The following is a 126,357-nucleotide window of genomic DNA, read 5'->3' on the forward strand; positions in this document are numbered from 1 at the left end:
GCCAGAGGATGTAGGTGGGGTTTTAAATGAATTTTTTGCATCTGTGTTCACTATGGAGAAGGACGATGTGGACATAGAAATCGGGCAGGGGGACTGTGATATACTTGAACATATTAGCATCGAGAGGGAGGAGGTACTAGCAGTTTTAGCAGGCTTAAAAGTGGATAAATCCCCAGGCCCGGATGAGATGTATCCCAGGCTACTATGTGAGGCAAAGGAGGAGATTGCAGGGGCTCTGACACAAATTTTCCGAACCTCTCTGGCCACAGGGGATGTGCCAGAGGACTGGAGAACAGCTAACGTAGTACCATTATTCAAGAAGGGTAGTAGGGATAAACCAGGGAATTACAGGCCAGTGAGCCTAACATCAGTGGTAGGGAAATTATTGGAAAAAATTCTGAGGGACAGAATTGGTCTCCACTTGGAGAGGCAGGGATTAATTAGGGATAGCCAGCATGGCTTTGTCAAGGGAAGATCATGTCTGACCAATTTGATTGAATTTTTCGAGGGGGTGACTAGGTGTGTGGATGAGGGTAGTGCAGTGGATATGGTTTACATGGATTTCAGTAAGGCTTTTGATAAAGTCCCGCATAGGAGACTGGTCAGGAAGGTAAGAGCCCATGGGATCCAGGGTGCCTTGGCACACTGGATCCAAAACTGGCTTAGTGGCAGAAGGCAGAGGGTGATGGTGGAAGGTTGTTTTTGTGACTGGAAGCCTGTGTCCAGTGGGGTACCGCAGGGATCGGTGCTGGGTCCCTTGCTGTTTGTGGTCTACATTAATGATTTGGATGTGAATGTAAAAGGTATGATCAGTAAGTTCGCAGATGACACGAAAATTGGTGGGGTGGTAAATAGCGAGGTGGGAAGCCTCAGGCTACAGGACGATATAGATGGGTTGGTCAGATGGGCGGAACAGTGGCAAATGGAATTTAACCCTGAAAAGTGTGAGGTGATGCATTTTGGACGGACTAACAAGGCAAGGGAATACACAATGAATGGTAAGACCCTAGGAAAGAGAGGATCAGAGGGACCTTGGTGTGCATGTACATAGATCCCTGAAGGCAGCAGAACAGGTGGATAAGGTGGTTAAAAAGGCATATGGGATACTTGCCTTCATTAGCCGAGGCATAGAATATAAGAGCAGAGAGGTTATGATGGAGCTGTACAAAACGCTGGTAAGGCCACAGCTGGAGTACTGTGTGCAGTTCTGGTCGCCACACTATAGGAAGGATGTGATTGCTTTGGAGAGGGTGCAGAGGAGATTTACCAGGATGTTACCTGGGCTGGAGCGCTTCAGCTATGAAGAAAGACTGGACAGGCTGGGGTTGTTTTCCTTGGAGCAGAGAAGGCTGAGGGGGGACCTGATTGAGGTGTACAAAATTATGAGGGGCATAGATAGGGTGGATAGAAAGGAACTTTTCCCCTTAGTAGCGGGGTCAATAACAAGGGGGCATAGATTCAAGGTAAGGGGCAGGAGGTTTAGAGGGGATTTGAGGAAAAACTTTTTCACCCAGAGGGTGGTTGGAATCTGGAACTCACTGCCTGAAAGGGTGGTAGAGGCAGGAGCCCTCAAAACATTCAAGAAGCATTTGGATGAGCACTTGAAATGCCATAGCATACAAGGCTACGGACCAAATGCTGGAAAATGGGATTAGATTAGATAGGGCTTGATGGCCGGCGCGGACGCGATGGGCTGAAGGGCCTCTTCCTGTGCTGCATAACTCTATGACTCTATGGATGACGTTCAGGCTTGGGCTGATAAGTGGCAGGTAACATTCACGCCACAGAAGTGCCAGGCAATGACCATCTCCAACAAGCGAGAATCTAACCACCTCCCCTTGACATTCAACGGCATTACCATTGCCGAATCCCGCACCATCAACATCCTGGGGGTCACCATTGACCAGAAACTTAACTGGACCAGCCACATAAATACTGCGGCAACAAGAGCATGTCAGAGGTTGGGTATTCTGCGGCGAGTATCTCACCTCCTGACTCCCCAAAGCCTTTCCACCATCTACAAGGCACAAGTAAGGAGTGTGATGGAATACTCTCCACTTGCCTGGATGAGTGCAGCTCCAACAACACTCAAGAAGCTCGACACCATCCAGGACAAAGCAGCCTGCTTGATTGGCACCCCATCCACCACCTTAAACATTCACTCCCTCCACCACCGGCGTACCGTGGCTGCAGTGTGTACCATCTACAAGATGCACTGCAGCAACTCGCCAAGGCTTCTTCAGCAGCACCTCCCAAACCCGCGACCTCTTCCACCTAGAAGGACAAGGGCAGCAGGAGCATGGGAACACCACCACATCCAAGTTTCCCTCCAAGTCACACACCATCCTGACTTAGAAGTATATCGCCGATCCTTCATCGTCGCTGGGTCAAAATCCTGGAACTCCCTCCCTAACAGCACTGTGGGAGTACCTTCACCACACGGACTGCAGCGGTTCAAGAAGGCGGCTCACCACCACCTTCTCAAGGGCAATTAGGGATGGGCAATAAATGCTGGCCTTGCCAGCGACGTCCAGATCCCATAAGCGAATTTTTAAAAAGGCTCTGGTAATTAAAGCCAGGTCTTCAAGCAGGTTCAATCAGCTGTTCGCACCTCATTAATGATGAGATTCTGGATGCAACTTCTAACAAGTAGGAGATGCAGTTGGTAAATGCAGATTGCCTGTTTTTTTAAAAATAGATTGCTACTTAGCTTTTTGGTTTTACCATCCACCAGGTATAGCCAGCAAATCATGTTAACGCCAACCCGCCCGCTACAAACAGTGGGGACTATACAAGGAAGAAAGCACCAGGTGGGAGGAAGAAGCGGCATTTGTTAGCAAAATACCAATATTTTAGATTGTGTGATTTACATATTTGAAAACATGTTTTACCAAGCAGCACAAAAAGCATAAGCCTTAACTTAATTAAACTTGCAGGTATATTTCATACTGATGTAAAATTAGCAATATAATTTAGATATTTGCAAAATAGACTTTTACCTTTAACTCATATATATAACATATATATATTATTTATAGAAGTAAAATGCCATTGTACTGATATTTTACCAAAATAGATTCAAGAGGAGAATTTATAACATCATTATTTCAACAGCAGAAAATTGCCAACTTCAAGTTTATTTAGCAAGATGGAATTGTTAAACACTTATTCAATTTATGCTCAGCAGCTCCTATGATTAGATTTTCTGTCAGTTGATGAAATCTTATCATCTATGAAGGAGATCTGTCCAATAAATACAAATCCGTAATGTAATGATATCCAAAAATAAACTATAAAATTAAATTATCTGGAGCTGTTCCAAGTGAGCATGCATCAGAAATGTAAACTTTTTGGGCTAAAAATTGAGTAGCGCCCCAATTGGGGCGTTAACTTCGCTGGGGCATTAAAAGTAGCGCCCCGGAAAAATTAGCGTCCCCGTGCCGTAAATTGAGTGGTTGCGCCCCCAGAGGGAAGCGGGGCGCTACTGGAAGCGCCCTGCATCCCTCTTGGGGCGCTGTAAGTCAATATTGCGGCATTATGTGCCGCAGCGCCACACACTGCGGCACGTCGCGCCGTGGTATTGCAGGCCTTCCTCCCCTTCTTAAAGGGGAGGGGCCTTGTGCAGCATGACCTGGGGGCCAGCTGGGCCCCCATGGATCGGGAGTGCAGGCAAAAGAGCCCGGCACTCGAGAAGTGCCGGGCTCTTGGAGCGCAGCCAGCACTCCGCGGGGGGGGGGGGGGGGGGGGGGAGGGGGCGTTTCAGGAGGTCTGGGACGGGAGCGCAGGCAGGTGCTGGCAGACAGCCAGCAACAAAAATGGCCGCCCCACACCTCGCCTTTAAATTGCGCCTCCCCGGCCGCAGGTACGCCCCCCTGACCCTGTCGGACATAGCGTCCGGCGGTAAGTCAGGGGACGCTCCCGAAGATCGTGGCCGGGGCGTGAGCGGGGCGCTGCGCACACCAATGACGCCATCGCCAGCGGCGCAGCGCCACAGGGCACTTACCGGTTAGCACCACCATTAACCTCCCGCTGAATTTTGCGGGAGGCATGGGCAGTGCCGCGCCCAGGTGCTAGTTGCGTTGCGTCCCGTTAGCGCCCTCTTAAGGCGCTAACGGGAGGCGCAACCAACTGAATTTTTCCCCCTTTAAATTTTTTTAAATCTAGAGCGCCACCAACTGTTATCCTTCTTACATTACAAGAGTTACACAATTAAAATTATGCAATAATAAAATGAAACATTGATTTAAAAAGCAATGTTGTCTCTCTGCGAAAAGTGCTATAATGAAGTTTGACTCGTTTTATTCAATCTGCAAAATTTCCACATAATGCTCTCAACTTGCTCATGAATAATATTTTAAATAATGTTTTGCACATTTGTTGCGGACTCATCATCTGCAAAAGGTATGGAGCACCACAGTATTTTGGACAAATAATGGGAGGCCATACACATCACCCCTTCATATGTCGGTGTCCAATATATTGAAATTTGAATACCCCACATTGCTTATATGGGATACCATGAATAGAGGGATTAATGGACAAAAGAGCTGAATTCCAGAGGTAGGTGAGAGTGACTGTCCTTGGCATAAAGGCAGCATTTGACCAAGTGTGGCATTAAGGAGCCCTAGTAAAACTGAAGTCAATGGGAATCGGGGGGAAAACTCTCCACTGGCTGGAGTCATACCTAGCACATAGGAAGATTGTTGTGGTGGTTGAAGGTCAATCATTACAGCCCCAGGACATCGCTGCAGGAGTTCCTCAGGGCAGTGTCCGAGGCCCAACCATCTTCAGCTGCTTCATCAATGACCTTCCCTCCATCATAAGGTCAGAAGTGGGGATGTTCGCTGATGACTGCACAGTGTTCAGTGCCATTCACAACTCCTCAGATAATGAAGCAGTCCATGCCCACATGGGCGACATTCAGGCTTGGGCTGATAAGTGGCAAGTAACATTCGCACCACACAAATGCCAGGCAATGACTATCTCCAACAAGCGAGCATCTAACCACCGCCCCTTGACATTCAACGGCATTACCATCGCCGAATCCCCCACCATCAATATCCTGGGGGTCACCACTGACCAGGTACTTAACTGGACCAGCCACATAAATACTGTGGCAACAAGAGCAGGTCAGAGGCTGGGTATTCTGCGGCGAGTGTCTCACCTCTTGACTCCCCAAAGCCTTTCACGACCACCGGACGTCTCAAAGCACTTTACAGCCAATGAAGTACTTTTGAAGTGTAGTCACTGTTGTAATGTGGGAAAAGCGGCATCCAATTTGTGCACAGCAAGCTCCCACAAACAGCAATGTGATAATGACCAGATAATCTGTTTTTGTTATGTTAATTGAGGGATAAATATTGGCCAGGTCACCGGGGATAACTCCCCTACTCTTCTTCAAAATAGTGCCATGGGATCTTTTACGCCCACCTGAGAACGCAGGTGGCCTTGGTTTAATGTCTCATCCAAAAGACAGCACCTCCGACAGTGCAGCACTCCCTCAGTACTGTATTGGAGTGATATGAAAATGAATGCACTGCATAACGTAGGAAAGTAAACTTAGATGTGTGTGCATTATACTTTTAAATCATGAATGTATCTCAAAAAAAATTTCATTAACAAAATAAACTTACTCATAATAGTCATACAAGAGTTTTACAAATAGTGGCAGAGGCAATGACGAGGAAAGCAACAGCAGATTCAAAAGAAACAGCATTTCATAGGTGCTTGAAGAGGAAGTGAGGAAATGTATCAGAACAAATTACAAAGAACATAAGAAATAGGAGCAGGAGTAGGCCATTTGGCCCCTCGAGCCTACTCTACCATTCAATAAGATCATGGCTGATCTTCTAGCTCAACTCCACCTTCCCGCACTATCCCTATATCCCTTAATTTCCCCAAATTTATAAAAACCATTAGAAATACCACAATCTGATTAGTATCAGAATTCTACTACTTTAATTGCTTGTAAAATATTAAAGCAACTTCAAACAGCACAGCCCAAACAGTAGAGATCCATACCAAATTGATGTACTGTATATTATTGCACAGACTACAGCCCCAGTTTTAACCCTGCCCCGCCCAATGAGAACAGGGAGCGCAGGGGTTAAAATATAGGCAGTCTGGTGTTCACTGGAGCCATGCTGCACATGCCATTTTAACAGGTGCATTTCAGGCAGTGTATGAGGCCCTTTTCAAGGGCCTCAGATTCAAAAGCTGGGGTTAGATGTTGCCATTCAAACCCAACCACATTTTCACCAGCAGCAGCGAGGTCAGTACCTTGCCAGGGAAACCGAGCGCCAAGGATCACCAAGACCAGAAGAGGGCCGAAAAGGTTACTTATTTTTATTTATTAAAGGTTTCCTTGGGGGTCTAGAGGAGCGAGAATGCTGCTCCGTGCCTCACAATGAATCTATAGGTCTCTCCGAGCCTGGGCTTCCTACTTCCCATTTCCCTTACCTTGCCAGTAGCAAGGAATCAGTCACTAATGAGTATATTATAGACTGTCGAACCATCAAAAGGATGAAATCTGTAGACAATGAGAGAGGTGGGTATTAACTATAAAGTTAGATTTATAGATTTTCTTTAGCTAAAATAGATTGTGTTCACAACTGTTTTCTCAGCCAATCTGTTGCTATCCTAACATAGAACAAAGCACTACTCGACATGATTCTGAATAAGGAAGCTAAGCAAATAGCTGACTTAAAACTAGGGGAACATTTAAGAAAATAAGAAATAAGAACGTAAGAAATAGGAGCAGGAGTAGGCCATACTACCCCTCGAGCTTGCTCCGTTATTCAATCAGATCACGGCTGATCTTCCACCTCAACTCCACTTTCCTGCCCTATCCCCATAGCCTTTGATTCCCAAAAGTCTATCGATCTCAGTCTTGAACCTACTGAACAACTGAGCATATACAGCCCTCTGGGGTTGAGAATTCCAAAGATTCACCACCCTCTGAGTGAAGACATTTCTCCGCACCTCAGTCTTAAATGGTTGACCCCTTATCCTGAAACTATGACCCCTAGTTTTAGACTCTCCAGCCAGGGGAAACAGCCTCTGAGCCTCTACCCTCTAAGAATTTTATATATTTTAATGAGATCACCTCTCATTCGTCTAAACTCCAGAGTATAACGGCCCATTTTACTCAATCGCTCCTCAAAGGACAGCCCTCTCCTCCCAGGAATCAATCTAGTGAACCTTTGTTGTACCCCCTTCTGAGGCAATCTGATCAAGATGTCTGCTTTCCTTCCTTGGTCACCGAAAGGCGGTAGAACTTTTAATTGAATATACACGTGCGTGGCAAGCACGTTTACCTGTGCTGTCTGTAAGAGCGTTAGAATTAAATGTGCGTGCGGCTAAAAAAACACTGTCACCATAGTCGGTCAGCCATTTCCTATCGGAAAATGTTGGTTCGAGGAGACTGTAGACATTCTGGCTCTGGGAGTTTCCCCGACTCCCTGCAGAGTTTCCCGCATTTCCCCTCCCCGGTCGTCCTGATGGTTTCAGCGCGGGTCCGTGAATCAATTCTGCTTTTCGTCCAAGCATATAAAATTCAGCTCAATTTCCTTTGTTCCCGGTTACAGTTTATATCCTCTTTTACCCCACTCGCCCCTCCCCACCAGCCCCCCTTCAGTTCTTCTCCCACCTTACCCCCGGCGATTACTCCATCAGCAGGATCACGTAGAGCCGGAGGGTGATGAGGCTGCCCGCATGGCATACATACCTCTTCCCCCACCCCACCCCGCCCGCTTCCCCACCGGCACCTCGTTAAGGCAACCATCTGGCGACCTCAGCAGCACCCCAGTCAGAGACACGTACTGCAGCCTGGAGACTCTCGCACAGATCTAGCTCTGGAAAGCTGGCGCCTCTGTGTAGACGCCGGGGCGAATGATATGTCCGCAGCTCTCGCAAAAGTTCATGATGCCCACCTGCACCTAGGTATCGTTGTTAAAGTAGACCAGCGAACCACCCGAGTCCCCCTCTCAGCATCTACCTTGTCAAGCCCTCTATGAATTCAATGAGATCACCCCTCATTCTTCTAAATTCCAGAGAAGATCAGCCTATTTTACTGAATCTCTCGTGATAGGATGGCCCTCTCATTAAAGGAATCAATCTAGTGAACTTTTATTGCACTCCCTCCAAGGAGATCTGATCGAGTGAATAAAAAAGAGACAGGGTAGATGCTGAGAGGCAGTTTTCCCTGGCTGAGGAGTCTCGAACTAGGGGTCATAGTTTAAGGATAAGGGGTCAGCTATTTAGGAAGCATTAGGGAAACAATGATCACAATATAATTAGTTTTTAGCATTTAAATAGAAAAAAAAAGCAAGAATATGAAATTTGAAAAATCAAAATATAGCTGATAGCGAGGGGCGTTGTCCACAATATGCGGAAGGAAAATTTAGCAAATCAAACCATAGATCAGCATGGGAAATATTTACACAGGAGATGGAAAAGGTACATATCAAATAAATTCCAGTAAGGAAAAAAGGGAAGAATATTGGAGGCTGGGGTTTCATGAACGAATACAAAAATGAGATCAAGCCTGAAACTAAAGATAACGCATTTAGCGGTTACAGGGCAGATATTAAAAATGAAAGTCAGTACAAATATAATGATACACAGAAAGTCTCCAAAAAAGAGTTTCAAATGAGAACAAATTAGCAAAAAATATATAGGGCAATAAATAGGCTTTTTATAGGCACATTAGTTGCAAGAGGATAGTCAAATAATGCTTATATTATTATTGCATTTCTACATTGATTTGGACTGATGCTTACAACAACAACTTGTATTTATATAGCGCCTTTAACGTAGTAAAACGTCCCAAGGCGCTTCACAGGAGTACTTTAAGACAAAAATTTGGCACCGAGCCACATAAGGAGAAATTAGGGCAGATGGGTTTTAAGGAGTGTCTTAAAGGAGGAAAGATAGGCAGAGCGACGGAGAGGTTTAGGGAGAGAATTCCAGAGCTTAGGGCCTAGGCAGCTGAAGGCACGGCCACCTATCTCGACAATCTCTTCCAGTCTATAAGTCAGTCCCTGACTCTGGACTTGTGTACATCCTCCTCCCGCCATCCCCAGTCAGTGGCAGTCTTCATCCTGTTTTCTTGAACTCCCTCTCTAAATCCCCTTGCTTCTTCACTTCCGCCTGCAGTTTTTAAAAAAAAAGCCTCTCTCATAAAACATCTTTTTGACTGAGCTTTCAGTCAGCACAATATCTCCCTTCTTGGCTTAGTGTTTTATTCAATTTTACAGGCATTATATAAAATGCAACTTATTGTTGTAACAAACATATTCGGGTCGATTTTCATTGACCCGTGGAGTCGGGATTGGAGGCATGCGGGGGGTTAAAGTCCCGAATTCGGGGGTCCTGACACCATCCCACCCCCATGTAAGTTTCAAAGGAGGCGGGTACCCGCCCCGCGCTGGGACCCGCCTACCCGAGGCGGGAAGGGATTAGTGCCAATTAACTGCCTGTTAACAGGTAGTGAACAGGCAGTTTTTAGCCTAATCCCTATTTTAAAGCTTGAAGTGTGGGATTCCCGACGGCTCCAAACCATGCCAAGTTAGAGGAGTCGGGCCGTCAGGTTGAAGGACTTGGAGGGGTCGAGATGTCGGTGTTCAGGTGAGTGATGGGTGCATGAGTGCAAAGGTAAGTGTGTTTGGTGTGTCTAAAGTGTGTAAAGAAGTTTAAATTACCTGTACTTACCTTTACAGCCTTCCTTCCTCTAGGTTTCGGGAGTCCATCATCTAACCGGCACAGAAAGCAGAATGGCTACGATCTGTCAAAAGTGACAGCCTGCAGCTTTCTGTGCTGGTGAGATTTCTAACTGAGTCTGTGTAGAAGGACTCAGGTTAGAAGTAAGACTGTCAGTGTTTGACAGCTTCAAACAGCTGTGAAACACTGATATTTCATCTGTCAAAACGTCTTGACAGATGAAATTTCAGTCTGTGACGTCACCTGTTGCCGGGTGGCCCTTAATTGGCCTGCTGAGCCCGCTGGGCGGGCTCAACAAGGTCAATCAAGTTAAAATCGCGTGGATTGGCCGCATCTTGATGGAGGCGGGACTACAACCCCGAAAGTTGTAGTCCCGCCTCCTTCCCGGCTTCTGAATGAAAATCACCCCCTTTGACTAAGTTTTTGGTCACCTCTCCCAGCAAGGCTTGCCATCTGTTCCTTTCTTTCTCTGTGAAACACTGTCACATTTCATGATTTTTTGACCATTTTGCCACAGAACGGATTTGGAAATTAATTACATTTAAGTAGTGTATTCGTACAGGTTTAGCATTCTCCTTGCAGATATATGCAACAGCCGCTGAGACAAGAAAGAGTGCTCATATGTTAATGAGCCAGGCACTAAAGATGTGTTCCACAACAAGCAGGAACAATAGGTAATTGGCTATCTCGTTTCAGACTTCTTACAAACAATCACACCTATTACCATTGGGATAACCCTCATTTAGTTGAGGCGAATGTGGAGTGTCTGCCGAGAACCACCATTCTTGGGGAGAGATGGTAACCTGTTTTATTGGCAGACCTATTGACAAATTGCTGAACAGGGTAGAAGTCAGAGGGACGGTTCCCCCATTTGGATAGCTAGCTGGTTGCAGAAAGTAGGGGTAAAGGGTAGCTATTCAGAGTGGCAGAAGGTGGAAAGTGAGGTCCCACAAGGATCAGTGCTGGGACCACTGTTGTTCACAATTTATATTAATGATATAGACTTTGGAATTAAAAACACAATTTCTAAATTTCACGGATGACACGAAATTGGGGGGGGGGGGGAAGATAGTCAATACTGAGGAAGACTGCAACAAATTACAAAAAGACATTAATAAACTTGCAAAATGGGCATATAATTGGCAAATGAATTTCAACACAGCTAAGTGTGAGGTATTACATTTTAGTAAGAAAAATAAGGTGGTCACATATTACTAGGAAAATAAAAATCTAAATGGGGTAGAGGAGGAAAGGGATCCCGGAGTACAAATATACAAATCACTAAAAGTAGCGACGCAGGTTAATTAAAGCCATACTAAAAGCAAACCAAGCACTAGGGTTTATTTCTAGAGGGATAGAATCAAAAAGCAGAGAAGTTATGCTAAACTTGTATTGAACCTTGGTTGGACCACACCTGGAGTACTGCGTACAATTCTGGTCGCCAGATTATAGAAAGGATATCGAGGCACCGGAGAGGGTGCAGAGAAGATTTACAAGGATGATACCAGAAATGCGAGGGTATACCTATCAGGAAAGGATGAACAGGCTGGGTCTCTTTTCTCTTGAAAAGAGAAGACTGAGGGGTGACCTAATAGAGGCCTTTACAATTATGAAAGGTTTTGATAGAGTGGATACAGAGAGAGTATTTTCACTTGTGGGGAAGAGCAAAACTGGAGCCCATCAATATAAGATAGTCATCAAGAAATCAAATAGGGAATTCAGAAGAAACTTCTTTACCCAGAGTGGTGAAAATGTGGAATTCACTACCACAGGGAGCGGTTGAAGTGAATAATATAGATGCATTTAAGGGGAGGCTAGACAAGCATATGAGGGAGAAGGGAATAGAGGGTTATGCTGATAGAGTTAGATGAGGAAAGCTAGGAGGAGGCTCAAGTGAAGCAAAACACTGGCATGGAGAGGGTTGGGCCGAATGGCCTGTTTCTGTGCTGTATATTCTATGTAATTCTGTGTCATTTCTTGTGGTCAGAATTAACAAAAAAAAGAACATTTCTGCAATTTGGTTTAATGTAAAATCTGCTAAGAGAGAGCACAAATTCCCCTATTTAAGACAGAGCCAACTAGGCCTAGAGAGAAATGGTCAGATTCAGCATTAAGACTAACAAGAAAAGGATAAGTGAACCCACTAATAGGGATACAATGGCATATTTTATTATTTTATTTGATGCGAGGAGTGATACAGAATCAAGTTATAGTGTAGTGAGATTTACTACAAATGTTTCTCTGTTCATTTAACAATTGCAAAATAAACTAGTATGTGGATCTACATTTAGTTTTGTTTCCATAAAGTGTGAATCAGTCTACCTTTTTAATGATTGAAAAAACACAAGCAAGGGCAAGTGTGATAGATATAATGGCCCAAAAATTGCTGACAAAATAATGGCGAGTTTAATGGCGTCGCCATTATTAATATGTAAACTGTCCAGCAACTTGTGGCGAGGAAGAGATACCCCGTCAACTGCGAGCTGATCGACGATCTGCCATGCTCCACTGCTCACCTCAAAAATTCCAGCTCATCCTCAACCTCCCCATGAGTTTTGTGAAGTTGCTACATTTGCACATTAATTGCCAATTAAACTTGTTGCAGAAAGGTAGGGCTGGTAATTAACAGCGTAAGTACCTTATTAGTGAGGAGATTTATGTTCCTGCAAAGCCAATCCAAACCAGAAAGGGTTTCATTACCAATATCATGCATGTTTTTTAACCGAATTGTAGATTCATTTTGCAAGTGTAGACTCTTAACATGTTTTTCCTTTCTAATTTACTCACTAGATAATGTAACATCTTCGATTCATTAGTTTTATATATATAATTAATGTTATTGTGCCGTAAGCCAGAAGATTCCCTCTAGAACATACCATTTGGGAGCCACACAATAAGCATGTAATAATGTGTGATGGTTTCACTATCAATAAACAATGTGTTGCATCACAGATCATAGTACACAGGAAAATGTTAGAGAGAAGGAACTTTGATACATTATGGTGAATACTTAGTTAATACATTTGCCACATGAATAATAAACACAATATTGGGAAATTCTATGATATTTCAGAATTTGATACAATCCTCACTTATAGGATCATAGGAGCAGGAGTAGGCCATTCGGCCCCTCGAGCCTGCTCCGCCATTCAACGAGATCATGGCTGATCATCCAAATTCAGTACCCTGTCCCTGCCTTCTCGCCATATCCCTTGATCCCTTTAGCCTTAAGAAATATATCCAACTCCTTCTTGAATATATTTAATGAACTGGCCTCCACTACCCTCTGTGGTAGAGAATTCCACAGGTTCACCACTCTCTGGGTGAAGAAATTCCTCCTCCTCTCAGTCCTAAATGGCTTACCCCTTATCCTTAGGCTGTGACCCCTGGTTCTGGACTCCCCGGCCATCGGAAACATCCTTCCTGCATCTAATCAGTCTAGTCCTGACAGAATTTTATACGTTTCAATGAGATCCCCTCTCATTCTTCTAAACTCCAGAGAGTACAAGCCCAATCGACCCAATCTCTCCTCGTACGTTATTCCTGCCATCCCAGGTATCAGCCTGGTGAATCTTCGCTGCACCCCCTCCATGGCAAGAACATCCTTCCTCAGATAGGGCGACCAAAGCTGCACACAATACTCAAGGTGTGGTCTCACCAAGGCCTTGTACAACTGCAGCAAGACATCCTTGTTCCTGTCCTCGAACCCTCTCACTACGAAGGCCAACATACCATTTGCCTTCTTAACCGCCTGCTGCACCTGCATGCTTACCTTCAACGACTGGTGCACAAGGACACCCAGGTCTCGTTGCACTTCCCCTTCTCCCAATCTATTGCCATTCAGATAATAATCTGCCTTCCTGTTTTTGCCACCAAAGTGGATAACCTCGCATTTATCCACATTATATTGCATCTGCCATGCTTCCGCCCAATCACCCAACCTGTCCAGATCATACTGGATTTTCAGGGCATCCTTCTCACAGCACACTCTCCCACCCAGCTTTGTGTCGTCTGCAAATTTTGAGATATTACATCCAATTCCCTCGTCTAGATCATTAATATATATCTTGTGAATAGCTGGGGTCCTAGGACCGATCCCTGCGGTACCCCACTAGTCACTGCCTGCCACTTGGAGAACAACCCATTAATTCCGACTCTTTGCTTTCTGTCTGCCAACTAATTCTCTATCCAAGTCAATACCTTGCCTCCAATCCCATGTGCCTTAACTTTGCACGCTAGTCTCTTATGCGGGACCTTATCAAAAGCGTTCTGAAAATCCAAATACACCACATCCACTGGTTCTCCCTTATCTATTTTACCATTCAATTAGATCATGGTCCATCTGTATCTCACCTCCATTTACCCACCTTTGCTCCATATCCCTTGAAACCCATACCTAACAAAAATCTAGTGATCTCACTCTTGAAAATTTGAATTGACCTAGAATCCACTTGGGGAGAATCTTTTGGGGAGAAAATTCCAGATTTTCACTACCCTTAGTGTGAAGTGTTTCCTGATTTCACTCCCAAATGACCTAGCTCTAATTTAAAGATTATGCCATGTTGTTCTGGATCCCTCCGACCCCACATCAGAGGAAATAATGTATCTGTATCTAACCTATCGAATTCCTTTATCATTTTAAACACTTCGATTAGATCACCGCTCAATCTTTAAAACTCGACTGAATACAAGCCTGATTTATGCAACCTGTCCTCATAATTTAGCCCTTTAAACTCCAATAATATTCTGGTGAATCTGCGCTGTACCCCTTCCAAGGCCAATATATTTATCTATCCTCAGGTTCAGTGCTCAAAGCTGAATGCATTACTCCAGATGGTGTCTGACTAAAGCTCTGTACAACTGAAGCATCACTTCCTCACTTTTATACTCCACTTTTGATTACTTTTTGTACCTGTGCTCTGGCTTTAAGTTATTGTCATGGTAGTGCATAGCCATCCATGCAGATTAATATGCCCAAAGTCATCGAGGAAGAATAACCACACAGCGTTTATCAAAACTTCTTAAAACAAGAAGAAAATACTTTAGTCACTTTTTATGTTTTGTTTTTTGTTGTGAAAATGTTGATTATCTAAGTGAGGGATGTTTGTCGTGTGCATTAGAATCCATGCAATATATCCATGTACAGGAAACTCTTCGGTATCCGGCACCGACGGGACCGGCGTGTTGCCGGTTGATCAAAAATTCCGGATGACGGAGAGCGTTATCTACCGAGGCTACTTTTAACAAAGTAAAATAAAAAAATCAAGAAATGTGCAGTATACAGTAATTGGGTACTCGCCTACAGAATGTTGTGTTAAATGGATGGTGGAAGATGCTTGATTAAGTACAGTACTGCCAGTTGAGGGTAATGCAATGCAAAGACTACCAGCAGTGTGGGAGACACACAGTACCCCTGTAAAATGGCAGATCAGAAGAGACTACCGGCAGCGCGGGAGAGTCAGACTCCTGTTACAGGGGTATTAAGGTGTTCGGACTTCCGACAGCACCAAGAAGCCGAGTAGTGGCAGTTTGGAGAACTACCCCCACTGACTAACTCGGCAACCGTGGGAGACTCGGACTCGGCAACATTGCCGGTTATTGAGGTGTTGTTTTCGGAGTGAGAATTTTGCCGGTTAATAGAGATTTCCAGATATTTAGGTGCCATTTAAACGAGTTTCATGTATAAGAATAGGAATTTAGCTTGCTGTTTGGGTTTGAAAATAGATTTTAAAATTCCCCTCGTTTTCAAATCCCTCCATGGCCTCGCCCCTCCTTATCTCTGTAACCTCCTTCAGTCCTACAACCCTCCGAGATCTCCGCACATTCGTAAATTTTCTTCGCTCCACCACTGGTGGCCATGCCTTCAGCTGCCTCGGCCCGAAGCTCTGGAGTTCCCTCCCTAAACCTCTCTCCCCTCCTTTAAGGCGCTCCTTAAAGCCTACCTCTTTGACCAAGCCTGCACTAATATTTCATTATGTGGCTCAGTGTCGTATTTTGTTTGATAATTGCTCCTGTGAAGTGCCTTGGGACGTCTTACTATGTTAAAGGTGCTATATAAATGCAAACTGTTGTTGTAGTAGAGGGATTGCCTTATATGGAAGGCACTGTTTTAGATGCTACTGTAGCTCACTCTGGGGAGCAGGCTCAGCTGCTGCTGGCCCAGCCGCACACGCTCCTCGATTCTAGACTCTTCTGGTGCCACTCAATAACTCGCCTTTCCCACTACCTCTCCCTAGCTCCTGGTCTCCCATTCCTCTCTTTCAAACTCTTGGTCACCCACTCCTCTTTGCGCCACTCCCTGTCTGTGGACAGCAGTGGCAGATTGCAGAATAGTTAGCATTAAAATCAAATTTCCCATTTTATGGGACGATATGCGGGTGATAAGATTTTTTCCCAGGATTTTGGCTGGAAAGTGAGAGGAAGACTCATTTTATACATGGGATTCCGGACAAGCAAGTAAGGTTTGATGTAAAGGAAAGTTCCCTCCACAGTGGCATAACAACATCCATTACCCCAACTTCAAAACTGCACCACCCACTACATCAATGTGGCAATTCTATTTGCCACACTAGACATACTTGTGGTGTCTCTGAGTGATACTGCTAATTCAGGACCAAATTATCAGTAATTTGGTATCTACTCAAGTACATAAAACTGGTCGAAAGCAACCAAAACCCATGTCACTTTGAACTTTTGCATCATTAAAGAGAAGATATTTCCATCCAGCTGGCTGAGCTTGATTTAGACCCAGATGCCAGGTGTGTAAAGTTTATATTTGATCTCACTGCACCAAATTATCTGCAGAAAACTAGGTCAACATCTGGATATTGACCTTGCTAACTTTTTTTTAATTCATGGAAAACTATGTTCAGATCACAATTTTATGTCATGGGAATTAATTTTACTTGGGTAAGAAATATACTTCTATCAGCTGTTATTTTTGAAATAAACTTAATACTGTAAGTGATAAATTGAAAAAAATCTTTAAAGTGCTATCTCTTCCTTATATTTGCCATTGTTACAGCATTTGAGTTGAAAGCACTTAAGAATATGTAAGGTTCATTCTTGTAATGGTATTCAAATTTACTTCTGTAAAGATTGTTAAACCATTATGGTTAGTGCTCCTCTGATTTTTTCTTTCTTGTTCCCCTTGAGCTAAAATTCATCATTCTACCTGCTCTTCCTCCTCCCTACATCTTCATTTTGCATCATCACTCCATTGAAATCAAGATTCATCACAATGTCTCCCCCTCTTCTCAGGACTTCAACATTTTTCCTCTTTCAGTTTGTTCTACCTCCTACAATCTTCAAGCTTTTAAATTCCAAACTTAGCATTACAACTCAATATTTCCTGGTTTACTTGGTTTTCTCCTTTACTTTTTTCAACCTTGGTGATGTCCTTGGCTCCCTAATAAAACAATTAAAAATGCGGGAACAAAACTCTGTAACTGTAGTAAAGGCACATGCACAAGATAAACAATGGTATGCATTACTGTCAGAGAATGAGGGCACAAGTTACACAGAGAATGGGACATTGGTGGTGAAAATACACTGCCCTGTTACACTTACTTTACAATAAAGCAATCATTCACAATGCCCATATAACATATTTCTGAGCTTTGTACACTGAAAAACAAGGCATTCCTGTAATCTTGCCAAATTAGACCCCTGATCCAGAATATAATTTTACAAGAGACTTCTTTCCATGAGACATGACGCAAAGCTGGATAGAAAGAGGCAGTAACTGTAATTATGGTGGTTTGCTGCAGCAATGGAATACAAAATATCCAAGATTATTACTTCAATACGAAAGCTACGAAACTGAAAATTGGACGCAGTGCCCAAGACGTCAATTGTATCGTTAATAGTAATCCATTTAAAATGAATGGGTTACCATGGTTTTGCAATCAGGTAATCTAGGCCATATATCATTGGGAACTATTAGTGGCTGTAACTGACTCCCACCCATCATTATTCTCCATATAAAATATGTTACATTTGTTATATAACATAACAGATAACTTGGAGTGTTTTAAGGTGAATGCAGTCATGAGTTTGACAATTGTAGAAACTGCTTGAGGTTCACTCACAGTATTGCATTCCCTACCATTATTTGATCTATCTTCATAGACTTTGCATGACATATTCTACTGGTCTATACTTCAATTATCGGTCATCCTGTTTATCAGCCAGAACTCTAGTGAGACAAAGCCTTGCAGAATATGTCACCTCACTGCATGTCTGACTAACATGACCCTCCTTCTGCTTGAGATAATTCAACCTCACCAACCCAAGAAAGACTAAATTAAATTTATGTTATTTATTTTGTACTTGTCTTCATTCTGTGCTTAGGCTAATGCTTTACCATACATAGAAGACCAAAATGTGATCATTTTTGATTTGCTAATTATGTCAGATAATGGAGGTAGTACTGTATTCACTTTTCCTTTAAGAGCACAGTTCAACATTTCTACATATCATATCTTCATTATTACCATTTGTTTAAATCATTAATTTATGCAATTTTAGTTGATCTCAAGTAATTAAATTAAAAAGTGCCAATAGTAAAAATGTGAATGAAGGCAGTTTCGTTTTAAGTATTCTGATCAGCCAGGGTGCAGAAGCTATAATGTAGTTGCTAAGTATTTAAAAAAAACACTTGGATAAGAAAAAGATTAATCAAAAACTTCAGAGTATTTTCAGTATTGTTATTAAGCAAAAGTATTTAATTGCTGCTTTATAGTCCTTCAGTGTTCCAAATTTGAACAAATCAAAAATGTTCTTAAAAAGTTTCCTAAATATGATCTGAATTTACTTTAGAACATTTATCGCACATTTGGTTTTGAAAACTGTCTGCATGGTCATGTTGGACACCAATCTTAAAGGAGACAACTAGCCACAACAAAACCACCAACCTGACACACTTTTAAAAGTTAAAAGAAAATAGCATAGTTATTACTTCCACTTAAAGGGAGGAGTTTTAAAATGTACAGCTGTGTATGTAGGAGTCTCTCATATATAAATACCAGCATTCATCCTTTGGAAAGCACTTCTGCATCAGATGTTCCACGATTTCAGAGGATAATCTATTGGGGATGCTAAACTTTAATACGGTTCAGGAGGCAAAATATGCTGGTATGTTCTTCTTCAATTTCTAATCATGTTAGCATGCAAAGGGGCAAGAAAGCCAGGTGCCAGATTTCCACTAGTTTTGTCTCCATTGGCTTACTACATTTCTATCATTCTCCTTCTGCAGTTCTCTGCGTGTTTGTGTTTGTTTAACATCATAGTCTGAAACATGGACAGTGAGAAAGACATGATCCGTGGAACTGTCTAGTGATACGTCTTAAATGTGGCCTACACAAGACTTGTCAATTATTTTGAAGATCACCATCTCATAGGTTGTCTAAAAGAGGGCACAGTTTTCAATGTATTACTAGTCTCAAACATTCAATTTGACACTGAATTTTATTATTCTGTTGAATATTTGTCAGGCAGTCTACATCATTTCTTCTGTTAATGATTATAAATTAACTTCTATTAATACTTCTACAGATTATATCTGCAAATATGATTTCAAAGGAAATTGGTGCACTTCTGGTGTTCATGTCTGTTACCCTGGTGTATGGAATAGGATATAAAGGATACAACCAATCACCCTATAATACAAAAAGCCAGGGTAAGTTTTCATCTCATTTGGAAACAATTATTTGAGATTGCTGTGGCTTGTACTAATTACACGATGAACAAAGCTAGGCAACTGCGCTCTGTAGCACAGTGTAGGCTGAAGTTACTGGTTTACCCTTAGTCTGGGTAATATTTGTCTTTTATTTTTAATTTTATAGCTGTCCCAAATTAGTGATAATGGATCTGAGCTCTGCCCACGCTGCAATAAAACAGCTGGCAGGGTGTACACAAATGCAATGTTAGTTCATTCAACTACTAATTTTCCCATTCTCAGGAAAAGCATCCCCTGGTCTCCCATCAAAGGATCAAAGACTTGTGCCTTTCATGATCTCAGGCTGTCCCAAAGCGCTTTACTCTCAATTAAGTACTTCTTTTGTGGTATAGTCCCTGTGATAAATGCCAAACATAATATATTCCTTCCATTCATTTCTCAGCTGTGTGATCAACCCATAATGCTTTTCTTTAAAGAAGGTTTCCTAATTCTACGAGGTGCTTCCCTACTGGCCTGACCAGAGGTGACAAAAGGCTGCTGCTCCTCACGTGGGATCTTTGAGATGCTCGTGGCTGTGACTTCTGGGTGCTCAAGCCTGTGAAAGCCCGATCACAAGCTGCTGCAAGTCAGCTGCTGCCAGGTCAGTCTGGGCCAATTGACTTGCTGGCATTATGGCGAATATTGGTTGAGAGAGAGGGAGGGCGAATGTGCAGATGTGCTGACAACCTGAGAGAGGTCAGCAACTACTGCCCCCATCGCACCCCTGCCACTCCCTTGGTGATGGGGCTCATCACTTTCATTCTTCAACAGCACCTCCCAAACCCGCGACTTCTACCACCTAGAAGGAAAAGGGCAGCAGGCGTATGGGGACACCATCACCTCCACATTCCCATCCAAGTTACACACCTTCCTGATTGGAAATATATCGCCGTTCCTTCATCATCGCTGGGTCAAAATCCTGGAACTCCCTCCCTAACAGCACTGTGGGAGTACCTTCACCACACAGACTGCAGCAGTTCAAGGCGGCGGCTCACCACCACCTTCTCAAGGGCAGTTAGGGATGGGCAATAAATGCTGGCCTTGCCAGTGACACCCACATCCCAGGAACTAATTTTTTTTTAATCTGCGGGAGAGCAGATTGAGAAGGTGACCAATCCCTTCAAAGCCCCTATCCATTCAATCCACCAATCTCTCCAATGTAGAGTGCAGAGACTGCATGGCAGCCATGTGAGCTTTCACCAAAGCTGCAAAGTGTACTCGCATGGACTCCTCCCGCTGTGAAGGCCCAGCTGCAGCTTCTCTGGAGGTGACCATGCTAGCCTACAGAGTGTTGATGCCATGCAAGATGACATCGCAGAGGCTGAATGTGGACTCCACCACATTCAGCCATGGTTGTAAAACTCCTTGGCCTGCCTTCTGATACTTTATACAGCTGTTGTTTGCCAGCAGTTTTCTTCTCATGACTGGGCCCTCAAAGTCCTCATCTCTGTCCTCCTCAGTAGAGCTGGGAGAGAGCCTCGGCCTCTGAGGAGGTCTCTCCTGGGCTATTTCTGACCACTGGTGCTGGGTGTTCCACCACATGCAGATCCTTTTATCTCACTATCTAGCTTATGAGAAGTGCCAGTGTCTGATCTGGTGCCTGGGAGGAGTGCAGCACCTGACATGTGCATCCTCAGAAGGATTGTCCTCCTCCGAGGTCTGTTCTTGTGCAGAAACATCTTGTGTTGAAAAGGCCCTAGAAGAAAAAGAAAGTAGGGAATGCAACCTCGCTTTCTGTATGGTCAGGAAACTCATCATGTGGGCGGACTGCCCAATTATGCAGGTGATTGGCAGGGCAGCCTGTCCTTCCAATCTTAATGAGGCCCAAGAGTTAAAATGGCCCTAGTCTCACACCAACAAAGTTATGAGGGCTTGTTTAGACTTCCAGTCTTTTTGGGTCTTTCTTACAGAAAGTGAAGACTTTCCCTGAACAAAAGACTTGCTATATTTCATTTGAACTAGGAAAATTACCAAATATGATTATGCAAAGAGAAATCCATGGCTCATGGCATCACATTCTTTGTTATTAGTTTTGTTTCAGACCACATGGGGATAACTGAAATCCCACAAAAATGGTTGCTCAATGGCTCAGCGAGATTACCCAGGGAGTAGCTGACCCAAGCAGGTCGCAGGTCTGTGCTGAATTCGCTGGTCTCAGTCAGGACAGCAGCAGAATGATACATTTGGTCTCAGCAACAAGGAAGGGAAAAGTCATCACACACATCATATACTTAAGATGTCTAGACATAGACCCAGAGCGACATACACAGCAAAGTCAATTTTTCTAGAACTGATTCTATGATGCTGACATTAAACAAAATGATATTCAGTTTATTCAGTGCATATCCCAGTCTCAATTTTTAGCCAAAATAGTAGGTGGTGACCCGGCAGCAGAAGATTGCTTACATGTCACAACTTGGGATGTACCCTTTCCCCCAACTCAATTTTTCAGTCCCCAGATGTTTACCCTCTAATAAGTCACACAGAACTGCCCTTGCACATTTCCTGGAAAGCATTTCAAGAACAGCACGGACAAGCATCTGTGAGATTCGAGCTTGTCTGGAGTGTTGACCAGATAATGTTAAGTCCCAGATTTGGGAAAGATCATTTTGTTTATAAAAAATCAGACCAAAAAGCAAAATGTACAGTATCATGGTTCCAAAATCCAAATAATGTTAAAATCATTGAGTGCAAAATAAATAAAACTCATTAATTTATCTGTTCCTGTATATTTCTAAAAAATAATTTGTTTTATGTTAATTTGAATATGTCCGTGTAAAACGCAAATACAACATTAATATGTTGAAATGCATGCAATCTATTAAAAAAAATTCCAATGTAGTAGCAAATATTACATTTTTGTTCTTTATTCACACAGATATTTTATTTTGTTGTGCTATTTTTCATGTAACTTAGAATTTGTTTTACCAAAACAGGTTATGAATTAAAAGGGAATCCCTACCAGAGTCTTGAAGACAATGGGAAGGGTATCACAGGTAAGAAACAGCAGTGTGTATAGAGAGATTGATATAAACCTTTCCTTTTAACCACTTCCGTAGCTGTAGAAATATTGTTGAGCTATCCTCCATGTAATAACATTGGCTATCAGAGAGGTTGTAATGTGAGTTAATTATTAGTCCTATTTGGCATAAAATTTGACAAAGAAATAGAAATAAATGCTCGTTCCAAGTTTTTTCCATCACCAACTTTCAGGCATGAATCAGAGATAATTGATTAGAAAAATTAGTGTAACACCAGATCTCTGCCCATTAAGCACATCGCACGCAATTCCAGTGGGGAATTTGATGGGCACACATGCTGTATTTTAATGTTAATGCTGTACTTACGTCATCATTTAGATAGCCACAAAATTTCTCGTGGATTTATGGATTGGAAACTGGACTGAAATAATGACATTCAAGAGGCTGTACGTAGTTTTAAGATGTTCTTTGCACTTTGTAATTTGCACTATGAGTAGGTAGAGGTTTTTAATCATCATTCTCACTGATGATGTTTGGGCCAATGGCCAAACACCGACTTGTCTACCCACCCATGTAAAATGAGCATCCAGGGTTGTTAAGGACTGAATATGTATGAAAGCTCATATAACGAATGCTGCAAGAAGATTTCTTCCACAATTTGTTAATTATTTAAACTGTTTTTTGGCTGTCACTTAGGTGTTTGTGGCAAATCCATTTTTTTTCTGAACAGCTGCTACAGTACCAAGATATTTCCTCTTGGGAATCCCCCTATATCTGTGCTTTTTGAAGGAAGAAGAGGACAACCAACAAAAGGATCCAAAGAAAGTTGGACTGGACCAGAGGCGGTCTTGCACCTACCCTTAAACCCACATTTACAGATTGAGATGCATCCACCTAAAACTGTTAGAAGCAATGCTTACGCAAGCTGCCATTCGTAAAGAAGGCTGAGGCTGAGTTATGTCAAATGCTGCAAGAGTGACCTGCAGCCAAACTCATCCACAAACATGTCATCTCCAAATCATTCAAAGGTGCCACTGGCAACATCAAGTGCAAGTCAATCCTCAGTACACAGATGTTTAAAGCATGTGGCAGATGCCGTGTTTATTCAAGGGACAATTTTAGACAACCAGCAGCAGTATCATAGGGCTGTGCAATTTTACCAAATTACAGGGTTCCAGAAGGCCCAAGGGTTATGGATTGAACCCATGTGGCCTTACATGCTCCATTATCTACATGAATCAGAAAGGATTGTGCTTCTCAATGTTCAGCAACCTTGTGAAAGTCTGATGAAAGTCAATTTTTGTTTCACAGACAGCTGTCATAATGTCTTAATTTTAAGGCACTCCAAGGTACCACCAATAGTTGACCTACACAGACAAATATCAAGGTGGCTCCTGGCCACCAAAGCCATCCTCTGGAACCATGGTTTATGACACCTCTGCAATATTCCAAGATACCAGCTGAAAATGAAATCTGCCCTGGCCAAAATCACAAATGGCATCCATCGCGACTGCAGTGCATTATTCTTCCTTGTCCTCCACAACTTCTCCATGATGTTTAACGTGGTCTAGCATGCCGTCCTCCTCCATTGCCTCTCCTCTGTTTCCAACTCCATGGGATTGTCCTAGCACTGTTCCATTTCTACCTGTCCCAAATGTAGCCAGCAGATTTTCAGTAGCTTCTCTTCTGCCACCAGAATACCCTCTGGATTCCTCCAAAGATGTCACCCTGGCTCCATTCCCTTCTCCATTTACATGCGCCTCAGTGACATTATCCACAGGAATGCGGTATCATCAGCTTCCATGTGTATGCTGACAACAAACATATCTACCTATCCACCACTTGTCTGAACCACATCATTATCACTATGCTGTTAAGACTGCTTGTCTGACATCAAGTTGTGGAAAAGTCAAAATCTCCACTAACTGAACACTGGAACTACTGAAGGCATCATATTCAGCCACGGCTATAAACTCCTCTCTGTTGCCACAGATTCCACTGCCCTCGCTGGCCAGACTCTCAGGCAGAACCAGACAGTTTTATAATCTTGGCATCCTGTTTGACCCAGAACGAAGTTTCAACCCCACACCATATCCATCATCAAGACCGCTTACTTCCACCTCTGCAACATCACCTTCCCCTGCACCTTACCTCACCTCTACTGTTACTGAAACGCTTCTAAATGCTTTTGTCACCTCTGGATTCAAAGAGGGGGGAAGTTTAAACACTTGAAAGAATCGCAGACTGGCCTTCGAGCCTCTGGCATTGGTGAAACCACACACTCCATGGTGTATTGCAGTGTTGAACAAACATCCTGCAAGGCTATGTACTTATGGTTAGCTGACTCACCAGTAATCTGCTCACCGATGCTCAGTGTGGGTTCTGACAGAACTGCTCAGCTCCAGACCTCATCACAGACTTGATCCAGATATGGATACAAGAGCTGAGTGTCAGAGGAGACCAATGTTCTTTTTAAGCTGCGCGGCCACGCAGTGCTCCAGGGGTCCCGTGCAGCCGGTGAGACAGCTTTTGAGTTGGAAAAAAAACGCGCATGCATGGAATTTTGAGTGGGTCGTGCAGCCATTAAAGGGGCTGCGTGGCCCCCCCCAAAAATTACAGGGAACATTAGAGGAGATGTGAGAGTACCTGCACCTGGCATCAAGGCAGCATTTGACCAAGTATGGCACCAAAGTACCCTAAAAAAAAACTGAGGTAAATGGGGTTAATGAGAAAATCCTCCAGTGCTGGAGTCTTATACGACACAAGGTGTTTGTGGTCGTCAGATGCCAATCATCACAGCGCCAGGACATCGCTGCAGGAGTTCCTCAGGACAGCATCCTTAGCCCAACCATCTTCAGCTACTTCATCAATGACCTTCTGTCTGCTATAGTCAGGAGTGCAGCTGTTTGCTGACAATTCCACTGTGTTCAGCTCCTTCACATCTCCTCCGATAATGAAGCAGCCCATGCCAGCCAACAGCAGGACCTGGATAACATGCAAACTTGGGCTGACAGTAGCAGGTAACATTCATGTCACTTAAGTGCCAGACACAGACTATCTCCAACAAGGAAAGCCCAATAATGTCCCCCTGACCTTCAACGACACCACTATCGCCGTCTCTCGCGATCAAAGTCTTGGAGTTACCACTAACCAGAAGTTTAACTGGATCAGCCATATCAACACCATGGCTACAAGAGCAGGGCAGAGGCAGGGTACTCTTTGTAATGAGTGGCTTGCTGCCTGGTCCCTCAAAGTCTCTCAAGGCGCAAGCCAGGAGTGTGATGGAATACTCAAGAAGTTCAACACCATTCATGGCAGGCCTGTTCACGTGATTGGTGCCCGTCACTGCAGTATCCATTACTGGTGCACTATGGCCGCAGAATGTACGATCTTCAACAACATCTCTGTCCCTGTGACCATCAAGAATAACAAGAACAAGAGCTGCAATGTTGTGGGAACACCATCATCTCCATCCTCCCCTCCAAGTCACACGCCATACTGACTTGAACATGCATCATTGTTCCTTCATTGTTACTAGGTCAATCTCCTGGAATTACCAACCTAACACCATGGAAACACAAGAGCTGCACTAGTTCAAAAAGGTGACCCACCACCACTTTCTAGCGATGGGCAATAAATGCAGCCTTGCTCGTGTCGTCCATATCTCAAGAACAAATTAAAATAAATTGAATAAAGTTATGCAGTTACCTTAGATGGGAGGATTGCTTTGGTCTGAATACATTCAAGGATGCAGGTGAAGGAAAACCTCCAGGAGAAAAATGCACCCTGTACGTAATGGACATCCACAGCACAGATTAAATGTAATTTAAGACTGTGTGAGGAGGAAGTAATTGCAATTGTCACAGGTGCTTAGTGCACTGAAATAATGGGATGGAAGTGTGTTCTTTTCCTTTGGCTGACCTTGTAAAGTCACTAAACTCGTTCCTACATTACCTCCAGGTATGTGGTATGCTGTTATGGCACTCACATTGGTTGGCAGTTCCTGCTACTCTTGTTGGGCAGCTTGCCTATGGGACCTACAACAAACTGTCCTGAATAGAGTCCTCCAATGTCTCACTTCATCTATCAACATTCCTAAGTACCAATTGAAGAAACAGGGTGTTCTATGTCCTCATGAAGTGCCAGTAGACATGTTTCCAAACAATGGTGCTGCCTTCCAAACCACAAAGCATTACCCTGAAGCTGCTGCAGGCTCCAAGCTCCAAATCACAGGCATTTCTCTCACTGGAAGCTTGCTTCCATTATGCAATGATGCTCACCCTGGAACCACATGGTGTATCAGTGCAGTGGGACAGACGGGTATTCTTCCCACACTGTCTCACTTCCGATCTGACTTGTGAGTTTTAAAGGAGAAATTACAAAGGAAGTTCCACAAAAATAGATTAATAATTCTTAAATTCAACATTCTTCTTTGTTATACAATATGGCCATGTTAAACCGAAATGGTAACTGCTATTATACCTCTAATTCTATACTTTCCCTAAGTCAGAGTCAATGCAACACAATCAGCTGGATCCTTTAATTAAATGGAACATTACTGAGGAATCAAAACTCTCAAAACTGATGTTCTCCACCAGAATTTATGGCCAATATTTTTGATTCTCCCACATGTGACTAATAATATTATGATTCATATGTGCTGTATGTCCAATAGAAAGTGCTAATGTCTGTAATCTTGTTACATGTGAATGAGAATATGCATTATAAAAGTATAATTGCTAAGGGCAAGAACTATCACCATCTACAAACGTAGTTACTGTCACATTGACAAATGATTCTACAAATATCAATTTATTAAGATGTAAATACAAAAAAAACCTCAACTTCTGCTCTTTTACAAATACACTTTACAGGATTCAAGTATAGTTTTCGCAACTTCAGAGTACGATATATCCTTTAACCATTCATCTATTTAAATGTTGATTAAGAGATTTTTAAATGCCACATTGTTCATGATAAGCTTCAATGGAAGCCTAACCTGATTAAGCTTAAAAAATTAGTGCAAAAGATTGCGGAAATTCGATATGCGTTGAGCATAATTTGCGCTTGAAATTCCTCGATCTTTAAGGCTAGTTTGACCGATTTTGGGCGAATTGCGCTGAAAAAGCAGCGCAACAGAGCGGAAACTCCTGCCCCTCATTTTTACCCTATTTAATATGGTGATATTAGCGTCTCATTTTTCACTTCTCAAGCCAGTGTAAGGGAAGTGTTGTTAATTTCCTTACAATGGCCAAAACTGTCTTATTTGTATAAATATAAAATAGGGCTTGTCTTAATAATTTTCATATTTCAGTGTATTAAGGAGAGAATAATAATCAATTTGACTTAAGCACGCTTTATTTAACATACTACTACAATCTAAGGTAAATCTTTCTGCTTTCACAGTAAGAGGAGATCCAGGACTACCTGGCCCACCTGGACCACCAGGCCAAGCAGGATATCCAGGAAAAGCAGCTGTTGGGCTTCCAGGACCTCCTGGCAATCCAGGACAACCAGGAGCACAAGGTCTATCTTTAAAGGGGACTCCAGGCATTCCAGGAGCACCAGGACCGTCAGGTAGAATAGGATATCCTGGACCAAAAGGTGATACAGGAATTCAAGGGCTACACGGGCAAAGAGGTAGTCCAGGACCTCCAGGAAATCCTGGACCAGCTGGATTGTCTGTTGTTGGTAAAGGAGGTCCACAAGGGCCAGCAGGTTCTACAGGAGCACCAGGATTACCTGGAGCAAAAGGACACCCAGGTTATCCTGGCCTTATCGGGCAGAAGGGGGAAAAAGGAATTGGAATTCCAGGAATTCCTGGTGAAAAAGGACATCCAGGACTACCAGGCCCACCAGGAATCTCTGGACCAGCAGGATTAAGTGCATCAGGGGCCCCTGGTCGTCCTGGTGAACCAGGTAAAAAAGGTGCAATGGGACCACCAGGCCCATCTGGTTTTACAGGTGCACCAGGCCATAAAGGACCACCAGGACCAGTTGGAGCAACTGGATTTGGAAAGTCTGGACCAGCTGGTGTACCAGGATTACCAGGGTCCCCTGGGTTTAAAGGTCACATTGGTATACAAGGTTTGCCAGGGGCACCAGGATTGCCAGGTATTGGAAAACCAGGTATACCAGGATCCAAAGGAGAGTCTGGTCCTGTAGGTTACACTGGATATCCTGGAAAGAAAGGAGATATTGGACCAATTGGCAAACCAGGAGCTCCTGGATTGATGGGATCAGCTGGTGTGCCCGGATCACAAGGCTCAAGAGGTTTACAAGGGATCCCTGGTGCACTAGGAGTAAACGGTGTACCCGGGCACAAGGGTATACCGGGGTATCCAGGATCAAAGGGTGAGCCAGGGCCAGGTGGTGCTCCAGGAATATCAGGATTTCCAGGAAAATCAGGTGCACCGGGCCTACCAGGACTAATTGGACCAGCTGGCCAAAAAGGTCATATTGGACTTCCTGGTTCACCTGGTAAACCAGGAAGTCCTGGTGCTCCTGGTCTTCAAGGTCCATTAGGTTTTCCAGGTGCAGTAGGATTGAGGGGGCCTGCTGGAACACCTGGTCATAAAGGTTTGCCTGGGCTGCCAGGAAATCAAGGCCTTCCAGGAAGTAATGGTGCCCCAGGAAATCCAGGACAACCAGGTCCTCCAGGTATCGTTAGCAGACAAATAACAAAGGGGCTACCAGGTGCACCTGGACGAACTGGAACAGAAGGTGCTCCAGGCCCACCAGGTCTTCCTGGTCCACCAGGTTTACCTGGTGAAATGTTTGTACAGCCAGAAAAATCTGTACTACCACCACCTGGATTGTTGAGTCCTATTCCAGCTTTTACAGCCATTCTTTCTAGGCCATATCCACCAACAGGACAGCCAATAATATTTGACATACTACTGACCAATTCAAATAATAACTATAATCCATCATCGGGTATTTTTACATGTGAAGTATCAGGCCTTTACCAATTTAGTTATCATATACAAATCAAGGGGGCAAATGTCTGGGTTGCATTATATAAAAATGGAAAATCCATACTGCAAACATATGATGATTATACAAAGGGATACGTTGATCAAGCCTCAGGAAGTGCAATAGTACACCTACGTGAAAATGACCAAGTCTATGTACTGCTACCTTCAGAGGAAGCTAATGGTTTATATTCAGCTGATGAGAAACAGTCATCCTTTTCAGGGTTTTTAATTAGCCCCTCATGATTTACACCCATTGAAGAAAAGCAACTCCGAGTTATAAATCTGACCAAGTTTGCTGAGGATGTATCTTACTTGATAAACAATGCAACTTCATTAAGGAATCAATTGCAACTAAAAAGCACGATTACCTAAAGCAATAGTCAAGTTGATCAGTCGCCACAGTATCATTTTAATACACAAGTATATCTGTGCAACTAATGTTTGTCTTCCTATACTAAGCATATGTCCCTGAATCATCTAGGTTTACCATATAAATATGGCTTATACAGCAATACACTGGTGTGATGACATATACTGTACCAGAAGTATGTATTTCTGTAGCTTATTAACTTCATGAGGAAGAAACTTGTGCTATCCATTGTCAATTACCAAATAGCTCTTCAATCTGTGCGACAGTGCTATGTTCTCTGTATCAGCATCTTTGTAGAAAATATGTCAAAGCAAGAAATATATTTTGGTAATATGGAATCAGTCTTTAACCCTCTCCATTGTTTCCTACCGAAAAAGAGTCTGCAAGCTTCCTCATTTTCAATGCTGTGCTTGAAATTAGTCATTCTATTTTTTGTTTGTTTCTAGATTTTAGTCTAGCACCACTATTTTCTCCATTTCATCATAATGTACACCATTTCAGAGTTCATAAATTTTACTTATTCAGTTTATCATCAATAACATTTTTTCAGGTTAAAATATTTTAAATGTATTTATTCAAAAGGAAATGTAAATAATTTTTCTAATGAGTAACTTTTTTTCAATGTATAGAAATGTTCTTTTTGTTTGTATGTTGTTGAACCATACAGACCAGGAATGTCCGAGGTTTGATCTCTGGTCCGTGCAGAGTTATCTACCAGCCAGCGTGGCAATGAAGACATCACTGTTGATCTCAGAGTTTCTAGGCTACGAAGCGGTAGGGTGGTGGGGGGGGATTTAAATGCACCAGGCTTCCTAATCTAATCAGTATTCTAGTGCACACTGCTGGAATGTGGGCATATCGCCTGGCAACAGGAGTAGGCTTAGCTGTGGTGTCAACACAGTCAAATAGCCAAATGATACTCTCTGGAAGCACAGATGAAGAATTACCACTTGGTTGATGTATCAGAGGGCTGCTGGCATCCATGGAACTGTATCTCGAATGAGTCAGCACTTTCAGGAGAAGGGGATAGAAACATGGGAATGGAAAGCTTGCACCAATCAAGTTTAAAGTTACAAATACTGCTATAACGGGCAACTTTTACATAAACTGAACTGTATGAACTGTAACAAACTGGATTTATCAAATCATATTGTATTACTACTGCTTAAAGAAACTTTTAATATGTGCTGTCAAATAAATTTTTGGAACTAAAATCAAACGGGTTTATTTATCCAACACAAATATCCAAATTTTCTTTTGCAATAAAATTGGTAAATTATGAGCCTACCGACAAGACTTCTATTCATGTTAAACTCAACATATTTTAATTACAATTAAGATTATGTTCCTGAAATTCTACAGAGGTTCTACCTGTTTCCCGTTGTCACGCTGTGGCAGTCCAGTGGAACCCCGATGGAATTTCAGGACCTACGTTTGATGGAACTATGTTCACAAAGTGGAACTATACTAGAGTTGGATAGTAGACTTCAAATATGGACATAATTGTGTTCAGCAGTAATGCCCCGGGGACAAATAGACTGCCAATTACTCACTGTCCAGGCTCATGTGGAATGGCCAGTTGGGCAGATGTCAGTGTGTGACCCCAGCAGGATTTAACTTCCTCAGGAGAGATGGGGAAAATTGGAAAAAAAATACACGTCCTCAATTAAAAAAGCCAATTCTTTCTTGTTATATTATTACATTACCACTTAACCATTTCTGTACTAAGATACTGGAATACAAAATCATTATCCTTCCCAACTTTAGAAATGATTGCCCTCCAACAGCAATCATAACATGATCGAGTTCAACGTAGCGTTTGAAAGGGAGAAATGCAAAACAGCTACTAAGATTCCAGATTTGGGTAAGTCTGACTTCAATGGGATGAGACAGAGCCTGTCCACAGTAAACTGGGCAAATCTATTAATGGGTAAAATGACAGAAGATCAGTGGGAGATGTTCAAAAAGAATTTAATGTGATACAGAACCAGTTTATACCCCTGAGGGGCAAGAGCTCTACCAGCAAAAAAAACAGCCATGGACAACTAAAGAGGTAAGAGACAGCATAAAACTAAAAGAAAAAGCATACAAAAATGCAAAAAAATAGCACAGATCCTGGCGAATGGGAAAGATACAAAGAACAGCAAAGGGTCACAAAACAGATATTAAGAGCTACAAAAAGGGAGTATGAAAAGAAACTTGCAAGGGATATCAAAATCAACACAAATAATTTTTACAATTATATTAGGAAAAAGAGGGTAGTCAGGAGCAATATTGGCCCCTTAAAAACTGGCGGACATGTTGAATAATTACTTTGCATCAGTATTTACAGTAGAGGAAGAGGATAGCATGCCAGAAATCCCAAGGAAACTAATATTGTATCAGGGAGAGGGACTCAATAAAATTAACCTAAGTAAAATAACAGTAACTGTTATGTCCGTGTATAATTGAGACACGGACTGCATGAGTGGATTATAACAAGTCTTTACTGAATGGAGACAACCTGGACACTGAAACTACAGAAGCCTGCTAGGGCCTTTTATACATGGGTGGTCACTGCCGGTACTGCAGTCTGAGACTAGTTATTCCCTTAAAGGGACATACACAACAATTCCTCCCCTTTTAGATAAACAGTACATAACATTCATTTAACAAATAAATAATAACCAATTACAATTACGGTTGCTAGATACATTGGTTGAAGTTAAGCAATTATAAGTTCAGTCTTTGAGGAGGCTTCCTGATTCTGTCTGGATAACGCCTCTTTGGGATATCAGGTTCTTCTGGCAAGGTTGTGTCGGGATCAATGTCGTTGTTTGGTTCGTCTGCTTCCAATATCACCGATTCTGCGGTAGATGCAATTGGTACTTCGGTTTCATCGCCAGGTGTATCAGATCGTGGTGTGGAGTTGACGTTTTCCAGTGACTCTAGAATCTGGTCATCATGGCGTCTTACAATGCTCTCTCTAACGTCCACGGTATACATTAGAGGTCCTTGCCGTGTACAGATCGTTCCTGGCTGCCATTTCTCTGTGCGGTAGTCCTGGGCCAAAACTGGTTGACCTATTTTAAAACTCCTGGTCGGCCTTTTATTCATATTCTGAAACTGCCTGTTCTCCACATCTCTTCTGACATTTGGCTTAACCAAATCCAAGCGGCATCGTAGTCTTCGATTGAAGAACATCATGGCTGGAGTTTGGTTGGTAACCGCATGTGTCGCATTCCGGTAGGCAAACAAGAAGTTATCCACCTTGTGTTGTAGGGGTATATCTTCATTACACATTGCCTTGATAGCCTTCTTGAATGTTTGAACCTCTCGGCCAATCCATTAGTGGCTGGATGATATGGGGCGGATGTGTAATGCTTAACACCATTGTTCTTTAAGAACCTCCGGAACTCTTCAGACACAAACTGTGGTCCATTGTCAGAGCAAATCTGTTCAGGCAGCCCATTCCTGGCGAATATGGTTCGTAAGACTGTGATAGTTTTTTCTGTGGTGGTTGAGGACATTTTTATTACCTCTGGCCACTTTGAATGTGCATCCACCGTAATTAAAAACATCGAGTCCATAAAGGGACCAGCAAAATCAATGTGCACCCTTTGCCATGCAGATGAGGGCCACTCCCATGGATGTAGAGGGGCTTGTGGTGGGGCGTTTTGGACCTTCTGGCATCCTGTACAGCTCTTGGTCATCTCTTCGATTTCTCTATCGATTCCCGGCCACCACACAAACGCTCTGGCTAAGTTCTTCATTTTTACCCTTCCCAGATGACCCTCATGAAGCTCAATGAGCACTCTATCCTTCAATTTGGGTGGAATTACTACTCTGGATCCACACATCAAGGTTCCTCTGCACACTGACAGCTGTTCTCTTCTCGGCGAGAATGCTGGCAGCAGTGGTTCGCCATGTGCTGGCCATCCCTTCACCGTTAAATCATAGACCCAGGAGAGTGTCGGGTCATTTCGTGTTTCCTTTTCTATGTTTGCATTCGTCACAAGGAGACATTCGACTATAGTCGAGTGGAATAACTCCACTGGATCCACTGCCAGTTCTTCTTCCACTGTCGGCAACGGTAGGCACGACAATCCATCAGCATTCCCATGCTGTTTAGTTCCTTTGTACTTGATGTCATATTGGTGTGCCCCTAGGAAAAGGGACCACCTCTGTAGCCGTTGTGCCGTCATTATCGGTACACCCTTCTGAGGGTTGAAAATGGAGACGAGAGGTTGATGATCAGTTAGTAGAGTAAATTTCTGACCATGCAGGTAGTGATTGAACTTCTTCACCCCCCACACCAGGCGGAGGGCCTCTCTGTCAATCTGGGCATAGTTACACTCGGCTGAAGTTAACGAGCGTGACGCAAAAGCTATCGGCCTCTCTGAACCATCAAGGAATTTATGTGACAGTACCGCCCCAATGCCGTAGGGAGACGCATCACACGCCAGTCTTATCGGTAGTGATGGGTTGTAGTGAGCCAATACTTCTCTTGAAGTGATTAGGTCCTTACTCTTCTGAAAGGCCCGCTTACATTCATCGCTCCATTTCCATGCCACTCCCGTTCGTAGTAGGGCGTTCAGTGGATGCAGAATTGTGGACAAATTCGGCAAAAACTTATGGTAGTAATTCACCAATCCGAGGAATGACCTCAGTTGCGACACATTTTCAGGCGCTGGAGCCTTAACTACCGCTTCAATTTTGTCAGGGGACTTATGCAACCCCTCTTCATCAATCACGTGGCCACAATACGATATCTGTTTCTTAAAAAACTCACACTTGGGGCGATTGGCTTGTAGCCCATGTTCACGTAGTCTAGTGAGCACCTGCTCTAGGTTGGCAAGGTGTTCACTGTCATCTTCACCTGTCACTAGGATGTCGTCTAAGTAACACTGAGTCCCTGGAATCCCTTGCAGGACTTGTTCCATCGCTCTTTGCCATATCGCCGGAGCTGATGCTACTCCGAATACCAGTCGATTATACTGGTAAAGACCTTTGTGAGTGTTTATCGTGAGATACTTCCTAGAGGATTTTTCAACCTCCATCTGCAAATATGCTTGTGCTAGGTCAATTTTTGTAAAACGCTTCCCTCCAGATAGTGAGGCAAAGATATCTTCTATCCTTGGAAGAGGATATTGTACTGTGTGAAGGACTGGGTTCACCGTCACCTTGAAGTTCCCACAGATGCGAACCTTCCTTGGCTGCTCAGACTTATTGTTTAATGTTTTCTTCATGACAGGAACGATGGGTGTCGCCCACTCGCTCCAGTCTACCTTAGATAACACGCCTGCATTCTCCAGATTCTCCAGCTCTGCATATGGTACCGGTCTTGCTTTGAAAAACTTGGGAATTGCATTCTCCTCTATTTTTATCGAGGCGGTTACGCCTTTAAGAGTGCCCAGTTCTTGTTGAAATACCTCTTTGGCGTCAGCTAAGATTGTTGACAATCGTCCAGGAGTGATGTTGTCATCCTTTTTACCAGCCACCGTCAGTGCCTGAATGGAGTGCCAGTCTAAACGTATCTTTCTGATCCATTCACGTCCCAATAACAGTGGTCCACCATCTTGCAGAATGTAGAGATACAATTTCTGTATCTTCTTGCCGTTGTATTCTACAGGCACCGTTATTTTTCCTCTGGGGTATACTTTTTGCCCCGTATACGTCCTCAAGACAATGGATGTCTCTCTCAAGGGTATGTGTGAGAATAGCCGCTCGTAGTCTCGTCGATTCATGACGGTTAGAGCTGATCCTGTATCCAATTTCATTTTGACTTGGGACCCTGCTATCGTGAGGGTGACCCAAATGGTTCGGTGATCCTCTTTTGCGATTACGTTGTGAAGTTTGAGACAGCTTAGTCTCTTGTTCCCGGATTCACTATCGTTCATCTGGTCTTCGGAACTACTGTCCGTCATCTTTTGTACTTTCCTGTACGGTTTCCTTAGTAGCCTTTTTGTTGTCGTTGGTCTTCTTCCCAGACCTGCAAACTCGTGCAATGTGTCCCATCTTTCCGCATTGCCTGCATATTTTGTCCTTGGACCAGCAGTCCTTCTGGTCATGGGTTGTTCTGCCGCAACGATAACATTTTGCAAATCCCCGTGTCATTTTGTGGGTGCCGTATTCCTGTGGCTTTTGTTGTATTTCCGCAGCTCCCCTTGCTGCTGCTTCGTACGATACTGCCACGCTGAAAGCCTTATCTAGCGTCAGCTCTTTCTCTGAGAGTAACCTCTTCTGGGTTCCTTCACTCAGGAGTCCACAGACAAATTTGTCCCGTAAGGTATCGGCCAGTCCTGCTCCGAACTGGCAGTGCTTTGATAGCTTGCGTAGTTCCGTAAGGTAATCAGCATTGCTCTCATTTTTATGCTGATTTCTCCTGTGGAATTTAAATCTTTCTGCTATCAGCAGCGGTGTAGGATTTAGGTGTTCCTGTAGGATAGCAACAATTTCGTTAAAACCCTTCGCCTTCGGTTTGACTGGAGTAATCAGGTCCCGCAATAGGCCGTACGTTCTTGCGCCCATTAAATTTAGCAATACCGATGCCTTTTTCTCATTGGCTATTTTGTTTGCCTCGCAATATACCTCGACTCTTTCCACATACGTGGTCCAGTCTTCTATTGCATTATCGAAGGCAGTGATATCGCCAGTCTTTGGCATCTTGAAAATCTAAGATGGCGCCTCCCGCGCTTTGCCTTCGTCCCCGATGGATCAAAATGGTGCCTCCCGTGCTTTTCCTTCTTCCCCGCAGAGTTAAGATGGCGCCTCCCGTGCGTTCCCGCCGCTGCCGCCAACGCCGCGCTCCGCGGTATTTTTATCTTTCTATCGCGCTTCAATATTTGCTCCGTTAATTGAAGAACCGTTCCCGTCGTGGAGCGGACCCTCTGGGACACTTCCCTCCCTCTTCTTAGATCCGAACGCTGCCCGGCTTCGAAGCACCGGCCGCGCCCTGTGTGCTCCACCCTCTCTCACTCTCTTTGCTTCTCGACTCGCTGCCCGGCCCCGTTGCAGAGCCACCCGATCGAGCTCTAGCCCGCCGCAGCCCAGGAAGGATCAGTGCACTACCTGCCACCAGCCCGATTAGCTGGGAAACCACAGACTGGAGAACAAAGCCTGGCTCTCGACAGTCTCTCCTGCAACTTTTCAACTCGATGATTTGGAGGGCGGTTGCCTACGGTCGACACCCGTTTCTCGAGTTTCTTTGGATTATTTTTTTTTTCTTTCTTCTGGCTCCGACCTTCAATAACGTCGTCTGAGGTGCTGCCGAGTTGCAGGTAAGTTTGTTTCTTACTCGTCGCCAGTATTATGTCCGTGTATAATTGAGACACGGACTGCAGGAGTGGACTATAACAAGTCTTTACTGAATGGAGACAACCTGGAAACTGAAATTACAGAAGCCTGCTAGGGCCTTTTATACAGGGGTGGTCACTGCCGGTACTGCAGTGTGAGACCAGTTATTCCCTTAAAGGTACATACACAACAGTAACGAAGAAAATAATCTCACTAAAGAGTAACAAATCCCCAGGACCAGATGGTTTCCAGCCCAGGGTTTTAAAGGAAGTAGGTGAGCACATTGCAGTTGCCCTATCTATAATCTTCCAAAGTTCTCTCGATTCAAGATTCCTTTAGATTGGAACATTGCGCATGTCGCTCTGATATTTAAGAATGGCGAGAGAGGGAAACCAGGAAATTATAGACCAGCTAGCCTAACATCTGTTGTCAGGAAATTGCTAGAGTCTATAATTAAGGATAGGGTGACTGAACACCTCGAAAATTTTCAGTTGATCTGAGAGTCAGCATGGATTTGTGAAAGGTAGGACATACCTGACAAACCTGATTGAATTTTTTGAGGAGGTGACTAAAGTAGTGGACAGGGGTGTGTCTATGGATGTTATTTATATGGACTTCCGGAAGGTATTTGATAAAGTCCCACATAAGAGACTGTAAGGTAGAAGCCACAGAATATAGGGCAAATTATTGACCTGGTTAGGAAATTGGCTGAGCGGCAAGAGACAGGTAGTAGGGATAATGGGTAGGCACTCAAATTGGCAGGATGTGACTAGCGATGTCCCGCAGGGATCTGTGTTGGGGCCTCAACTATTCACAATATTTATTAACGACTTAGATGATGGCATAGAAAGCCACATATCCAAATTTGCCGATGACACAAAGATAGGCAGCATTGCAGTCAGTGTAGATGAAAGCATAAAATTACAAAGGGAGAGTGATGGATTAAGTGAATGGGCAAAACTGTGGCAAATGGATTGCAATGTAGGCAAATGTGAGGTCATCCACTTTGGACCTAAAAAGGATAAAACAGGGTACTTTCTAAATGGTGAAAAGCTAAAAACAATGGAGATCCAAAAAGACTTGGGATTCTAGGAACATACATTATTAAAATGTCATGAACAGGTACAGGAAATAATCAAAAAGGCTAACGGAATGCTGGCCTTTATATCTAGAGGATGAGAATACAAGGGGGTAGAAGTTATGCTGCAGTTATACAAAGCGCTGGTTAGACCAAACCTGGAGTACTGTGAGCAGTTCTGGGCACCGCACCTTAGGAAGGGTATAAGGGCCTTGGAGGGAGTACAGCGTAGGTTTACCAGAATGATACCTGGACTTCAAGGGTTAAGTTACGAGGAGAGAGTGCACAAATTACGGTTGTATTCCTTAGAATTTAGAAGGTTAAGGGGTGATCTGATCGAAGTTTTCAAGATATTAAGGGGAACTGATAGGGTAGATAGAGAGAAACTATTTCCGCTGGTTGGAGATACTAGGACGAGGCGGCATAGTCTAAAAATTAGAGCCAGACCTTTCAGGAGTGAAATTAGGCAACACTTCTACACTCAAAGGGTGGTAGAAGTTTGGAACTCCTTTCCGCAAACAGCAATTGATGCTAGATCAATTGTTAATTTTAAATCGGAGATTGATAGCTTTCTGTTAACCAAAGGTATTAAGGGATATGGGCCAAAGGCAGATATACTGAGTTAGGTCGCACATCAGGCATGATCTCATTGAATGGCGGAACAGGCTCGAGCGGCTCAATGGCCTACTCCTGTCCCTATGTAACAGAATAGAACGATTCAACTCCAACTATGGATTTTAGGCTCATAACACACCAAGGGGGAAAAATTCGGTATCGACCATTTTGGAGTGCTAACATTCGCACCGGCGACCGCAAAATTCAGTTTTAGCGCCCAAGAGAGAGGTGGAGCGCTAAATCAAGTGCTCCACTTCCTTCTTAGAGCGCTAACCCCGAATATTGGGGTGGTGCGTTCTGCAGCGCTGCGCACTGGGCCACGTAGCGCTGCCGCATGGAAGAGCTCCTCCCCTCATTAAACACAACTCTGCGGGGCCCCACCTGGACCACCGGGGAGCGGGGTGCCGTGCCAGCAGTCCGGCACACAAGAGGAGTGCTGGGCTGCCAGATCGCAGCAAGGACCCCGCGTTCAAAGACGCAACAGGCCGCAACAAGCAAGTCAGCCGATTTTATTGTTCCCCGCCCGCCACCTCCCCTTTACTTAGCGTCCCGTGAGCCTCCTGCCACTCCATTCCTGTCCCCTGAATTGGTCGCTGTCATCGCCCGGGAGGCACAGGTCAATTTTGCAGGCGGGGCAAAACCAGGCGCTAAGGTACCCAATTTCTAGCCCCAAGTCCCTCAAAGCAAAAATTTTTTAAGGAAGTGGAGATGTACATTAACAAATATTTGTAAACTTTCTAGATCCAGGAGAAATTGCTGTACATTAGAAAGTGACAAAGATAATTACTAAAAACAGATCAAGCCACATAGCTGAAAACATCAGGTTGCCCAGTATGATTATTAAGATTACCAGGTGGACAAGGAGAATGCAGCAGATCTAATATACTTGGATTTTTAAAATAGATTTGGGCAACATTTTGTATCAGAAATTAAAGGCCATGGTAAAGTATCATGGAATCAGTGATCAATGAAATATTGGTTTAAAAACAGGAAATAGAGTAATCATGTATGGTGAATTTTCAAGCTGTAAGGGAATACAAATAATGTACCAGAAATATGGTAAAATGGCAAACCAGGTACTGGTTTGCATTGACAAACGGCTAGAATACAAATCAAAACAGATGATGTTGCCACCAGGTAAAGCACTGGTTACACCCTCTCTGAAGTATTGTGTACAGTACTGGTCACCACACGAAGGACATTATTGCCCTTAAAATATTTCCATATGCTTAACCAGGATGATACCAGACTTTCTCTTCAAGGCACCTGGGGAACATTGCATCCAATCTCTGCCACCAGTACACTACCTGAGTTTGAACCAGGAGGCAACTGGCCTGAGCCAGGAATAGTTGAGGGACTTTTCCCCACACAGGCCTGGCACACCTCCAGTATGCTGCGACTGTAAATCACCCAGTGGGGCCAGAGGAAAATCAACCCTCAGTTTTTACAATTATGAAGAATGTTTCAGAAGGCCTAAAGCCATTTTCAAAATGAAGGATGGAGAGTGAAGTGAAACAGGACAAATATTCACACTGAGAAAAGGTTAAAAAGACTCACAATGTAGTTTAAAAATGTGGAGAAAATAGAGAATTAAGGCAGAACTATTTCACATAAGGGTAATTGGCATTTGGGGTACATTACTAGGGAAAGTACTTGAAGCAAACACTATAATTGGGTTCAATCGACAACTGAATATGTTCTGGAGAAAGAGAGGATGAAAGGAAGGATAGAAGGCAGGGAGATGGGGCCAAGATTAACTAAAAGGGGTGTGCATTTTAGGCCAAATGTGCTTTTCTTGTTCCTAACTTTCCTATGTTCTAACCACCAACTCAAACAACTTGGTTTAAAAATAGGTGGCATCTGTAAAAAGTTAAAAACATAGTGAGCAAACTTTAAAAAAACATTTTGTATTTTTAAATTGCCAGGGCACTTTAGCTGTAATAGTTCTCGTGCCAAATAACAAACATCTTAAACATGTGCAATTTCACATTTATTTCCAGTGATCTCAAACAACAGTTATTTGGACTGTAAACCATCAGATTGAATCAGTGGGTCGTATTCTCCCCTTCGAGTCAGAAGGTTTCGGGTTTGAGCCCCACTGCAGGATTTGAGCATATAATCAATGCCATATTGAGCAAGTGCTGTCTTTTGGATGGGATGTTAAACGAAGATGCCATCTGCCTGTTCGCCATGGAACTATAGAAAAAAACACTGAGTTCTTCCTGTTTCCTGGCTAATATTTCTCCCTTAATGAATACCAGCAAAAACAGATTAATTTGCAGGACTTTGCTGAGTGCAAGTTAGCAACCGCGATTGATTGCCCATGAATGACTTTGCACTTTGGGATGTAATACAGCATTGTTGCCCTCTCCCGATCTCCCACCATAATAAAAGCATCATAAATGACTGTCTGTAGCTGCTTATTCTGTTTCTCCAGACGTTCTGCCGATCTCCCACCGGCGAACACCACCCCTCCCCGCCCCCCGCCATAGAAACTCCTGGCCTAGATAAATGCAAGTTCTATCGTTAAGATGACAATTTAGCAGAATAAACTTATTTACGGTCACAAAAATCAAATCTTGGCCGTTCTATAAATACACGTTCTTTCTTGTTTTCCTTGCCTTCACTGACTTTTTTTTTTGTTTATATTTTTGTAAGGGCTCAAACATCTATAAGCAAATAGGTAACGGGTATAGATGTGTGTTAAATTAACACCGAAATTTTACCTCTGCCAAAACAATCCATTTGAATGTTCTTCACCTGCACAATTCACTGTTTTTATGCTGCTGAAGATTACTCACTCACCTTTAGTTGTTGAATAAACTTATATGGTCATAAGCTATTGGTAACAATCAAGCTAGAAACCATGTCACGAGAAGTTACGGCAGAACTGTTAAACATTCTCATAATGCAACATGAAGCAGCATCCCTGAGGCAGCCAAAGTGTTTTTTTCATCATAAGTTGAGGCAGTTACAGGATAAGGACCACAAGTTACACTTAAGGTCCCACAACTTACTACTCAAAAGATTTTGTTTTACTCAGAGGGTTGTGGAAATCTGGAACTCTCTCCCCCAAAAGGCTGAGAATGCTGGGTCAATTCCATTTTTGAAGCCTGAGATATATTTTTGTTAGTCAAGGTTATGAAGGGATAGGGTTCAAAGGCAGGTAAATGGAGTTGAGGTGAAGGTCAGCCATGATCTGATTGAATGGTGGAACAGGCTCGAGGGGCTGAATGGCCTACTCCTGTTCCTATGTTCCAATCAATCCTTTTCTCTCCTATGATTTTTATGTTGTCTTGACTAAAATGGTGAAACTGTTGGGAAGAAACCAGCAATTTTCAGACAGAACTGGATGGGAGAGACCATATATTGCAATATTCTGCATTCTTGTCTGATCAGAACCAATACTGCTTCAATTTTAGTTAAATGTCTGAACTGTTTGAGGGTTATCTACTAAGCAACAATGCTCTTAGAATCATAGACCCTTTTTAAAATAAATTTAGTATAACATGCTGGAAAATGTTAACTTATGCAATTTTCAGTTTATTTTAAAACAAGGGCACCATCAAGTGTTGTCTTTCTTACATTACAGGAGTTAAATTCGGCAGCCCTCATTTTTGGAATATTCAGTCATAAAGTATGTAACACTATAATTGTAGGGTGTCGAAACATTCTGGATATCAGATGTCATGAAATCAACTGACCATGAAAACAACCACAAAATATTAATAGAAAAAAATACAAAAATTTCTTTATTTAAAACATGAACTAGAATAATACCAACAATTACACATTTAATTAAACAATATAGATACGCACCATAATAAGCTGAGAGGTTTTGAACTAAATTATATCTGCAAACTGACTGAGTCAAGAAATTAAGTTCTGAATGGGATACATAATATAATTTTTGCAAACACTATATTTTGTGTGTTTGATGACAAGCACATCTACCATTTCTATTTATCCACATTTTCATATACAGTACTTACTGCTTTCAATTTACCCCAATGTAGCATTTCAGCACCATTTCAAATTACATTTGTGTTCTGATAAATGCTTCACTAATTTGCTGCAACAGTCTGCCTTTTATCACACAGATCAATGCTGAAAATCTTAGCAACTTGTCTCAGTATTTCCTTGTACCTATCTCTTCTTAAGATGTGGTGCTGTTACTTGAAGTACTTCCAACAAAATAATTTCACCCTTCTTCCTGTCCTGCGAGAGAAACATAAGTGTATTCAAAGATACAATGTTAGGCAACCTGTCAAAACAAGTGGAATGAAGGATGCTACAACACAGTAGCAACATCTCATATACTGTAGTGCACCAACATTGCCCAGTAATATACTAGACTGGAATGAAATAGCCGTATACAATCTTAATGGAAAAATATATTGTGAATGATAAATAAGACCCAGGAATTAACTTTCTGATCAATACAATTGTGGGGTTTTGTTTATTCGCTTTCAATGTTACTACTAACAATATACATATATACATTCAACTCATCCAGTATTGCACTGCTTAAGCTATATTACTCATCATTCTTTCAAGTTTATTCTCACATTGGGGCAAACTGAAGATAGATGTAGATAAAAGTAATAGTGGCATTATTTCAATGGGTGACATTCTTGCAAATCTTACCCAACAGAAACATGGACTGCCAGCAACATTCGCATGTTTAAGGTTTAAAGAGGTTAGTTTTTCATATATTTATCAGATATAGTAACTTCATACTTATACTAAAAAAAAACTAACCAAAAATTCTGGAATACAGCTTAGTATTGCTAATCAGGAAAAATATTTTAATTTTTGCTTCACAGGTTTCTTAATTTAAGTTCCTTAATGTTTTCACAAAGCTTCTTAAAGCTTTAAAGCTACATTAGCTAACAATGGCCCAGAAATTCAGGTCTCCACGGGTGAGTACGCACGGGGTACTCACCCGTAAGCCCAATGGAAGTGCCGGTTTCCTGCATGCACTGCGCATGCGTGGGAAACCGGCACTTCCGTTCCCCTGAACGAAGGGGTTCAGAGTTCGAACGCGTGCGTGGGAGAGGCTGCGCGTGCGCATCGAACTTAGTTTTTTTTTTACAGGTTTTCCCGGGAGGGTAAGTCTGCAGAATTTTTACACATATAAAAAGCAGGCGTAAGGCCTGCTTTTTACAAGGTAAGTGGTGAATTAGTTAAAATTAAAACATTTTTCCACAAGTTTATTATTTTTAAATACTTTAAAGCAAGGTAAGTTTATTTTTAGCCCTGTTAGAAAATAAAATTATTTTTTTCAAAAATTTAAATTGTTTAAAATAGTTATTTCATGTAATTTATCGTTTATTTAAAAAATATGATTTTTTAAAAATTTATTTGAAGATTTAGTGATGTTTTGGGGCCCGTAGTATTTATAAGTTTTGACAGCTCTTCCTGTCAAACTTATGAATGGAGCATTCCCTGCTCCGATTGGCTCCCCATGGCCCACGTGATCCCAGGGGACGCTTCGAACTAACTGCGCCCCTGGGATACGCAAGCACTGCGCGCCGGCAGTTGGAGCAGGCCCAGGATCGGAATCCCACGCGGGCCCACAGCTCAACGGCCGGTGCGCAAGGTAAGTGCAGGTCGGGGGCTTGCACCCGCGGGAAGCCCCCGGCCTGAATTTCTGGGCCAATAGTTTAGCGAAGGTCCCAGTTCAATACCCAGACTCTGCTGTGTTACTCAAGCTCAGCTAAGTTAGTGGTAGAGTGCTACAATTAGTTTCTGCAAACCAGACACAGGGAGGGGGAAATTCATGCGTTCCCACTCCTGATTGCAATCTATACTATCCGCGGGTGCTTGCTGGAGTGGACAAGTGTAGATGTTGGGTGAGGTCAGGATTAGGCTGTAATCACGTGTAATGAATGCACCCTTTGGTCAAGTAGCTTGCTGAAACCCAGGGGTTGAAATTCCTCTGGTGCTATTTGCAGTTCAATATCTTGTTAAACTAGCACACACAAGAATTTCAACCCTTCATTTTCAATGGCATTTGGACAAGGTACTAGAGGCATTCAGCACCGGTGAAGCAGCACCCCCATTTAGGCATCAACGCCTTGAGAGAGGACAGCGGAGAAAAATATCACAGGGAGGGAAATGTTTTGCATAGTCTATCATTGGTCAAAATTAGTGGAGAAAGTGATTTTCAGCAGGTGGATACTAATGTGTTACAATAAATTACACAGAATTACATGGAATTTACAGCACAGAAACAAGCCATTCAGCCCAACTGGTCCATGCCGGAGTTAATACTCCACACGAGCTTCCTCCCACCCGTCTTCATCTACCTCTGTCACCATAACCTTCTATTCCTTTCTCCCTCATGTGTTTATCCAGCTTTCCCTTAAGTGTATCTATGCTATTCACCTCAAAAATACCTTGTGGTAGCGAGTTCCACATTCTAATCACTCACTAGGTAAAGAAGTTTCTACTGAATTTCCTGTTGGATTTATTAGTGACTATCTTATATTTATGGCCCTTAATTTTGCTTTACTCTATCAAACCTTTTCAAAATCTTAAAAGATCAGGTCACTCCTCAGTCTTCTCTTTGAGAGAAAAGGGACCCAGTCTGTTCAATCCTTACTGATAACAATAACCTCTCAGTTCTGGTAAATCCTTGTAAATCCTTTTTGCACCTTCTCCAGTTCCTCTACATCTTTTTTATAATATGGAGAACAGAACTGTGTACAGTACTCCAAGTGTGGAATAACCAAGGTTCTATACAAGTTTAACATAGCTTTGCTTTTTAATTCTATCCCTCGGGAAATGACCACTAGTACTTGGTTTGATTTGTTTAGGGCCTCATTAACCTGCGTCGCTACGTTTAGTGATTTGTAGAATCTGTACCCCCAGATCCCTTTGCTCCTCTACCCCATTTAGACTCTTATTTTCCAATGAGTATGTGACTTCCTTATTCTTCCTACCAAAATGCATCACCTCACACTTATCTATACTGAAATTAAATTTGCCAATTTACTGCCGTTTACCTGGATCTCTTCATAATAAATAGTTAAATTGTTTAAGAAACAAAGACTCTTTAGATCCTACTTATATAAATCAGGAGAAAAAATGCAATTTGAAAACCTGAATATCTTTATCACAGTATCTGTGATTTGAGTAAAATATATTTTTACAACTTTAGTTTATGGTAGGTTTGAATAAAAAATACTATTTTCTTTAAAAAAACAATCAGGATTTGCTTTGGAAGCTCTGTTGTACATTTGGATTTGTAACTGTCTGCATGAGGTGGAGACCAATGCCAAAGGCGGTAAGGCAGCTCAAACCACAAGAAATCCACTAACCTGATTTAACTTTTCCATGTTAGAAAAAAATATATTCCATAATTAGCACTTGCACTTTTAAAAGGGAGGAGCTGTCAAATTTAGCGATATGTCAAGAACTCTCTCCTATATAAATAGAGCAGCATGCATCATTTTGGAAGCATTGCTCCAGTTGACACTCCACAATTTCAGAGGATAATCCATTTGGGATACTACATTGACTGTGGAGGAAAATTATGCTGGTATGTTGGACCTTCCATTTATAATTAATCCTGTTAGCATGCAACAAAGATTCATGAGCAAGGAGGACTCATTCTGCTTGTAGTGTATTTGATCTATTCTATTTTCTTCACTCTTTTCTGTCAAATTTTGTCATCCTCTTCAGTTGTAGTTTGCAGACTTTATAAATCGGTCTGCCACAGTATTATGGAGCAAAACACTTGTGTCTGTAACTGGTAATTAATTATAAAAGCTTCTCAGGTATGTTTAAAATCATTATTGTTTAGAATTATACCACAGAGTGTAAAATATCCTAAACCTTGCAATAATCTTATCTTGATGGTGTTTACTAACAATTCTATTGACTTAATAAAATCACATTTTTCTGCCAATATTTCTAATAGTTTCTATTGATGCTTTACAGATTTGAACATCAAACATGGATTCAAAACAAATCTGTGCTCTTCTGCTGTTACTATCTGTGACTCTGGTCTACGGAACAGGATTTAATAGATATGCCTATATACGCAAAAATATAAAAAGCCAAGGAGGTAAGTTTAAAGATTTCATCTGAAATTTCTGCTTATATTAAATTATATGAAACATAAGACAGACAATGCTAGTCAGGTAAGCCTGAACAGTTCTTTTTTAAATTTGTATTTCCCACACCCAGTTTTTATTTTTTGTCCTTTAAATCACAAAGCTACTCCTCTGCCAAGTGGGGAAACAATCAAACTTAGCCTTTGTACTGGTCAGTTTAGGGGGCATTATGTTGATTTTCCCTGTAGTTTTTCTCAGACATAACTTATGTCATCATCAGATAGCTCCAGTGAGATCAAGAAATAAAAAAAGTGTAGAACTGCAGACAAGAACCTGCACCCTTGGCTTTGTAGCACTGAGTGCCAGCACATGAATGCACGCCTGCACTATACCTATGTCTAGACCATAACTTATTTAAAAATCAATGTGGCATGTACTTAATGTCTGTGAGTATTTTATATTTTTTAAGAACATATTAGACAAACACTGCTGCCATATTGCAAGGTGTAGTGCATGGTGAGAGTAGCAATGTAAATGCGTGCATGCAAAGACACTATAAAGTGCTTAGACAAGTTATGTAAGTAATATAATTCTGAATCTTAACATCCTTAAAACATAAGTATTTAACTAATTTAGAGAATTTTCTGATTAATTTTTGAATTTGCTGTTTAATAATTGACAAAGAATGCATGCAATTCCTTACCAAGGTAGTTAAGAAAATACTGAAAGCTGTAAAAAGTGGTTAACTATACATAACGGCTCAATTTGTATAGGATATAGAATTTTAAATAAGGAGTGGGAACAGCCTCTATAAGATGTGCAAAATCAATCCTGCTCATTTTGTAAAAGTTACAAAGACAATAATTACCACATTCACTAATCCTACTATTACATCAGAAGTATAGTAGAAGGCAATTTAAAACTTGGTTTGCGACTATCATACTTATCAAAGCTACGACATTGGTTGTCAATTTTTGTTGTTGCAAATAACAAAAAAACCTTCAATAATCTGTAATATGAAACTAGATGAGTTTCATGCTGCAAGAGAGGCTCCCATAATCCTGCATTCCCAATAACATTCCCTGAATAAGCATCCATTGTTGGCTTGGCAACATGTAGAGAGCAGAACTATCATATGGGAAGCACGAGTAAAGGCATTCACTTATTAAAAGGCAACTTTACAATGTTTCCTGGAAAGTATATTTCTGGAGATTTTCAGTTTTAACCTTTGTGAAATCTCTCTCTAATTCTTTAGTGAAAGTTGACTGTCCTCAAATATGCATTGATATTCATACTAGAATTTGGAAAGTATTGAAATGAGGGCTAAAAATATATGGGTTTCTAGTGCAGTTTCCTTTTGTATAGTAAGCATACTGTGCTCACTTTCCATTGTATTCATCAGCAATAGTCAGTAAACAGAAATGTGTAATCAAGTTCAAGATCAGCTAAAAGCTGTATTAAATATGACCATGCTGAATTTCAATTACGTTTAATATGTTGCAGCAATACAAGACAGATGACTTCAAATATGTATTGTGAAATATTACCAAACAAACATTTAAGTGTCAGACTTGGCTCAGTGACAGCAGCCTAGCCTCTGAGTAAGGTGGTCATGGGTTCAAGCCTCACTCCAGGGCTCAAGTGCATAATCTGGGTTTACACTTCAGTACCATGCTGAGGGAGTGCTGCATTGTCAAAGGTGCAGTCCTTTGGATAAGGCATTAACCTGCCTGCCCCCTCAGGTTAATGGAAAAGATTCCATGGCACTTGACGTAATAAAACTCACTACGCACTTGGTTTGAGCATAAAGCAAGGCTTTAATCAACTTGTTTCAGAACATGGAGGTCTAGTTGTACTTCACTAGTTCCTTGTCTTACAAAATGTCCCTGGCAAGCTGGGCCCACGCCCAAGTATTTATACTCCTTGGACAGCGCCACCAGCTGGCCGTCCAGCGTTATTTCAGGAGTAGTTTCTTTATGAGGATGAGATTTATAACAGCACTATTTGAAGAAGAGCAGTGGGATTCGCCTGGTATTTTGGCCAATATTTATCTCTCAACCAGCAGCACTAAAACAGATTATCTGGCCATTTATCTCATTCCTGTTTATGGCAGCTTGCTGTGTGAAAATTGGATGCTACATTTCTTTACATTACAAGTACTTAATTGGTTGTGAAGTATTTTAGGATGTCCTGAGACCATGAAAGGCGCTATTTAAATAGAAGTTCATTCTTTCTTCTTTCTAGGTGTTTGCATGCCATTGTCTTCTCTACTATATCAAAGAATGCATTAACCAGTTTATTTTAGTTTGCACACTAATATTCAAAGAATTGATTTTCAAGACAATAATGTCAGAGATAAACTAACATAATACCGAGTGCAACTGGGATAAACTGCATATTCTGCCTAAATGTGACAGCGATTTACAACTAAATGATCAGACTTCAATTAAATGGAATTAACCATGAATAACTAAAAGCAAATGGCTAACACAAGTTGGTCCAGTTTAGAATCACCTGATATGAATAGGACTATTAACAGTTGGAGCAAAATGTTGCCAATAGATATTTAGGTGGCTCTGCAAAATATACAAATCTTCTAGCAAAGACCTGGTACAAACACAATGGGCCAAATGGCCTCCTGTTGTACTGTAAACTTCTACAGTTCCTGTTTAGTATTGGCCCAGAATTTGCAGTGGGTAGTAACAGCAAACGAACAGTGTTCCCTGTTATTACCCCTTTGCACTGACCACAACTTCAGGATTTAGCGTGTGCACATCCTGACGCAGAAATCCTGTGGTCAGTTATTCACTGCTCCGACTTTGGCTGCACTCTGCCCCTCCCCCACCCATAGCCGGCAATCAGTGTAATCAATGAAATCAGTGAAACTGATGAAAACTTCGGCTTTTCCACAGTAATACTGATGTTAAATACCCCATTAAAAGTTAGACCTTGTTGGATTAGGTGTAATTGAGGTTTTAACAGCATATTGACTGCTAAACAAACGTTATGGCCCTAAAAAAAATAATTTAAATTTTGTGGAATGTCGCTTTTCAATTTAAATAAAAATGACAATTTTAAAGACATTTTTAAATAAACTTACATTTTTTAAAAGTTTGTTCATCTTTATTTCAGGTTTACCTTTTCCCCATGTGAGAGCCCCAATCTTTGTCTTGCTCTCTAATATTTTTTAAAAGTCAAAATAATAGGAGCACCTTCACTTCCTGGTTGCCTGTTTGTGAGGATTCTGCATTGTGATTGGCTGCTTAGACAGCTTGATGACATCACAGCAGCTCACGCTATGGAATTCCCAATACACTGCACTGATCTCAATTTAATGTTGAAAAAGCCAAGCTTCTCGCCACAGAGATCGTGAGATCTTTGTGGGCAGCTTTCTTCAGGACTAGCGACGAATACCTTTGTTTCGCCGCTGACCACAAATAAATGGTCATGTTATAAAATCTATAAAAACGTATCAACCTCTTCAAGCACTGTTGATAAATGTATAGGACTTAGGAAACCCAATAACCTTTAAGGTATATGCACCCTAATATCACAGACCACTTTTCGCTCGTCAAAATTCTTACATATATTTTCCTTCATTATACTCTGATCTGCCATACTTAAGTGTAGGCTAATTGTAAGGTAATAGTAAAGATTCTGTTCCATAATTTATCAGTCATAGTTTAAAATATGCACAATGTGTTCTCTCTGCAGTTTTCAACATTTAAAATGCAGTTTCTGCACCTCTATATTACAATTGTATAAATAATAGTCACTGGATTATTATAGACCAGTGCTACCCAAGCCTTTTGTTTTCATGGGCCGTATAAGCATGGAATATTAAGTGGCCATCAGGTAAAGTTTAAATCCATGTTTGCATTAATTTATTAATATCTGAAGTTGCTGATGTGAACAGTTAATGGTGTTTTGCTTTAGAACTTGAAAACAAATGAGGCAACAGCACTGAGAACAGTACTCCACACAAAATCAATCCAGATTAAAAGTCCTGCCTTCGCTCATCCATATGGAAAGCACCATGCTGCCCCACCATAGCATTCAATTGTTTATAAGATTCCAGGATTTTTACCTCTAGTACTTTACTCAGAAGTAATTTCATATGTAGAACGCTCTTTGAATGAAGAACTTGTAGTTTGAACCGGTGTCCCTGTGACCTACTCTAACGGTTCAGTTTGAAGTAATTTTTTGGATTTACCTTTACAATAACGCTTACTACCTTCTGTATCTCTATAGGATAATTTTTTTAATCATCTCCTTTCAAGGCTGAAATGGACAAGTTTCTCCAGGATTTCTTCAGACCGTACTCCATAAATGATAGGAATCAGCCCTGTGGCACTTCTGTGTGTCACCTCCAGGGATTAAATGTGCCCCCTGTATCTCAATGACCACAACTAGACACATTACTCGGGGTGTGGTCTGACGAGAGCATTATGTAGTTTAACCTGTACTCTACTGTTTGGCTATATAGTAGAATCATAAAGTATTTCAGCATAGGAGGCCATTCAGTCCATTGCACCTGTACTGTCTCTGAAATAGTTATCCACTCAGTTCCCAATATCCTTTCAATAGTTTTCTTTTTCAAATATTTATACACTTCTCTTTTAAAAGCTATTATAGAATCTGCTTCCACCATTGTTTCTGGTAGGGAATTTATGTCCTAAAAACATTCTGCATAAAAACAATTATCTGAACCTCTCCCTTCATTCTTTTAACCTCTAGTGATCAATTCACCGACCAGTGGAAATATTTTTTTCTGATTTATCTTGACAAACCCCTTCATAATTTTGACCACCTCTTTAAGATCTCCTTTTAACCTTTTTTTCTGTTCTAATGAAAAGAGTCCCAGTTTCCTTAGGCCTTGGTATCTTCCCTGGTATCATTTTAGTTTCCTTGACATACTTCCTATAGTAAGACACCCAAAACTGGACACAATATTCTAACTGCAGTCTAACTAATGAGTTGTACAGTTTTAGCATTACTATTTTGCTTTTATATTCTGTGCCTTTATTTATAAAATAAAGTATCCCATATGCTTTAATTAAACCAGCTTTATCAACTTGTCATCCTACTTTAAAAGATTTGTGCATCTGCACCTCGAGGTTTCTCTGCTCCTACATTTCATTTAAAGCTTCACCATTTTGTCTATTCGTTCTCTCCTTGTTCTTCTTCTCCAAATGTATCACTTCACATATCTTTGCATTACATTTGACCTGACGTGTAGCTATCCAATCTACTAACCTGTCTATGTTTCCTTAAGTTACTTACAGTCCTCTTCTCAGTTAGTTGCACTCTCTATTTCTGTGTTGACTACAAACCAGGATATTGATGCCCACTATAGTCAAATCCAGATCATTTATAGATAGAATAAACTAAGATAAGATAGATATTGAGGAGAGCAAGGATCCCAACATTGACCCCATTGTAGAACTGTTAACATCCCTTTAAATTTATCCCCACAAAAATACCAGGGCCCACTGTCAGCCCCCAAACCCCCTTTTACTGCCAATGTACCACAGACGCACCATTGGACTCAGACCCATTTTAGGACGGAAGTTCAAAATAGTCCCTTTTATTTCTGAATTATCAAATATCTTCTCTGATTTTGCAAATGTAAAGGTGAACACTCAACTTTTACTAGAGTTTGCATAGTGAATTAGTTAATATTAAAACAAGAAGCAATCAACCTGAAGGTTACCGTATGAGACAGAAATACACAATAGCTACCTTTCTCTTTGGCAGCTGATGGTCTTTCCAAACTAAAGACATAAACATGTATTAGGGAGAACCAGGAACATTAAACAGAAAATAGAGATTTTGACTGGTTTTAAAATGTCTTGTTTTTCAGCCAAAAAAGTGGGTATTTAAACTCTGACATTAATTATAACTTTAAGTGATAGTCAAAACTTTGAAATGACCTTTATGTAACCGTGTTGAAAACACCACTGCAGAACTTGATAACCAACTGCCATACTTGCAGCAAATTTCAGCCTGCCAAGTTCACCCATTTGTAATGTATTTTGGGTTAAATCCTTTTGCACTTAAATAGGAAGTTTTTATTGAATATATGCCAACTTGACTGAAAACACTAAAGGGGCTGTAAATTCTCCATCCACCTGAGCCAAAATGAGTTGAATCTGGACGACAATGTGAGATCAGCAGATAGAAATATTTTTTCTGGCAGTTCTGTCAAACAGCACACGAGGTGCTGAGTGGCAGTGGGAGGCCAGAATTCTGTGCGTGAGCAGTTTGTGCAGAGCTGATACTTTCAGCAACAAAAAGAGAAGCCTAAGCATAGAATAAAAGCCAAGCTAAGCACATTTTTTTTATAACTGACCTACCGTTCAGCACTTGTTGGGAACGGCTGCTCATGTCACAACATTGTTTGCAGTTTTAATGAAGCTTGCACATAGTCTTCACATAGACTCCCTGCTGCTCAACCACACTGGGGCTCCCTGAACCTTGGCTGTCCACATTACAACAGTGACTACACTTCAAAACGAATTAACTGGCTGTGAACCACTTTAGGATGTCTAGAGCTCATGAAAGATGCTACAGTTCTTTCTGTCATGCCATCGTGGACAATAAATTGTGGCACCTGCCATCATATTATTAACCCCAGGAGGTCATAAGTTTGTGGACTGGTCAAAAATTAGCATCTGATAAAAATGTTAGAGTAAATTTTATGACAGTCCTTCCGGAACACAGCTTTTGTGTGCAGGATGTGCATATTGAGAATTCAGATGCAGAGGTCATTGTGCTCCAATAAAACGCCGGCCACTAATTATCACTCCTACCTGAATTTCCAATTAGTGCTATAGCAGCACAAAGCTCTGTGCAGTAGGCGAAAAATCGAAACATTTATGCTACATTCTATTCTATGTACTAAGGTGATGCTGCCTGAACTTTGTTACTATTACTTTTTTTCCCTACAAAAAAATGATCTGGACTCGGAACCCTGGGTTATTTGCTCCTCACTAACAGAGGAGTGAAAGGTCAGTTGTAGTGCCCCTACCACTGCCTAACTTAATATTAGCTAACTCAGCACAGACTGCAAATTGAATGTGGGGCATTTATGATATGTAAAGCACACCTACTCACAAGATACAATTACTGAATCATCAGAGAAGCCTTATTTAAAACTTTTTTGAGGTATTATTTTGAGGATACCTCTTCTTGTCTCACCTGAATATAATTTACCTAACAGTTATTCCACTAACTAAAGCAGAGTTGAGATTGCCACTTATTATTTTGCTGAACATGGTTCAATCCCATGCAGAGCTTGAGTACAAATCTAAGCTGGCATTTCAGTGTAGTATTGAGGGAGTGCTGCATTGCCAGAGTTGCCAGTTTTCATATGAGGTATTAAATCAAGGTCATGTGTGCCTATTCAGGCAGATATAAAAGATCCCATAGGACTTTGTGACGAAGAGCAGGGAGTTTTTCCAATGTCTAACCCAATATTAATTCTCAAGCAACAACACCAAGAACAAATTAACTCGCCAGTCATTGAATTGCTGTTTGTAGGACCTTACTATATGCTAACTGGCTGCCACATTTCCCTACAACACAACAGTAACTAGACCGCAAAAGTAATTCATTGGCTGTGAAGCACTTTGGGACATCCTGGGATGTGAAAGGTGCTATATAAATGCAAGTTCCTTCTTTGTTTATAGAAGTCAATGAGTTTTGCAAAATGCAGCATTCTTTACTGTTTACCTTTATTGTCCTTCTAAAAAAAAACTTGTTTGTTGTCCTTCCCAAAACAGATTATAATATAAAAGGATATGATTCTCAGAACTCTGAAGATAATGGGCAAGAAGACAACGATGAAAGCAGAGGTGAGCAACATGCAAGTTTTGTACATATGAAGAAGTTAACCATCAAAAAACCTCTCAAGTAGTAGAACAAATCTGGAAGCTAAAATCTCTGCTCTCAATAAGATACCTTCACCTAATTGGAGTAGATTTTCAAACTTGCAACCCAGGCGTAAAACTGGAGTTGCAGATCAACCAGACCACCCTTTACAGAAATTGCCTAATTTTCATTATCATTTCTAAATAAATTATTTTGCAGTTAAAATACTTTAAAGCACTTCTCTGTATTGTACACCCACAAAATCAGGGGCTATTATTAGATTGTTTAATGGAACACATGTCAAAATATCATAATCTAAACTACACTTAACTTTTTAATTATAGATGTAGGAGGAGAGCCTGGATTACCAGGTCCACCTGGACCACGAGGCCCACCAGGAGCTCCCGGAAAAACAGGCATTGGGATGCCAGGAGCCCCTGGCAAGTCTGGAATGCCAGGAGCACCAGGATTGCCAGCTATGGGAAAACCAGGCATTCCAGGAGCACCAGGAAAGTCGGGTGAAAGAGGAGCTCCAGGAGAAAAAGGTGACCGAGGAGGTCGAGGAATGTCAGGACCCAGAGGCAGTTCAGGTGCTCCAGGATACCCTGGGCCTGCAGGGTTGTCTGTTGCTGGTAAACCAGGTCCTCAAGGGCCACCGGGCCCTTCAGGAGCAACAGGTCAACCTGGAGACAAAGGAATGCCAGGACACTTGGGCCTTCCTGGAGCAAAAGGAGAAAGGGGAATGGGAATTTCAGGGCGTCCTGGTAACAGAGGGGCAACAGGGCCACAAGGACCAGCTGGACCAGCTGGAGCAGCAGGAATAGGAAGTGCCGGTGCCCCTGGTCGTCCTGGCCCACCGGGTGAGAAAGGGGCAATGGGCCCAGCAGGCCAACCAGGATATTCAGGTGCACCAGGCCCAAAAGGACCAGCAGGAAATCCTGGTCTACCTGGAAGGGGAAAGCCTGGAGCAGAAGGTGCACCAGGGCCATCAGGAGCTCCTGGAAGTAAGGGTTCTCCTGGTTCACAAGGTTTATCAGGTGCACCTGGAATACCTGGTTTTGGAAAATCAGGTTTACCAGGACTCAAAGGAGAGCCTGGTTCTATAGGCCATGCTGGTTACCCGGGAGAAAAAGGTGAGGCAGGAGCAACTGGGGCACCTGGAACTCCTGGATCTATAGGGTCACCAGGTCCATCCGGACCACAAGGTCTAAGAGGCTCGCCAGGTGCAAGTGGTGCACCAGGAGAAAAAGGTCAAGCAGGATCCATTGGTCAGAGTGGGTATCCAGGTCCACCAGGACCTGGTGGTGCCCCAGGAAAATCAGGATCTCCGGGACAGCCAGGTACACCAGGCCAAGGAGGACAACAAGGACAACCCGGTTCCAAAGGTAGTATGGGATCTGCTGGTTTACCTGGTAAATCAGGAAGCCCTGGCCCTCCAGGTCGTCATGGACCACCAGGGTATCCTGGTGAAGCAGGAACAAGAGGATCTGCAGGATCCTCTGGTCCAAGAGGTGCACCTGGCTCTCAAGGTGCACCAGGGTTTCCTGGAGAAAAAGGAGATCCAGGACCTCCTGGTCCACCAGGTCCTACTGGAAATTATTATGGGAAAATGACAAGCGGCTCACCTGGTGCACCTGGACTAGAAGGACCACCAGGCCCTCCAGGCCAACCAGGCCTTCCTGGACCACCAGGCCCACCAGCAGAATTAATTATGCCCCCAGGCAAATATGATTATAATGGCTACATCAAATCAGGAGAGCCCGCAGCTGGATTACTCAGTCCATATCCAGCTTTTACAGCCATTCTTTCCAGTTCATATTACCCAGCTGGGCAACCAATAGCATTTGACAAATTACTGACCAATTCAAATAATAACTATGATCCATCAACTGGGATTTTTACCTGTGAAATATCTGGCATCTATCAATTTACTTATCACATACAAGTCAAGGGAGCAAATGTTTGGGTTGGATTATACAAAAATGAAGAGTCTGTGATGTACTCATATGATGACTATACAGAAGGTTATGTTGATCAGGTCTCAGGAAGTGCTACAATATATCTACATGAAAATGACCAAGTCTATGTACAGTTACCTACTGAAGAGTCTAATGGTTTATATTCTTCTGACCTCATGCACTCATCATTCTCAGGGTTTCTAATTGTCCATTCATGATACATATCAGTTTGAAAATATGGAATTGTGAGTTGATGATCTATGTTCTACTCTGAGTGATGAGCAACACAATTTAGTTAACAGAACAAATTCAAAAAAGATAAAGGACAACTATCTAATGGAAGGGTAGCTATTGTTACATTAAGAAACATACAGTTCTGACCAGCAAACTGCTGTGTTGTAGTCATCTAAATGTCATTTGCTTGAAACAAAATCCTTCAAGTTTACGCTATGCACCCAGATGCAAATTGGTCTTCTGATAAAATACTTTTCCAGAAATGATTATCTGGATTTTTACACAATTTTTACACAACCTTAGATTTTCTTTTTAAAAAGCTCTGTTGTCATACTGTCAATTTAACATTCCGTTGTCCCTTTGTGTGATATCAGGATTTTTAAGTGTGCATTTTTGCAGAAAATATTCATGTAAAAATGTATTTTGGTACTTGACATTTACTATTTTGTAAGTATTCACCATTAATAACTAACCTTCTCAATCTGATTCAGCGAAACCCAGTCTGGAAATCATTTTCAATGGTATTTTTGAAATTCAAGTACTTCAATGGTTAATCATTTCCCTTTGTGTCACGATCTGTCTATTACCATTACTTTCTGTATTTCAATAGTAAATGACATTACTTATTTCGCTATTCAATCTGTGAAAGGCATATTATTAATGCTAGTTGAATCTAAGTGACATTGATAATGTATGTATTCTCCAGAAATATACATGCGTCTAAAATGCAGACACGTAAATTATATTGTAGCAAATCACAAAATATTTCTGTATGCAATTGATCTGTGACAAAGTGGATTTCTCAAATCATGCAGTATTACAAGTGCATTTTTGTTACTTTGCAGTTAAATAAATGGTGATTGTTACAAATTTCAAGTCTACACTGGATATTCTCACAGGTTCAGCCTCCTTGGTCAAATTCATAAGCTGACCTCACGTCCCCTATGATCAGGAGGATACCTTTATTGCCAAATAACCAGTTTAATAACTAATTTAGTAAGCAAGACTTCTCTGTCATTGCTCCAGACCCAAACCAACTAACTTTTTTCACCCAAAGTGGAAATCAAAAGCTTAACCTCTGCCCCTCCCTCAGCTCTCTGTTTTAAGAAATGAGATTCCAATCAAAACTACTACCACAACCAAGAACCACCCCCCCCCCCCCCCAACCTTGGTATAGGAGCCAGGGAAACTGCATTGCCTGTTTAGCTAGGCCTCCTACTGTGTTCAAATTAATGGAACAACTTGCATTTATATTGCACCTTTGATGTAGTAAAAACTTCCTAAGACACTTCACATGAGCGTTATCAGGCAAAATCAGCCTGCATTCACTAGAGTTTAGAAGAATGAGAGGGGATCTCATTAAAATATATAAAATTCTGACAGGGCTAGACAGACTGGATGCAGGGAGGATGTTTCCCCTGGCTGGGGGGTCTAGAACGAGGGGTCACAGTCTCAGGATACAGGGTAGGACATTTAGGACTGCGATGAGAAATTTCTTCACTCAGAGGGTGGTGAACCTGTGGAATTCTCTACCACAGAAGGCTGTGGAGGCCGTCACTGAATATATTTAAGAAGGAGATAGATAGATTTCTAGACACAAAAGGCATCAAGGGGTATGGTGAGAGAGTGGGAATATGGTATTGAGATAGAGGATCAGCCATGATCATATTGAATGGCGGAGCAGGCTCGAAGGGCCGAATGGTCTACTCCTGCTCCTATTTTTCTATGTTTCTATGTTTCTAAATTTGACACTGAGCCGCATAAAGAGATATTCGGACAGGTGACCAAAAGCTTGGTCAAAGAGGTAGGTTTTAAAAGCAACTTAAAGGAGAGAGAGGTAGCGAGGTGGAGAGGTTTAGGGATGGAATTCTAGAGCTTAGGGCCTAGACAGCTTAAGACATGGACACCAATGGTAGAGCGATGAAAATCATGGATGCGCAAGAGGCCAGAATTGGAAGAGCGCAGAGATCGCGGAAGGTTGTAGGGCTGGAGGAGGTTACAGAGATAGGGAGGCCACGGAGGGATTTGAACACAAGGATGAAAATTTAAAATGAAGGCGTCGCTGGTCCGGGAGCCAATCTAGATGAGTGAGCACAGGGGTGATGGGTGAACGGGGCTTGGTGTGAGTTAGGATACGGGCAGCTGAGTATTAAATGAGCTCAAGTCTTCGGCAGCATCTCCCAAACTCACAACCTCTACCACCTAGAAGGAGAAGGGCAGCAGGTGCAAGGGAACACCACCACCTCCAAATTCCCCTCCAAGTCACACACCATCCTGACTTGGAAATATATTGCCGTTCCTTCATCGTCACAAGATCAAAATCCTGGACCTCCCTCCCTAATAGCACTGTGGGAGTACTTTCACCACACAGATTGCAGCGGCTCAAGAAGGCGGATCACCACCACCTTCTCAAGGGCACTTTGGGATGGGAAACAAATGCTGGCCTTGCCGACGACGCCCACATTCCATGAATGAATAAAAGAAAATAGTGGGAGGCCGGCCAGGAGAGCATTGGAACTGTCGAGTCTCCAGGCATGGACCAGGGTTTGTACACCCTATGAGCTGAGGCAGGCGTGGAGTCCGACGATATTACAGAGGTCAAAGTAGACGGTCTTGGTGACGGAGAGGATATGTGGTCAAAAGCTCAACTCAGGGTCAAATAGGACGCTGAGGTTGTGAAAAGTCCGGGTCAGCCTCAGACAGTGGCTAGGGAACGGAGGTTGTGGTGGGGACCGAGGGCAATGGCGAACCTCTGTAGAATGTGCTAACAACCCCCACTTCCATTAAATTTAAATGGTATTGTGAGTGTACACAATTCTAAAAGCTATTAGAATAGAGTATCTGGATTTTCAGAAGGCCTTCGATAAGGTCCCACACAAGAGGCTGGTGAACAAAATTAGGGCACATGGAATTGGGGGTAATATACTAGCATGGATTGAGAACTGGTTAACGGACAGAAAACAAAGAGTAGGGATAAACGGGTCTTATTCAGGATGGCAGGCTGTGACTAGTGGGGTACCGCAAGGATCGGTGCTTGGGCCCCAGCTATTCACAATCTATATCAATGATTTGGATGAGGGGACTAAATGTAACATTTTCCAATTTGCTGATGATACAAAGCTAGGTGACAGTGTCAGTTGTGAAGAGGATGTGAAGAGGCTTCAAGCGGATCTCGACAGGCTCAGTGACTGGGTGAGAACATGGCAGATGGAATATAATGTGGATAAATGTGAAGTTATCCACTTTGGTAGAAAAAACAGAAAGGCAGAGTATTTCCTAAATGATGAAAGATTGGGGAATGCAGATGCTTAAAAGGGACCTGGGTGTCCTTGTACATGAGTCACTAAAAGTGAACGTGCAGCAAGCCATTAGGAAGGCAAATTGTATGCTGGCCTTCATTACAAGAGGATTTGAGTACAGGGGTAAAGAAGTCTTACTCCAATTATATAGGGCCTTGGTGAGACCACACCTGGAGTAATGTGTACAATTTTGGTCTCCTTACCTAAGGAAGGATATACTTGCCATAGAGGGAGTGCAACGAAGGTTCACGAGATTGATTCCTGGGATGGCGGGACTGTCATATGAGAAGAGATTGAGTAAACTAGGCCTGTATTCTCTTGAATTCAGAAGAATGAGAGGGGATCTCATTGAAGCATACAAAATTATTACAGGGCTTGATAGGGTGGATGCTGGGAGAATGTTTCCCTTGGCTGGGGAGTCTAGAACCAGAGGCCACAGCCTCAGGATAAAGGGTAGGCCATTCAGGACTGAGATAAGAAGAAATTTCTTCACACAGAGGGTGGTGAATCTTTGGAATTCTCTACCCCAGAGGGCTGTGGAGGCTCAATCATTGGGTATATTCAAAACAGAAGTCGATAGATTTCGGAGTAGTAAAGGCATCAAGGGATATGGCGATAGGGCCAGTGAATGGAGTTGAGGCAGAAGATCAGCCATGATCTCATTGAATGGCGGAGCAGACTCGAAGGGCCGAATGGCCTACTTCTGCTCCTATTTCTTATGTTCTTAGTAGGCAGCACCCTCGCCTCTGAGTCAGAAGGTTGTGGGTTCAAGTCCCACTCCGGAGACTTGAGCACAAAAAATCTAGATTGACACTCCAGTGTAGTACTGAGGGAGTGCTGCATTGTCAGAGGTGCCGTCTTTCGGATGAGATGTTAAACCGAGGCCCCATCTGCTCTCTCAGGTCGTTGCAAAAGATCCCATGGCACTATTTTGAAGAAGAGCAGGGGAGTTGGCTGCCAGTTTTCCTACATTACAACAGTGATCAACTTCTAAAGTACTTCATTGGCTGTAAAGTGCTTTGGGATGTCCTAGGGTCGTGAAAGGCACTTTATAAGTGCAAGCTCTTTCTATCACACATCATCTTCTACCCAAGCTAATAGACCTAATCAACTTGTGCATTCCTGGGAGCTAAAGCTCTATGAACCAAATTTAATTTAATTGCAACATTATTATATACATATCCTCACCATCTCCAAGACCGCCAAAAATCACTGTTCATCCGGGGCCCACAAAAATAATCTGGTCTGCTGCTACCTGGGACCCCCCTCCATAACTTACCTTGCTGGCAGCAGCACTGGCTCGATTTTCAGGCTTCAATCCAGCGAGCTGCGCCTGGATGCCTGTTTTGTTCACCACAGCTCGTCTGCCAAATTTAAACAAAGCCAGGGGCTCAAGATCACAGCCGCCGGGATGGGCTGCAAAACATCCTGGTCGGATAACCAAAAGTCAAAATCTACCCCTCCTACCCTATATCTGGGGGCTCTGTCATTGATATCCTTACATGCATTCAACTCAAAAGAATCCTCTCATCTAATGAACAGGAACATATCTTCACATCCACAATGGGCTTCATGCTGACACTTGTGCATCACTGTATGCCAACATGACAACTGGTTGTACTCTGGTTACAGCTCATAACCAAAGAACGCAAACTGAAGACGGTTCCCCTAACATCTGTGCTTTAAACCGAAATACAGAGGAATCACTGGCTCTTGTAAGGAAGCCATAGATGGTGTCAGAGATGAGGAAGTTGGAGGAGCACCATTAGGTTAGGGTTCGTAGAAGCCTTCTTCTACTCTTCCCTCCATCCTATTTTCTCATTCAGTCAACAAAGCACATATAGAATTTGTCATAAATCGCAACTTCTACAAGAAGTAACTCAGGAAGTACTACTGAACGGCCAGCTGAGGGCGCCGCCCGAGGCATATAAATCCTCGGGCGTAGGTCCAACTTGGCAGAGACAGTCTGGAAACAGGAAGCTAGTGACTACTAACTAGACCTCCATGTTTTGTTACAAGTCGATTAAAGCCTTGCTTTATGTACAACCAAGTGCGTAGTGAGTCTTTATTACGTCAGAATTTCTTTACCATGTCCCTCCATCTATTGAGAACTATATGTGAAGGCTGCTCAAAAAAAAAAATACTTGCATTTATATTGCATTCTTCATGTGTAGGACAATGACTCCGCATTTTACAATACCAGAAAAAGGATATTGTGACAAGGGGAAAGGGTTGGGGAAACTGTAGGCACGGTCAAGGAAGTGAGTTTTCAGAAGGTATCCTGAAACCAGGGAGTGTGGTGGCGAAGTGAATGGAAGGGTAGAGATTTCCAGAGGCAGGAGTTGTGTGTCTGGATGAGTGCCCAAACAAGCACAAGCGCAGTGGAATTTTGGGGGAGAACCCATTGTGTTACTATTAATGAGGTTTTAACAAAATCTTCACGGCCAAACAGTTGCAACAAGCTACATCAAAAACTAAGTGAACGTGAGAAGAAATGGAAAAAAGAGAAGAAATGGAAAAAAAAGCAGAAGAAAAAAATTAACTAATGGGGTGTAAATTCTCTTTGCAGTCTTCAGGCAGGGCTCTTAAAATGCATCTCACACAACAGATCAGGCCCGCGCAATGTTGGACTCCTATTTTTTTTATGAATGTGTTAAAGAAACAGCACTATCCTATGAAACTGCTTAAAGGACATTAAAATGGCATTGGAATGTAGTTAAATTATACGGCCTATCAAACTGCAACAAAATACTGGTGGAAACTTGAATGGAGCACTAACTGAGTGGAGAACCACCTCAACTCCCAGTCAGTTTTTTGCCTAATTTACAGTTGTGGTCGCTGGCAAAAATCAGTTTTCACTTACTTGTGATGATCCTTGACGGTTGAATATCCAGCTGACACTTAGGGTTAAGTATTCCAAGTCTGCGTATCAAAAATGTGGCCATGAGTCAGGTATGCTAAACTGCATGCCCAGATTCCTATTATATGATCCCATCCCATAAAGCTGTATGTCAGGGGTGCTCCTGCTTAAAATTTATCCATTGCATCTATGGTCACACAAGAGAACCATAGAGCCATAGAAGTTTACGGCACAGAAGGAGGCCACGCGGCCCATCATGTCTGTGCCGGCCGAAAAAGAGCTATCCAGCCTAAAGAGGTACTTGGAAAAAGGACTGGAGGGAAGTTAATGCTCCTGGAGCTATACCCCAGCATGATCACAATGGGAGAAAAGCAAAGAAAACCAGGAAAAAATATCAACTACCCAATCTATTCAACAAAACATTCCTAAAAGTAAAACTTCTACATAAAATCCAAACATGACATAGGGCAATATGAATCAATCCAAACAAATTAGACATTCAACAAGTTAACTATTTGCTGTCAGAAGTATCAGATTATCAAATGTTTCTGTTTCAATTTAAAGCAAGGATGCCATCAAGTGATATCATTCTCACATTGCTGCCCCTTCATATTGAAATGTCCAATCATCTAGGAGTATATTCTTTCTCTATCTGCTACTCTAAGCAAAAAAAATCAGTCTGAGTGTAAAGTGGAAACACCCACTTCATATCCACACCAACTTTTTCAGCTAACATTATCACACAATAAAGATATCCCTTATTGTCTGTAATGCTATTATTAGAGGTTTGTAAACTGTAGCACTGTGGACATACAGGCAGAGAAATTCAATTTACATTCACCCATTTTTCAGATGTAAAATCAAAGTGCAATCTCCGAATTTCAGGTCAGGATCCCCTGCCCCCGAACTACGTCGGAATTGCGCCAATATTGGATCAAGCTACTTTTAGACATCCAGGACAGCTGCCAGAAAGCAGCATTGGCCTCATGAATATATTAAAATTAGGGCTCTGCTCCTGGTTAAGAACCTTTTTGACAAATTGAATTGAGAGCGCTGGATACGTTCATTTTTAAATCTAATCCTTGGCACTAACAGTCAGGAAGATGGTTGCACCAGCTTTATTTAAAGGGATCCTCAGCTGCATTCAGGTAAGTCTCTAGTTAGTCTTTCTAAACTGCTAGTGGACTTTTAGGCCTTTTTCCTGGCTGCATTGGCTGCTGCAACTGAGTGTAAAAATTTTGGACGGATACTTTTTGGAACTGCAGGAAAACCTCTACTAACATGGGCGTGCTGTTCAGTCTGCCATTGGCGTGGACGATGATGAGGAGCAAGAGCAGAAACTGAGAGTTCTGAGACCTGCAGTTGCTGGGAGAAGAGGGTGAAGGAGGGGAGGGCACAGGACCAAGTCACAAATAAAGCCTTTGGCTCTGAAGGTGACTGTGGCCCTGAATGTTTATGCCTCAGGGTCATTCAAGGCTGCAACAGTTCACATTAGCAACATCAGTAAATTTGCAGTGCATTGTTGCATCAACGGCGATGGATATGTTGCTGACTAAGCGCAACAAAGACCTAATGGAGGCAGTGAAACGAGAAGAGTGAGTTCTGGGCTTCGCCAGAATAGCAGGCTTCCCACAGCTACAGCGTTTGCCACACTAGCTCTACCTGTCATTTGCACTGTACACTGTATTGATTCACTTAAGTAAAGGCAACTGCACCTCCCCTTGAAGAGAGGAAGGCTGCCTTTAAATGGTGTCACTGACACCCGATTTCCTCTAGAGTGGGACCTGAACCTACAACCTTTTGACTCAGAGGCAAGTGTGCTACCACTGAGCCACGGCTGACACACTATGCCCATATTGCGCTCATTTTCAGTGCAAGTTGAATTTCTCCCCTTAAATTTTAATGATGAGTAATCCTGACGCAGAGCTTTGTGTGATGGGCGTGTACAATGGTAATCTGGGCATGCAGATTAGCATGCCCAATTCACAACCAAATTCCTGATATGCAAAGCTCTGTGCCATGAATTTTCTGACTCTGCGCTCCTGGCAGGAAACCTTGCAGCTGACAGTACATTTTGGAAATTCGGGGGCACAAGAATTTTCAATATGCACTCTTGGTGGTTAAACCGTTCCACTATGGTGCAAAATTGGAAAATTACTCTTTTGAAACCAAATAACTGTCCCTGCAAACAACCAGAAAATGTGAATGAAAATAAACATAAGGAAATATACTAGATAAAAAACGCCCAACTCTTACTGGTCTACGGGACCCAAAACCACGATTCCCACTGTTGACCTGACCCAATACTAAGTATCAGAGCTGTATGGGTATTAATTACTAGCAAGCATGGGACATCCATATGAAAACTACACATTCTGCTGGACCTGGAACTCAAAGTCTGCAATACATCAATTAAAACACTCAGCCGGTTTACACAAAACTAAAGCCCGACTCCTGTTAGTAATTACTGCAGATATTGAGAGTGCAGTTAATATGAATGTGGCCAATTAAGGTTTCACTGTATCCCCAACAATGGTATAAATTATTCAAACTGTAAAACACATATTTGTGAAATTAAGAAAGAAAAGTGAATTTATTTTTGTATTAATATTTACAATAGTGGGTCATGTTGTACCATGTAGTGGGTCAGAAATTAAATTCCGAATGGCATACACCATATAATCTTTGTAAATACTATATTTTGTGCTTAAGAGAACTGGTTCATCTGTCATTTTGTTATCCACCTTCTAATATACTTTTCTCCACATTTTAATTTGCCAACAAAATCCATTCACCATGCACTTTACTGAGAATATGAAGCATGGGATTAAGAAGGGATGTTACTGCAATTTCAATCCATTGGCAGATCGACAAAAAATTGAACTCCTGGGCCTCAATTGGGATTGCCAATTTGCCCAACAGTAGTTAGTAGAAAGAAACTTAAAATTCAAATAATTTCTGAGGAGAACTTACGGCCGCGATTTTATTAATGGAGGCGGGTTGAGGGCGGGCCCGCTGCTCGGTAGCTTTCAGACCCGCTCCCGGATGCCGTCGCCCGGTAGTTCAGATTTTACCTTGATTGGCCTCGTTACAGCCGACGTGCGGGTCCCTCCAGGCAATTGCTTGAATCATGTCAGATTCTCGCCTCTGATGACGTGTTGTTTGAGTAGAAATTTAAAGGGGCCATGTCCCCTTTGCAAAAGCGTTAGGTTTTTTCTCTTAAAGGTGCTGGGAGCTGCAGGAATGGCAGCCCCAAAAACTAAGGCTGCACCCAGGTTCAATGAGGGCTCCCTCCATGCTCTTGTGGAAGGAGTTAGAAGACGTCACAAGATCCTCTTCCCTGGAAATGGAAGGAGGAGGCCTCCTCAGCAAACCAAGGCAGCTTGGTTGCAAATTGCTGAGGAGGTGAGTTTGAGGTCTGTGTACAGACACACATGGGTTCAGTGTTGAAAAAGGTTTAATGATCTGCTGAGATCACCTAAAGTGTGGCCTCTGTGTTCTGGGAAATGGAAGTTCGAGAGTGAGGGCTCAGGGAAAATTCAACTTAGAATGTTGGTGGTGACACTGAGCACAAACCCCCGTTTATTGGACAGATGGTGCCTGGGGTTTTGAGAATGTCGGGCTTATATTCATCTCCATGTGCCAGCCACCTGTGGTTGAAGCGTAAGTTTACGCGAAACTGCCATGGATGAGTGCATCCCTTGCCTGACGGCCAGCAATGTGGTCGCCTGCTGCTGGATTGGCCACATCCGGCCCCGCAAGGCGTCGCTCACCATCCTCCTTCTCGCCTTCTTCCTCCGAGGAGGCTGTGTGCTGAGCCACTTGTTCGTCCGGCAGCACTAAGCCGCGCTGCTGTGCGATGTTGTGCAAGGCACAGCAGACCACAACGATTCTGGACACCCTGGCTGGTGCATACTGCAAGGCTCCTCCAGATCCATCTAGTCATCGGAAGTGCATTTTGAGCAAGCCAATGGTTTGCTCAATGATGCTTCTGGTGGATATGTGACTCACATTGCAGTGCTCCTCAGCCTCATTTGATGGCCTCCTCATCGGTGTCATTAGCCACTTTTTCAGGGGATAGCCCTTATCGCCAAGAAGCCATCCAGAAAGTTGGGTTGGTGGATGGAAGAGCTGAGGCACAGTAGACTGGCGCAGGATGAAGGAGTCATGGCAACTGCCAGGGTACTTTGCGCAAACATGCATGATGAACTTCCTGTGGTTACACACCAGCTGGACGTTCAGGGAGTGGAAGCCCTTGCTGTTGACAAATACAGCTGGGTGGTGATAGGGGGCACTAATGGCTACATGTGTGCAGTCCATGATATCCTGCACCATTGACAAGCCTGCCATATTTGCAAAGCCAACCACACGAGCGGTCACACTTGGGCCATCCATGGAGAAGTGGATGTAATTGTGCACCTTTGCAAAGAGGGCATCGGTGACCTGCGTGATGCAGGTGTGTGCGGCCGACTGGGAGATGCCGCTGATGTCTGCAGATGATCCCTGGAAGGAGCCCGAAGCAAAGAAGTTGAGTGCGGTGGTGACTTTGACAGCAACTGGTAAGGAGTGTCCACACGCTCCTCTGGGCTCCTGGTATTGGCGCAGCATTGTGCAGATGTCAGCGACTATGTCTCTCGAAAGTCTCAGCCTCCTTTGGCACTGCTGCTCAGTCATGCCGAGAAAGCTGATCCTCTGCCTGTAAACCCTGTGTTGCGGGTATCTCTTGCGGCGAGGTGCAGCCCTGCGCTGATGCCCTTCGCCCCATGCATCATCAGGTGGGTGAGGAGGAGGTTGGCGCTCCTGGTGCTGGTGTTGTGGCTGGTTGTGGTGCTGCCGCAGCTGCTCTTCCTCCAAATCTGACGACCAGGATGAAAGGATATAAATGGTCCCCATCCCATTGCTATAGATTTAATTTGAGGTAAGAAGCTTGCAAGCACACAGTCCAAGTGGCCTGAAAGTATTCCAATCAGGTCACACTGCAGATGGCTGTCAGCTTGAACAGTCACATTGTCAGTGGAGTTGCAAAATCTTATCCCAAACCTCCAAAAACATTGTTGCATTTGAATGTTAGCCATGTTACAGGAGCGCTTTTAAACTGCTGCACCAATGACTACAAATCATGTCCTGCAGCAACTCATCTCCTTGCAGCTGGCCTGTTTCTGACAAGATGGAAAACAGGAGCCAGAAGCACGAAAATGGGAAACCACTATAAAAATAGGATTAGCAAGGCAGTTAACAGGCTCCAAACTGCCTTAACTGCCTGTCCCACGGTTCCAGTCGGGTCAGTTTGGAAGCGGCTGATCCGACACTTACGAAAATCGCGTGGGGTCGGGATGGGTGTCTGAAGCCATTTTTTCTGATTTTCCCTGTCCACCCGCCTCCTCAGGGCTATTAAAATCAAGCCCTACGAGTCTGAAGCAGATACATAATGAAGTCTGGTGAAAAGGGTATGATCATTGTTCATTCAGGAAAATATATTCAGCGGTGGGAAAGGGTGATGTTGAACACAAAATCATAATACGCTTAAATTTTAAACTTTTCCGACAAAATAATTGTGGAATGGACTGGTAATCTATAAAGTAGCAAAGAGTCACACATAGGGTGCACTTACAGTGGTTATAGTATAAATCCTACCTAAATCCTGATATCAGAGTGAAGCACAGCTGGGGAGGAAGTCTGACTTCACTTTGTTCTAGATTTACACAGGTTTGGCATTGGTGCAAAGCAGCAAGTTTCTCTGATACTAATACTGAAGTACAATTGCATTTTTTAAAGGGTCATCAAAAGTAAGGCAATCATTATTTGAACTTCTGTGCACCAGTTCAAAATGGTGGACAAATCATAGATCTTGATCAATTGTACAACAAAAATGTACTTACAGTTGTTACAACTTTAGGGTTTGATCTTAGATATTCTCTTGGGTAAAGTGGTGCTGGTCACTTCCATAAGCAGTCTAGGCACCTTACATTTAGGGATATGCCCATACTGCCCAGTATCTAACTATATGATTGTGTAACCCAGGGATGTAACAGTATCATCCCTTTGTGATCTGAAGCAGCCATTTGCGTCTTTCACGTGTGCTTCAATCTCTTTGAAGGTGGACCAAGAAAACACCAGGTACAACAAGAGCAGATACAATTTGTTAAGTTGCTTTATTTTACAGCACGTGAACAGACAGAAAAGCAATTGTGAACAGGTTCATTTATCTGAATCAGCACAACTTGTCTTTGTGTAACAAAACAAAATAATGAACATGCTATGCTTCGCCACAATGGGTCATCTTACTTGACTTAAATAAAATAACTGCTTTACTGCTCGTCATGCTCCTACTTCAAACTTGACCAAAGTTTGCCTGCACAGCTTTCTTCTTGAACACCTGATTAATTCTGCATCAAAAGCAAAATACTGCAGATGCTGGAAATCTGAAATAAAAACAGAAAATGCTGGAAATATTCAGCTGGTCAGGCAGCATCTGTAGAGAAACAGAGTTAATGTTTCAGGTCGATGACCCTTCATCTACAGATGCTGCCTGACCTGCTGAGTATTTCCAGCATTTTCTGATTAATTCTGCAGCCTTTGCTGAACTTGACTGACTGCCTGTATGTAACTCTGTCTTTGTTTGTTAATAGGCTCTGTTCACAGCCAGAAAGGAACAGGGCCATTCATTCACTATAGGTGCTAGATGTTTATCAATTGCAGAGACAGGCTAATGAACTGCTTATGATTTACAGTCTATGGGAAACATCAAAGCCAGCTCATCGGTATTTAACCACCTATTGTCTCAGTGCCTTTTTTAACGTGTGTGAATACACTTGGCTTTAAAAATCCAACACTTAAAAGTCATTTTTTAATTCCTTTCTGTGGAAAAATGGTCAAAAAATCTCAAAAGTTAACAATAGTATTAATTTATGACTTATTGTATAGATGCCCAATTTTCACACAGTGCTAGGTATCTAGCAACACAAACTACACAAATCATCTAAGAGTGAATTTCCAGCTACTATTAGTTAGGTGTCTAAGTACTTAAAGGTAGATGTATACATCTCAAAATTCATTGGATCTATTTTTATAGGACCTTCAAATATTTTCAGAATTTTAAGCCATGGTACAACAACTTGCATTTATACGGTGCCTTTAAAGTTGGTTCTCTACTAATATTAGTAGGATTGAAATCAAAGTCCATTGGACTGCATTGGAAGTTTTTAATTTTTGCTTCAGCTGGTGATGGAGTTGTATATACTACATTCTTGTTCAAATTCAGTTCCTGCAACTTGCATTACACAGTTTGGTTTGTTGCAAAGCCAAAATCACTTCACATCAACACAAAATTTGTAGCCCAACTGGAGCACAAGTAGGTATGGAAGACATTTTATGGCCTGTCCTATTAGAGTCCGTAAATCTGAAGTGATTTATTGTTGACTGAAAATTTCAATTAGGTATTACTTACTGACAGCACAGCTTTGAAACCATAAATTCTACATGACATGCAATAATAGCCCATTAGTCATTTCGTCAGTACAGTTAATGGTGTCTAGCTAGTCAGAAACAATTACCGTACTTAATTTTCAGTTTTATTTTAAAATCAGGGCACCACTAAGTGTTGTCTATCTAATATTGCAACAGTTCAAATGAAAATCATTTAATGCTGGGCAGTGCAATCATGAAGTCTATATCGTTATAATTGCAGGGAGTTGGAAAAATATAGGATTATAGATATCTGATATCATTAAATTGACCAACCATGAAAATAGCTAAACAATATTAATAGAAGCAAATATAAATCTCTATCCTATATACATATATAAATAAATATATTCACTTTATAAATATAGAATAATATTCACAAGAAAATGATTCAAATGGTAATTCAGGTGTGCACTTTTAAGAAAACCAAATTAAACTGCATTTGTTTTTGCATTAATTTACAATTACAGATCATAACCTGGAGCATGAAACTTCAAAAATTAAGCTCCAAATAGGATACACTGTAATCTTTATAAACACTATATTTTGTACGTAACAAGATGAGTTCATCTGTCATTTGGTTTTCAACATTTTAGTATACTTCTTGTCTTTAATTTGTTAGGGAGAAAAAAAATACTGTAACAGGTTGTATATAGTAACTCAATACAGTATGCACTTTAACTAGCTACTCACTACATGAGATCCACTTTATAATCCAGCCTTTGGGACCAATGTAAAAAGCTTTTTATAGTTAGGGATGCTTGGTACGGGGCAATTTTCTGTACAGTAACTTTAAAACCCACAAAGCATACTCACCTCTGTACCGAGATTCCCAAGATGCACATGAAGCTCTGCTTCAGGAGAGTGAATTCATAACATCCGCCTTTATGTTTTCTCAAATAGAGGGGATCCCATTAAAAATTACATATCACAGGATTTGGAATATTGGAGTGTGTTTCGGAGATCTTCGTTGTGCATACCTTTGAGTCCTCCATGTGAATCCAGACTAAGTCAAACAACTAAAGAATGGCCAGTTCAGAAATGCATAAATCCATTTCTGCATCTAATAAATACTTTGCAATCATTGACAATTTGGATACAATTTTAAATTTGGACTGTGAATCTAAATATGTATGTAAATTAATAGGGCCAGAGAACTGAATGAAAGGATTTCCCAAGGGGAAAAAGCATTCTCTAGAGGGGTGATTCCAGAAAGCAGTGCTGGTCAGAGAATTATGTCTACAATTTTGCAGCACTATCTCCACCTGCACTCCTTTCAAGAACAAGTTGTTGCTTTAAGAATGCAGAATTAACCATTACCTCTCTACTTCCACAACTAAATTCTGCCAGACTAAAGCACAATACAGGTAGACTACCCTTTATCCAAACTTCCGAAAACCGAAACCCTCTAAAAACCGAAGGTTTTTTCGTTCAGCGTAAGTCGTGCGCACGACATGACCAGAGTGGCGCACGACTTACGCTGAGCAGGGCAGAGGGTCACTGAGTTCCCTCCTGGGTAGGGGATTGCAGGCCGAGCCGGGCAGTGTGAAGGAGGTATACCGGGAGAGTGAACCCAACAATACAGCGGCCCGTCCGATAGCTGCAGCGGCCTGTCTGATATTCTTTTCTTCCCCCCCCCCCGACCCCTGACCCCCCGCCGACCCCCCACCCTTTCGGATAAGGGATAGTGTATCCTTTATCCGCACTTCCGAAAACCGAAATCCTCTGAAAACCGAAAGTGTTTTCGTTCAGCGTAAGTCGTGCGTACGACCCCGACCCCCACCCCCCCGCCGACCCGACCCCCGCCGACCCCCACCCCCCGCCGACCCGACCCCCGCCGACCCCCACCCCCGACAAATTTCCCAGTCTTATAAAATACCTTCCGAAATCCGAAATTTTCCGAAAACCGAAACACGGCTGGTCCCGAGGTTTTCGGATAAAGGATAGTCTACCTATATTGAGCATTTTAGTACCCCTTCTAATGACAGCCAATGAACGCATCACCAAGTTGACACGTCACTGAAAAATATAATCAGTGATAAAAACAGAAAATGCTAGAAATACTCAGCAGGTCAGGCAGCATCTATGGAGAGAGAAACAACGTTTCAGGTCGATGACCTTTCATGAGAACTGATGAAAGGCCATCGACCTGAAACATTGACTCTGTTTCTCTCTCCACAGATGCTGCCTGACCTGCTGAGTGTTTCCAGCATTTTCTGTTTTTAATTTCGGATTTCCAGCATCTGCAGTATTTTGCTTTTGTATGTAATCAGTGATACTGTGTGGATCAGAATTATGTTCAGAAAAACACCACAGAAATGCATTATTTAACTGGAACTTTTATTATATATATATATATATATATATATAGATATAATAGCTGAGAATAGTTTAAGCAATATTATTCAAAAACAGATCAATACTGTGAGCAAAAAGATTTCACCGTTTTTATCTCGACAAGCTTTTGGATTTAACTGCATAAAAATTTCCTAAATATTGTGTTTAGCTTTTAAAAAGCTCATCAGAATTTACATTTCTGCATTTGGATTTGAATTTTTTGCAATAGCCAAAGACCACTCCCAAGGCAAGGCAACTTTGACCACAAGAAACTCCCTAACCTGATATAACATTCTGATGTTTTTAAAAAAAAAATACAGACTGCATAATTAATGCTTCCATTTTAAAAGGAGGAGCCATAGAATTTAGATATCTATAGAATCTCCTCTATATAAATACAGCAGTATTTATCACTTGAAAGTATACCACTGTCATCCTCTCCACCAGTTCAGAGGAAAAGCTGTTGGGCAACCTTTACTGAAGCAAGATCCTGAAGACAACATACACTGGTATGTTTCATTTACAATCGTGTTAACATGCAAAAGAATGAGGAAACCAGGGGGCAAACTCACTGATTCTGTCTGCAATAACATTCTGCTTGTACTTTAATCTAATCTAAAAATCATCAAATTTGTCAGAATCCTGTTTCCAAACTTTGGACTGTAGACTTTTTTCTTTTATCAGCTTGGCACCATGCTGTTTAGCAAGATATGGTCTGAGAAACTGATAAACAAGTTTTAAAACTAAACACCTCACGTAACACCTTTCTGCTATGATCATGAATATCATTTAGTATTTAGAAGGGCACCACATAACTTGGAAAAAAAACATTTTGTGCAAGTTTTAAATCCAAAGATTTATATCAGACCATCTGGTGTATTTTCCTCTTGCGACTGTCAGTGCAACCTTGAAACAGAAAATTGTTTTATCACACCGACATTTTTGCTTATGAAAAAACTGGAGAAAAGTATTCTCCATTCCCCATCCATTTTAACAATTTTACCAAATGCATTTTAAATTCAATGAGCTTGAATCCTGTTTACTACTAATGCTTCTATTTTTTAACCTTACAGATGCAACATGGTTTCAAAAGAAATTGGTGCGCTCCTGTTACTGCTGCCTTTGAACCTGGTTTATGGAACAGACTTTATCAGATATGTCTATCCGGCCTATAATATAAAAAGCTATGGAAGTAAGTTTATATTTTATCCTGAAATATTTATTCTTGATATAATGCCACAGACAGACAAAGTTGACAAAATTCATTCTAATTTTAGTGCAAAGTGATCACTCTTATTTTAAGTGTGGTGAGACTTTATGTTGAAGTTGTAAATCCTATTTTACGTTCCAAGAGCGTAAAACACTCCTCTAGCTTGGTGGAAGAGAGAAAAATAGAACTAAAAGTGTCATTCTGAACTAGTCTATATGCAAAGTACAAGTACCATTGGCTGTCCAGCTGTGCAACATTCATTCCCTCAGGAGAAGTACTTCATGAGATCCCTAGACAGGTTCAGCTGAAACTAGATCCCCTCTATGTGGGAAATCATGGGTTGTGATCCCAAGTCCAAACAGTCTCATGGCACATTACCTCAAAGCATTAACACACTGCACTAAAAATGCTAATTCTACACCATACATTTATTTAAAGTCATGCAAAATGCTTCCAAATGCCCAAATCAGCCCAAGGCTATTGTGTCAACTTGGCTCAGTCAGGGAATTTAGCTGTGAAGTGCTTTAGGACATCCTGAAGATGTGAAAGTTGCCATCTTAATGTAAGTTCTATTTTCTTTTGTATAGTTTCCAATAAAAAATGTACTAAATATAAAAGGCCCGAGACTTACTATTTTTGCAAATTCAGCTTTATAACTAAAATATAATTAACTCATATGGATGAAATTTAATTGACAATTGATAACGTTTAGAAAAAAACCTTTAATAAAAATAATATTCATATTCTGTCACAAGAGGTTAATTTTCTAAGATACGCACAAAATTTGCATATCTTCAATCCGTATATATACCCATTAATAATATAACTGGAGCGGGAATAATGAGTAGGAGTAACAAGCAGTCCATGAATCAAAGTTAATTCTGTATCCCAAATAATAGGTATGAACAGACGGGGCTAGAAATTCGGTGCATTTGCGCCTCCCATTAGCGCCTCCGGGGGTGCTAACGAGGCGCAAACAACTTTTTGCCCAGGTGCTGCGTCGCCAATGACTCCCACTAAATTCAGCGGGAGTTTAGCAGCAGCGGTAACCGGTAGTGCCCCGCCCTGCTGCGCAGGCGATGACAGCATCATCACCGTGTGCAGTGCCCCGTTTTCACCCTGCCTGCAAAATTGGCAATGACAGAGGCTGATTCAGGCGGTGGAAATGGAGTGGCAGGAGGCTCACGGGACGGTAAGTAACAGGGAGGTGGCAGGCAGGGGGGGGGGGAAAGAAAAAAAAAAAAAAATCGACCAACTTACTTGTCGCGGCCCGTTGCGTCTGTCAACGCGGGGTCCGTGCCGCGATCTGGCAGCCCGGCACTTCTCGAGTGCCGGACTGCTGGCATGGCACCCACTCCCCGGTGGTCCAGGTAGCGCCCCGCAGAGTTGTGGACTTGGGCCCTCCCCTTTAATGAAGGGAGGAGCCCTTCCATGCAGCAGCGCTACGATATTCAGGGGTAGTGCTCTAAGAAGGAAGTGGAGCACTTGATTTAGCACTCCACCTCTCTCTTGGGGCGCTAAAACTGAAGTTAGCGATCGCCGGCACTATTTTTCGCCGCAATCGCCGGCACTATTTTTCGCCGGGCACTAAATTTAGCGCCCAGCGATGTTAGCGACCCAAAATGGTCGCTAACGAATTTTCCCCCCACTGTGTTCAATTCTGATAGTGTATCTTTTACCACAATAAACTATTTTCAAGGCATTTTCTGACCTTTAGCTGAACCATGGAGTTCAATTAGTAAATCGGTAATGATTGCCACTAACAACTAATGCCTCATTTTTTGTACTTTGCAAACTGGTTTCAAAATTATGTGCAAACTCCTTGGACTACCAGTAAGATTATTCTGCACCACTCTTCATTTTTAGAAGTTCTATTACTGATTTGTGGGAAAGCCACGTGTAATGAAACAGCAGTACCGCATTACAATTCCAAAAATATGACTAATCATTTGAGCAGTAAGTCATGGATTTCTCATACATTCTTCTCTTTGTTTCTTGTCTGTAACATTCACAGCTATAATAAAAGAAAAAAGACTTGCATTCATATAGCGCCCATCACAACCTCAGAACATCTCAAAGCACTGAACAGCCAATGAGGTATTTTTGAAGCGGAGTCACTGTTGTAATGTAGGAAATGCAGTAGCCAATTTGTGCACAGCAAGATCCCACAAACAGCAATGTGATAATGCCCAGATGATCTGTTTTTGTTATGTTGATTGAGGGATAAATATTGGCCAGGATACCGGGGATAACTCCCCTGCTCTTCTTCAAAATAGTGCCATGGGATCGTTTACGCCCACCTGAGAGGGCAGATGTAGCCTTGGTTTAACTTCTCATCCGAAAGACAGCGCCTTCAACAGTGCAACTCTCCTTCAGTTCTGCACTGGAGTGTCAGCCTAGATTTTTGAGTTCAAGTCTCTCGAGTAGGACTTGAACCCACAACCTTCTGATTCAGAGGCGAGATAATGGTACAGAATGTAATATTCATTACAAATCCGTGTCTCTGGTGAATTTTGTGCTCCTCTAGGTGAAAGATATCAATGTTTGGAAATGGAATTTTCCCATTTCAGGCGCTCACTCTCAGCACTTCAATTAGAAACAGCATGGTTAGATGCAGAGCAAGGTTCCTTCTATTTTACCCAACAATCCACTGCAGAGGACTACTGCCTACTAAAGCTGTGTGGCATTTTGCATAGCCTACATATATTATCGGAACAAGGTTGTCAATTTAACGTCACAAGGAACTGGGCAGGAGTGCCTAGCGATGTTCCCTCTAAGCTGTGCTTTGTTGTGCGAGGTCTGTTTATTTCAATGCACGTTTAATTTAAATTTCTGCACATGCGCGGTGTTACCAATGGAAAAGCTGGTGAGCGGCCTGCGCTGGACCTTGCAGATTACTGCGCGCAGCCTACAGGGGACATTGGTGCCTAGACTCATTTCACATAGGTCTCCTAAAGCCAAACAGAAGAAATCACCATTACATCAGTCTGGGCTGGATCTGAATCCAGGTCCCAGTGATGAAAGAGCAGTGAGCTAACTCATGGCACTGCTTATCTGTCAGGTAGCATTTTGAACTAGAAGTGCAAGTTAAAATGTGACGTTCAATACTTTAAAACAAGATACATGGTATTGAATCTTATATTTTTATACAGAGGTGTTGATTAAGGATATTTTTCAGAACATTACAACATAATGATGTTGCTATGTGGTCTCATTGTGGCTGTTTGGTAGCTTGTACATTTGAGCTACTGGGGTATGGACAGAAATACACAACTTGTCATAAGTGAAAATAACCAGAATTCGTCAAATTGCTTTGGATCAACTGATCCTAAAAATTTGAAGATTTTCTGACAGGTGACAAACATCTACATTACCATAACTTTTTTTTTAAAAAACATTGTAGATGTAGTTAGATCAGAAAGTAATCCCACTTAGATCAATTATCTCAGCCCCAGGACATAGCTGTCAGAGTTCCTCAGGGCAGTGTCCTGCAACCATCTTCAGCTGCTTCATCACTGACCTTCCCGCCATCATAAGGTCAGAAGTGGGGATGTTCACTGATGATTGCAGGGTTCCGTTCCATTCGCAACACCTCAGATAATGAAGCAGTCCATGCCCACATGCAGCAAGACCTGGACAACATTCAGGCTTGGGCTGATAAGTGGCAGGTAACATTAGCGCCACACAAGTGCCAGGCAATGACTATCTCCAACAAGCGAGAGTCTAACTACATTCAATGGCATTAGCATCGTCGAATCTCCCACCATCAACATCCATTGACCAGAAACTTAACTGGACCAGCCACATAAATACTGTGGCAACAAGAGGAGGTCAGAGGCTGGGTATTCTGCGGCAAGTGACTCACCTCGTCATTCTTACAAATAACTATGAATAATATTACAACATTATTCTTCCCGCATAAACACTTAACTCACTTAGGGGAAAGTGGGATACTGAATTTGGGGAATCTTTATCTCAACATCAGTGGGAAGGTGGATTATGTAACTAATCAGTAACAAAACTAATCAAAACACTGTGCTGTTACATTGGCCCAGATTTTGCTGTGAAAATAATGGCGAGTTCACAGGACTCACCATTATTAAGGTGTAAAAAAAAAATGTGGCGAAGATGCGGATACGGTGTGAGTTGCCGCTAGCCTCGCACAAGCTGTCGCTCCCCGTCAAACCTCCCATGAAAGTCAAAAAATTGCTGGATTTGCGCCGTAAATACGAATTTATACTGCAGTTATTTAGGGCTGTTATCGCACGTCGTAAGGACCCTGTTAATGACATGATTTATGGACCCGACATGTTTTCAACCAAAGAGGACCCAGAAAGTGAACAATTAAATGTGTGGAGTCTCACTCCCGCAGGTCGTAAATTGTTCCTACTTTTCCTTTCTGTCTCCTAATCCAATCTTTCCTTCCCTCTCCTTATTTTTCTTTCCTTATCTAATTTGACTCTAATTCATCCTATTTCCTTTCCTGTCGTTGGTTCTGTTTCTTTCGCTGACCTCACCGCACTGTTACCAACTCGCATTTCAAACACTTTGCAGAGCAAAAATAATACCATCTGAGGAATGACGAAAACAATCCAACTCACACCGCTTGCAATTTCTAGGCTAATGTAATCATGCTGCTTTGGTGTTGTCTAATTCGATGCACAGGAAATTGCAGAATAATTTGGCAAAATTGGCATAAAATCGTGTGTAACTTCCCGATTATGCTCCTACAGAAAATGCTAGGCCTATATTTGTTACCAGTGAGAAATCACAGCAAAACGTTACATAGTTACAAGATCCTGATCTTTACAACAGTGTGGTGTGCAGACCTGTTGCTGATGCTTGGTAGTTTGTTGCCATTAGCTTTCGCAGGATTCTCCCAATTAACAGCTGTAACCCCAGAGGAACAGTGTCCGTGGATCTGCCGAAATCACAGTGGACAATCAAGAGAATCCCACCCACCCCCCCAGAAATTCGACACCTATGTATCTATCTAAACACCAGAAAGCTTCCCCCCCCCCCCCCAAACAAAAGTGTTTAAAGTTTTCATAAATCATATGATGCCAAAGTTTGTTCTATTTACTTTAAAAAGCTGAATTAAAAAAAAGAGTGGGTTAGGTTTTCTCTTGTTTGTTCATTTCAGTAACTTTACATGTGAGAAAAAAAAATCATTTTTCATCCAAACATCTTGTCTGAACAGAACAGACATCAGGGAGCAGTGGTTAATGAGAGACAAAACAACTTGTGGTTCAACCAACATAACTAACTCAGGTCCACAGCACTCCTACAAATGGTACAATGTGATTTTTCTCATTTCCATCATAATCAGCCAAATGGGGGAGATGGAGAAAACTGGAAAATATATGAACCATCATCTCCCGGCACATCATTAGGGATGTCGATGGCTATAGTCTGGGAGCAAATCATTTAACCACTTTCATGGTTAGGGAATGACAAATTAGCTCGTAGAGATCTAAAGTAAGGCAATTAATTGATTTGTAAATATTAAATTTGGAAAAAAAATTAAAAATATTAAATTTCTCCAGTGGCTCAGTAGGCAAAAGCATTGTTTCATGTGGAAGTGAAGCAAACATAATAAATGTCTCAGGTTTGATCCCTGGTCCCTGCCAAGTTAGCCTGTCTCAGCACTTGGGAATACAACTTCACTTGAATGGTCCCACTGAGGGTAGAGGAAAGCAAAGGCACAGCCCATGGTTTCCTCACCTGATCTTAACTTCTGCTGAATGTGCGTGTGTAAGCTACATGTGAGGATTGACTATGGCTCAGATGTAGCCTCCAGGTTCAAATCAAGCTGGACACTTAGATGAATTACTGGGGTCTGCAGCCCAGAGTCACAACCCAACATGAGGTTCCCGAATCACTGGGAAATAGGGATATTTGGAGGGGGAAAAGGAAGACACACAGTTAATTTGTAATGCTATTTTTTCACTCCAATAAAAACTGAACAAACAACCTTAATAAAGTATTATTGTATCTCCACATCTTGGCCCTGTACTTCAAAGTTGTTGCTTGTTTTTGTTTGTAGCTTGGAACAGGAGATGCAGGATATAGTTGCAATTTATTGCAACGTCTGTATCATACTCTGGAACTTTGATGTTATGTTTGTTGGACAGGCTACTAGCCTATGTTTATATACTGCCGCATGCTTCTTCCTGTAGTTTGAGGTTAAATCTCAACAAAAAATTCACATAAGAACTCAGTTGTTGTCACACCTTAATCTAACCGTATACTTCTAATAATTAGAGTAGATGGGCTGTTTTATAACCATATACTAGAAACTTTAATCTGAAAAAATTGCAACTCAGAAAGGATTATTAACATTTCTTCCAATGCTTTAACAACAAACTTTATTATTGTACTTCTACAACAAGGAACAAAATGAACAGATTCAAACAGTATCTCTATTTGTTTTTCCTAAAATAGGTAATGAAATAAAATTGCGTCATTCATTGAGCTATGAAGACAGTGAACACAACAGCAACTCGAAATCTGCAAGTAAGCCATATATAGTATTTATACGCAGGGCAGTGTTACCCTTTAAAACAAACATAAGCTTAAGTGAACTACGCAAATTAAAATGATACGTTATTGACTTTTAAGGCATGACCTCCACTAATTATATTTTACATATCAAAGAGTTTTTGGAGAGCTACATTCAATGTGCTTTACCCCTTACCACAATAATTCTAACATTTGACCAAACCATTTGAAACTAAGATAAAAAGATAAATTCCATGATACAACATTGCAAAACAAAACAAAACAAAACAAAATCCCTATTATTCACACAGCACAGAATTATTTTCCTCTGTTTAATCAGTTTAGCAAGAAAAGTAGATACGAGTTGAAAGCGATAATAGACTAATGGTCAGTGTTTAGCTCTGATCTTAGGGTTAGGGTTCCAAAAGTGGGTTAACAAACATTGATGAAAAATGGCCTGTTTATGCTCGTCAGTATAAAGTCTATAAGGAGGAACCCAAACAGCATTGCTCAGCTGCTGAAGTATTAGCAAAACTCAAGGTAGATAAGTTACCTGGGCCTGGCCGTGTTGAAAGTCAGAGAGGAGATAACAAATTGTGCCATGAGACTGGAGAGTAGCCATTATAACACCTTTGCTCTTCTAAATATGTTGGAAGAGTTCAGCCCTTCCAGCGTCAATCACACACAACCCTGTTGGTACACTTGATGACCTCCAAATCAATGAAGTGCCAGCACCTAGACATGCCAGATCAGTCTTTTACTTTCTAGCTTTTCAAGTCTTTGGTAAAGAAGGAGTCACACACAGGTCTGGGCAAGACAGGAAATGTTTATGCCCTCTCAGTGAGCCATCTGTGGGCCTGTGGTCTTAATAGCTTGTTTTCTATTAATGGTAAGAAATGTTATGATTGTATAACCCTTCATAGTTTAATTTGCATTTGCCCCTTTCTTTCCTAGCATTCAGTCTGACTACTGATTCCATTTTGAGGACATTTTTAGGGCATTCCTCTGACAAGACCAGTTGGTCTAACCTCCACTGTAGGAAAACTATTGGAATCCATAATTCGAGATAAAATTAGTGAGCATTTAGAGAAGCACAGATTTGTTTAAGATAAGCCTTCTTTGACAAATGAAGATGAGGCAGAGACCATTGCATCTTTTAAGGGAAAATTAGATAAATATTTGAAGCAGAGAAAGATGATGAAGATGAGAGTGTGGAGCAGTGGGATTGGTTTTGGATTGCTGTGGCATAGAGCTGGCGCCGGCACGATAGACTGAATGGCCTCCTTGTGTGCTGCAAACTTTTTGGTTTCTTTGATTCTATCTTCTGTGAAATGAAAAAAGTTGAAAATAAAACTTCCATATGTAGCAAACGATACTCAGCTTTACATTCCCATGACTATTGTGCTGTCAGCCGTTTGTCTGTCTGACGTTAAATCATGGATGAGCCAGATCTTGCTGAGGCTTAACACTAGAAAGACTGAAGCCATTCTGTTTGGTTTCTGCTAGGAACTTAACACTTTGACCCTTGATTCCATTCCCTTTCCTGCTACTCTCTCAAACAGAATCCAACAATGTGCAACCCTGGAGTACTGCTTGATCCTGAACTTAGCTTCAAACCTCACATCCTGTCCATCACCAAGACCATCTCCTCTGTGACTTCATCACCACCACCACTACTGAAACCCTCAGGCCTGACTTTTCCAACGGCATTCTAGCTGGCCTCCATCTAATTCATATAGAACTCTGCCACTCACATCTGTCTTGTATTATGTCCTGCTCATGTATCATCTCAGTGCACTGATTTTAAAATCCTGATCCTCATCGACACACCTTTCTATGGTCTCTCTTCACCGTATCTCTGCACTCCTCTTCCACCCTTAGTCTCTGCTCGCATCCGCCACTCTTCCAACTCCATCCTCCTGTGTGTTCTCCCTTCCCTCTGCTCCACCATCAGTGGCAGAGGCTGCAGTCAACTTTACCATACATTCTGGAAATGTATCCTTCGACCCCTCCATCATGCTACATCTGTGCCCACCTTGAAATGCCTTCCTAAAACCGGCTATTTCAACTGCCGATCAGCCTCCCTAGCTCCTCACCTTACTCCAACTCAGCTCTGACGCACACAGTGAAGCACTTTGGTACACTTGCTACATTAAAGATCCGATATAAATATTAGCTGCTATTGTTGCCATTTACTGTCAAGATTCGCACATTGATAATAACCACTTGGGCAAGAAACTGGAAGGTGCCCAGTGCTCCTGCAACCATATCCTAGAAAAGAATCAATGCCTTTAGGAGGAGGAAAAAATTTGGCAAAGAAAAAAAAAAATCACCATATGCCATTTATTTTTTACAAAGGGTTGATTTGTTACGATAAAATGCAGACTACATTAATGAACTAGAATAACTGGGTCCAATTTAAACAAATTAGATTAACAAAGCAGATTTTTTTTAAATAACTCCACTACCACAAATGTCTGTAATATGGGAAAATATGAAGTATTCAAATATTTTTACAACATGCTATGTCAACAGTTTTATTTTGTAAATAGTGGTGCTGATTTGTATAGCATGTACGGTATGTACACTGGTGGTTTATGTTTGATGGCTTGAGCCTCCAATGGATGACTGTCAGGTCACTTTTTCCTTCCCAAACTATCAGAAAAGGAGTGGGTTTTTCCATAAATCAGAAGTTCCTGGCATGTTTTGTATGTTCTGAAATATTTTATTTAAAAACATACATTTTAGAGCACATTTGAATTATTTTTGCCTTTTTACGTTGATCTTAAGGTACTTTGCGGGAAGTAACTATGTAGAACATGTACTTAAACTGTCTAAAAATGGAATGCTTTTCATACTCAAACCTACTGTGTGAACAGAACACAAATTGGGAAGTGATAGCTGATACCTATCTTGAGGCCAATATAACTAATGCCTGTGGTGCTCGTGTATACAACCACTGTCATTCACCATTTCCTTTTTGGAAATCACTGGGAGCTTAACACATCACACTATTGCAGTAGAATCTGAGCTCACTACTGTGATTTCCCCACAAGATGTTCCAATTTCATTAAAGCTAATACGGGACGATAGAGGAAACTGGAAAGTAAATCAACCATAATCACTGTTATGTACGTTGCAGTTAAAGAGCACTACAGCAGTATTCTAATAGCAAGATGTCTGTCACGGTGAGAATGGTGTATGGCGAGACCCAACTCTACCTCTGCACCACCCACTATTGGCGACGGAGCTGTTGCTGTACTATATGACTGCCTGGAAGGCAAATAATCCTGTTGAGTCAAAATTTCCTCTACTCAATGTCAACATGACTGAAACCATCTTATTTGATTACTGACCTATTTGCCTCCAGCTCTAACTCCATCAATCTTTTTGCTCCCACTCAGGTTTAACCTGATGGTGTGCAACCTCAGCTTCTGTTCGATCCTGAACTGAGTCTTAAGACTTGCTTCTGGTCCATTGCCAAATTCCAACTCCAGAACATTGCCCATTCCAAAAACCCATATCTAAACTTTCATCAGCTCCAGGATTGATTTATCTTTGCCAGCCTACCCAACTCCACTTTTTGCAAAGTTCAACTAATCCAGAACTCTGCAGCCCAAGCTACTTGCACAAAGTCCCATACACCAATCACTTTCATCCTTATCAAGCCCCAGCGAATGGTTTTCAGGAACCTCATCCTTGTCTTCAAATCGTTCCATAAGCTCACTCAGCCCTCTTCAGCCCTATGTTACAGCCTAAGTTAACAAGACTGAAGCTATCTTGTATGGCTTTTGGTTGTAGCTAGTAAGGTCAAGATTCTGAGACGGCACGATTTATTTGCCAATTTGGATCTGACGAAAGGTTATCGACCTGAAACGTTAACTCTGCTTCTCTCTCCACAGATGCTGCCTGGAGTATTTCCAGCATTTTCTATTTTTATTTCAGATTTCCAGCATCCACAGTATTTGGCTTTTGGATCTGATTAATGCTTGTTCCACCACACCATTGGAGGCCTATCTTCAGCGATATGCTCTGTTCACAATGACTTTCCTAAACGGTTTTATTTCATTATATCTTTCTCTTCAAACAAACCAACTCTTTGATCTTCCATTTGTTTTCCTTCCCCCAACAAATTCCTCCATTGCCATGTGGTATCTACCCCTTGTAAAGTGCATTGAGACCTATTCCTACATGAAGAGCATCATGAGTTATTGTTGACAGAAGAGGTTAGGAAAAGGCTAAATTTCAATTTGTTTTTCTAAAAAATTATTAATCATGAATAAGGATCTGGAGTTTCCTCCGGATTTGCACCCAAGTACACCCATAATCTGGGCACAAAAAAATTAGTGGTTTAAAAGATTACAGAATTTTGAGTGCGAGTTATGCGTAACTACAATACGCCCAAGTCTCCTCGCTCTTTTAGGTCTGTCCATCAAACCCTCCATCTGAACAAATCTCTGCCCACAAAACTGGTCATGCCCCCGACTCTCAAATGCGAATATCCTCCAATTGCGCCTGTTTGGAAGGTCTCTCAACATTGCCACCAGATTTCCAGGTGCAGCAGAAAACAAAATTACTTTTCTGGTCTTTTAATTGCAATATTTGAGCGTTTAAAAAAAAAGTCTCCTCATGGAGACCTGCTCAGTATTTTCTGTTTCTTTTAATGGACTTTATGGTACAAGTCACATAAAAAAGTTTCCTCGATTGCAGGTTCTTAAACATGCTGGCCTAGAAATTGGGTTTTGGCGCAGCCAGGGCTTTAGCGCCGGAAGTTAGTGCCGGCGCTAAGTCCCCCTGCGCGCGCCAAAAATTCAGTAGCGCCGCGCCCAAACGGCTGCCGGCGCTACTGGAGGGTTTCAGCGCCTCCCAATGGGCGCTACCTGCCCCATTGCGGCGCTGTTCCGGCGCTGTGGCGCCCGATGCGGTGCGGCAGGCTGGGGAAGTGCAGGCCTCCTCCTTCCGTTAAGGAGGAGCTGCCTGCACCCGACCGCTGGCCGTTGACGGCTGAATAAAAATGAGCCCGGCACCTCGGAGAAGTGCCGGGCTCGCGGCCCACACGCATCTGTGCCGCGGGGGGGTCTTGGAGGAGTCCGGGGAGGGAGGTGCGGGCAGGCAGCCGCCGGGGAAGCGGCCGGCCGCCGCGCGACCTTAATGCACCGGCGCTAACTTCAGCAAGGCACCTTTTACAGAACGTTGCTTGCGGCTGCCACGGGCGAGGCGGCCGCAACTCAATTTCGGAGTTCAGGTGAGTTACCACGGCAACCGGGACGCTGCGCACACCGATGACGTCATCGGTGCCGGCGCAGCGCTACCGGTGCAACGCCGCTTTAGGGCCCCACTCAATTTTTCAAATGGCCATAACTCTGGCGCTAGTCCCTCTAGCGCCTCAAAAGCGGCGCTAAGGCTAGTGAATTTCTAGGCCGCTGTGCCTGACATGCATAAATGCTGGATGAATGAATTGAAACTTAAATTTTAACACTCAAAGAAGAAATATACTGGTGTGGGTTCAGTGTTTCCTTGGGCTCTGATTGGTTAAGCCGATTTATGCCCATTTAAAGTTCGGGTGTTTTCTGATGAGATTAGGAGGATACTTCAGTGTTAACTTGGCATCAGCAAAATGAGTGCAACATTGGGTCTAAATTCTGTGTTACGCCCAAGGAGGATACTCCAGGCCAACATTTTTTTTTTTTTTTTAATCAATTTCCTTTCCCCAGTAAGATCTCCACAATCACCTCAATTAAAATGTCACTCTAACTTACCTCAAACTATGCACAAATAAAGATATTATGTGAATTAGGAGGACATCTCTTCCTGTCCTACTAAATCTGATGTCTGTAGTAAAATTAGATGGACTTGTGTTACTGTTTTATAACTCTGCCCAGAGCTTTCTTTTCTAAAAACCTGTGATGCAGACAGAAGTTTGTGAGAACTCCCTCTTCAAAAGCTTTCCTCGACAAACTTTGTATATGACCAAAGAAAAGAATAAATAATCAAACATTTATAATTTTTTCCTTCCCAAAACAGGCAATGAAGTAAAAGGGCATGATTCACCGAGCAATGAAAACAATGGCGACTCTAATTCTGCAGGTAAGCTCTATTCAATATTCACATTAAGAACAGTTAAATGAGCCATGCAAATAAAAATACTTATTCGCCCTCCTTTATTCTAAATTCAGAACTTCATGTTAAAGTTCGATGAAGACGACAATACTCTTTCCAATATTCATATCAACAGCTTACTTGTACAAAATACAAAACTTAATGGTTTCAGTCATGTTTCTTTTTCTTTCCCAAAATAGGTCATCAAGTAAAGGGGAAGTATTCACAGAGGACTGATGACAATGGGCAAAATAGCGACTCCAATTCTGGAAGTATGTAACATTTAATTTTTATAAGTACGATAGATTTAATAATCTATTGCCCTCAATGGCAGAAGCTCCATTTATTAATTTTAGATATGAAATTAGAAGAACTAGCCTTGAAATCCACAATCCAGTGCCGCACTCTTATCATGAGTGTGCTGGGAGTCCAGTGGAAGGGGTGGAAAATTGGTCAGGTCCTGCACATTACGTGTCCTGGCCTTTCCTGCATGGCCCCTGATATCAGAGGTTGAAAGGCTGGGGAGAGTGAATTACCAAATTATTAATATCCTTGTTCTGACCTACATTCCGCCAGCCACCCTGTACACCAGAAAGAATCAGGCATATTGACACTTGGCTTGGCAGATTTGATGCCGAATTTCGGGTCCAGACCTAGGTCCCTGCCTGGATTCTTCAAATAATTTCTGTCTTGATGGGGCCTAAAGATGCACTGCAGCAACTCGCCAAGGCTTCTTCAGCAGCACCTCCCAAACCCGCGACCTTTTCCACCTAGAAGGACAAGGGCAGCAGGCGCATGGGAACACCACCACCTCCAAGTTCCCCTCCAAGTCACACACCATCCTGACTTAGAAGTATATCGCTGATCCTTCATCGTCGCTGGGTCAAAATCCTGGAACTCCCTACCTAACAGCACTGTGGAAGTACCTTCACCACACGGACTGCAGCAGTTCAAGGCGGCGGCTCACCACCACCTTCTCGAGGGCAACTAGGGATGGACAATAAATGCTGGCCTTGCCAGTGACGCTCAGATCCCATAAGCGAATAAAAAATTTTTTTTTTTTTTGAGCTGGTACAGCCGGCAGCTGCTCGAGTTAGTGGCCAGTATTGCTTTTCCTGATGTCTCTTCTGGCTAGCGACTGATTGGATTATTTAGAGTAGATGACCTCCACCGACCTTAGATAATTCAGTGGGGTCAGGAGTGGATGTCAGATGCATTAGTCACAATTTTCCAAAGCTCTCTAGATTCAGGAATTGTGCCTCAGGATTGGAAAATTGCAAATGTCACTCTTATTTAAGAAGAGAGGGAGAGAGAATCCAGGCCACTTGTCAGTTTAACATCAATTGTGGGGAAGTTACTGGAATCTATTATCAGAGACAGAGTGCTTATCAGTTGATCGTAGTCAGCATGGATTTGTAAAGGGTAAGTCATGTCTGACAAATCTAGCTGAATTTTTTTTGAGGTGGTCACTAGCATGGTGAATAGGGGAGTGTCTATGGATGTTGACTATATCGACTTCCACAAGGCATTTGATAAGGTTCTGCAAATGAGATTAACAACGAGAACACATGGAATTGGAGGGAACCTTGTGATATGGGTCGATAATTGGTTAGAAGATAGGAGACAGTGGGTAGGGATAATAAGTTTGTTCCCTGATTGGTAGGATGTGATAAGAGGTGTTCCCCAGGGATTTGTATTGGGGTCACAGCTTTTCACCATACATCTTAATGACTTGGATGAAGGATTAGAGAGTTGTATATCCAAGTTTGCAGATGACACTAAATTGGGAGGTACAGTAAGTTGTGTGAATGGGAGGAGGAAGTTACAAAATGACATAGACAGACCAAGTGAGTGGGCAAAACTATGGTAGATGGGAGTTCAATATGGGCAAGTGATAGGTTATCCATTTTGAATCTGAGAAAGACAATATTTTCTTAATGGTGAGAGGCTAGGAGCTGTGGAGTAGCAAAGGAATTAAAGGGGTCCATGTATACAAATCACTAAAAGCTAGTGCACAGGTACAAAAAGTAATCAAATGGCTAATGGAATGTTTTTGTTAGGTAAGTGTAAGGATATGGAACAAAGGTGGGTAAAAGGAGTCGAGGTACAGATCAGCGAAGATCTAATTGAATTAAGAAAAGAAAGACTTGCATTTATATAGCGCCTTTCACGACCTCAGGACATCCCAAAGCACAGTGCAACCAATGAAGTACTTTTGAAGTGTAGTCACTGTTGTAATGTAGGAAACACGGCAGCCAATTTGAGCACAGCAAGCTCCCACAAACAGCAATATGATAATGACAAGATAATCTGTTTTTTGTTATGTTGATTGAGGGATAAATATTAGCAGGACACCAGGGATAACTCCCCTGTTCTTCTTCGAAATAGTGCCATGGGGTTTTTTACTTCCACCTGAGAGCAGACGGGGCCTCGATTTAACGTCTCATCCGAAAGATGGCACCTCCAACAGTGCAGCACTCCCTCAACACTGCACTGGAGTGTCAGCCTAGATTTTTGTGCTCAAGTCTCTGGAGTGGGACTTGAACCCTCAACCTTCTGACTCCGAGGCGAGAATGCTACTCACTGAGCCACAGCTGACACAATGGCAGAACAGGTTCGAAGGGCTGAATGGCCTGCACACACGAAACTAGGAGGGATTGTGAGTTGTGAGGAGGATGCAAAGAGGCTTCAAGATGATTTAGACAAGTTGAGTGAGTGGGCAAATACATGGTAGGAAAAACAGAAAGGCAGAGTATTATTTAAATGGTGATAGATTGGGAAATGTTGATGTACAAAGGGACCTGGGTGTCCTTGTACACCAGTCACTGAAAGTAAACATGCAGGTGCAGCAAACAGTTAGGAAGGCCTTCATTGCAAGAGGATTTGAGTACAGGAGCAAGGATGTCTTACTACAGTTGTACAGGGCCTTGGTGAGACCACACCTGGAGTACTGTGTGCAGTTTTGGTCTCCTTACCTAGAAAGGATATATTTGCCATAGAGGGAGTACAACGAAGGTTCACCTGACTGATTCCTAGGATGGCAGGACTGTCGTATGAGGAGAGATTGGGTCAACTAGGCCTGTATTCACTAGAGTTTAGAAGAATGAGAGGGGATCTCATTGAAACGTATAAAATTCTGACAGGGCTGGACAGACTGACTGCAGGGAGGATGTTTCCCCTGGCTGGGGGGTCTAGAACGAGGGGTCACAGTCTCAGGATACCAGGTAGGACATTTAGGACTGAGATGAGGAGAAATTTCTTCATTCAGAGGGTGGTGAACCTGTGGAATTCTCTACCACAGAAGGCTGTGGAGGCCAAGTCACTGAAAGAGAGATAGATAGATTTCTAGACACAAAAGGCATCCAGGGGTATGGGGGGAGAGTGGGAATATGGTATTGAGATAGAGGATCAGCCATGATCATATTGAATGGCAGAGCAGGCTCGAAGGGCCGGATGGCCTACACAGGCTCCTATTTTTCTATGTTTCCTGTTGTTATGTTTCTCTGTAAAGACACTCCACACTTACACCAACAGAATGATCCCAAGGATTTTCAGATTAATGTAGGTAAGGTAATAATTGTGATATTTGACTAAGTGACATTGAAATGGAACACATAAATCAAATTGTTGAACTTCCTACACACAGTGCATAAACTGTGACTGATTTCCAAGATTTCCCAGAAGACCCCACAAAATCACTGCAATCCAATGGCAATTCCACTAAGAGCTGTAACCACAACCAAGTGTTTAGAAAATGAAAGAATCTTTCTTCAGCACTGGATACACAATAGAATGAGCAGAAATGTGCACATAAAGTAAAATTGCTAACGGGGCAGTTGAATAATTTTCAAAGGAAACAGAGAAGAATAATGAGCAGTCCTGTGCTGCAGACCCACTCCCACTGGTTAGCGAATGCTTAACCCACAACGTAAAATTCTGAAGAAATTTGAGCTTTTACTAATAACTGTTCACACTATAATTTTTCTTATTCCTTTTAACTAAATATTTAAAAGACATCTAACTTATCCTTGGAGCAACATTTAAAAACAAACATATATAGATAACAAAAGTCAAACTTAACAATCGTGAACAACATGAACAGCAAAAATCTCAAATACTTTTACTACACATCGTGTGGCAACCGATCTTTCAAAATATTTTAAGCAACATTTCATATCTTATATTCATTACAAATAGAAGTAACCACATCAAAATGTTACTTGCTTCCAAGACCCTTATTTATACTGGAAGTGGTGCGTAGACTAGTGGTTTACAACTCCCCTGATCTACTGGGCTTTTATTTCCATGAACTTTTGGAAACGAGTTGTTCAGTTTTACATAAAGTGCTGGCTCCCGACACAGGTTCTATTTATTTTAAGACCTTGGACTTGAATTTTTAAGCATGATTTACTTTCCTCATGGCATTTGCCAGTTTCAATCTACTTTATATATGTGGTGAAAATAAGCAGAAAACTAATTCTACAAGCTAAAGAAATTGTTTCAACTCAAACTACTTTGTAAATATAACACCCATCAACTGGGAAGTGATGGCTAATGGGAAATAAATTGCTGTGCTACATCTGACATGACAAGCTTCAAGTGCTCAGTTATGAGGTCACCTCCACGCAATGGTTTACTTCCTGTAAATTGCCAATATGTATCTGCTATAAAGTTCACTCTTTACCCCTCTCTCTTCTCCAATTAATGCCGCGTCACCAACCTCCCTTTCCTCTCTAATGTCCTTTAGCATATCATCTCCTCCCATCTTCATGCCCGTAACTCCTAAAATTCCTTGCTTGAACACCTCCAGTCTACTTTCTTCACCCTTACAGCAACTAAACATCTTTTGCCAAAGTCCTGAATGGCATCCTCTGAGGGTGACTTGTGCATTTTCCTTACTTGTCTTCCTTGACCTATATGTTGCATTTGTGGCATCCTTCTTCAATGCCTCTCCTGTATCATCCAAGAAAGAACTTGGATTTAAATAGCATCTTTGACAACCTCAGGACATCCCAAAGTGCTTCACAGCCAATGAAGTACTTTTAAAGTCTATGTAATGTAGTGAAATGCAGCAGCCAATTTGCACACAGGAAGGTCCTACATAGTGAGATAAATAACCAGATAATCTGTTTTAGTCATGTTGGTTGAGAGGATAATTGTCCAATAAACTGGGAAAAACCCCCGTTCTTCTTCCTGAGAAGGCAGACAGAGCTTTGGTTTAACGTTCATCTGAAAGGTGGCACTTGCAGCACTCCTTCAGTATTGCACTGAAGTATCAGCGTTGATTTTGTGTTGAAGTCTTTGGGGTGGGGCTTAAACTAACGACTTTCAAACTCTGAGGCCAGAGAGCTACAATTGAGCCAAGGCTGATACCTAACCAGTTCCATGGAACTGCCCTTGCATGGTTCTGATCCCACCTACTTAACTGTTACTCATGAATCTCCAACAATGATTTCTCTTCCCTTCCTTAAACTGTCACAAGCACGCCAGGGATCTATTCTTGGCCCCCTCCTCAAACTATGTACTGCCCCTTAGCAACATCATCTGCAAGCACAGGTTAGTTTCCATATTTCTCCTGATGACATCCATTTTCACCACTTCTCTCAACCCATCAACTGTCTACGTGCTGCAAGACCTAGGTCATGGATGACGCGCAACTTTCTTCCGTGACATGCTTTGAGATGCTTGTTGTGTTAAAGGCACTAAAGAAATTCTAGTTGCTGTTGTTATATACCAAAATGAGCAAACTATTTTTAGTACAAAGATCAAAGGAAATTTTTTTCCATTTCTAATTTTCTTTCATTTCTCCTCTACTGATTGTGATGATTGTGATGATAAATTCTGGGATATGGCAACCTTCTGGGATCTTACCCAAGTGACCATTGTTCATATACATGTCTCAACCGTGTCAGCAAGCTATTCCTCCACAAGGGCTGGGGAGAGGGTTTCACAGCCGATTCTAATCACTGTCCTCATAAGACATACAAACAATTTCCAGCAGATGTCAGTGTCTAGCAATGGGAACCTTGCATGATGTTCTCCTCCCTTTGCCTACGAGATAAACTGCAGCACCCAGACTGCTGTCTTGGCTGAGATTTACTAATTCAGCAGACATCAAACCTAGTACAGGAAACTTTGTGATATCCGGCACCGACGGGACCGAGCTGTTGCCGTCCCATCAAAACTGCCGGGCAAACCAGCGCTAATGTTGAAACATACGGAGCTTTTGAGCTCCGTATCTGGCAACAAACCCTTAGCAACAGCTTCTAAACAGTCGGCCGTACCTTGCAAGCGTCTCTGTAGCTTAGCAACAGCTTCAGCGAGACCTTGCAAAGCCTGACTGGTGAAAAAAAAGCAACGAGAAGAAAAAAAACCTAACGAAACAGCTCCTGATTTTTGCCGGTGGATCGAGCATTCCGGACAGTTAACCTCCGGATAAACCAAAGTTTCCTGTACCTTGTTGATCCCTATCACTATGTATCATACCCAAAGTAGTACATTTAACCATCATTTTATTGTCTATAATTGTTCTTAAAATCTAAACTATCTATATATAAATAGATTGAATATTTCATTTTTTTTAAACTGAACAAAGCCTTGTAACTATTGCAATTTCTCAATTTCTCCTGATATCTGCTCAGAAATGTATTTAAAACAATGCAAGGTTTGAGAATATCTATTCCAAAATCTATAGTGCACCAAATCTTTTGTGCACACAGTTGCTGCAAATGAACTTCTTTGGAGCAGCCCTGAGTGGCAAATAGCTTCAACACAGATATAGAAAAAGTTGTCTAAGTGAACTTACACTGTTATTCAATATTTGCACAAAGGATAATATGACAACTTTGCAATCCTGTTGTGAGGAGCCTTACATACAAGCAGCATACATCAGAAATTCAGAGTTGCACTGTACACCATTTCCTGACCATTACTTTTAAATTATCAGAAAATTGAGTACAGCACATGCCCAAATAACAAAAGCTGACAATTAAACTTAGTGCTCTGCACTGCCGATGGCAAAAGCTACCCATTTTTCAGATTGTTATATCCATCCACACAAATGGTCAGTAATATGACAAACATAAAAAAGAACCATTGCAAGTTTATAAGCTTGTTTTAATAACCAGATTGAATATATGGCTACTTGTGAGCAGTGAATTGTGTCTGTTTGAAGCTGTTAATTTTTTGGAATCTTGGGCTCAGCACATTACAGAAATACAGCTGTAGGGTGCCAGCTGACCCTGTAATTTGCTGCATAATAATCCCGTCTCAGTAAAGCCAATGCGGGATGTAGGGAAAATTGGGAAGTGACTCAACCAAAATCACTGTTGCACATCTTGCAGAATTTGGTCACACTCACAAAGGACCAAAAGCAGAATCCTGCAAGCAGGTTGCCTTCTCAGCTTCTCCATTGGGAATGGTGCATCGTGAGGAGATCTCTGGAGACCAAATTAACATATGAAAAGTTAAAACAACAAAAATAGAAGTTAACATACTTTCGTTTCCTAATTCAATGCCTAGCTGGAGTCTATTAATTAGAGTAGATGGACAGCAGTTACTATTTATACTTGAAATGTTCTTCTGTAAAACTCATGATAGAGACAAATATTTGCTGGTGAAACATCGGTTATGTTTTAGTTTAAGAATCTTTCCTTATGTAGTGTACATTAATAAATATTTAAACATAAAAGAGGATTCATCAAGTATGATTTTATTGTATTTTTCAAAACAGGCCATCATCAGGTGAAGGGACAGTATTCTAGGAAATCGTCTTCTGAAGAAAATGGACAGAATGGTCACTCCAATTCTGGCAGTAAGTAACAAGTCATTTTATTGATGTATGATAAGAGTTTTCTTTACAGAAGCATGCACATTACAAGTTGAACACTGGTACGAAGAGGTTTTCACTTTGCAACAGTGATAAACTTGTGTAAATGTGGAGTTAAGGACTGCACAGTAGTCTACTGATTATGGTACTACACTAGTAACCCACAGGTTGAGAGTTCAAACCCAACCATGGTAAGCTGTGAAACCGAATTCAATTCATCCGATTGTTGTGCAAACCCAACTGAGTCACTGAATTATTTCAAGGAAGACCACCACCCTAACTGCGTCTGGCATACAGGTGACTCCAGTCCCACACTATGTGGTTGATTTTCAATATTCTCTGAAGTGGCTGAGCAGGCCACCAGTTATAAGTAATTTCTATGGAATTCAATAAGAATAATAAAATCGGATGGACTTATGAGCAACAACCCTGTTTTCGTATCAGGATAAGACTAAAGCAATCTCTATGGGCTGATGGCCATGTTGGGAGAGCTGTCCTTTACACATTTGCACGTAAAATAATTCAATGCCTAGCTGAAGTCTATCAATTGCGGTAGACAGACGGCAGTTACTACTTATTCTTTAAAAAAAATTCTGTAAAGCTCAGGATAGAGACAAATAGTTGCTGGTGAAACATCGGTTATGTTTTAGTTTAAGAATCTTACTTTATGTAGTGTACGTTAACAGACGTTTAAATAAAAGAGGATTCACCAAGTATGATTTTATTGTATTTACCAAAACAGGTCATCCTCAGGTGAAGGGACCGTATTCAAGGAGATCGTCTTCTGAAGAAAATGGACAGAATGGTCACTCCAATTCTGGCAGTAAGTAACAAGTCATTTTATTGAGTTTTCTTTGCAGAAGCATGCACATTACAAGTTGAACACTGGTGCAAAGAAGCTTTCACTTTGCAACAGTGATAAACTTGTGTAAATGTGGAGTTAAGGACTGCACAGTAGTCTACTGGTTATGGTACTACACTAGTAACCCACAGGTTGAGAGTTCAAACTCAACCATGGTAAGCTGTGAAACCGAATTTAATTCATCCGGATTGTTGTGCAAACCCAACTGAGTCACTGAATTATTTCAAGGAAGGAAGACCACCACCCTAACTGCGTCTGGCATACAGGTGACTCCAGTCCCACACTATGTGGTTGATTTTTAATATTCTCTGAAGTGGCTGAGCAGGCCACCAGTTATAAGTAATTGCTATGGAATTCAATAAGAAGAATAAAATCGGATGGACTTATGAGCAACAACCCTGTTTTCTATCAGGATAAGACTAAAGCAATCTCTATGGGCTGATGGCCATGTTGGGAGAGCTGTCCTTTACACCTGTGCATGTAAAATAATTCAATGCCTAGCTGAAGTCTATTAATTAGAGTAGATAGACCGCAGTTACTATTTGTACTTAAAATTTTCTTCTGTAAAGCTCAGGATAGAGACAAATACTTGCTGGTGAAACATCGGTTATGTTTTAGTTTAAGAATCTTACTTTATGTAGTGTACATTCTGAAACGTTCAAACTAAAAAGAGTATTCATCAAGTATGATTTTACTGTATTTTCCAAAACAGGTCATCAGGTGAAGGGACAGTATTCAAGGAGATCATCTGAAGAAAATGGACAGAATAGCGACGCCAATTCTACAAGTAAGCCGTACTTTTTTTTTATGCATGAGGCAAATTTTTCCTTTTGACGCATGCAAATCTGAAACAAATATGCCAATCAAAATACGACTTCATTCTTCTACATAGCATATCTGTTATTTACTAACTTTAGACATCAGTAGATTTAACATGTATTATATAAAAGGAAATCTAAACTTTTTATGTAAAGCACAAAAACTAAGCAAAGTTTTGTTACATTACTCCTAAACCCAAACTGTTAAATCCCTATATTTTGATGGCAACCCCATCAACAGGAAAGTATAAAGTAGAAACTATTTCTTTCTTTTTAAAAACATGATCGCTCGGATATGTCCTGTCCCACCAACAGGGCAAACCCACCAGAGGTGGGGGGCACAGTGATATACAGTCGAGTGAGAGTGGCCTTGGGAGTACTTAACATTGACACCAGACCACGTGAAGTCTCATGGCTACAGGTCAAACAGAGGCAAGGAAACCTCCTGTTGATTACTACCTATGGCACTCCCTCAGCTGCGAATCAGTATTCCTCCCTATAGAACAACACTTGGAGGAAGCATTGAGAGTAGCAAGGGCACAGAATATACTCTGAGTGGGGGACTTCAATGTCAATCATCAAGAGTGGCTCGGTACTGAGCGAGCTGGCAGAATCCTGAAGGACATAGCTGCCAGACTAGGCTTGCGGCAGATGGTGAGAGAACCAACATGAGGGAATAACCTACTTGACCTTGTCCTCACCAATCTGCCTATTGCAGATGTGTCTGTCCATGGCAGTATTGGTAGGAGTGACCACTGCACAGTCCTTGTGGATACCAAGTCTATCTTCACACTGAGGACACTCTCCATCATGTTGTGTGGCACTACCACCGTGCTATGTGGGATAGATTAGTAACAGATCGAGACACTCAAAACTGGGCATCCATGAGGTGCTGTGGGCCATCAGCAACAGCAGCGGCAGAATTGTATTTCATCACAATCTGTAAACTCATGGCCCAACATATCCCTCACTCCTGCATTGCCATTAATCCTGGTTCAGTGACAAATGTAGAAGAGCATGCTGGGAACATTACCAAGTGTACCTGAAAATGAAGTGCCAACCTGATGAGGTCACAACACAGGACTACATGCATAGTAAAGAGGTGCAGTCTGGCAGCTATGTCCTTCAGGACTCAGCCAGCAGTGTTATTAACAAGTCCCTCTTGGCAGTGGACAATCTGTACCCTTGTTTCCCTCATAGCTTCTTCCAAATTATATTTAACGATGAGGAGTACTAACTCCTCAGCAGCTGGGATGGGGCGGTGGTAGGTGGTGATAAGCTGGCAGTTTCCTTCACCTTGTTTGACCTGAAGCAGAGACTTCATGGGATCAACAGTCAATGTTAATGATTCCCAGGGCCACTACAACCCGACTGTACACCACTGTGTTGGTAGAACAGAATAAACCCAAGGATGATGATGGGAAAGTCTAGGAAGTTGCCCGATAAATGTGGTTCTGTGAGTACAACTGTCAGGTTGACTAATCTGTGGGACAGCTCACCCAACTCCCACCAGATGTTGGTGAGAAGGATTAATCGGGCCACCCAATTGTTTTATTACTAGAACATAAGTAGGAGGAGCAGGAGTAGGCCATACTGCCCCTCGGGCCTGCTCCGCCATTCAATAGGAACATGGCTGATCCGAATCTAGACTCACGTCCACGTCCCTGCCCTCTCCCCGTAACTCCTAATTACTGAACTTCATAGGGATTGTTTACAATAACCAGATTCATTGAATTCAATTTCACAACTTGCCATGGTGGGATCTGAACTCATCACCTCTGAGTTGTTAATCCAGTACCACAACCACTAGGCTGTTGTACATGTTATCTCTATCTCATTAAGTATCAAAAACTTCTATGTGACCTCCTCCAGCCCTACAACCCTTCAAGGTATCAGCACTCCTCCAAATCTGGCCTCTTCCTCACCCACGAATTTAATCGCTCCACCATTGGCGGCCGTGCCTTCAGCTGCTAAGGTCCTAAGCCCTGGAATTCCCTCCCTAAACCTCTCCACCTCTCTAGTCTCCTTTAAAAGAATGTACTCTGGGTGGGGGATTTCAATGTCTATCACCAAGAGTTGCTTGGTAGCACCACCACTGACCAAGCTGGCCGAGTCCTGAAGGACATAGCTGCCAGTCTGGGCCTGCGGCAGGTGGTGAGAGGACCAACACGAGGGAAAAACCTACTTGACCTTGTCCTCACCAATTTACCTGTCGCAGATGCATCTGTCCATGACAGCACTGATAGCAGTGACCACCGCACAGTCATTGTGGAGACGAAGTCCCGTCTTCACACTGAGGACACTTTCCATTGTGTTGTGTGGCACTACCACCGTGCTAAATAGGATAGATTCAGAACAGATCTAGCAGCTCAAAACTGGGCATCCATGAGGCGCTGTGGGCCATCAGCAGCAGCAGAATTGTAATCCACCACAATCTGTAACCTCATGGCCCAGCATATCCCCTCACTCTACCATTACCATCAAGGCAGGGGACCAACCCTGGTTCAATAAGGAGTGTAGTGTAGAAGAGCATGCCAGGAGCAGCACCAGGCATACCTAAAAATGCAGTGCCAACCTGGGGAAGCTGCAACACAGGACTACATGCATGCTAAAAAATGGAAGCAGCATGCTATAGACAGAGCTAAGCAATCCCACAATCAACGGATCAGATCAAAGCTTTGCAGTCCTGCCACATCCAGTCGTGAATGGTGGTGGTCCATTAAACAACTAACGGGAGGGGGAGGTTCCATGAATATCCCCATCCTCAATGATGGTGGAGCCCGGCACGAGTGCAAAAAGACAAAGCTGAAGCGTTTGCAGCCATCTTCAGCCAGAAGTGCCAAGTGGATGATCCATATCGGCCTCCTCCTGAGGTCTCCAACATCACAGAAGCCAGTCTTCAGCCAGTTCGATTCACTCCACGTGATATCAAGGAACAGCTGAGTGCACTGGATACAGAAAAGGCCCCGACAATATCCTGGCTGCCGTGCCTCTAGCCAAGCTGTTCCAGTACAGCTGTAACACAGGCATCTATCCGACAATGTGGAAAACTGTCCAGGTATGTCCTATCCACAAAAAGCAGGACAAATCCAATCTGGCCAATTACTGCCCCATCAGTCTACTCTCCATCATCAGCAAAGTGATGGAAGGTGTCGTCGACAGTGCTATCAAACAGCACTTACTCACCAATAACCTGCTCACTGATGCCCAGTTTGGGTTCCGCCAAGACCACTCGGCTGCAGACCACAATACAGCCTTGGTCCATACATGGACAAAAAAGCTGAATTCCAGAAGTGAGGTGAGAGTGCCTGCCCTTGTCATCAAGGCAGCATTTGACCGAGTGTGGCATCAAGGAGCCCTCGTAAAACTAAAGTCAATGGGAATCGGGGGTAAAACTCTCCACTGGCTGGAGCCATACCTAGCACAAAGGAAGATGGTTGTGGTGGTTGGAGATCAATCATCACAGCCCCAGGACATCGCTGCAGGAGTTCCTCAGGGCAGTATCCTAGGCCCAACCAGCTTCAGCTGCTTCATCAATGACCTTCCCTCCATCATAAGGTCAGAAGTGGGGATGCTCGCCGATGACTGCACAGTGTTCAGTGCCATTCACAACTCCTGAGATAATGAAGTCCATGCCTGCATGTAGCAAGACCTGGACGACATTCAGGCTTGAGCAGATAAGTGGCAGGTAACATACATGCCACACAAGTGCCAGGCAATGACTATCTCCAACAAGCAAGTGTCTAACCATCGCCCCTTGACATTCAATAGCATTACCATCGCCGAATCCCCCATCATCAACATCCTGGGGGTCACCATTGACCAGAAAGTTAACTGGACCAGCCACATAAATACTGTGGCAACAAGAGCAGACCAGAGGCTGGGTATTCTGCGGTGAGTGTCTCACCTCCTGACTCCTCAAAGCCTTTCCACCATCTACAAGGCACAAGTCAGGAGTGTGATGGAATACTCTCCATTTGCCTGGATGAGTGCAGTTCCAACAACACTCAAGAAGCTCGTCATCATCCAAGACAAAGCAGCCCGCTTGATTTGCACCCCATTCACCACCTTAAACATTCACTCCCTCCACCACCGGCGTACCGTGACTGCAGTGTAAACCATTTACAAGATAACCTGCAGCAACTCACCATGGCTTCTCTGGCAGCACCTAAGGACAAGGGCAGCAGGCGCATGGGAACACCACCACCTCCAAGTTTCCCTCCAAGTCACACACTATCCTGACTTTAAAGTATATTGCCGTTCCTTCATCATCACTGGGTTAAAATCCTGGAACTCTCTCCCTAACAGCACTGTGGAAGTACCTTCACCACACACACTGCAGCAGTTCAAGAAGGCAGCTCACCACCACCTTCTCAAGGGAAACTAGGGATGGGCAATAAATGCTGGCCTTGCCAGCGACGCCCACATCTGATGAACGAATAAAAAAAAATGCTCCTTAAAGCCTACCTCTTTGACCGAGCTTTTGGTTACCTGCCCTAATATCTCCTTATGTGGCTCGGTGTCAAATTTTGTTTGATAACACTCCTGTTAAGCACCTTAGGACATTTTACTACCTTAAAGGTGCTATATAAATACAAGTTCTTGCTGTTCTATGAGGGTCCCTTCTCAAGAATGAACTGTTCCTAGCTTATCAAGTTGTCCCTCACAGCTCTTCCCTGGAATACCGGCGATCAATCCTATTTTCTCCTCTGCATGCCACCTAGGGTCTGGATGGCCCCTTATGGCCATCCATTCTGGTGCCTGGAACTCTACGCCATACTCTAGGCAAGGCCAAGGTACTGTACAAATTCTCATGATTGCTGGGGATTTGAATTGAAATAATTTGGTAATATATTCCAGCATCCTACTTGCTTTGTTTCTGTCACCTCAAAGTTCAGATGTAGTGAGCGACAAGTCAACCAACAACCTTTCAAATTCTCCCTCGGTAGATTCTATCTCACCCATGGAGAATACATGCCTTCCATTTTTACTTCCAATATGAAGTACCTTGTATTTGTCCATATTGAACTTGATTTCCACAGGATATACAGCACAGAAACAGGCATTTCGGCCCAACCAGTCCATGCTGGCGTTTATGCTCCACTCGAGCCTCTTCCCGGCTTTCATCATCTAACTCTATCAGCATAACCCTCTATTTCCTTCTCCCTCATATGCTTATTTAGCCTCCCCTTAAATGCATCTATACTATTAGCTTCAACCACTCCCTGTGGTAGCGAGTTCCACATTCTCACCACTCTCTGGGTAAAGAAGTTTCTTCTGAATTCCCCGTTTGATTTCTTGGTGACTATCTTATATTGATGGCCTCTAGTTTTGTTCTTCCCCAGAAGTAAAAACACTCTCTCTGTATCCACTCGATCAAAACCTTTCATAATTTTAAAGACCTCGATTAGGTCACCCCTCAGCCTTCTCTTTGAGAAAAGACACCCAGCCTGTTCATCCTTTCCTGATATGTATACCCTCGCATTTCTAGCATCATCTTTGTAAATCTTCTCTGCACCCTCTCCAGTGCCTCTATATCCTTTTTATAATATGGCAACCAGAACTGTACGCAATACTCCAAGGGTGATCTAACCAAGGTTCGATACAAGTTTAGCATAACTTCCCTACTTTTCAATTCAATCCCTCTAGAAATAAACCCTGGTGTTTGGTTTGCTTTTTTTATAGCCTTGATAACTTGCGTCGCTACTTTTAGTGATTTGTGTATTTGTACTCCCAGATCCCTTTGCTCCTCTACCCCACTTAGATTCGTATTTTCCAAGTAATGTGTGACCTCCCTATTTTTCTTACCAAAATGTAATTCCTCACATTTATCTATGTTGAATTTCATTTGCCAATTATATGCCCATTCCTCAAGTTTATTAATGTTTTCTTGTAATTAATCCTTCTACATCATTGTGTGCCACTATTGTTGTCCATTTTAGTTTCCCAAGTTCTATTCCCAGCCCCGCAAAATTGGCTTTCTCCAATCTATTACCATGGTCTTCGTCATACTTATGTCCTTCTCAATTATTATCTTAAAGCGTAACATATGATGGTCACTACTGCCTAGATGTTCCTCTACTTCTACTTCTTTTATCTGCTCTGGTTCATTCCCCATTACTAGATCCAATAGCGAATCCTCCCTTGTTCAGCTTCTTACATATTGGGTTAGAAAGGAGTCCTGTACACATTGTAGGAACTCTATTCCCTTATCCCCTTTACCTACCTCTTCTGGCCAATTAATATCGGGTAGTTGAAATCCCCCATGATTATTAATCTATGCTTTTTGCTCATTTCCCTAATTTGTTTGCATATTTCTTCCTCCACCTCCCTTTCACTATTAGCTGGTCTATAGACTAAGCGTATTAGTGTGAATGATCCTTTATTATCTTTTATCTCTATCTACATGGATTCTAATTTTGGCTTGCTGCATCACTTTTTTTCTACTGCCATTATGTTATCCCTAATAAGTACAGCTACTCCACCTCCCCTTTTTCCCTCTCTATCTTTTGTAAATATGTTATATCCTGCAATGTTTAATTCCCAGTCCTGATTTTTCTGTAGCCATGTCTCAGTAATCCCTACTATGTCTGGTTTCTCGCAACATATTATTGCCTCCGTTCCCCTGTTTTATTACGGACACTGTGTGCATTGCTGTACAGACAGTTTAACTCATTTTTAATAGCAGTTCCTTTCACTTTATTTTTAACCATCTTTTTACACTTCTGTTCTATAACTCTATTTATTCCCTGGCCATCAATGCCCTCCCTGACTTTACTCTTTCCTATGTTCTCCTTTCCAGTATTGTTTATATTTAGGCTGGTTTCATTTCTTGTAGACCCCGTCCCCGTCTTACTAGCCTTTGCCACCTCCTTATTTACCCTTTCTGCTGGGACACTGGTCCCATCCCAGTTCAGGTGGAGCCTGTCCCATGGGTACAGCTCCTTTCTGTCCCAGTACCTGTGCCAGTGTCCCATGAAAAGGATCTCTCTTTCCCACACCAGCCCTTAGCCACGTGTTAATTCTGATCTGACTGTTTCTATGCCATTATTGAGATTATTATCCTCGAGGTCCTGCTTTTTAATTTCACTCCTAACTCCCTGATACTCCCTCAGCAGGACCTCCTCCCTGTTCCTACCACTGATCAGCTCAAGAGCAAACCATGTTGATCTCTCTTTGTAAAATGTTGACCCTCTTTGAGTTTACTAACTTGCAGAGATTCCTATTTCACAACTGTGCTCATAACTTTATTCCGTAAAAATTGTGATGCAGACAGAAAAAGTTCATTGGAAACAACACTTGCAATGTGATTAATAAACTTTAAAATGAAAATATATACTTTTTTGTCTTTACCAAAATAGGTGATGAATCTAATGGCCATGATTTGGAAGACAATGGGGAGAACAATGACTCCGATTCTTCTTCTTCCTCCTCCTCCTCTTCTTCTTCAGGTAAGCCACATGAAATTATTACATGCAGAACAGAATAGTTTTAAAATACTATAAAGATTATATGAACTATGTGCATGAAAATCTTATTTTATTGTTTACCATTGCATATAAACTTGGAATATAGAACCAAGCAGTCATTTCATTCAGAAAACTTGTCAAGATTCAGATGTTCACTTCAATTATGGAATCAAATCCGTATTCAACCATTTCACAGTTCAGTTGAATTTTGGGCAGTTTTCAGCCGATCAGGAACCACATTTTTACAAACATTGTTCCCAGCTCAAGAATGGAGACATGGGGATAAAAATACAATTAAAATTTAGAAGTAAAATAATATAAAATGTTAAAATAAACAGTCGAATTAAAATAATGAAACAGCAAAAAGAAAAATTAGTGAAGGAAAAAAATAAGCAAAAAGACAAAGACAAAATAATGTTTGTCAAACATTTTACTTATACAGTATGGGTTAAAATGCTTATAACATTAATATTACAGTAAAGCTATTAAGTAGATGGTTGGTAGTGGAGAAAAGAAGTTGGGGTTTAGTGACTTGGGGAGAATAGTTTTTCAAGGGCAGGTGCAGAAGGAAGTGAGGTTGGGAGGAGGTAGAAAGATGTGAGTGACAAGAAATTGGTCAGAGTGGCGATGTCTGCGATCGAGACAACAGAAGTAGGGATTTTTGTGTACAGATCTAGTAGGCTCCTGATTGAGAATAACTATTCTCATTTCACTTTGGCCCCTTCCAGCATGTACAGAGTGGACATTTTATCCAATTTAAAATATAGTGTGTTAACCAACTGTGCAGTAATCTCCCCCCGCCACCCCCCACCAACTCCATTCTATTCTGAAATAATCATAATGGGGCCAAAAACCCATGTCACTTCTGGTATATTCCTGCCAAAAAGGCCACAGATTTGGTCAGAACCCAAAGACTCTGGATCACAGCCTTACACTGGGGGAGTGCAAGAGGTGGAGTTTCCACCAGACCCAAACAAGGCCAGTGGCCTAGGGGTGACTGGGCTGGAGATTATAAAAGCCAGTAGTTCCTGTGTCCCCAGCCACGTAATTTTTTTTCATATTCGTTCCCTTACAAAGGAAGCCATAGGGGTACTTAGCTTTCCTTTCTGGGTATCCTCTCAAACCCCCCATCACCCCCTTCCCCCACCAGCGATTGGCCAACTTTCCTTCCTCTGGGTATAGGCAAGTGCCTTTGATGCACCCCAATGGTGCGGGCATCCGCCATTGGGATGAAAATGGGGGAACCACCGCATAGCCCATAAAGACCATCAGGGTTACTGGCAGAGGTCTTCAATTCCATACTTCCCAGAATTAGATTGGGTTTAGCACAGCCAGCTTTTAACGTTACTAGCTCATCCAGATCCTGCGTGCATTTCAATACTGATAAACCATATCCTGAGATTAATTCTGCAGTTTGTGAATAGTATTGCAAGATCCCAAACAGAGCTGGACATACATACACTGCAAATAAGAGATAACAATATGTTACATAATATAAATTACAAAACAATACATTATGTTCATAGCTCAGAGACAATGGTAAACAGTTGGCTATCCTTTCGTGGTCTGAAGATATTGTTATATTGATATTTTTGCATGCAAGTATGGATATCTTAGTAATGCCAAAATGTACACTTCATTTAAAAAAGTCAACCATAAATGGTTTTAGTATTCAGTACTTCAATACTCAATACTGTAGTTTGTTATACTGCTATTAAATTTATATTGCATAAAAAAATCTATCGAAGAACTTTTTGGTAAAGCCACACGTTTCCCATTCAAATGAAAGCCGAATCTATTTAAGCAGCAGATTTTTTTATCTCCACTTCAACAAATGATAATGAAGTGTTCATCTAAAAAGGTCAGTTTAACATCTCATTATTCACTATTAGACTCTTGCATATAATTCATCTATATATTACCTTTAAATTGTATTTTTCTGGTAAATTGGTTTTGTGCTCCCAAGGTACTTTATATAGTACGAGCTGGAGTGCCCGGCGGTGCCAGTGCAAAGTCTGCCCCTGCGCCTTGTTGATTGACACTGCGGGGAAGGAGAGAGAGAGAGGTAAGGAGAGAGAGAGGGAAGGAGAGAGAGGGAAGGAGAGAGAGACAGAGAGAGGAGAGAGAGACAGAGAGGGAAGGAGAGAGAGAGACAGAGGGAAGGAGAGAGAGAGAGAGGGGGAAGGAGAGAGAGAGAGAGAGAGAGAGAGAGAGAGAGAAGGAGAGAGAGAGAGAGGGAAGGGGAGAGAGATAGAGAGATAGAGAGGGAAGGAGAGAGAGAGAGAGAGAGAGTGAGGGAAGGAGACAAAGAGAGGAAGAGGCCCGGCCCGAGTCACCCCAGCTGAGCTCGCGCTGCGGCCCGCCGCCCCAGAGACCCCATGGGCGGCGTAGCGCCTGAGGCCCGGCCCGAGTCACTCGAGCTGAGCTCCCGCTCCGGCCCGCCGCCCAACGTGAACAACAAACACACTCCTCACCTGTAAATCAGTCCTACCCAGGCTACTCCGAAAGCGGCCACAGTGCCCCGGGCCTCCGACCCGAAGAGCTCGGCAGTGACATCCTGCAGAGCGGAGAGGCTGGGGTGACAGGAGAGAGGGGAGAAAGCGGAGAGAAGGAGGAGGAGGAGGGTGAGGGTGCGACTGGGGCCCATGGTCGGACAGAGGCAGAGTTAGCAACACGCCCAAACTAACAATGGCCGCAGCTTGCTTTTCCCATTCCCGCACTAACGGCAGTTTGAAGGATTAGGCCCCGCCCACACACGCCATGAAACGCCCCCCCCCCGTGACGCAGCGTGCTCCCCCCGTAGGATTGGTCAACCATCACGTCACTCAACGCTAATGAGCGGTATGATTGGTAAGCCGCTAATGAGCGGATTTTGTCGGTTTTTTGAACTTTTTTGTATACTGTCCGAACAATTTTTGTCTGACCAAAAAGTAAATATGCCTATGACACTCCCCCAATCATCAGCTTTCTTTTGATATAACATATGTGTAGGTACGCTCTATAACTTTTGAGTGATGCCCGGACAAACAGACAGACAGACACCACGATCCTTTTATATATATATATATAAATAAATAAAAAAATAAGATATATGGGCAAGTACAAAAAACTATGGAATTTAAGACACAAAAAAATACCAGAAATAATGGGGAATCAAGAGTCTAATGAGTGAGGAACTTAAAGTAATTAATATAAGTAAAGAAAATGTACTTGAGAAACTAATGGGACAAAAAGCCGACAAATCCCCTGGACCTGATGGCCTACATGCGTGGGTTCTAAAAGATGTGGCTGCAGAGATAGTGGATGCATTGGTTGTGAGCTTCCAAAATTCCCTAGACTTTGGAATGGTCCCAGTGGATTGGAAGGTCGCAAATGTAACACTACTATGCAAGAAAGGAGGGAGAGAAAGAACAGGGAACTACAGGCCAGTTAGCCGGACGTCAGTCGTCGGGAAAATGCTGGAATCCATTATTAAGGAAATGGTAACAGGGCACTTAAAAAATCATAATATGATTAGGCAGAGTCAACATGGTTTTATGAAAGGGAAATTGTGTTTAACAAATTTGTTAAGAGTTTTTTGAGGATGTCACTAGCAGGGTAGATAAAGGGGAACCAGTGGATGCAGTATATTTGGATTTTCAAAAAGCATTCAGTAAGGTGCCACACCAAAAGGTTGTTACACAAGGCTCACAGTGTTGGGGGTAATATATTAGCATGGATAGATGATTGGCTAAAGGACTGAGTGTGTAGGAATAAAAGGTTCATTTTCAGGTTGGCAGGCTGTTACTAGTGGGGTGTGGCAAGGATCAGTGCTTGGGCCTCAGTTATTTACAATCTATATTAATGGCTTAGAAGAAGGGACCGTAATGTATCCAAGTTTGCTGACGATACAAAGCTAGGTGGGAAAGTAAGCTGTGAGGAGGACAAAATGGGGTCGATCTTCCTGGAGCCGTCAGGCGGGGTTTCAGGCGTGTGGTGGGGGGCGGGAAATACTGAAATCGGGGGTCCCGACACCATCTCACCCAAAAACCACCTCCACATAAGTTTCAAGGGAGGCGGGTACCCGCCCCGCACTGGGACTCGCCGACCCGAGGCGAGAAGGGATTAGTGCCAACTAACTGCCTGTTAACAGGCAGTTTTTAGCCTAATCCCTATTTTGAGGGGTGTCGTGTGGGTTTCCCCGACGGCTCCAAACCACGCCAGGTTAGAGGAGTCGGGCCATCGGGTTGAAGGACTTGGAGGGGTCGCGATGTCGGTGTTCAGGTAAGTGATGGGTGCATGAGTGCAAAGGTAAGTGTGTAAAGAAGTTTAAATTACCTGTACTTACCTTAACAGCCTTTCTTCCTCTAGGTTTCGGGAGTCCATCACTCAGCCGGCACTGAAAGCAAAATGGCTGCGAGCTGTCAAAAGTGACAGCCTTCAGCTTTCATTGCCGGTGACAGTTCTAACTGAGTCTGTGTAGAAGGGCTCAGGTTAGAAGTCAGACTGTCAGTGTTTGACAGCTTCAAACAGCTGTGAAACACTGATATTTCATCTGCCAAGACCTCGTGACAGATGAAATTTCAGTCTGTGACGTCACCTGTTGCCAGGTGGCCCTTAATTGGCCTGCTGAGCCCGCTGGGCGGGCTTAACAAGGTCAATCAAGGGAAAATCGTGTGGATTGGCCTAACGTCGATGTAGGTGGGACTAAAGCCCGAAAGTTGTAGTCCTGCCTCCTTCCCGACAGCTTTATGAAAATCTACCCCAATGAGTCTGCAAAGGGATATAGACAGGTTAAATGAGTGGGCAAGAAGGTAGCAGATGGGTTATAATGTGGGGAAATGTGAGGTTATTCACTTTGATAAGAAGAATAGAAAAACAATATTTTTTAAATGGTGAGAAACTATTAAATATTGATGTTCAGAGGGATTTGCACACGAAAAACAGAAAGTTACTATGCAGGTACAGCAAGCAATTAGGAAAGCAAATGGTAGGCTGGTACTTCATTGACTGTAAAGCACTTTGAGACGTCCGGTGGTCGTGAAAGGCGCTATATAAATGCAAGTCTTTCTTTTTCTTGCAAGGGGGTTGGAGTAAAAGAGTAAAGAAGTCTTGCTGCAATTGTACAGGGCTTTGGTGAGACCACACCTGGAGTACCATGTACAGTTTTGGTCTCCATACCTAAGGAAGGCTTTATTTGCCTTAGAGGCAGTGCAAGAAGGTTCACTAGATTGATTCCTGGGATGAGAGGGTTGTCCTATGAGGAGAGTATGAGTAGATTGGGCCTATACCCTCTGGAGTTTAGGAGAATGAGAGGTGATCTCATTGAAACATGTAAGATTCTGAGAAGGCTCAACAGGGTCGATGCTGAGAGGCTGTTTCCCCTAGCTGGAGACTCTAGAACTAGGGGGCATAGTCTCAGGATAAGGGGCCGGCCGTTTAGAACTGAGATGAGGAGAAATTTCTTCACTCAGACGCTTGTGAATCTTTGGAATTCTCTATCCCAGAGGGCTGTGGATGCTCAGTCGTTGAGCATATTTAAGGCTGAGATCGATAGATTTTTGGACTCTAGGAGCATCAAGGGATATGGGGATCGGGCGGGAAAGTGGAGTTGAGGTCGAAGATCTGCCATGATCTTATTGAATGGCGGAGCAGGCTCGAGGGGCCTAATGGCCTACTCCTGCTTCTAATTTTTATATTCTTATGTTAATTCACATTGGCATACAACATATAGTGCACAGTAAATGTGTCATAACACCATAATCTGAATGACATTTATTTCTTTTTAACAGAAGAACAAAGTGGAGAGCCAGGACCACCAGGTCCACCTGGACCAGCAGGATCACATGGTCCACCAGGATACCCAGGAAAGCCAGGTTTTGGGCTGCCAGGACATCCTGGTAAGCCTGGACCACCAGGGCCACAAGGATTATCGGCTATTGGAAAACCAGGCCGTCCAGGAGAACCAGGAAGGTCAGGTGTGCCAGGAGCTCCTGGACGAAAAGGGGACAAGGGATCTCAGGGGATGCAAGCGCCAAGAGGTCCTCCAGGACCCAGTGGACCTCCTGGACCAGCCGGGTTATCAGTCATTGGTAAACCAGGTGCTAAAGGATCACCAGGTTCGCCAGGAACACTTGGATTTCCTGGAAGAAAAGGGGACCCAGGATATCCAGGTCAAGCTGGTCCAAAAGGGGACAAAGGACTTGGAAGTCCAGGGCGAACCGGTGATAAAGGTTCTCCAGGACCACATGGTCCACAAGGACCACCTGGACAAGAAGGTAAAGGACACACAGGGGCCCCTGGTCTTAAAGGTGAACCAGGTCACAAAGGTGAAAAGGGATCACCAGGGCCACCTGGACATCAAGGTAAAGGAGGCCAAGATGGTCCACCAGGACTACCTGGAAAACAAGGGATTGGAAAGCCTGGAGCACAAGGACCACGAGGAGCTCCTGGGATGAAGGGTCATCCTGGTCTGCAAGGTTTGCCAGGTATACTTGGATTGCCAGGTGTAGGAAAGCCAGGTCTGCCAGGACTCAAAGGACACCCTGGTTCTACTGGCTCGACTGGAAAACCTGGAGTGAAAGGAGAGAAAGGATCATCTGGAGGACCTGGAGCTCGTGGTCCTGTAGGATCACCTGGGCTGCCAGGAGATAAAGGCCCAAAAGGTCCATCAGGTACAGTTGGTGCACCAGGAGCAAAAGGCCATCCAGGAATAATAGGTCCACAAGGGCATTCAGGCTCCAAAGGTGAGCCTGGACCATCTGGTGAGCCTGGAAAGGCAGGGTCTCCAGGAAAGCCAGGTGCAGAGGGTGCAAAAGGAGCACACGGTCCAACGGGCAAACAAGGTGCTACAGGAATTACTGGGCCACGTGGAAAACCAGGTAGTCCAGGTGCTTCAGGTCCTCAAGGGCCACTAGGGCATCCAGGTGAACCAGGAAAGAAAGGTCATCCTGGAATACCTGGTTCAAAAGGTTCAACTGGGTCTCCAGGTTCTCCAGGACACCCTGGAGAAAAAGGAGATCCCGGAGTCCCAGGTCCACCAGGTTCTCCAAGTAAATTTGATGGAAAAAACATTAAGGGACCACGTGGTCCACCTGGACCAAAAGGAGCAAGCGGACTACCAGGCAATCCAGGATCCCCAGGACCAGCAGGCCCACCAGGAGAAATTATTATGCAAAAAGGAAAATACACAGGCCAATATGGTTACATCAGTTCAGATGAAGTGGTGAGTCCTGTTCCAGCATTTACAGCCATTCTTTCACAGCCATACCCTTCAACAGGGCAACCAATAGTGTTTGATAAAATACTGACCAATTCAAATAGCAACTATGATTCATCAAAGGGAATTTTTACGTGTGAAATATCTGGAATCTACCAATTTTTTTATCATGTACATGTCAAGGAAGCAAGTGTTTGGGTTGGATTATATAAAAACGATGAACCTGTAATGTATACATATGATGAATATGCACCGCAATATGTTGATCATGCCTCAGGAACTGCAATCTTACATTTGGATGAAGATGACAAAGTATATGTACAATTACCTGCAGAAAAGTCTAATGGCTTATATTCTTCTGAATATATGTATTCATCCTTTTCTGGATTGTTAATTTCACCATCATGATGTATGTCAATTTAAAAAGGCAGAACTGGGAGTTTAAATCTGACAAAGTCAGTTGAGGTTGTAAGGACATTTATGAATATGACATAAATATCCAACAAATGTCAGTGTAATAAATCACTGCAGTATTTTAAAGGAATAACATGTATTCCAGGGAAGTAAATGTTACTACATTGATCAAAATAGCACATTTGCTGAAGGCAAGATCTTTTAGCCTCATTGTGTGTGTACAGATCATACGGATAAAAGCTGATCTTCTAACAAATATAGTATCAGAAATTATTATGTGCATTCTTGCCAATTGGTCACTTCAAATTTTTGATTTAAGAATATTTTATTATAACACTGGTCACTTTATGACATAATTCCACTTGAGTGCATGACATCGAGATACTCTCCATCAATGTGAAAAATATGCTTCTAGCTGCATGAAATGCCAGTTTTGGGCTGCACTTACATTACAACTGCAGCATCAGTGAAAAGCAGTTTTGAAGTTGTAATGTAAATCTGGAAATCTCACTCTAACTTCACTCCAAAATCAGGACAAGCTTAAGACTCTGGATTCACATTACAACTTTAATGTTAGTATGAAGCAAAACTGTTTTGCGCAAATGCTAGTTACAGTGTAACTACAGTTTTAAACTGTCCTCATTGTGATCCAACTTAAAAAAGTCTGCAATATCCATTATTTTTAATTTAATACTTTAAATTCTAGAACTTGAGGTATTAGATTATGTTGTATGATGATTTCCATATTTTAGTGTACCACCACTATTTCTTCAAAAGCAATAAACAACATTAATACAATGGTTCCATTTTTCTTCAAAAGCAAAATACAAAAGATCAAACGCACACATTGATCTTTCTTAATGATTACACTTGAAATGACAGTGTTATTAAAAGAATTTCTAAATATTAACCTGAATTTCAAATCGTATTAGTAATGCCTTCGTTTTGTTATGTGCAAATAAATGATTGAACCAGATATAACTTTGTTTATATGCCCAATTTACTCTCGTCTGCAGAAGTATATGTATAATATGCATCAACTTTATAACAATATTGAGCATGTTTACATTTGATTTTATAACAGTATGAACACGTTCATCTTAGATTTTATAACAATAAATACAATATTGAACGGGCCTCGGGAAGTGCTGTATTACATTTGGACCAAATGGCATCTTGGTGATTTTACAAACTATAAGCTTACACATCTTGAGCAAGATGCTGGTCTCGCAGAACAGATTGGTTCTCTGATTAACCTGTTCATGATGCTAGTCTGAAATGACCAGCTGGTCTCCACAAAGCTCAGGGATGTTGCCATTTAGGTCTGTACCATCTTCAAGTACATACTGATGCAAATATTGCAGCAGTTTTGAATGCCACTGTGGCTGATGTGTCACTGCATTCAGAACTTCAAACCATGTAGGGTTCAATCTTCCACTTAAGATTTTTACCATAGCTATCCAGCAAATTAATTTAAAACTAAACGTAGTAAACCACTTTAGTTTCACAAAATATTTTCATAATTTATGCATGCAGTCCTTTTCTCCTTAATGTAGTAGCCTGTTATACAACTTCATTAAAAATAATCATTCTTTGAGATGGCCATATGATCAGCAATTTCATATTCTCCTCAGATTGTTATCCTCCAGGTTCTGAATTTCTTATTTATATGAATGTACAAAGTGCCTTGCTTTATTTATCACATAAACGCATAAAAATCTTCGGCATCCGACAAACTAAAATCACCTGAGACACTGCCTTTAAGAGAATTTGTGCTCTGTGTAGTCCTATGAAATTCTCCCATCTATTTTGTCTGCAACAGCCTCATTTTAAGCCAGACTTTATAATCTTTGCCTGAAGCCAGCAATGAAATTTAAAGAACCAACAATTATACTGAAATGTGCAGTAAAACAATTAAATTGAAAACAGAGTTCCAAGCCAAGTTAGATCCGAAAGAGAATACCGAGTAGGCTAGGAGGAAGCTGTGTAAAAAAATTATATACCATTCTTCATCATTTGTTCAACTTCCACATACCATGAAGTATAACAAAGTCCAAATACAAACAGCTGTTGGGGTTATAAGGCCCTACATCTTCAGGCCAGCCCAAGACACAACATTTGAGTTGTGAAATCAATCTAATGATGATTGGAGAAATAATGTAACACATTACATTCTTACAGATGATCGCAAAAGAAACACCGAGTGTCTTTTATCAAAGAAGTGGTTCCTGAGTGAGTGAATTGTAACGTTCCCTGAGTCCCGCCCATCAAAGCGTAACACAAGATACACTCTACTGCCTACACACAATAGCAAAATACTGCAGATGCTGGAAATCTGAAATAACAACAGAAAATGCTGGAAACACTCACCAGGCCAGGCAGCATCTGTGGAGAGAGAAACAGAGTTAACGTTTCAAGTCTGTGACCCTTCATACCTGATCAAACACGAGTGCCACTTCTCTTCTAGGAATGCCCTCCTTGAAGAGGTTCTGCTCTTCTCTCTGACGGGATTTCTGTTTGCCTCTTCAACCTTGTTCATCTTCATTGCTTTCGGTTTCCCTTCTCATGTTTGATCAGGTATCTGCCAAGACTCGTTTTCACAGCCACATCTCTTTTCAATCTAGCACAGACTGTCCCTTTAGTTCCTTCCTCCCGTCCCCCACCCCCCACCCCACCCTTTCCCTGCCTCTGCACCTGCTTAAAACCTGTTACATCTCCAACTTTTACCAGTTCTGACGAAGGGTCACTGACCTGAAACGTTAACTCTGTTTCTCTCTCCACGGATGCTGTCTGGCCTGCTGAGCGTTTCCAGCATTTTCTGTTGTTATTTCACTCTACTACCTAGTTCATTAAATATTGTTTAGTGATAGTTCTACTTAAAATCTTCCACCCCATAGAAACAAACAACTGTCTTTCTCTGAACTTCAACCAAATGATACCCATATCAATAGAAAAATATTAGGTTGCAGCTAAAACTTTCCTTGTGTGAGTTTCTGAGACAAGTGGAACTCAAAAATAGCCCTGGGCATACAAGATGAAGCTTATACACAATATAAAGGTGAGTCTGCAACTAACATGTGAAATTCACTGTCTTCATGCATTATGAGGACTCGTAAGGTAAGTCTTACTGTAAAGATAATAAAGCTCACAGGAATCCACAGATTTAAAAAGCTCACAACCAAATTTAAGTTTTTACATTTGGTTAACCTGAGTAACAAAGGTATAATTTTAAAGGCACAGCAAAATGAGTGGAACATCACACTGCAATGAAATGACAATCATGACACCAGCAAACAAAGACTTTCCTCTTGGTGTTGGAAGCCTTGTCCTGAGGCCAACAGTGTTGTTGCATCTTACCACTTGCACTAAACTCCTAAGCTTGTTTTGTGTCTTTTTTGAAACACCTATTTTTTCACCAACTTACAATAATTTGTTACCTAAATCAATAATCACTCTGGCACAATTTCATAACTGATCAAAGACTGTCTTGCTTGTATTGTTATCCAATGCAAAGACTGTCTTGCTTGTACTGTTATCCAATGCACAATCTCCACAATCAATGATTCCACTATTAAACTATACCTGCCTTCCATAGTTCATACATATTCATCACATGCATTATTTAAACGAGTAACTGGGAAAATACCAATACCCAGTATTTTTTTAAACAATGCTCACGGAGGAAGGTTATATTTTGCGTCAAGTGGGTAGATTTGTCTTTGTAAACTCCTAAAGGTGTAATTAGTCCATACATTAAATCGAAATTAATTCTGGTTACTTTGATCATGAACCTTCTGGCAATATTTTTGATTTCTACGGCCCTGAAATTACTTCATATTCAGTCCAATGAACTCTGGCACCTTGTACTGTTGAACAAGAATGAGCTTTGTCATCAGATGTACCTTTCTCAAGGCAGAGTAGAAACATCCTGCTCAAAGTATAAGATTTGAGGAACCTCACAGACTGTGTACAAGATTTCCACAGATAGATATCTCACCCAGAGCATTTGAACCATTCAACATTAAAATATCTTGCAAGAAAAAAAAATGTGGGATGATGTGAGCTGTACTCGTCTCGCCTTAAAACCAGTCAATCAACAGCCACCACCTTGTTCTCTTCGACACCTCTGATTCACTACTATAAATTCAATTGATTTATCATCACAGAATGCTGGGACTCAATGTCAAGTGAATGCCGAGTGTGCTAGTATAGGTTTGTGCGACAGGAGATAGTCCAAGTGCCTAAAGCTGAAAACCTTTCCAGTGGAAGCAACGGCTCATACGCCCCACCAACTGCCACCCCTCCTCCCCTCCAATTATTTTATTTGTTCTTGGGATGTGGGCAGCACTGGCAAGGCAGCATTTATTGCCCATACCTAGTTGCCCCGAAGCACTAGGAGTCAACCATCGTTGGGAATGGAGTCACATGTAGGCCAGACAGAGTAGGATGCCTAAAGGTTAGTGAAGGCCTTCTTAGGCCCAGGGGGCCCGATACATTTTTTAAAAATGCTTGTATACTTACTAATTTCTCAGAAAGATACAGGGTATGATCCTTTTTATCAGTGATCTTTGCACATGTAGTGTTCAAACTGGTTTTCCATGGTTAACCGTTGCTTTTTTATCTTATAGGTGGTCTTTTTGCTGAAAAATGGATTATATCATCAGGTCTATGGGCTGCCTCCACTGCAGCATTCTGGAGAAATCAGGTTGTTCTTTAGATGCCATCCCTAGCCTCTCCCTCTATTATTTATGTCACCTAACCATCCTAATTTGATCAATATTTGTTTTGGGGATTTGATAGCATTTTAACAAACTTGTTAGCATAGCATAAAAACAGAGATAATGGAAATTCACAGCTGCTCAGTCAGTACCTGTAAGGAGAAATGAAAAGTTAGAACATTTTGGGAGCGTGACCGGTCTTTTCTATTTGCAAATGCTGACTGGCCTGCTGTGTTGCTCCATAATTTTGTTTTTATTTCAGAGTTGTAGAATTTTTAAAATGTTACTGTCAGTATTACATGCTTTGTACTTTTATGCATGACACTGGTTAATTTGCACTGTTGGCAGATGTTTATATATCAATCTCTAATTTGTGTGTGACTGAGCACAAGATTTACTTAATTTCCAGGAGCAGGACTTTCTCTGTAGCCCTTCTCTTAAAATATTTTCTGTACTTAACCTAAGGATGCAATTTGTGAACACTCCGCCACTGCCACCGCCTCCCCCCACCCCCGGAACATTTTACTACTTTAAAGATGCTATATAATTGCAAGTTGTTGTTGTTGTAGTAGACAGTGTAGGCAGCATCACATCTGGATCAGCAATAGCAATCAAGTAGCAGGCACCAGGACAAATCTTTTTCCCATTCCTATCCCATGGGCCCAGAGAACAATTGTTGTGCCCCAGCTACTGCTTTGGTTGAGATCCGGAAATCCAGCCGAGATTGGAGATCAAATCTGGCATCTTCTCATATGCATGTTTCTGCACAGTATCGCACGGTGAAGCCATCAGGTTGGGCTGTTATACCTTTCTCCCCTTTATCTGTCTTGTTCAATGCACCTTGCTTAGCTTATCTTCTGTGCTCCTAAGTTCCTGGGTATGTCATACCCACTACTGAATATTATTTTGTGTGTGTGATACTGGCAGAGCTGTATTTTTATTGCCCATCCCTAGTTGCCTTCAGAAGGTGATGGTGCAATTCTCCTTGAATCGCTGCAGTCTTTGGTCATTTGATTTTTGTTTGTGCTATTTCAAAGATCATTAAGAGTCAACCACATTTTGCAAGACTGGCACATGTAGCCCAGATTGGCAAGGGCATTAGTGAAACAGTCTACAGTTTTGATGGTAATTTTCCTGGCACTAGCCCATAAATTACCAAATTTATTTAATTCAATTTCATACTTGCCATGGTGGGATTTGAACTAACTATCTCTAAGCTTGCTGATCTATTACCATAGTGCCTGCATTGTGTACCATCGACAAAATGCATTGCACCAACTCGCCCAGGCTTCTTCGACAGCACCTCCCAAATCCACAACCTCTACCACCTAGAAGGACAAGGGCAACAGATGCATGGGAACACCACCACCTCCAAGTTCCCCTCCAAGTCACACACCATCCTGACATGGAAGTATATCACAGTTTCTTCATCGCTAGGTCAAAATTCTGGAACTCCCTCCCTAACAGCACTGTGGGTGTACCTTCACTACACAGCCTGCAGCAGTTCAAGGTGGCGGCTCACCACCACCTTCTCAAGGGCAACTAGGGATGGGCAATAAATGCTGGCCTTGCCAGTGACGCCCACATCCCATGAATGAATAACCACGACACTAGCCTTCTTCTGATATCAATGGAAGATAGCAATTATCTACTATGTTTACCTGGGACTTTCCTGGATTGCCTTGACTGATTTAGTTCTCTCTGATTGATATTCTAGGTTCATGATGGTGGTTTTGCTGCTGTCCTGGTGATTGTGAATTTGGTTTGGTTTTTTGGATCGACCTTCACATCATGATGTTTTCTTGGGCAAATGTTATGTTGACATGAAATAGGTACACAGCACAATTGTGTACTACTTGTTGGTTACTGTATGCTGAAAATTATAATTAAAAAGCTACAAAATAGATAATGCTGTTTCTGAAATAACAACAGAAAATGCTGGAAAAACTCAGCAGGCCAGGCAACATCCGTGGAGAGAAAATAGAGTCGACGTTTCGGGTCTAACCCTTTTTCAAAAAATGCTGTTTCTGAATTCTGTTAAACTGAAGGCGGTCAATTAAATAGTATCGCAAATAACCTGATACAACAATCCGAAAATGTTAGATTTTATCTTCTCTCTCTCTCAGCCATTAAATAAAATGAACACTGCTCATTTGCTTTTTTCTTCATTTTGAGGCAAATTCAACATTAGGAATTTGAGGGGAAAAGAGGTGGGAATTTACTTTATGCAGAATAATATTATTAAATGACTGAATCAGAGTAGCAATAATTGTAGCATACGCACCCAAAAAACATAAAAGGGAAGTAAATACATTTTTAGAATATAATTTACAAATGGAGGTCAAAACTCCATCAGAAGATTTCAAATCAGCAGATGTGGTTTAACCGCCTCAAAAGAATACCACATATCTTTCTCTCCGTGGTACAGCTTTCAACCAGTTCATCTCTGCTCTCTGGAATTCACTGCCTAAACCCCTTCTTCCTTAACATTACTCTCCCCACTTTCAAAATCTTTCTCAAAATCTACCGCTTCGATCACACCTTCAGTTACCTCCTACAACATCTCTCTCATTGTCTGGTGTCCTCCGATCACTTCTAATGTTCTTTGAAACATCTATTACATGTAATTAACATGCAAAAAGTTAGGGGTCCTTTTCTGGAGTGGAAGGGAGAGGGGGTAGATTTTCCCGAACCTGTCGGAAAGAAGGCGGGACTTCCCCTTTCGGGTTTTAGACCCACCTACTTCGATGTCCGGCCAATCCGCGCGATTTTCCCTTGATTGACCTTGTTGAGCCCGCCCAGCGGGCTCAGCAGGCCAATTAAGGGCCACCCGGCAACAGGTGACGTCACAGACTGAAATTTCATCTGTCAAGCGTTCTTGACAGATGAAATATCAGCGTTTGACATCTGTTTGAAGCTGTGAAACACTGACAGTCTGAGTTCTGACATGAGTCATTCTGCACAGACTCAGTTAGAACTCTTACCGGCACTCAAAGCTGAAGGCGGTCACTTTTGACAGATCGCAGCCGTTCAGCTTTCAGTTCCGGCTGAGTGATGCGCTCCCGACGGCTACAGGAAGAAAGGCTGTGAAGGTAAGTACAGGTAAGTAAAAGTTCTTTACACACTTTAGACACACCAAACACACTTACCTTTACACTCATGCATCCATCACTCACCTGAGTGCCAACATTGCGACCCCCCCAACTCCTTCAACCCGACGGCCCGCCTGCTCTAACCTGGCGTGGTTTGGAGCCGTCGGGAAACCCACACGAAACCCCTCAAAATAGGGATTAGGCTAAAAACTACCTGTTAACAGGCAGTTAATTGGCACTAATCCCTTCCCGCCTGGTTTTGGCCGGTCCCAGTGCGGGGCGGGTACCCGCCGCCCCTGAAACTTACGTGGGCGGGGTTTTGGGCAGGATGGTGTCGGGACCCCCAAATTCGGGATTTTCAGCCCCCGCCCGCCTGAAACCCCGCCCGACAGCTGGCGGAAAATCGGGGCCGAGGAGATGTTTGGGGTTTTGGAGAGAAGGGGAGGATGGAGTATACACAGCTGCATGGATGGTATTGATTTTCCCACATTACAACAGTGACTCCACTTCAAAAGTACTTAATTGGCTGTAAAGCGCTTTGAGACATCTGGTGGTCATGAAAGGCGCTATATAAATGCAAGTCTTTCTTTCATTTATTGTACATCTAAAGACTAGTGAGTGTCATTTTGATATACAAACTGTAGTACTGTATAGATTTTGCCATTAGTTTTCCAGCAATATCTACATTACCACATAGCCTATTGTGTCATATAGCATAAGGGCCAGTAAAGGGAACAGAGTGGTCAGGGGTTAAGTGGGAAGGGAACAGGAGAGTAGAACATGGGTCTCATGGACAAGATGAGCTTGGAGAGGGCCAAAAAGTTAGGGGTCCTTTTAGGGGTAAAGAGTGGAAGGGAGACTAGGAGATGTTTGGGGTTTTGGAGAGAAGGGGAGGATGGAGTATCCGCAGCTGCATGGATGGTTTTGATTTTGGTGATGAAGAAATCTATGATCTCCCATGCAATACTGAAGATTTTGGAGGTAGTTCTGAAGTTACACTGTGAATGCAATTATCTGTATGGATTAATATGTAGAATAATTGAGGAAGAATGCTAACAGGCATTATCCACTGGGGAAGAAGGAAGCTCTCTGTAGGGGTAATTCTCTGATCTAACAATCCCAGCAGGGAGCCACACTCGCACATGGCACAGGTCAGACAATCAGTGCTACAGTGTTGTAGCCCTGTCTTCATTCATGCTCCCCAGTTTGCTGCCTGGAGCACAGCATCATGGAATTGACTTCAATGGCCTTGAATTTGCGGTCGGAGGTGTACCAGAAGAATACGCCTCCGAACCGGAAAAAAAATCCAAACGTACCTGGTGCCTCCAGAGCTTCTAACTCTTCGGGTCCTGGGCCTCCTGACGTATGCCTGCATAAAGGCCCACGGATCCCAGGGGTACACGCGGTTCGCAAGCGTCCCTAGGATCACGTGGGCCTGGTCAACCAATCAAAAAGGGGGATTCCTATGATGCTTCTGGGGATTTCATTTACATATGGAATCTTCATAAAGCATATTAAAACCCAAATAAATAAGAATTCCATCAATTAAATAAAAATCATGATACATGTTCAAAATTAATTAAAAGCCCCTTTAAAAACATTTAAAATAAAAATTTGAGTTTTTGAAAAATAAATTTAATATTTTAAAACAGGCCAAAATTTAAGTAAACTAATTTTAAATAGTGCACTTTTTAATCATTTAAAAAAAAATTATTTTATTTTAACCCTTACACTGGTAAAAAGGCGGCCTTATGCCTGCTTTCACCGGGCGTAAGTGTTTCGTGGGCATTCGCTGGGCAGTACTTGGACAAATAGCCCAGCTCTGTGCCAGCGAAAATGTTTTTGCAGCGGATGTGAAGGATCTGTCAATGCCAAACTTGACAGATCGCAAGTTCCAGGTTTTCGCGCACCGTAAAATCCAGGCCACTGACTCTATGTATAAATCAATTCAAGACATTACTCGGAGTATAATGGTAGAATTGTACCAACAAAATTACCAGGAACGGTAGCACAGAGGTTATGTTACTGAACTAGTAATCCAGAAGCCAGGATCCAGAGACAGAGGTTATGTTACTGAACTAGTAATCCAGAAGCCAGGATCCAGAGACAGAGGTTATGTTACTGAACTAGTAATCCAGAAGCCAGGGTCCAGAGACAGAGGTTATGTTACTGAACTAGTAATCCAGAAGCCAGGATCCAGAGACATGAGTTCAAATCCCACCATGGCAGCTGGGGAATTCAAATTAAACAAATCTGGAATAAAAAGCTACTAATGGTGACCATGAAACTATCAGATTGTCATGAAAACCCATCTGGAAGGAAATCTGGCCTATAATGTGACTCCAGACCTGCCATCCATACCCTAGCAAGCCACTCAGTTATAAATCGCCTAGATGGGTTGGAGAGGAATTTCCCAGATTTTTTCTCCCAAATTGGCCATTGGGTTTTTTATCTGGCTTTTCGCCTCTCCCGGGAGATCACATGGGTTCGGGTGGGATGGAGAGTGATAGTAGATTTGAGGTTAGGATCAGATCAGCCATGATCTTATTGAATGGTGGAGCAGGCTCGAGGGGCCGATTGGCCTACTCCTGCTCCTATTTCTTATGTTCTTATGTTCTTAACAACAGCTTGACATAGCCATGCTCACAGAATCATATCGTTCAGCCAATGTCCCAGACTCCTCCATCAACATCCCTGGGTACGTCCAGACCCACCAGAGGTGGCGGCACAGTGGTATACAGTCGGGATGGAGTGGCCCTGGGAATCTTCAACGTTGACTCCATGTGTCTCATGGCTTCAGGTCAAGCATGGGCAAGGAAACCTCCTGATTACCACCTACCGCCCTCCCTCAGCTGATGAATCAGTACTCCTCCATGTTGAACACCAATTGGAAGAAGGACTGAGGGTAGCAAGGGCACAGAATATACTCTGGGTGGGGGACTGTGGCAGGTGGTGAGAGAACCAACACAAGGGGGAAAAACCTACTTGACCTTGTCCTCACCAATCTACCTGTCGCAGATGCATCTGTCCATGACAGCACTGATAGCAGTGACCACCACATAGTCACTGTAGAGACGAAGTCCCGTCTTCACACTGCGGACACCCTCCATCGTGTTGTGTGGCACTACCAACGTTCTAAATGGGATAGATTCAGAACAGATCTAGCAGCTCAAAACTGGGCATCCATGAGGCGCCGTGGGCCATCAGCAGCAGTAGCATTGTATTCCACCACAATCTGTAACCTCATGGCGCGGCATATTACCTCTACCATTACCATCAAGCCAGGGGACCAACCCTGATTCAATGAGGAGTGCAGAAGAGCATGCCAAGAGCAGCACTAGGCGTACCTAAAAATGAGGTGCTAACCTGGGGAAGCTGGAACACAGGTTTACATGCATGCTAAACAGCGGAAGAAGCATGCTATAGACAGAGCTAAGCGATCCCACAATCAATGGATCAAATCAAAGCTCTGCAGTCCTGCCACATCCAGTCGTGAATGGTGGTGGGCAATTAAACAACTAACGGGAGGAGAAGGCTCCATGAATATCCCCATCCTCAAATGTGGCAGAACCCAGCACGTGGGTGCACAAGACAAGGCTGAAGCATTTGCAACCAGCTTCGATTCACTCCACGTGATATCAAGAAATGGCTGAGCGCAGTGGATACAGCAAAGGCTATGGGCCCCAGCTGTCATGTTGAAGATTTGTGCTCCAGAACTAGCCGTGCCTCTACAACACTACCCAACAATGTGGAAATGGTATGTCCTGTCCACAAAAAGCAGGACAAATCCAATCCGGCCAATTACCGCCCCATCAGTCTACTCGCAATCACCAGCAAAGTGATGGAAGGTGTCATCGACAGTGCTATCAAGCGGCACTTACTCACCAATAACCTGCTCACTGATGCTCAGTTTGGGTTCCACCCAGACCACTCGGCTCCGGACCTCATTACAGCCTTGGTTCAAACACAGACAAAACAGCTGAATTCCAGAGGTGAGGTTAGAGTGACTGCCCTTGACATCAAGGCAGCATTTGACCAAGTGTGGCATCAAGGAGCCCTAGTAAAATTGAAGTCAATGGGAATCAGGGGGAAAACACTCCACTGGCTAGAGTCATACCTAGCACAAAGGAAGATGGTTGTGGTTGTTGGAGGACAATCATCTCAGCCCCACGACATCGCTGTAGGAGTTCCTCAGGGCAGTGTCCTCGGCCTAACCACCTCCATCATAAGGTGGGGATGTTCGCTGATAATTGCACAGTGTTCAGTGCCATTCGCAACTCCTCAGATAATGAAGCAGCCCGTGCCCGCATGCAGCAAGACCTGGACGATATTCAGGCTTGGGCTGATAAGTGACAGGTAACATTCGCACCACACAAGTGCCAGGCAATGACAATCTCCAACAAGCGAGAGTTTAACCACATCCCTTTGACATTCAACGGCATTACCATCGCCGAATCCCCCATCATCAACATCCTGGGGGTCACCATTGACCAGAAACTTAACTGGACCAGCCACATAAATACTGTGGCAACATGAGCAGGTCAGAGGCTAGATATTCTGTGGCAAACATAGAAACATAGAAGATAGGAGCAGGAGTAGGCCATTCGGCCCTTCGAGCCTGCTCTGCCACTCAATGAGATCATGGCTGATCATCCAAATTCAGTACCTTGTCCCTGCCTTCTCCCCATATCCCTTGATCCCTTTAGCCTTAAGAAATATATCCAACTCTTTCTTGAATATATTTAATGAACTGGCCTCCACCGCCCTCTGTGGCAGAGAATTCCACAGGTTCACCACTCTCTGGGTGAAGAAATTCCTCCTCATTTCAGTTCTAAATGGCTTACCCCTTATCCTTAGACTATGACCCCTGGTTCTGGACTCCCCGGCCATCAGAAACATCCTTCCTGCATCTAGTCTGTCCAGGCCTGACAGAATTTTATAGGTTTCGATGAGATCCCCTCTCAATCTTCTAAACTCCAGTGAGTATAAGCCCAATCGACACAATCTCTCCTCATACATCATTCCTGCCATCCCAGGTATCAGCCTGGTGAATCTTCGCTGCACTCCTTCCATGGCAAGAACGTCCTTCCTCAGGTAAGGCGACCAAAACTGCACACAATACTCAAGGTGTGGTCTCACCAAGGCCCTGTACAACTGCAGCAAGACATCCTTGTTCCTGTACTCGAACCCTCTTGCTACGAAGGCCAACATACCATTTGCCTTCTTAACCGCCTGCTGCACCTGCATGCTTATCTTCAGCGACTGGTGCACAAGAACACCCAGGTCTCTTTGCACTTACCCTTCTCCCAATCTATTGCCATTCAAATAATAATCTGCCTTCCTGTTTTTGCCACCAAAGTGGATAACCTCACATTTATCCACATTATAGTGCATTTGCCATGTTTCTGCCCAATCACCCAGCCTGTCCAAATCGTACTGGAGTTTCACGACATCCTCCTCACAGCTTACCCTCCCACCCAGCTTTGTGTCGTCTGCAAATTTGGAGATATTACATCCAATTCCCTCGTCCAGATCATTAATATATATTGTGAACAGCTGGGGTCCTAGGACCGATCCTTGCGGTACCCCACTAGTCACTGCCTGCCACTCGGAAAACGACCCGTTTATTCCAGCTCTTTGCTTTCTGTCCGCCAACCAGTTCTCTATCCAAGTCAATACCTTGCCCCCAATCCCATGTGCCTTAATTTTGCACGCTAATCTCTTATGTGGGACCTTATCGAAAGCCTTCTGAAAGTCCAAATACATCACATCCACTGGTTCTCCCTTATCTATTTTACCAGTTACATCCTCAAAAAATTCCAGTAGATTAGTCAAGCATGATTTACCTTTTGTAATTCCATGTTGACTTTGTCCGATCCTGTCACTGCTTTCCAAGTGCTCTGCTATTACATCTTTTATAATAGACTCTGGCATTTTCCCCACTACCGATGTCAGGCTTACCGGTCTATAATTCCCCGCTTTTTCTCTATCACCTTTTTTGAATAGTGGGGTAACATTAGCTACCCTCCAATCCATGGGTACTGTCTCAAGTGTCTCACCTCCTGACTCCTGAAGGCCTTTCCACCATCTACAAGACACAAGTTAGGAGTGTGATGGAATCCTCGCCACTTGCCTAGATGAGTGCAGCTCCAACACAAGAAGCTCAACACCATCTAGGTCAAAGCAACCTGCTTGATTGGCACTCCATCCACCACCGGCGTACCATAGCTGCAGTGCGTACCATCTACAAGATGCACTGCAGCAACTCACCAAAGCTTCTCCAGCAGCACCTCCCAAATCCACGACCCCTACCACCTAGAAGGACAAGGGCAGCAGGCGCATGGGAACACTATCACCTGCAAGCTCCCCTCCAAGTTACACGCCATCCTGACTTGGAAATATATCACCGATCCTTCATCGTCGCTGGGTCAAAGTCCTGGAACTCCCTCCCTAACAGCACTGTGGGAGTACCTTCACCACACGAACTGCAGCGGTTCAAGAAAGTGGCTCACCACCACCTTCTCAAGGGAAATTAGGGATGCGCAATAAATGCTGGCTTTGCCAGCGACACCCACATCCCAGAACGAATAAAAAAATATATATTCAGCTCGTGAGAAATGTTGCAAAACTGTACACTTGGTTTATAATTTGTATGTAATAGCTGTAAAGAAAAACATTGAATTATCGGAATCAGATGGGTATGCTTTTACAACACGTGAAAACTTGGTGACTCTGGGGTATATTTTCCTCTGTGTAATGTTACGGTAAAGTTCTTTTACTAGGCTACCTTTTGTTTATCATGACAATTAAGGAAAATAATTTTTCTTTCTCTTGAACAGAGAGCAAAATAGATCTCTGATGCTTCCTCAACGTGTACAATGCACTAGCTTGCAACACAAATGTTATCATCTTTTTTGTAAGAGAACAATGAAAAAGCTCAAACAGCAAAGCAGAATTTGTAATGGTGTACCAAACACGTTAGTTAATGCAAAAGCAGCATTATTAAAAAAAAGAGCGCGTCAAGCAAATGGATAATAGATAGAATAACTTCTCATTACTCTACTACAGTAGGATAATCCAGTAGTACAATACATAAATGAAACTGTCATCTAAAATATTATATTATTATTTAACAAATGCCCTGCATTACCTGTAACAGGTCAAAGATCATTTGCGGTTTTGGATATCACGTCACAGCCTCAATGCATTCCTAGACATCACAAACACACTGTATAAAACATTCAGGGTTCTTAATTTTATTCTAATACTGTTTCTTAAAACATATTATCGAAAAATTTCCTTTATTGATACTCAAATCTGCAAATAT

General features: G+C 42.4%; 3 protein-coding genes across 3 annotated transcripts; all 3 read left to right on the plus strand.

Annotated features, from left to right (window-relative positions):
* Positions 1 to 19,267: 19,267 nt before the first annotated feature.
* Positions 19,268 to 29,639, plus strand: LOC147112756 (uncharacterized). Its single transcript, XM_085998217.1, has 4 exons — positions 19,268 to 19,399; positions 22,375 to 22,434; positions 23,150 to 23,244; positions 27,771 to 29,639. Exons 1-4 carry the CDS (start codon positions 19,291 to 19,293, stop codon positions 29,637 to 29,639), a joined length of 2,133 nt encoding a protein of 710 aa, XP_085854343.1. The 5' UTR covers positions 19,268 to 19,290.
* A 17,047-nt stretch (positions 29,640 to 46,686) lies between these two features.
* On the plus strand, positions 46,687 to 57,722 carry LOC147112757 (uncharacterized). The gene is made up of 3 exons (XM_085997362.1): positions 46,687 to 46,808; positions 54,582 to 54,653; positions 55,014 to 57,722. Exons 1-3 carry the CDS (start codon positions 46,697 to 46,699, stop codon positions 56,843 to 56,845), a joined length of 2,016 nt encoding a protein of 671 aa, XP_085853488.1. The 5' UTR covers positions 46,687 to 46,696; the 3' UTR covers positions 56,846 to 57,722.
* Positions 57,723 to 61,764: 4,042 nt separating this feature from the next.
* LOC147112758 (uncharacterized) lies at positions 61,765 to 112,172 on the plus strand. The gene is made up of 11 exons (XM_085998218.1): positions 61,765 to 61,875; positions 64,485 to 64,615; positions 73,895 to 74,013; positions 80,476 to 80,547; positions 86,557 to 86,619; positions 86,832 to 86,903; positions 94,364 to 94,444; positions 95,202 to 95,282; positions 96,034 to 96,108; positions 103,501 to 103,590; positions 109,380 to 112,172. The coding sequence occupies exons 1-11, from the start codon at positions 61,765 to 61,767 to the stop codon at positions 111,212 to 111,214; spliced, it is 2,730 nt and encodes a 909-aa protein (XP_085854344.1). The 3' UTR covers positions 111,215 to 112,172.
* Positions 112,173 to 126,357: the final 14,185 nt, after the last annotated feature.

The sequence above is a fragment of the Somniosus microcephalus genome, chromosome 9, assembly GCF_052327205.1.
Source record: "Somniosus microcephalus isolate GS21.2 chromosome 9, FLI_Smic_1.0, whole genome shotgun sequence".
NCBI lineage: Eukaryota > Metazoa > Chordata > Chondrichthyes > Squaliformes > Somniosidae > Somniosus > Somniosus microcephalus.

Excerpts from the sequence above, each read along its gene's own strand:
- LOC147112756 (XM_085998217.1), top strand. The coding sequence starts at position 19,291 with ATGATTTCAAAGGAAATTGGTGCACTTCTGGTGTTCATGTCTGTTACC. Across the intron at positions 22,435-23,149 it reads CAATGGGAAGGGTATCACAG|CTGCTACAGTACCAAGATAT; the intron begins GTAAGAAACAGC and ends TTTTCTGAACAG. Across the intron at positions 23,245-27,770 it reads AACAAAAGGATCCAAAGAAA|CACGCTTTATTTAACATACT; the intron begins GTTGGACTGGAC and ends ATTTGACTTAAG.
- LOC147112757 (XM_085997362.1), top strand. The coding sequence starts at position 46,697 with ATGGATTCAAAACAAATCTGTGCTCTTCTGCTGTTACTATCTGTGACT. Across the intron at positions 46,809-54,581 it reads AAATATAAAAAGCCAAGGAG|ATTATAATATAAAAGGATAT; the intron begins GTAAGTTTAAAG and ends TTCCCAAAACAG. Across the intron at positions 54,654-55,013 it reads AGACAACGATGAAAGCAGAG|ATGTAGGAGGAGAGCCTGGA; the intron begins GTGAGCAACATG and ends TTTTAATTATAG.
- LOC147112758 (XM_085998218.1), top strand. The coding sequence starts at position 61,765 with ATGACAACTGGTTGTACTCTGGTTACAGCTCATAACCAAAGAACGCAA. Across the intron at positions 74,014-80,475 it reads TAATATAAAAAGCTATGGAA|GTAATGAAATAAAATTGCGT; the intron begins GTAAGTTTATAT and ends TTCCTAAAATAG. Across the intron at positions 86,620-86,831 it reads TGGCGACTCTAATTCTGCAG|GTCATCAAGTAAAGGGGAAG; the intron begins GTAAGCTCTATT and ends TTCCCAAAATAG.